This window comes from Gouania willdenowi, chromosome 5 (assembly GCF_900634775.1).
Source record: "Gouania willdenowi chromosome 5, fGouWil2.1, whole genome shotgun sequence".
NCBI classification, from domain to species: domain Eukaryota; kingdom Metazoa; phylum Chordata; class Actinopteri; order Blenniiformes; family Gobiesocidae; genus Gouania; species Gouania willdenowi.
In genome coordinates, this window is record NC_041048.1 from 20,816,521 (window position 1) to 20,960,699 (window position 144,179).

Below are 144,179 nucleotides of genomic sequence, written 5' to 3' on the forward strand. Positions count from 1 at the left end.
TGAAATCCACTAAGCCTGAGCGTGCTTTGTATAGGGTTTATTCAACAGAAGTTTGCTTTGGACCAGTACAATACCAAAACCTTTGTTCAGCCATTAATCACTTATTAGTTATTCTACCAAGCTGCGGATTAAAATTCATTTTACTTGAAATGAGGGTGGAGTCGAACGAAGCATTTAACTGACATTTCTTTTAAAATCTCATCCCTATTGTGAGCTCAGCATATTATACCTAAAATCAACAATATACCATCACTTACTCAACCATGAACTAAACCAGTTACAATGAGTTTTAAGGATAATGTTGGTATTTAGTGACAAAGCCCGTTGTTTATAGCAACACCTAACATCTACTGCATGCCTTTTAAATTTCAAAACACATCGTGTAAAAACATAATGCCAGTAAATAAAGGCGAAAGCCCTGATTCTTCTTCCTCTTCAAAGTTGCAAAAACCTTTTATCTGAAGTACAAAGAAACAAATCTGACGTATCAAGCTTTTCATTTACTTGTTGTTCATTTATTCTCAGGAATTCCTTGAGTCGATGACAGCACATTTTGGAGAGAAAGAGCAGAAATATTTCACCCATTTGGTCCATTTGAATGTGTGGTTTGGTCTTACCTGAATCTGATTGTTCAATGCAAAACAACGACCCGAGGAGAGGATCCAACAACGCTTCAGAACAAGTCTTTGTGCTCAGCAGCCCCTCAGCACCAATTAATATAGTCTCTGTGCACACACACACACACACACACACACACACACACACACACACACACACACACACACACACACACACACACACACACACACACACACACACACACACACACACACACACACACACACACACACCTATTTTCTAGACAGTGACATTCGAGTCAAGTAGAACATATCGTTAATTAGAGGAAAGCTTATTTATCACACAGAATAAAGCGTAACTTTTGTAGTTTGTGGTTTAGCCAGGACTCAAATGCATGACTTAGAACACAGAGGCCAAGTTTGTGTTGCTTTATTCAAGTGCACAAATCCAGTCCAAAACCCAGAAATCAGTGTGATTGTCAGACCAGATTCAAAATGTACACAAGTAAATCATTCAAAACTGCAAGCAGTGATGATGAGATTTCGGGATAATGCAGGAGGCGCTATTAGGAGACAGTCCAATTCACCAGAACTTAGAACAGCACTTATTAACCGTTATTCTGCATGTTTGAGAAGTCTCCCTACAACACACCAGAATCTAACGATGGTGTGATCATGCAGTTCTACAGAAAGCTTTATAATTATTGGGCAGGGGCTCTCCAGCACCCGACATGGGCACCCCTGATGATGAGAAGCAACCCAAAACCAAGATCTCTGCACTACTGGTGTGTGTCTCTGTCGTTTCTCACCTTGTTTAATAATATTTTCATTCATTCACTTCATTATCCTTTATTTAGTCAGGTGAACCACATTGAGATTAATAATCTCCTCTACAAATGTGTCCTTGCAGCAGTACATAAAACAAGTTTACAGTGTCAAAATACACTAAAATGTTCTTATAACAAATAACACAGAAGATTACATACAAGTACATGAAAAACAATAAAAAGTACAGTAAAGATACAACTATGTTTTTGTTTCCAGGGGCGTCATTTTTAAAAGTGTGCCTAGGTAAGCACACGCCAGCTGGCGTACGATAAAAACCAGGAAGTGCGTACAAATTATTATTGTTTTTTTTACGATTCTTAAACACGGGCGCACGCCTTTTTCCGTTTATAAATCACAATGAACTCGAAAGTTATCGCACGTGAGGAAATGCCTTACTCCGCCCATATGGTGCCCATAAAAGGTCCGGTGAACGCCCTAAATGAATATTCAGTAATACGAATTTATCAGTGGATCAAGGGGGAAAACGAGCAAATAAAACAAGTTTCACTCAATGTGAGGTGGAGGTAATAAATATTGAGGTGGACACACTCCCAGGAGAGCGTAATTTGGTGACACTAGTGCGCATTACGAATGATAGAAAGGCATATTGCGTTGCGTTGCCTCATCAGACTGTGAAAGGTGAAAAATAAACCCTGCCTCTCCCTCTGGTGTATCCCGTGCACCTCGTCCTCCAGCACTGCCAAATAAGCCATTGTGCATCTTTACGCATTAGAGTGCGTTTTTTTATTACAATTATTATTATTATTATTATTATTATTATTATTATTATTATTATTATTATTATTATTAATAATAATTATAATAATAATAATAATAATAATAATAATAATATAAAACTGTATTTGTAGGCGCACGTACATCACTCACTCCCTGCGGGCGTCAGTATCATTTTTCCTCCTCCGTTGTTGCAAATGCATCCTTCAAATAACACGTGTTGTTAAATGTTAAATGTGTTCGATTATTTGACACAAATTCTATTAATTTCACAGAGCTGTGATTAATTTCATCCTTCTGTTGGCGTCGGAGTTTCCCGTTTCTCGTGATTTTGTGCGTACGGCAGGGTCAGAGCTGCCATGGAAATGCGCACATTATCTCGTCAGGTTTTTCTTTTATAAATCTCAAACTTTGCTTATACTGTATGTGGTGTATACGCTTTCTTTTGTACGTACGCAGCGTTTATAAATGAGTCCCCAGGTGCTGTAAAAGGGCCCTAAACTCTCCCAGTGTGACCAATTCTGAGTTTAAAATCTTTGACTTTGGATTTCTCAGCATATACAGTATGAATATGACTATAATAATAATAATTATAATAGGATTAGCACGTCCGCCTCACTGCAAGAAGGTTCTGGGTTCAAGCCCTGGGGTGGACACCTGGGTCCTTTCTGTGTGGAGTTTGCATGTTCTCCCCTGCGTGGGTACTCCGGTACTCAACCCACGGTTGATTGAAGTCTCTAAAATTGCCCATAGGAGTGAATGAGAGTGAGTGGTTGTCTGTGTTGACCTGCGATGGACTGGCGCCCTGTCCAGGGTGTACCCCCGCCCAGTGCCCAATGAGAGCCGGAGATTGGCACCGGCAGACCCCTGTAAAAACAGGAATAAGTGGGTTTGAAAATGGATAGATGGATAATAATAATATCTATATATTTATTTTGTGAACTAAAAGGCTTTTAATTCATATCAAGATCTTCTCAGCTCAAGTTTAACAGAGCATATTGTATATGCTTAAAAAAAATTAAAAAAAGGCATATTGATCAGGGGATGTAAAAAACACGAAAATATAGTATGACTTAGTGAAACAAGTGTCACATGTTTCTGAGCCGTTAGAGCAGCTCTTAGAAGGAGGCTAAGATTTGACAGGGTGTGTGTGGGATGCAGGAAATGAAGTATGAAATATTAACGTTTGCCTGGAAAGTGGCATACACCCTGCAGGCGGATATCCCTTCTCTATTTGAACCAATCTTGTTCAGTGTGCAATAACAAATTTACTCCTACACTGCCTCATCACTGGCCATTTAAAATGACAAGCAGATACACGACTGACAGCATCCCTGCATGGATTGAAACTCTACCCAAGGACAACATGAGCTGACATAATACTTATGTATTATGTTTATCTCTGAGCAGAATATAATTTTGTTTAATGAAGAAGATTTAGTAGCTAATCAGAATTAGCATCTTGTTTTTTTATGCTAACTTTTATTTTTTTGTGAAGCAAAAAAAGTGTTACTTTTTACTACATTGACTTGTTTTAATGTTTTAAATGTGCTCTAAACTCAAATTTATTATTTGAAAGTTTTGTGACAACATGACTTTTGTGACTGCCTTTGTTCAATCTTATCTTTACAATGAGATGTTGTCCCCCTAATATTCCCTCTACATAACACTGATGCAGCAGATTTCCCTCCTCTACACAATAGCCCTTTTTTTAGGGCCTCCTTTTAATTTGAATTTCTTCCCTCTCCCTTTTTTTTTTTTTTTTACTTGTCTGCACATGCTGTCAAAGGTCAACACTACAAGAAGTGCAATCATTATGAGACAGCAATACATGTTTTGTTATTGCAATAAAATAAATTGATTTATTTCATTGCTTAATTGTGACCATCACCAGTCCTCCCTAAGTAAGGGTAAGAAATATTTTATTATAGGGAGGATATAAACAGGGAGAGCAGTGTTACACCTAGGTGGAGGGGTGGGGCGATGCACTGAATTACTCCTGATGACTTTCAGTGCATCTCCATTCCCCAATGGGGAATGGCTACGGCCATACGGAGCACGGCGGGACCCCCCTGCAGGCGGAGCCAGGCACCAGCCACATTCCCCAGCGGTCCAGGAGGCTCCCCCAGCCAGGCACCGCAACCCCACACCAACGCCGCCAGCAGAGACCTCCCCCACGGAGGCCACCCCCAATCACCCACGCGCCGACACGAGACACCCCCGACGTCAGCATTTCTTCCCTCTCCCAATTGCATCTCTTAATACATTTCATGTTACTCAGTAAGTTTAAACTTATTAAGTTTCATCTGAGTAAGTTGTGGGTGGTGACGGTCAATATATTAAACAAATTATTTTATTTTCTGCAAGAATAAAACATGCGTACCCATTGCGAAAAGGTTGCACTACATGTAGTGTCAACCTACAAAGATAAAGAGAAAAGGCAAATAAAACATAATCACAAATACCTGTACATTTTGACTGTATTACAATTAAAATTGTAACATTTACTGCAAGAAATTGAAGTTGTTCAAGATTTTTGCAACCAAAAGTCCCATTACCATAAACCTTGTGGTTGTATGTTCAGGTAAATGGGAGCACAAATGTAATGTTATTTGTTGCACATGTGCAGAGACTTTGGGTTTAATCCATCTGATACTTCCTCATTTTGTCCATCATTGTCATCTCTCTGACAGACTGTTGACATTATCCTGAAGGTGAGTTTATTTAAATTCATAAACACGTGATGTAATCTGAAACGATTACCCAACAAAAATGACTGCTGTTGATGCAGTTGCTCTGCATTAAGATTTTTATTTTAAGAATCAGTGACGAAGGACTTCCTCTCAAAGTTACATTTGGTTTTAGAAAGTAAGTGTGAAGCCAGTCCTGAACTTTGTGGGTGTTTCATCCACTTTTTAATTCATTGAGTAATCTGTACACATTGAGTTGCCCTTTTGTATGGATTACAAAATAAAATACCCTTATGGCCTTACATTACATGCTTTAGCCTAAACAGCAGTGTTTTTGTTTTCTCTACCCCCGCTTGTTGGTCACATCATGCATTCTCCATCATTATATCAGATTTATAGTATCTTTCTTTTTTTTTATTTTTTTTATTTATTTATTTATTCTTTCCTCATTCATTAATCTTCTGACATATGGTTATTACTGTCCAAGGTTGTGGGGGTCAGCTGGGGGATCTCCAGCTTTCATCAGGCGTTCCAGGCAAGAACTATGGAAGCATATGTGTACCATAATTCAATTTAAAATGGATTAACAGAAATGCTTTTTCATTTTCGGAATATAGCTGCAAAATGAAAAAGCATTTCTGTTCATCCATTTAATATTGAATTATGGTACACATATGCTTCCATAAGGAAAAACCAGTCAGTGTTAGTTTTGACAGCAAAATTTTGATTTAGCTTTAGTCTTTTGACTGAAAAGCAACTTAATATTAGCCAATATTAAGTCATCAGGAGAAATTCAGTTATACTCTAGTTTTAGTCAACTTTAAATGACATTAAGATTTTAGTTGATCAAATATCAAACATATAGAGTTTAAACATTTTTTTTTTTACAAGATTCAATTGATCAACCTGATATGGGATTGTTTTCATGTTTTTAAACACAGACAGATTCAAAGTAATCAATGTAACATGATCCATCTACAAACACATAAAACTTACCTCCTATTGGATCACTTACCGGCGTTGTGCCAAAAAGTCATTGGCTGCCAAAAGTGAATGCGCTGAGCGGGAGCGCACAGAGAGTTAAGGCTGTATCGCCCACTTGTGGCCGAAAGGAGGTTTCTTCCTCATGATTTCATTCATGAGGGCTATTTTTGATAGTTTATAGACCAACAAGACATTTTAATCGATTACAATATCCTTAAAGGGCCAGTACAATCAATAACAGGCTGCTTTCTACCTGCCAAAAAGTGATTGCAGCTTTCTACTTTGTGATTGAAAGGACTTGTTCTGCCTTTCATTTAACAAAAGTAATTTTGATTGGTTGCTTTCGAAAAAAAAATATTATTTTAGCTTGATTGGATTTTGTCCGATACACAAACTGTATATTTTTTAAAAAAGTAATTAATTAATAAAAATACCAATTTATTTTGATATAGTTTCATTTCACATGTATTTTATAGTGTCTTTATTCCCTGTGACCCTGAAAAAAATAAAAAATCAAGCATTCTACTCCTAATGCTTCATTTTGTGTTTTTTTCCCCCCCAAATCAGTGATACCACTTATACAATTGTAGAAATGTCACTTCCATGAAGCTGTCTTTGTGCTGGGGTTCTTTTGGCTATGATCATGAACTGTGTCTCTCTTTATTTTGTCCACACATAATAAGCTATTTAGTGGTATATATTGTTTTTGTTGTTGTTTTGTGATATTGCCATATTCTTATCAGATTATAGGTAAATACTCAACTATGGATATGGAGATATTCATACTAATTGAATGATCCGAGCTAAATAAAGATCAATATATGCCGAGAAATCTGCCCAATGAGCAAACGCTCTCCATAATACGTGTCGCCGATGCAGCTTTATTCATCGTGCCAATGTCGGCGAGATGTGTGTGCTATCTAAGACTGAGGCCAGTCAATCATTGGGTCATATTTTATATATATATATATATATATATATATATATATATATATATATATATATATATATATATATATATATATATATATATATATATATACTTTTTAGATAATGTCTGATGTGTTCCACATCTTCCCCCAGGATGTGGAGCCATTCTCTTCTTTCTGCGTGTCAGGCACACGTCCAACATGTCATACTCCAATTAACTATAATCAGTGACAAATCAGTCATTTCGACATTGAATGCAAAGTAAAATCAGTCAATATCATTATTATTGTTATTTTAAATTATAGTCCTGACGTTGTTTTTGTTACGTTTATGTGCAAATTCAACATGTGTAAGTGCTTGGGGATGTTTCTTTTTTAATAAAAAAAATTCCAAAAAATAAACATACCCCTTTGAGACCAATATATATGGGTAGTGTATTATTTCCATTGTTGGATAAGCAATGCATTTGCTTCAAAATAATATTCAATTTCAGTCAAGCCATCCTGGCTGTGTAAGAGATAAAGTGGCTCCTGGCAGGAGTGAAGACTACTCTCATGTATTTGGGTCAAAAACAAAACCGACTGTCAGTGAGGAGGGGGACGAGGGAATACCAGGACAAACAAACAAAACAAACTGTTTTAGAGTACAAGGACTTTTCCCCACACGTGAATCAACATTCAAGCTCTGTCCTCATGTAGGCCAAAGGGAAGCAGAGCTGAAAGGCAGAGGATCCAGAGGGAGGGCCGTGAGTGTGATGTGGGAAGAAGGAGATTCTCATTAGAGGCAAAGAGAAACAGAAAAGACTGTAGTGAAGGATCTTTTCTTTACCACACTCAGGAATCCAAGACTGTGGGACCAGCTTATACGAAGGTAGGTGGTGATTGATAAATATCTGTGACAGTTTTAGAAAAATAAACTTAATTTTAGGGTTGCAACATTTATTGTATAGGCAGCAGAAAGAACAACATAAAGTGTAACTTTGAGAATATTTGAATTTATTTTACTTAGTTTTTCACTCAGCAGCATTTATCTTGAAATCCACGACAGTATGGTCCAGTTATTTGTGTTGTATGAGGGGTAACTATCGTGCAGTCTATGAGTTGTGTTGCAAAGCCTGGCTATGACCACCCACTGGAAAATATTTAAGCTGAATGAAGTTTTCTTCAACATTTTCAAGATTATTTGTTTGTTTGCAGCAAGTGCCAGTCATTCATAAAACGACATACACAATCTTCTCCATCACAAAAGAGTGGGAAGTTAACTCACTGCTTGGACCTAAAGATTTGCCGTGTTCAACATCAAAATGATGGTAAAATTAAGTTATGCTAAAGCATGGGTTCCGTGCATGGGTCACTGACCTGTTTTACGCAGATTATAAAACCTCTCTGTGCAGGAAGATGAGAAGTCTTGTGCTTTCGCTTAAAATGACAAAGGAAAGTGCCACTGTGTCTTTGGCATTAATGAAAAGAGGATTTCTGTCAGGGATTACTTCAAATTAAAAATTCAGTGGTCGGATTCAACCAATCACTAAAACTGCCTTCAACCACCCTAAGAACATTGTCAGAGGGAAGGATTCATGCATCAGGAAGCTACAGCAACCCTACTTCAAGCTTTGATCTCCAGCAGACTGGACTATTATAATGGTCTTCATCAAACACAAGTAATAGGTCTGAGCACATGCTGCAGTTTCAATAAAATACTATTATAATGTAACTTTACTAGTAGGGATATAAGGTTATTTAGAAGCTGGATATGCAAGAAAAAGCACTTTAAAGGCACGCTTGTGGAGGTCGATATGTTTTACCAACTGTGATGTAGTGATTACTGAAAGAAGTCCTTCATTCACACAACTGCAAGTGGTTTTACTACAACTTCCTTGTTCAGCTGGAAGTTATGCATGGTTTTGTACAAGATGTTTGATAGTGCCATCCTAATGCTGTGCCCACCGGCATTTTCAAAACCCTTTTCCTCATAAGTGCAATGTCAATATCTGTCCGTTGTAATGATCTTGCTCTTCTATTAGGAATTACGCCGTAATGTGCAAGTAAGTGGATGACACATAACTAAGCACTATAGCATTAGATTGAAATGATCTCTCCATAGATCAGTGGTTCTTAGTTTTCTTGGAGGTACCGAACCCTGCAACCTCGATCAGTCAAGTAAAAGTCAAACCTTTAAGAGAACAACGACACAGTAAGGCAGCGCAACACAGTAAAAACATACAGCGCGATGAAAACCAACACCTACACAAAATAAGTATGAACAATGAATATGATATCTTCAAAACATAGTTAGGTTCATATATATTTGGACACTGACGCAAGTTTTGTTTTGTTACCTGTAAAATGAAACATATTCCAATTATAGTTATAATGGACATGGACGTAAAGTGCAGACTCAGCTTTCATTTGAGGGTATCTACATTTAAATTGTGTCATGGCCATTTTTATATTCATCATCATATCGTCAAATGTATGTTCATGTGTACAATTTGTCATGTTTTAATACATGATGACTCCATTACTCTTTACACTTTTGAACAGCTGAATCATGATTAAACAGTACAGATCGTACTCAGTGCAGCACAGAGTCTCTGCCAAGGCCAGAGTCTCTGCTCACATGCAGATATACACGACTTATCAAGGACAGATAAAGACTGGCGCCCGAACCTTCCTCATAACATCTTCATCATCCTCACATGTTTCCACTGACTCCCTCCTTCTCCTCCTGAGGGTGGAACTCTTCTTTTATCTGTATAAAACCTTAAGCTGAAACTGTTAGAGGGAGCGGCTCTGCCTTCGGAAATCCAATTCGGACGGTCACTACTTTTGTTCCATCTTTGTCTTTTTTTTTTACTTAGTTTTAGAATAAACTTTTTTATAAAACCATCAATGCTCCGACTGGACTCCATCCTTCAACCAGAGCAATAAATCATGTCTCCAAATGAGGTCAACCGCAAATCTTGCCGTAACAATTGGATAAAGGGTTTAGGAGTACCAGGTCCTTAACATGTGCCACCCTATTTTAAAACAGACTAATAGTAATAAAACAATTGACTCAAAGGCCATTACTAATTATTATGTCAATACTAATTAAACATATAACAGTCCTGGAGTTGATTTGAGGTATAGACTTTTGTACATTCTGCGAAAGACAGAAAGCACTGGTGAACTTGGCAACGCAAAAAGACTTGGACGTCCACTGAAGACAAAAGTGGTGGATGATCGCAGGATAATTTCCATGGTGAAGAAAAACCCCTTCACAACAGAGACCAAGTTAAAAAACCCTCTCCAGGAGGTAGGCGTGTCATTGTCCAGGTCTACCATAAAGAGAAGACTGCATGAGAATAAATACAGAGGTTTCACTGCATGGTGTAAGCCACTCACAAGCCACAAGATTAGAAAGGCTTGATTGGACTTTGCTAAAAAAAACATCTAAAAAAGCCAGCACAGTTCTGGAACAACATTCTTTGGACAGGTGAAACTAAGGTCAACCTCTACCAGAATGATGCCAAGAAAAAAGTATGCAGAAGGCGTGTTACAGCTCCTGATCCAACGCATACCCTATCATCTGTAAAACATGGCAGAGGCAGTGTGATGGTTGGGCATGCATGACTGCTATGGCACTGGGTCACTGGTGTTTATTGATGATGTGACACAGCACAGAACCAGTTTCATGAATTGCTCAGGTGTTCAGGGACACATACTGCTCAAATCCAGCAAAATGCAACCAAAGTGATTGTCAGTCACATGATCTCAACCCAATTGAGCATGGATTTTATTTGTTAAAGAACTGAAAGCTGCTGCAGTAAAGGCCTGGCAGAGCATTAAAAAGGAGACTTCAGGCAGTCATTGCCATCAAATGGTTTTCAACCAAATAAGAAAAAAAACATTTCATTTTCAGTTTTATAGTTTGTCGAATTTCTTTTGAGCCCCTGAAAAAAAGGGATTGTGTTTAAAAATGCTTTAGTTCCTCAGATTTTTACGCAATCTTTTTGTTCAACCCACTGAATTAAAGCTGAAAGTCTGCACTTCAATTGCGTCTGAGCTGTTTAATTTAAAATTCATTTTGGTACTGTACAGCAGTGTTTCCCAACCAGGGGTACGCGTACCCTTAGGGGTATGTGAGTACATTGCAGAGGTTACATAGAAAAATTAAGAATTTATTTCCAAGATAATAAAAAAATATTCTCAATCATTTCATAAGTCTGTCAATAAATTGGTACATGTGCTATGACTTGTTTTTAAAGTTTAAATGCCTGTTTAAAGGGGACATATTCAAAGAAGCTCCTTTTGTGGTACAAGTCATAAAGGTTATATATAACACAGGCAGGTTCATTATTTGTTTTGTATTTATATTACTTATTATTTTTTTATCTATTCTTGTTTTTTATTTTATTATTTTTCTTTAATAACAATATAATCATAATATATTAGTATTAAAAATTAGATTTCGTCAGCTAAAATCTTAATGTAATTTAGTTGACTAAAACGAGACTTTAACTGAAATAGTCCTGTTGACTAAATTTGAACTAAAATTACATTGTGTTATAGTAAAAAAGAAACTATGTCCAAAACTAAATAAAAATTTGATGCAAAATCAACACTGTTCTCTACTGGCTGGGATTTATTTTTAATTTAATTTAATTTATTTCTATTTTTTATTTTTACAGCTTTTACCATTGATCTTTAAACTGTTTAATCTTTATTATTTATTTAAATAGTGTGGTTTAATGTTTTTAAATCCTGCACTGTGTGGTCTCCTTGATCATGTAAAACATTTTGAGTTTCCTTGTGTATGAAAAGCACTGTTGAAATATATGTGCCTTTGCCTTTTCACACTTGTAATATTCACTGGAAATAATCTGCCAACAAATCTTTTATCAAAAGAAAAAAACGACCATTTATTATCTTTCTTTCTTTCCTTTGCTTTTTTCTTCAATTCAATTCAATTCATATCATCTTTATTTGTAGCAGAAATTACAACAAAGTCATCTCAATGCGCTTATCAAAGTATAAAATTCATAATAAGAAAGAAAAACAAGAAGATCCACATGAACAAGCATTTAGCAAAATCTGCATGAAGTCTGTCAATGATTATATGTGTCAACATTTCTTTAACTCCTGCTTTTTGCCTTTCTTTTTTCTTCAGTGTCTTTGAAAACGAGCTCTGCCAAAGGTGGGAGGATGTCTTCTACGTTGAAGTGGCTGATTTTGCTGCAACTCTTGATAAACCAGGAGGCTCTGTGCAGAGTGCTGCTCCCTCCTATGAGTAAAATATCTCAGCTCCCAGAAAATAAAAGTATTGAAAAAGTGACGGCTGAGCAGGAACATCCTCAGCTCCAAGAATTAAGATTCCAGCCTGAGAACAGAAGAGGAAAAAAAGCCCAAATAATGACATCCATCCTCAGGGAAAAGCTGGAGGGGAAGTTCGAGCATCCATTCCACCTGGATGGAAATGTGAGCTGTGAGGAGCTGATGTCTGCCAGCACTGTGGATGACCCATTGTCCTCCATGTTCCCACAGGAGCTGTTGGGTCTGTCTATGGTACCCGTGTTAGTGGTGACAGGCTGCATTCAGGAGGCACAGACTCTGGTGCTTAAGCTGTACAATGTAGTCGGTGTGGCAGACACAGATGAACTCCTGATGGAAGTAGGGAGTCTGATAGAGAGCAGAATGGGTAAATCCACTAAGGGACCATTGTCAAGTGCATCACAGTCAGAATGGGATCAAATAGGGCGACATATGGAGGCTGTGATGTATAACATTCAGCAGCTGGCCTTGGATGGAGAAGGCGTGCCTGAGCAAACTGATCAATGTAAGGGTTGGACCAGAGTGAATGGCACCATGTTAGTGGGAACTGCTGTGGACGAAGCTGCAGGTGGATTAGATGATGCAGTGAGCAGCTGTGAGAGACTGGGAGTGCTTTGTGCTGGAGTGACCAGCACTGGGTCACTCATGCCTGGGCTGTACCAGGCCGTGCTGAAGAAAGGAAGCCGCATCCTGCCATCTGAATCCACAGAGTCTGAGTGCTGGATCCATCAGTGCAGTGAAAACGTTGTGGTCTCTGAAGCTTCTACAGGGAGAAGAACCAAGCGGAGCCCTCAGAGAACCTGCGTCAACAAAAGTGAGCAGCGCGTGTACAATGTGGTGGAATGGATCCCTGCAGTCAGCACCCTCTACAACCTAGGCACTGCTGTGTACTACGCCTCGGTCAACTGCTCCCAAACGGCCAAGGAGAGAGCCATCCTCAGTGCAGTGGACCTAGGGACGGACGCCATCATGGTCGCCACAGGCGGGACCGCCGGAGTGGCGGGCTACGCCCTGGGAGCCGGTGTAAAGACTGGGGTGAAAGCTGGGGTCAGGTATTTGCTCAACACCATGAAGCACGAGGACGATGTGCTGGTGAACCAGGTCAGCAGGGAGGAGGGCATCTTCACCATCCAGTAGTCTGAGGGATGCAGACCTTACCCCAAATATTGATACACATACACTTTTCACAAGGTGGACCAATATTTTATTGATTAGACAACATCTTAGTAAAATGTTCTTTATAGTCTTTCTTAACAAGAAAGAAACATTTTCTTAGAAGCAGAAAGGTATGTACGGGTATTAGAAAAAAACACCAGGGGTTCACAACTGGTTTCACTCTGGAACCCACATTTTGCCACGGTCATTAATTTGCGAGACAATTCAGCAGACCAAATTTTGTTTTTCAAACAGCTGTTGAAATGACACATATAGATTTATGTTTTTAAAAAGATTATGTATATTTTCCTGTGAAACATGCATTTCACAGCATGCTGGTCAAAAAAAAAAAAAGTTTCTTTCAAAATAAAAGACAAGTCCAACATGAGAGACATTAACTGTATATTTATTTTTGACCAGCTGTCCGCGACCCACCCAGTTCAGGTCCGCTACCCACTTTTGGGTCTCGGCCCACCAGTTGAGAATCACTGCTTTACACAATGTGACACACAAATTTGTCAATTTTACCCAACCAAGTAAATAAATAAATAAATACACAAAGGATAATTTAATATAATGCAGTAATTTCAAATGCTGAGAAATCTACATGCTTGAGTTTAAGGATGACATTTGGAGTTCATTTTTTTGTGTAAAGCCATTCAGTGCTATTTATTATCAGGCCTACATAAAACGTGCGCAATAACATTTTCTACAATTTTCCCTAGTGTGTCCTTTACATGCTCTTATTTTGTTGGTACTCATAGGTTTATAACACTTGTGCGATTTAGACATAAATGTGTGCCCTTTTTTGCATTTCATTGAATTTTTGTGAATAGTGGAGTGCCACTACTATTAATGGAAGCACACATACAAACACATGTATGCAGGATACATGTGTTTCATGTATACTGCATACATGAAACACAAAATACAAAATGTACGAGTTCATTTGATGTTTGAGGGCAACCATTCCTCAAACTTAATCGTACTACAACCTCAAAACTGGATGAGTATATGCAGAGCTATTTTCAATTGCCACATCAGCCACTAGGGGGCCTCAAAGCTGACTCCTTGGCCTAATATAAAGAGAATTAAATATATTGATCTTCATCCCTAATAGGCTAGAAAATGAATTTAAGGTATAATAATGAAATAAAACACAATCATAAGCTGTGGCTCATTTGTTTGAGTTGTGTTCTTCCTTTCCAAATTTCAAATAAACATTGAATAATTGTTGCTTTCCTTGTATTCACATGTTTTCATCACCTACCTTTGCTTGAGTGGCACAACTGAAAATGCATATTTTTAGAGAAAGGTTGTATTGGTTTTATCCTGTTTATCTGGTGTCATAGATTAGAACAGTTCCTGCATTTATCTGATTAAGAATCTCCCATGTGTTTTGGAAAATTAGGGCCCCATCTATATAAGGCCCCCACAAAGCTAACTGCTCTAAAAATAGTTGAAGTAGAAAGTCACAGATATTATTCACCACATGTTATTGTGTTAATTATTATTTTTTTGATTAAAATATGTTTCTATTTTCATTATTACAAACTCAGTTAAAATGTAATACTCAAGATTTGTATGTTCTTATTGAGAATTTCAGCACTTATTATTATTATTATTATTATTATTATTATTATTATTATTATTATTATTATTATTATCGTTGTTATAGAGCTCTTCGGTTTTAATCGCTTTCTCTTCGTCACTTCTCGGAAATATTCACGAAGGTAAGACTGGTTTAAAAGGCCTTAGGTTTCATTTCTGCTCGCGAACCCGCCCATCTTTGATTGGCGTACATTTACGCCAATAGTACACGGAAGTGTTTGTCCGTTTAGCCAATCAGCAGCGAGCTTCGAACCTTTGCGGAAACTGTGCTCCGTGTTCAGACATTCAGGTTCCTAAACTTCATTGATAGCTGTTCGAGTAGAGCCAAAATGGCGTCCGTCTTTCGCTGCAGTGGCTTCTGGAAAGGGAACAGACGACGGCCAACGAGAATCACGTGAACATGAGCTTAGTAACTATACACACAGTACACGCCTCATTTCACCGATAGACTTAGTTTAAGCACCGCGACTCACGACTCCTTAAGCTGACAACTGGACATATATACAGCTGTAATAACCATTTATTTGGTTCTCTTGAATTTTATGTAGAGCTGTCCTGGCAGAGTAAGGTAAGTGCATATGATTTTATCGCTGTATTCTGTGCTGTGGGCATACTGAGCTTCCTGTGGGATTAAAATAGACACAATACTATTAGAAGTAGTACACGCTTCTGCAAAAACAACATGAACTGTTCTTAACCTGACAGGTTACGACATTATGCGCAATTGTTTTGAATCGTTGAAGTTCTGGAATTTGCTTCGTACACAATAATTTCAAACACTAGATTTGAGCTGTTTAAATTACATCTGTACATCAGGGACATCTTAGCGAACCACGTTTTTTTTTTTTTGTTTATTTTACTGTCTGCTATTCTATTGTGTTTCTGGGGATCAATAAAGGTGTATTGTATTCTATTCTATACGAAAATGAATCCATGTTTAATTAATCAACACAGTACATGCTGGGTGTTTTATGTGTCGCAGCATTTTACTGTTGATCTGATAAAGCTCCATAAAGTAAAGTAGCCATATACATGCTGCTACTTCAGAAAAATAATGTAGGAGTTGCTTTAACTCAGGAGTGTAAAAGAGCAATCGAACATGTCAATGCATATTTTAACTATTAATATATTTTTATTTATTTGTTTTACTTAGTCATTGTTTTCCAATAGCAGCTTTAAAGATGAACTAAACTGCGAAACCCTTTTTTTTCTGCTGAACACAAATTCATTGTTCACTGTTGATTAATCCTTGTCGAATTATTGACATTTCAGGCAAAGTGTTTCAATTTAGTGTATTTTGTTTGTAAAAAATAATGAAAAAAATAAATAGAAAATAAGAGTGACTGCGTTCTATGTGTTGAAAACCAGCCAATACAATGGAATTCTGCTATTGGCTGAGTATGGGGTTTTGTGATGTTTTAATGGCTTCAGTGTGTGAACTTAAACTTAGAGATGAATGTTTTTTTTTTTGTTTGTTTGTTTGGTACTGATTGGTTTCAGGATGAACCAGTGGGACAGACTAAACAATCTGGACGATGACTACAAACAGAAGTTACAGATCCTCTACGATACGGATGGTTTGCCAATGGAAGTTCGACACTACTTGTCATCGTGGATAGAGACACAGGAATGGTACGGCAGTGCCAATATTGATACAACCAAAACTGTAAATGAGGCTTTACACGATCAGGATTTTTGGGCCGCTCACCGACCAGTGAGTTTAAAAAAAAAAAACGATCACCGATCATATGAGTTCAGGTTGTTTTTGTTTTTTTTGGTATCGATCGAATTCCTTTGTTATTACCTGATACAGATTCACGGAAAATCAAACGGTTCCATGTTTTGGGACCTAAACACAGCCTTGTGGCTGTGAGGGAGTGGAAGAGTTGAAACATTTCCATGCAGGACCTGAACATAACATTTGTTGTCTGTGTTTGTGTGTGTGGGTGCGTGGCCCTTTAACTGCGAATGAATGCCCTAGTTGCCTGACCATGTGCGGAGTGAGAGAGAGTGTTTGACCAGAGCAGATCGATTAGAAGCTGTTGAATTAAACCGGAGTCCCATGTCATACTCAATGACTGCTGTGAAGCAACTACAGAGAGTTGGAGATGAAGCTGCAGGCCACACTGGAACTACGTGAAACCTCCATTAGCATTAGGAGCTGTTGCTTATAGTCCGTATTCACAGGTGCACAGTGGAGGTGGGATGCACACACACACACACACACGATTCTGTTTCCACCACCACCCTGAAACGGACAGAAGTGTCCGCTATGAAAGCGAAAGTAAACGGTAGGCATTGCTCTGCTCTAGGACTCTCACTTTTAACATGCTCGGGCCAAATGAACAAAACAATCGTGCACACACACACACATAAAGGCACACAGACACCAACTGAGAGACATTTTTACCGTTAGCTCATAGGTTTTCACCTTTGCGCACAAATGTGAGTGAAATAAAGTCGTGTCACGTAAAACAAACAACTCTGCAATGTAAATGAGATGACAAAACAATGCAATGGGAGCATTTACAGAAAGGTTCATCACGACAATGACGTCATTGATTGGATTAGCAAATTAAGACATTACAGCCAATCACATGAATTACATAAAATGCAAAATATCGGCCGATCCGATATAGCCGATCAGGTCGGTGTAAAGCCTATTATAAATGATCATATGTAATTGACTTCTTCACTCTGGTCTTGTTTTTTTTTGTGTCCAACAGGGATCGAGCAGCCCGAGACCATGCCTTAGCCATGGCTCTATTCCAAGTTCTACTTCAAAATCTGGATGCACAACACGGTCGCTTTGTCCTGGAGGAGTCCTTCCTGTTGCAGCACAAGATAAGACGCCATAAACAGAACTTTCAGGTTTGCAAAATAGAGTAACTTCCACTGTATAGTTGAGAAAGCCAATGTGCTTCTCTCTATTTCTATTAAAAATAACAAGTATGAATTATTATTCAGTGTAGTTGTAAAGCACTGTAATTAGTATCTGATATTGCTATTTAGGCTAAGGTAAAACTAACACGCTATTGTGATCTCAACCCTAGGAGTGGTATATGAATGACCCGTGTGCTTTGGCACAGAAAGTCCTCTGGTTTTTGCAAAAGGAGCAGGAAATTTTGGATGAAGCTGGGATTGCTGAGAAGGTCAGGCTAGTATTCTGTTTACTAAACCGTCTTGTGGTAAACAATAACATGTATTATGAAAATGCCCTGATGAAAACCTATTTGATTTAAAAAAAAAAAAAAAAAAAAATAAGTAAACAAATTCTTGGCATTTAATGTCAGTTTCCACTACATCTTAAAAATATGGAACGTGTCTGAGCCGTTTGTGTGTTCACATACAACCGACCGTTCTGGGCTCTTTCGGTGCAGTATACTTATCCCCCCGATTAAAAATGTGAGCTTTGTTCCCATCGAGCTCTGAAGTCCCTGAGTGACTGTGTACCCTTTAAGATGTAAGAAACAGCAAGCAGAGAAACGTGTTATTAAAGCATCAAGTGATTAAAGAAACTTGACTTAACATTACAATGAATTAATGCAGGGGTTCTCAACTGGTCTCACCCTGGGATCCACATTTTGCCGCACGGTCATTAAATCGCGACCCACTTTTTTAAAAAAAAATTCAACTAACCAGATTTAGTTTTTCAAAAATAGCTGTTGAAAACACACGTATATAATCTTTTTAAAAATATAAATCTATATATTTCCCTGTGCAACATGCATTTCACAGCATGTCTGTCAAAAGAAAAGTTTCTTTCAAAATAAAAGACAATTTGAGAGACATGACCAGCTGTCCGCAACCCATTCAGTACAGGTCCGCGACCCACTTTTGGATCCTGACCCACCAGTTGAGAATTACTGAATTAATGTATAAATCTAGGGTCTCCGATTTTGAAATTCCATTTCAGGGTATACCCGTTTTTGTTTTATCGGCTTTTGCTACTTTGATGTTAATTACAGACACACTAAACGTCCCCAATCATGCAAAAAAAGAAAATGTTTGATACGGAATAAATAAATTATGTCAGTAAATAATTGTATTATTTGATGCTTTAGAAGTCAAAAAAATATTTGACTTCTGGGTCTATGTCTTCTACACACTTGCTACACATTTAATCAACTGTTTAACCGGGAAAAAATCATTGTGAAAAAAGCATGACATTCTCCTAAAACATGTACGTGAGTGTATATTCTGTGTCATGTAGTTATTTCCATTTTTAGGGAGTAATTTCTGTGACTTCTGTCCATTTTACATGATCAGGTAAAAATTGCAGGCCCTATGAATAGGCGTTTCAGAGTCAGTTTTGAACCTGGAAAATACATGTGCAAAGCTATTCCACGGGTGCCCAACAAATAATGAAATTCTGACAAAAGCTTTTCTAAACTTGTGATTTGTCTTTATTTTGTAGATACATTTTTGGATATTTTCTTTTATGACCCCAAAATGCCCAATTTTACAACAGAAATGCTTGTTCCTCCTGCTGATTTCTTTGTTTCAGGTCCAGAATTTACAAGTAGAGCCTACAGCTATGGAGACGTGTACTCAGCTGGAACTGGACCGTAAAATCTCAGTCCTTCAGACGGACGTGCAGGTGCAGACCAGGGTGTTTGTTGTGCAGCACTGAATGGTTGAAAGACCTCTGGTAAAGTTTTCTCTTCTGTTTATGCTAACAGTGTATGGCGCATACAATCATATGTTTGGAGGAGCAACAGGATGAGTTTGATTTCAAATATCAAACCTACAACATGGAATGTGAGCCAGTCATAATATTTTGCACGTCTAACAAAGCTTTCTGAAAATGACTCATGCAATGAGTCTCCTTTTGTTTTCTTCTGCTATTGGTGGAAACTTTTGTTCTTCTGTGGAAACTTGCAGCGTTCACAGATGAGGCATCAAAACTGAGGCGAGACACAGTGCTTCAGGGACTCCTCAACAGGCTGAATAAGTGCAGACATGTAAGTGGAGATTGTTCATTTCTAAAGAACACACATTGGCATTAGATTTTCCCTCTTTTGAACCTAAAACACATTTTTTTCACTGTCTGATTAACTCATCCTTCAGAGCACACTGTCAGACATAAAAAAGTTGCTCGATCGCACCGAGGAACTGGTGGAGCTGCTGGTGAAGACGGAGCTGGTGGATTGGCAAAGGAGGCAGCAGAAATCCTGCATTGGCTCCCCTGACGATGTTTGCCTGGATTTACTGGAAAAGTGGTTTGTACTCTGAAATCTGCTTTTGGTCTTTTCTCTACTTTATGATCAATCTGCGAATGTGAAAATGTGATGCAACATATCATGGTGAAAATGGTGACATGGGGATGTTAAGGGGCAATGTTTGGAGCAGATATGGGCAACTGTAGCCCTCTAATTTTGTGCAACCCACAAAATAAATACTACAAAAAGAAGTTGGAAGATATGTGAAACCCAACAAAACAAACAAATTAACTAAAAAAACACACACAGTGACTGAAAAATGCACGTAATGTAAACAACAGTGCACAAAAGTTCCCAAAAATACACAAAATGACAGAAAAATAAATAAAACTACAATAAAATTAAGCCAAAACTACACAACTACACAATTGAATTTGAAAATACACAGAACAGCCATATTACACAAAGAAAACCACCCCAAACACACAAAATGACAACAAAAACACATCAAATAGGTCCAAAAACTAATAAAATATCAACAAAAACACATGTTCATTGTTCTATCCTGTATCACAGCTCGGATTGGTCATTATTTTAAATTCTGACATGAATGTGACTGCGATAAAAGTTTTCCACCTTTGGTTTAGAGCTTTAATACCCACCACCTACTGTTAGATATGCCAGTTGGCCTGTTATCCCTTTAAAATAAAAACACTTTATTCTCCAAACCCCACTGAAAAGGGCTGTTTGACCCAACCCATGTGTTAGCAAACACTGTTTTTTGTATAATTGTTTTTGCTCTCTCTCCTTGTGTCATAGGTTTACTAGTGTAGCAGGGAGTCTGTTTCACTTACGGGACTTTCTCACGAAGCTGGACGAGCTTTCTGGAAAAGTGTCTTATGAGGAGGACCCTGTGAAAGCCAGGAAACCTCAACTGTTCAGCAGAACCGAGAGACTCCTCAAATACTTACTCCAGAGGTCTTTTCTTAAGGACACTTGCCATGTTGCCCCATGGTGTTCATGTCAGATTTTCATACTCTTTTTTTTTTTTTTTTTTTTTTTAATTGTTGTTTTAAGTTCCTTTGTAGTTGAAACGCAGCCGTCCATGCCTCAAGCAAAAGGACCATTGGTTATTCGGACAAATATCCAATTCTACGTCAAGACCAGGTCAGGGTCACATTTTTTAAAATTTTGTTTTTTTTATTGTCCATCAGTGTTTAAAAAGTAAGTCATGGTTGTTTGTTTTTGATCAGTTTTAGGGGTATTTGCTACGTTATTGCTGTATATTGCATTGTATTCTTTCTTTCTTTCTTTCTTTCTTTCATTCTTTCTTTCTTTCTTTCTTTCATTCTTTCTTTCTTTCTTTCTTTCTTAAGACAACAAAACCCATCAAAACAGAAAAACTGAAGGCAAATAATATCAGACATATTTTTAAAATGACCTCTAGGAAAGTTGGAGGAATTGAGGAGGAAGTAAATACCATATCCAGGGATCACAGTTCAGTTTATTGATTTGATAAATATTACATATGCCAAGTTTGAGAAACGAGGATAATGAATGACTTCTTGGAGCTGTGGTGCTAATAATTCTCACTGCTCTTTTATGCAAACTAAAAATTGGTTCCAGTTTAGTTTGGTGAGTACTGGCCCAGATGATATTGGAGTAATACATCATCAGCATCAGAATCAACTTTATTGGCCATGTAATGTATGTTATACGCCCGAGGAATTTGACTTGGTGAACTGTGCTCTCTCTAACACTGTAAACATTAAACAATAACAAACAACTAGAAAAATAATAAACAGTAGTTAAAGACTACCGTATTTTTCGGACTATAAGGCGCACCGGATTATGAGGCGCACCAGTTTGTTATTATTATTATTATTATTAAGACGCATTAAGCGAAATAAAATAGTCAGATAAGTCAAACTTTATTCAACTCATTAAAAAATATTTCTCAACATTGTTCAGCTTTAACACATAAAATACAGAACAATACACTCGCTTTTTCAGTTCAGTATGTTGAAGCACAGTAGTTAATTTCATATATAAGGCGCACCTGATTATAAGGCGCACTGTCGATTTTTGAGAAAATTAAAGGATTTTAAGTGCGCCTTATAGTCCGAAAAATACGGTAATATGTGCAAAACTAAATAGGATAATATAACAAAATAATAATAATAATAGGATAATAGTGCAGTAGTGCAGGTTAACATTTAAATTAAATAGTATACATATAGTATACATTTAGTTCCATCCAGGGTTATTACAAAGCAACAGGTCTGACACTCTTTGACTGGAAATCATTACATAATAAAGATTTAGTGTGACTTTAGTATTCATTAAATAGCGAGTTTTACCAATTTTTCCAATATTTATGGCAATCTTTAATGTAAGGAGTGAGATATGAGGCTTTCCTTTAAAATGTCTCCTCCTTTTCAGACTTCTCATTAAGTTTCCTGAAATGAATAATCCAATGGAAGTGCACGTCTCTATGGACCGGTAAAGTATTTCCTGTTCACAAAATATGTTCTTATTTCAAGCAAATAGAAAAAAACACAAAAAATCTATAAATGATCTTCTTTTCCTCCCTTTCTTTCACACAGCGAGACTCCTCAGATCAAAGGGTACGTATCTTTGGAGCTTTTCATTTGAACCTTTGTTGCTTTGCTGGATGTTTTTGTTCACTGAACAAAGTTTATTTGAACAGTTATCGGCGGTTTAATATCCTTGGCATTGCTACAAAGACCTTGACCATGGTTGAGGGCCAAAACGGAGCCATGGTGGCAGACTTCAGACATCTTGTGAGCTCCCTTTATTTCCTGTGTTTGTTTGAAAGATCATTTTAAACATTTCCTTTGTTGGCCCCTTGAAGCTGCCAATTGCTTGCTGTTGACACTTCCTCTCTGCTTATATATGGTACGAAGGGTGAAATATAGCTGACGCGTACACAATTGTTAAGAAATACAAAATGTGTTTATAGCAAAGGGAGTAATAAACATTGGGAATAAGAAAAGTTTCTTGCTGAATCACCAGTTTAACCATTCTACCAAGTGCTCACACAAAACAAGGATACAACCTTAGGACCCCCTTTTCTCACGAGAGAACCAAAAATCAATGAAAAATACTGGTTGGAAATGACTTGTTTATTATTAAAATGCAAAGAAAGCAAGATTTAAACACCCTCATCAAGTAAAATGCTCTAAACTAGTGATTCTCAGTGTCTTGATCCCAGGTCTGCCTTTAGAGGAGAAAAAGACATTTCTAGCTTTTATAAAAGTGACTGACCACATGTAATTGATGATCAGATTAGCTGATGTATTAAAAAAAATGACTAGAAATCACAATCGTCCCACAAACACAAGAAAAATCTTGGATGGTCTAAAAATAGTACCTGATCATCGACTCTCAGGTCCTGATTTTCAAAAATCGCAAATAGATTACACAAGACCTGAAACAAATCGTAGATTACACTAATAGAGAGAATGAGTTGGTATAAATTATGTACGTCAATGCTTTGCTTAATTAGTGTTTCTGGAGCCACTGGGTCTGATATTTGCTCTTTAAGAGCACTACGTACTCAGCTTTTGAACTGGCAGCGCCGTGCGGTGTGTTCACTGTGATGCTGTGTTAGAATTTCATAGCAGCACTTGTTCTATGAAGCAGCACCTCAACAGGAAGAACCCATAGAAGCTGTGGACTCATCATAGAGTACCTACTGATCAGGTTTATTTTCCAAAACACATTTACACTATATCAAATCAGAGCTATACGTGTACCAGTCATTATGTGTCAAAAACAACAATGCACTTACTGTAAATTCGTGGATTTTATTGCATATAAAATGAAGTACCATGAGTGAATGGACGTGCACTGCTGTATTGGCTGCATCGTCACATTTAAATGGTAAAAATAGCGGCCTATATGCCAGAAATTATTATTAACATTATTTCTAATTGATTCTTTTCAAAAATAAAAACTCAACGCAAAGGCTGTGTTCTCTTTGTGGCCTTTGGGTCTGCCTATGTTTCCTCCTCCAATAAAAACTGCGTCTTCTGTGAGTAAAGCTGACAGTCAAGACCTGTTTGTCAAACGTGCTAAATATATACACACAAACAACCACCGCCGTTTAGTGTGTGCTAATTTGAGCTTTCCGCATCTCCTCCTCCCAATAGTTTGCGTGTTATGGCAAAGATGCCCAGATCACATATTCATGGGAGGCTAACACAATAAAATAAATAAATAAATAATGTAAAATGTTTTTACACATGCTATCAAGTTATCCTTTAGGAAATCAGGCCCAAACAGTTTATATAAAATGCTACCTGCTTATCTAAGTGTAGAATAGAAAGGAGGCAGTGTTTTTTTTATTCTTTGAGTAATTCTGTGTATCGTCATTGGTTTGTAGAACCTGAAGGAGCAGAAATGTGGAGGTCCCGGTCGAGGAGTCAATGATGTGAGTTAACTTTTCTGTGTGTAGCTCAGTTGGATCTTTATCCATGTTATATGTTGAGCATGTGTTATTCTGCACAGATTTGTCTGAGTGTCACTGAGGAGTTGCACATCTTGTACTTTCACACCACATTTGAGATGAAAGGCCTGTCAGTTCATCTGAAGGTTGACTCTTTTTTTTTTATTCTCTTCATGTTTCTTTGACAGAGTTTTATGAAAAAATAATGTATTATTTTTACATGAATATAGATCTTTAAATCTGTTTGAAACATGAACTTGTCCTTGGCACAGGCATCGTCTCTCCCAGTTGTCATCATCTCCAACTCCAGCCAGCAGCAGAGTGCCTGGGCGTCAATCCTCTGGTTCAACATGCTCAGCCAGAACCCCAAGGTGAAAGTTAGCCACACACAGCATTGCATCTGCTGTGAAATAATCAGGATTTATGACAGCTGTTTCTGACTGTGTGTCGTTACATCTTTAGGATATCAAGTTCTTTACGAACACGCCTGCTGCACCTTGGCCACAGTTTGGAGAAATGCTGAGCTGGCAGTTTCTGTCAGCTACTAAGCGAGGTCTGCTTGATACTCAGCTGGAAATGATCGCATGCAAGCTCTTTGGTAAATGTCTCCGCCTTGTTTTACATAGTTTACCTCAATGTTTGTTTTTCTTTTTTTTTAAACGCGATATCAGATTATTTTGGGCATTTTTTTAATTCTCATTTCTTGTATTGATCTTATTTTGAAATGAGTAACAATAAGTATAAGGTGTTTCTTAATAATAATAATAATAATAATGATAATTCTACATTTTATTAAAAAGCGCTTTTCATGAAGCTCAAAGTGACTTTACATGTTAAAATAACAATAGCAAAAACAGAGATTAAAACAAAGAAATATGAATCATAAACAAGAAAGAACATCAGTTTAAAAAAAAAAGAAAAAAAAGAAGCAGGAAACGGGTAGGAATGAGTGGATGGTTAAATGTTCAAAGCTGAGTGAAACAGGTGAGTTTACAGAAGGGATTTGAAAGATGGGAGGTCGATGCAGTTGCGAATATGACTTGGGAGAGGGTGGGGGCAGCGACAGAGAAAGCTCTGTCCCCCCAGGTTTTGTCGCTGAACATTATGTATCATTTAAGCCTCACATTAAAGGGTACCTGTAATGGACTTTCATTGTAAGCTCCATCAAAAAATCTGCAACATTCTTCATAAGTCTTATGTGAAGCAGCCACAAGTAGAAAATACAGTACATAGTTATGAAGAAGCCACAGTCAGCCACAGTCAGCTAGTTAATCGACTATAGACCGATATATTGGTTATTATCGGCAGGGATATCGGCTTTTTGAACCCCCCATTATTGACATCGACTCTAAACTTTTCATTATAGTCGGGCTCTACTCAAGTCTAGACATGATAAAAGTAGCTTTTAAATCAAGGAAAGAAGGTGGAGCTACTGCAAAATGCTGCTCCTGAAATAACAGGAGCAGCTGAACTACGCCACTGAAGATAGTTCCTCTGGTTACATTTCAAATACAAGAAATTATGCTTTCCTTAAATGAATGCACACCTATTCTGTTTATTGAAATCACATAAAACATAACCATGTTTATAAACATTATTAGTACAAAGTATTCTTTTAATGATGTAAAACACTGTCAGTGAGTGAGAGTTTTTTCCTCCTGTCAGGGACGAATCAGCAGAATAACTACGATGCCTTCACTGTACCATGGTCAAAATTTTGCAAGGTAAGAACACATAATAAAAAATGATGATATTATTAATGATAATAAAAATAATGATTATCATTTGTAGTTTTATTCCTATACTAAATATATAAATATATGAAATGTTTTCTGCTTGTGTTCAAGGACATGAGCCCTGACACGTTCTGGGTGTGGTTTGATGGCATATTGATGATGGTGAAAACCTTTCTGGTGGACCTTTGGAGGGACGGGTACGTATTTTGTAATCAAACAACACAGACTTTTGCTCTTTATCTGTTTGTTGAATTAGGATTTGGGATGCACCGAATTGAAAATTCATGGTCGAAAATGAGAAAACCAAGGCCGAAAACACCAAAATAAATTACTATGCAAATTATTTGTCTAATTACATTTAATTATTTATTTTATTTATTTATTCAGTTTATTTCCGACATGGTTGCATTCACAGTTTTCTTTTTCTCTCTTTTTTTTTCTTTTTTTTTGTACATGCCGAAAAAGGAGATGAGAGAAGCAGGTTTCTTATCCGAGTCCCCTTTTTTGCTTGCATGTGTACTAACCTCACTAAAATTAAAACATTGCTATTGTATAATTTGTTTAGCACTGCCATTCCAGCAATGTACAATATAAAATAAAAAGATTAAATGTTTAACTTGTCATACATTATATAATATTCTACTGGCCTGTAACTGTAGTCGGAATTTCAGTGCATCACTAATTACGATTATTGCAACACAAATGAATAACCCCCAAATAAATTTGAATTGTTACTCGTTCATAATGTTAGCCATGGCATATTTACATTATACAGTTCTCCACTATTAGAGCATGCACACATGGAAGCAGCAAACAGGGTCCATGCAGGTGCTCTGCTGGTGATTGTTTGCATCTGTTCCAAAGTCAGAACCACCTGTATAAATTCTGGCAAATGTTGCGTTGGTAAAGGGTTCTCTGTGTAACATCTTACACTGCAACAGTCCATGTCGTGCACGCATTGAAGAAGCATGTACCAGGACACATCATGGCAAAACCAGTAACAAGTTAGCATGACAGAAATGGAGAAAAAGCACATAAACGTTATTTACTAAGAAAATAGATTAGATTAGATTAGATTAGATTTGCTTCATTGTCATTGTACAACAAAATGTAAGGTTCAGTCCATTCAGTGCAAAAAGACAAAAAAATATATAAGAAATATGAAATATATAAAAACTTTGTGATAATAAAAAAATAGTGATTCTTTTTAATATGTATATATATACACACTTTTTTTTTTCTCGAAATTTGCTTGTTAAAGTTACAAAGAAACTACTCCATGGATCAAATAATATTATCGTAGGTTATTGAAACGGTAAACTTTGTGTTTGAATTTGGCTTGAAACAACAGCGGAGCTACTTCCAAATGACAGGGTGGGGAAATCCACAGCTGATTAACATAGTGACTTTCTTTGGCTATTCAGTTCAGTTAAACTTTATTCATGTAGCGCCAATTACAACAATAGTCATCTCATAGAAAAAACAAGCTGCAAGTTTGCACTCTTTTATTATTGTTTGGGACAATAAAACGCATGTCAAAGTGGAACACATGGCTACGTAACAGCAGTAGTAAATCAAATTGTAATCGTAAATGGATTTATATAGCGCTTTATCACCACACTGAAGCAGTCCCAAAGCGCTTTACATATCAGCTCATTCACTCAATCACTCTCACATTCACACACCAATGGGACAGGACTGCCATGCAATGCGCTAGTTGACCACTGGGAGCAACTTAGGGTTCAGTGTCTTGCCCAAGGATACTTTGACACATAGTCAGGTACTGGGATCGAACCCCCAACCTCTCGATCAGAAAACGACCCTCTACCACCTGAGCAAGTAATGTTGACTTCCCTGCCTTTGACTGTAGTCTAAAGGCGTAGGGTAGAATCCCGTTTCCTCCTGGGCTGAAGCTGCACACTTAGGGTCAGTTCGCTACATTGTAGAAGTGGTGAAAGCACTGGGACACTGTTTGTGGGATTAGTTCCTTTATTTCCTCTCATTTTCACACAGCAAACTTGCAGTGTTTGATCCTCACTCAACTTGCAACTCCGTTCACTTCCTCTCCTCACATTGGGGCAGAGCAGTGTGAGTACATTATCATACAGGCTGACTATGATTTGATACTGAGAACCACTAAATTATGAGCTCATAAAGGCTGAGATAATGATCTGAAAAGGCTAAAATTTAAATAAAGAACTTATGCATTTTAAAATGAAAATCTATTTGTTTTACTCACCAGAGATTGTAGATTTAAACATATTTCTGTATTTTAAATGAAGTAAAATGTAGTTCATATGTATTGTCAGTATTTTTCATGCACAAGAAAGTGTTAGAAAATGGGACAGTATATTTAATGTCCTAAAATCACACAAATACAAGTTTCTCTGCTTTATGAGTTCACTAAATAGTTGAGGATTCCCAAACACAGCTATTAACAAACAAAGCCCTCACACTCACTCCTCAGAGGTGACAAACCCTGGGAAACTAGAGGGTTTGACTAGAAACTATTAGATTCTCTCGAATCTATTTTGGAGAGAGAAATCTTTCAATATGTTTTGTTTTCCGTGCGCATGACATCATTGGAAATCTTAAAAACCACACTTTTAGAATCTATAATAACTTCAAACGCCCCCAGGGGGACTTGTTGATGGTTTTCTCACATTTGTTTCCATATGTAAAATATTTAAAATCAATGCCGATGTTCTGACTCCATGCGTTTTTATTTAAATTAATACAGGTTGTGATCAATGTTAAACTACAATGAGTTTGACATACTTTCACTAATGTACCTAATTGAATTTACATGGTTTGTCTGTGTTTTTTTTAGGCTAATCATGGGGTTTGTTAGCAAATTTAAAGAAAAGTCACTTCTGATGACCAAACAGAGGGGAACATTCTTATTACGCTTTAGTGAAAGTGTAATCGGGGGAATCACTTTCTCCTGGGTGGAAAATACAAAGTCTGGTAAGATGTTTATGTTTGGTTTCACTTCATTAAAGGATACCTGTAGTGGAAATGTATTTAAATTAAAAAAAAATGTTTCATGTATTATCAATAAACAAAATATGTACACATTATTTTAAAAAAAAAAAAAAACACTTTTTTTAACAGTTTTACTTCTATAAAACAATCCATGGGGAGCAGCCTTGTTTGTTTGGATGTGACGTCAAGTTGTTGAATCCGGTGCAGTGCTGACATTGGGTCCCACCTGATTTATTTGGTTTTTCTCTTTATTTAGGTATTTGTGGTGCTTTTTGTCTCGTTTTCTTTAAAATTGTTTTATTTATTATTACAACACAGGGAGGTGTGTAGGAACGACTTCTGACGTGTATAAAGCAGTCATTGTGAGCTCTTGCTGTGTATTGAGAGGGACATTAAAGCTATTTGGAAGAGAAAAATCCATCTGCAATGCTAATGCCACGTTGTGACGTCACTCCAAGTGTCTGAGCATAATGACGGCCAGAATGTCTCATGCAAGTTTTTTTTTTTTTCACTTCTGGCTGCTCTAAAAGGACTTTTACAGGAAATAACTTGACTAATTATCCTATATTATAATGTATATGATCTTTTGACATAACTTGCGATTAAAATTCACTACAGGTACCCTTTAAATAAAAACGAATAAAAATTGCCTTTTAAAATAAATGTATTTTAACTATTTGTTTTCTGTTTTTTTTTTTAGGCACGCCTGAAGTAAAGACCGTCGAGCCTTTCACCAAAGCTGACTTATCCCAGATCCCATTCCAAGAAATCATTCGAAACTTTCAGATTTTATTGGATGACGAGTTTCCTGAAAATCCTCTCCTCTACCTGTATCCCAACATTCCTAAAGATGAAGCTTTTGGAAAATATTACTCTGACAAAATGGGAGGTAAAGCCACCACATACTGTATGTATAAGGCAGTGTTCATTTTGGCAGCAATTTTTCATTTAGTTTTAGTCATAGTTTTTTTTTTGACTAAAAAGCAACTTAGTTTTAATCAAAATTTAGTGATCAGCACTATTTCAGTTATATTATAGTTTTAGCCAGCTAAATGACTTTAATTGACAAATACTGTTACAGATATAGTTGACTAAAATATACAGCATAAGAGTTTATACTTTTTTTTAAATTTATTTATTTATTTATTTACTATTGATCAACCTGATATGTTTGCTATTAATGTTTGAAAATACACACAGACAGATTTGATATAAATCAATTCTCAAAACCTCATGATCACATGAATTCTGATTGGATTTCATCCCATGTGATTAAATTATTGTGTCATTTTTATTAGTTTACAAAAATATCAATTGATTTTGTTCGTGCATTATTTTTTTTATTATTATTAGCAATAGTCTCGTTATTGTCACTCAACCAAATCAACACAAGGCACCTGTCACATGGAGCTGGGCGATATGTCAATATTTTTATCTTATGCAAAGAAGGAAAAATACAATATCACATTTATGGATTTAACTTCTTTCTAAGCTTATACTCTGCTAAAATAATAGTTTTAAGAGTTCAATATTTTGTCTCTAATTGTCAGCCTTTTACACAAACTCCTCTCTACAAGCAAACTACACTCACTTACAAGTTTGCGGAGATAACATGGCGAAGGCAAGTGTGTGTCCGATGTGCAGAGAACATTAAAAACTAAAGTAATGGCAATGATACAGTCCCACTCTTAAGAGGAAACTGGCTTTTAATCATTGCTCTGTATTCGTTTTGTTTACATGCTGAAGTTTCTGTGTAATTCAAAAATGACTTTCACACAGAATCATCTTTCTGGTGAAATGTGTTTTTGTTTGTTTTTGTTTAATATCGGCCAGCCCTACTGTCGCATACATTCAGCTAAACATCAGGGTCAAAACATGCCTCACACAGCTGTCCATTTTTTTGTGAAATCATCCTTTAAATCTCACCTACACTTTTCTTTCAGATCACAGCCCCTATATCAAGTACATCAAAACCAAGCTGATGTTTATTACCAAAGAGTAAGTATCTAGTTCACTCACCATCAAACAAAATAACTAAGTTTGACTCCTTTGTGTAAAAATTCCGACTCAAAAGTTGTGTACCCACAGCCTTTTCTTGTTATGAGCACCTGGTGGTAATGACTTTGTCATTGGTCATGTAGGAACTCTTTGGAGACTTGCCCCTTGTCCTCAGACATGTCTCAGGCTGAGTCAGCGAGCGGCCTGATTAGTGAGGCTGCTGGTGAGTCATCTATTTAACTGTGGGCCACTTCAACTTCAAACCCTTCCTAACGAATCACCCTCTGTCATCATTTTCAGCCTCTTGGTGTATTTCGCAATGAGTTGAAACATTTCATTAAATTTTAGTTGATTCAATCTGCAGCTGCAATATTTTATTATTCTGAACGTCTGCATGTGTCATTATAGGTTAGCACTGCATGTAGTGCAATCATTTTGCAACAATAATGCTTGCTTTTATTCTTAAAAAATACATACATAGATTTATTATTTTGTATAATTGTGACTGTCGTCAGCTATGGGTGGGAGAAATAATCGATGCATGTCATTCTAACATAGTATTCGAGAATCGAGGCAGACATTTCCACAAATTTAGTCTAAAATTTTTGAAATGTACTCATTAAAGATCTATGCCTTCTAAGTGCAATATTATGCACCATATTCATTTAATTATCGTTTAAAAATGGGACTACTTTATTGTGTAAGTGTGTTCCATCATCTTGAAATCACATGATTGATGATGTCACATGGCCCCACTGCCTGTAAACATCCCATTGTTTTTCTATTGGAGTGAAGCATTTAGCCTGCGTTTTTTGGTCAAAATGCCAAAAACAGGAAAAGTTAAAGATGCGGGTGCAACCCACTTTTGTTTACCGAATGAGGAAAAATACACTTGTGAACCAAAAACCTGTGAACACCCAGAAACGCTGAGGTCACACGTTATTTATACTGTTTGAGGGGCATCCCAATGCTCAGACAATATAAAGAGAATTGTGAAGAGAGGGAGTGAGTGTGCGTCTACAATTGTGACAGAGCTATTTGTTGGAACCAAACATTTCTAAGTTGCGTCACAATGTAGGAGACCCCACGCTGGCAGGGCAGCATGCTGCAATATTGAATTACTAACAAATATTTTTGGGATGCTGGGCTGCTGCTGCTACTCACACACCTGCTGCAAGCTGTTTGTACATTTTTGCTCATTTGTTATATTATTCTATGTAAAAGCCCAACTTGGAAATAGAGTTGGAATATAGCAATAGCTATAAACTCATTCACTGTATTAGAAATCCAAAATACAAATCTATTTTCTATATTTAAATAAAAAGTCGTATTATATTCTACTGAGTATGACAGGTTTCACAAGATTTCAGAAGCTAATGGGGATCTTAATCAAATTAAATTAAATGTAGCGCTACAGAAAACCTGACAACAAGCAGCTGTGGTGTTAATTGTTAATAACATTAAAATGATTTATTGCCAAAAATCCTTCGTAAATATATAAGTTCTACTGTTACGTGTGATATACTTTAAAGGGTGCCTGTCGTGGAATTTATTCAAAAGATCATATATACTGTATATCGCTAAACGCAGTCATGTAACGTTCATCAAGTCGTTGTCCTTAATAAGTCCTTGTGAAGCAGCAAGCATCATCTTGCTTCTATTTACTGTTTTTGATCAGCTGACTGAATTTTCCTCCTCTGAATCACTATAACATCCTCGCCGTCTCCTTTGTCGGGAAAATTGGTCTCTTTCCTGTTGAACAGAGCATTCAGCACACATCCTCACGTTGTCCATAATAATAAGTGAAATACAGTATTTAAAATATGGAGAGAAGCTACAATTAAAAAAAAAATGAAATAAAAAAAGAAGGTGGTGATTTTTCAGAAACCCTTCATTCTTCATGTCCACATGTCTGTTTCTAGAGGCAAATGTGGATCTTCATCATCTTCTGGATCAGGAGATCTGTCAACATGATCCCATGCTGAGTGGCTCTGCCAGCCCTTTGGACCTGGAGCTATTGGTGCATTCCAATAACCTTCACCTCCACAATGGCTTTGACTTCCTGTCTGATGAACCATTGCTGCCACTGGCTACATTTCAAGGTCTGAATGCCCTATCTTTGCTGACCTGTGGACCTGATTTTCCATAGCTCTCATCATTCTGAGGACTGCACTTCAGTTTGGACTGTATATTTTGACTCTTGATTGATTCCAGCATTAATGCAGCATCCACTGCTACCATATATCACACATTTACAAGACTTCATATCATCTGTTTAGTTAACTCCAAAATTCTCTTGTCACTTTGAGGTAAATACTTTTATGTGATGGGGTCATCAAACATAGCCAACTAAAGGCAAGTGTCTGACAGGTCTCTGTTCATCTGTAAAACTTCCTATGTCCATCAGGTCATGTTTAAACTGATTCAGAAAATATTGATTGAGAAATAAGCAAAGCTTCAGTGGTTTGTAGTCGCTAAATGAAGTCGCTTTATAGCACTAACAAGCAACGTAGCACAGAAACACACAATCTCTTTACACTGCCGATGAGGTTTGTCAGGGGGTAAAACGAAATCATTGATAGGGATGAAAGAAACACCTTATTTTACTTGAAGTTTTAGAAAAAAACAAAACAAGAATGCATTCAAATGTTCTTTGCCTAACTTTGTTTACCTGTTTTAGGTCTTGTAGGCCTAGTGTTCCTTTTATTTGGCTCACATAAGGGCTGGCCTGTGAGTTGTTTCCTGTATTACTTCTGTTTCTATCCAATAAAAGCACTTAATGGTCACTGTTGGGTTTTTCTCTGCTGGCACTGACCCAAGCTCAAACACACACAGACACACGGACCTAAATTCTTTGGGCTGTTATTCATTCCTTTATCAGACGTAAGGAAGCTTGTGTGAATCAGAAGTTCTTCACTTTGTAAAACTGTGACATGTTGTGTTGAAAATGATGGGGCATCAACTAGTTGCTACATGTTAACTTGAAATGTGCACAATAATCACTTTTTACCATAGAACATTCACAGTCCATTCAATAATGAAACTATTTGTGGAATAATTGTTGTTGAGTATTCTGTTTCATGATCAGTTTGTGACGATGGTGGATTCCCTGTTGGTTATCGAGTACAGAGGGAAGTGAGGGGCGCTGCAGCCTGGCTGAGCAGCTGCCGATAGGCCTGTCGAAACTGTCGGTTCATGAGAGCGTAGAGCACGGGGTTGATGCAGCTGTTGAGCCAGGTGAGGTTTGCACAGAACATGTGCAGCACTCTTGGGGCTCGGTTGTGTTTATCGGCAATGTTGAGCAGCAGGAAGGGGACGTAGCAGAACACGAAACACAGGAAGACAGTGAAGCACATGCGCGTCACCCGCTTGAATTCATTATCGTCAGCAGCAGATGATGCAGAGTGCGAGGGAGGAGCCTCAGGCGTGACAGCAACCACCATGTCTGGGACTGAACATTGAGTAGATGTTTTATGAGTGCCTTCATCCATATTTTGGCTCATTTCAGGCTGGCTGCTGATCTCAGTGCTGCATGATTTGTTCTCTCCACCACTGTCATTGGTTCCTTGAGCTGAAGACGTTGGTTTCCTTTTGGATGAGCGTCGACTGAGCCTGTAGCGAAGAAGTGCCTTTGATGCATTTGAAACCTGTCGATAAATAAGCATGTAAAACACACCAACGCAGGTCAGACCAACAAAAAAGTAGAGAAATAGCAGGATGGTGGTGTAGGGGCGACCTCGGGTACGATGGAAGCTGCAGGTGCAGACCTGGGGCACAAGCACATAGGCAGACCAGAGGGGGGCAAAACTAAGCGCACCAAGAGCCCATGCTGAGATGAGGAGTATGATGAGACCCCAGCTTGAGAATACACGGTCAAACACAACCCTCTTGGCAACCAGGAGGTATCTGCTCACTGCAACTAGACAGAGGGTGATGATGGACACGGAGTTGGACAGAAAGAGAAGAAAGCCGAAGATGGTGCACCACAGCTGACCGCTGCGCCACCTGAGGTGTAGGTATGAATCCACAGAGATGGGTTGCAATATGGTGCAGTACAATAGATCTGCCACAGCCAGGTTCACGATAAGGACGTTAAATCGAGTCCTCAATCGCAGGTCAAATATAAATGCCAAAACAGTCATCAGGTTCCCAATCGTCCCAGTGAAGGTGACGGTGCATCCCCACAGCACAGCAAAGTATCGATAGCCCACGACAGACTCACTGTAGCAGGAGAACAGATCATCATCTGTTTGGTTTGAGTGATTCATCATCTTTGGATCCGCCCGGGCGTGGAACCCTCCGTTTAATGTGGTCACAGAAGTTTTCTGTTCATGTGAGAGAGGAAGTTAGCTGTAGGCATTTGAGGCATATACCACATCCTTTTTAACAGATACCTCTTAACAACTGCAGCTAGTGTTAATTTTAGGCCCTGACCCACAAGTTAAGAACATTTGTTGTAAAAGAAATACAATAACTGCAGCTAGGACAGATCAAAATGTAGAGAATGGACACGACACCCACGAGAATGGTCCCACTTCGGCCGACTCACTGAAAATGGGTCTGCAGGGGTGGTGTGTAGCTCAGTGGGTTGAGCGCCCGCCCCATGTACGGAGGCTGTAGTTCCTCACCTGCAGCCGGTCCAGGTTCGATTCCCGGCCTGGGACCCTTTGCTGCGTGTCATTCCCTGCTCTCTCTGATCCCTTTCCTGTCAAGCAACTGTCATATAAAGGCCACTAGAGCCAAAAAAATCCTTTAAAAAAAAAAGAAAATGGGTCTGTGACACAATTTTAGGCCCTGACCCACAAGTTAAGAACATTTGTTGTAAAAGAAATACAGTAACTGCAGCTAGTGTTAAGGGTATTCTTTGAATTTGTTATAGATTCACAGCAATAGTGTTAACATGAATTAAAATCACTGTTCATTATTACAGGTGTCATTACTAACTTTAGAAACACTAGAAAAAACATTTTCAAAGGAAATCCCAAACTGAATTTTTTGGGGTCTAACAGAAAGCATGCTTCAGGTTTGCTGGATTAAAACTGTTTTAAACTCAAATCAAAATGTAAGCTTCAAGCACTGATGTAAAAAGAACCAAATAGAACTTGAAGGAATTAATGTCAAACAATTAGTTTTAAAATACATACTGAAGGTCTTACCTTAAAGGGCTGTAGTCAGTGAATGTGTTTTCTCAGTGTCATTCAGCACTAGTTATGAGCAAAGAAAAAAAAATGTGGTGGTGATCGAATAGATGTTCCTCTTTCTGCTGATGTTACCAGAACTGTGTCCTCATTACTTCATTATAGGTTACTCAAAGTGGTTTGTAATGGGGTTTTCCCACTTCTGTAATATAAATATTCTTACCCCAAAAAGTCTTACATTTCTTAATATTGTACATGTGTTGTTGTATCACCCTTCTAGTTCCAACTCACCAACATTTGGTTTTCATTTAGATTATACTCATGTGTGCACAATGTATGAGCAAAGCATGATTATGTTAACTTGGACTTTGAATACCCTCTAATTTCCAAAATGCTTTAAAAGATCCGCCACATTTCACCCTCACAGTCACACCCTAGTTCTGACAAAGCGGTGCTAAGCTAACATTGACATGGTTCCAATGGTAGGGCAGATCAAATTTTAGAGAATATACATGACACCCACGAGAATGGTCCCACTTCGGCCGACTTCTTTTTGCTTGCGACTCACTGAAAATGGGTCTGCGAGACAATTTTAGGCCATGACCCACAAGTTAAGAACATTTGTTGTAAAAGAAATACAATATAGAAGGTAAATGAGTAGCTGTCCTCTGTAAGATATGGAAACTTTTTTTCTCTGCTTATCAAAATCTGCTGTTATTTGTTCTCTTTTCTTCACGCTGTGTTTCTGTTTGATCCTGTCACCAAACAAATTGGCTGCTGTAAAGGCTTCCCCCACACGTGAGTGAAATTACCATAATGACATGGTAATGGCTGTAAAGTACAACATTATTTATTTCTGAAAACTGTTTTTTTTTTCTCTTTCTCTTTCTCTTTTTTCAAATGGGCAGAGTTTGGCAAACCGGGACATTTCCATTTAATTTAATAAAATATATTTTCACAGAAATACTAGACAGTTCATCACTTATCAGTTCAATAAGGGATGGATAGTTTTGAGTTGGGCCCTTATCACAGGTTAAACACAGACAGAGGACCACTCACACACATTCACTTCTACTGTTATTTTAGTCTCCAATGAATGAACCTTACATACTGTACATCAATCAATCAATCAATCAATCAATCAATCTTTATTTGTATAGCGCCAAATCATAACCAATGGTATCTCAAGGCACTTTACAGTAGAGCAGTCTTAAGGACGGACTCTTCATTTTATGGATACACACATATGCATATATACGTATATACACATACATATGTATCCCACACCCAACATGAATTCATCATGGCGGCAAGGAAAACCTTCTGTTAAGCAGCAGGAACCTTGTGTGGATCCCATTCCTATGATGAACAACCATCCACGTTATGCTGTGTTGGGTGTGTGCAGAGGAGAGGGTGGAGACAGAGTTGTTGAGACTCTGTAACTCCACACTGAGGATCCCACGGACCTGCAAGACAAAAGTCAGAAGGAGTACAGGAGCAAACACACAAGGGAAGAAGCAGACATAGAGGGAGTGTTTTAAATAAACCACAGAAATCCTTCGCAAGCAGTTCAACTTCCTTCAGTTAAACAGAAATCTTTGGAATGGTCCTTAAATTGGTAACCAGACAATACAAGCCCTCGTATTTACTGCTACAATATCTAAACTGGTACTGAAACATTATGATGTAATTTTTGAAAGAGAACTGAAATGTTATCAGCATAAGACGAAACACGTCCAGTCTCGTTGATTGACTCCAATATTTAAAGAATAATACTAATATACAAGATAGGCCTTTCTATTACCACCCCTCGGTTACAGCATCAGCCTTTTTTAGTTCCTGGCACAAATACAGACTCTCCAGAACTCAGCTGCTTGGCTTTTAATAAGAAGTTGTTCGACACTAGCCCTTCTAGCTGGGTATGAGCTGGGCGACCTTCACACTGTCCCAGGTCAGAGATGGAGACGAGCCTGCTCCAAACCACCTCTGATGTGTGAGCTGTGCTGTAGCCACGTAGGTGAATTCATCAACAAAGTGCTGAAAGCCATTGATTCAAATATACCATAGAATATTCTATTACTGGTGTATTAAGCCATTCTATTCTTCAATAGACATTAATAGTTTACCGTAGCCATGGTAGTGTGTCACAGAGGTCAATGTAATGGATTACAAGTACTCGCATTACTGTAATTGAGTTGCTTTTATTGGTACTTGTACTTTTTTGAGCATATTTCTATATCAGTAATTTGACTTGTACTTAAGTATGTTTTAAAAGAAGTAAAGTCATTTTTTACATTTCCACACCCGACCATTACTGAGTAAAATATTATTATTATTTTTGATTATTTTCAATTGATTTTATTGGTTTAAAAAATAATTGTACATTTTATACAGATAACTTTGTGAAAAAAAAAAAAAAAATCAAGTTACAATTGTGCAAGATTTGGCATGACATCAAATGTTTGCTGTATGCAAGATTTATTACCAAAAATAAACATGTGGGTTGAAAGTGTTGGGGCGGAATAATTAGTTATGCTTAATAATATAATTACTTGTATATTTTAATCCTTAAGCCTTGGGGTGTAACTTTTCATTGTGTGATTTCTCATGTCTTCAACTTTAACTTGTCTTCACTCTGGGTCAGAACAGCCTGTCCAAAGTTCCAAAACAACCACAAGGACAGACACACACACTCACATAGCACACCCCATACACATTCATTCATTCACACAAACACATAGTTCGCACACACCTCCGTTTCCATAGCAATCAGATAACGGGGAGCGAACTGTTTTGACTCGAGGAGTAAACTGTCTCTCTTTCCATCTCCTGCCCTCCCTCCTTCTCCCTGTCTCTATCCCTATCTCTCGGGGGGGGGGAGGAGGGAGGGGGGAACTAAGGGGAGATATACGTGGCTTTAATATTGTGTCTCGTCACTCTGTCTTTGGATCGCCTGGCCAGGGGTTCACCATTTTTGTTTCCACTTTGTATTCTTTTATTTAGTTTAGAATAAAATCATTTTTTATTAATTCACCAACTCTTCAGTCTGGTTGTCATCACTTCCCAACGCAGAGGGTGTCATACAGCCAAAACGAGGTAACCTTCCTTTTTTTCCACCGTAACAAAAGTAACTCATTACTTTTATTTTGAGTACTATTTGATTGAGCTACTTTTTAATTGTACTTGAGTATTTTATGTATGACTTACTTGTACTTGTACTTGTGTACAATTTCAATCAAGTAACAGTACTTCTACTTGAGTAGCATATATCGGTACTCTTTACACCTATACTTTAGGTGAATTCATCAACAAAGTGCTGAAAACTATTGATTCAAAGATACTAAAGAATGTTCGATTGCTGGTGTATTAAGCAATTCTACTTTTCCATAAACAACAGCAGTTTACCGTTGCCATGGTAGTGTGTCATTAAGGAAGTGTGTGATGATGGCACAGGAAATCCACTATTTCCATGCTGTGAAGCCACCTTTGTGGTACGTAGCAGATGTTTGCACTAATCAACTATTACTCTAGTTCAGAGAGAGTCCCGAAAGTTCCAACAACAGCAAATGTTTTATACAAATATTTTATAGATGTAAAAGAACAAAACACAAGGCTTACAACCATATTTTCTATTTTAATGTTTTTGCATTTTTCTTCATAATGAACCATAAGGAAGCTCGGAGGTGGATCATTTGTCAAGTAATATTCTACACAAACAGTAATGTTTCAGTACACTTTTGTTTCACATTCCTAAATAACATTTATTACACGTTAGACATGTTTATTGCCATTAACAAGTTAGACAGAGTGCTTAAAGTTTTGCTACTGGTTTAGTTTCCTAAGTCTTCCCTCTAGCTTCACTCAGTTACTTTAAGTGATGACAGGTGGGAGGACACAACGCTGGGCAGACAAACTAGACTTTTATTCCTTATTCTCAACACTGAGCTAAAACAATATGAAAACATGGGGGTTGCATTCTTTATATTTTTTGTTTTTTTTTCCAATTCTGCATATAGCCCCCCATCTGTACATGTGTGTATGTGTGTGGTCCTTTTCCGAAGGTAGCACAATGCTGGTGTCTTTCATCCCTCTGTTTACAGCAGGGGTGCTCAAGTCTGGTCATGGAGAGCCTCTGTCCTGCACGTTTTAGATGTTTCTCTGGTCAGTGTCATCATGCGGTTCTGCAGAAATCCTGATAACAAGCTACCATGTACTGTCAGATGTGGTGGACCGGGGGAGCATCTTAAACATGCAGCACAGGGGCTTTCCAGGCCTGGAAGTGGGCATCGCATCTTGGATGAAAAGTGGTGAAGATGTGGTTTTCTTGCCTTTGTCTTGTTGTGCTCACAGTGTTTCCATTTGTTTGGTGCAGCAAGAGAAGGCCTCCAAACAACTGGGCTTGATTCTAAATACATGGGACATGTACTGTATACAGCTTATCACAGACCTTCAGTTTATGTGCTTAGTCATATATTCTCTCTCCAATTGCAACTTGCCTTATTTCAGCCAACCTTGCTTTATTAACACATTGCCACTTTATCATTGCAGTCTATAAATGTGGTCAATGTGCACATCTCCTTTAACTTTTAAGACATTGTGTAATTTTTACACACTTTTTCTGAGTTAATTAAACTCCTACCTGTAAATCTACAAAGGCAGAACAGTAAAGCAATTATCAGAGGCAACCATAAGATGAGCAGCAATGTTTGATGCTTTGAATCAGGGATGACATTTTATAACAACTTTGTCCAAACTACTGTAGGTCCAGTTCCAAGGAGAGACCTGTTCTTCTGATTCAGGCGTGTTGGAGCTACGACATCCCTGTCTGGTAACACAAGGAGAGGTAGGGTTTATGATGCTGTGGCTCACACGACAAATGTAGACGTTGGATCAAGTGCAGATTAGAGGTGTCAAACTTGTTTAACAGTTTGCCCTTTGGTGGAAAATCTATTGATCTCTACACAATGCACCATGAAGAGTCGTGACTTTGCTAAGGGGTTTGATTACAGTGAAACACAAGTTGGAGCCACGCTGTCTGATTTGGCTTTCGATGGCACATGATAGCCAGCTGTCCCTTCACAGTGTGCTTCTTTCTAATGGATCCTCTTCATCAGTAGGGAGTGAAGAGGATTGGGCCGTGTGTAGTGCGAATGGGCCCCGGTGCTGGCCTCAGAAGGCTCAGGGGTGTCCCCTGTAGGAGGTGGTGGTGGGTGTGTGATGTTGGGCCAGGGGGACGGAGTGCCAGCTGATTTGAGGATGCAGCTGCTGCCATCGCTGCAGCCACAGCCAGAGGGGTTGGTAAAAGTCCAGCACCAAGAGTTTTTGGAAGTTCCTGTAAGAAAAGAGTAGGAAATAAAACTTTGTGTTACGTTACAATTAATAGCTCTGCCCCTTGTGTTACGTAACAGTCATTGGCTCCGCACCTTGTATCAGGTTACAATTGTAGCTCTGCCCCTTGTGTTACGTTACAATTTATAGCTCCGCCCCTAGCGTTAAGCCACTGTTGTAGCTCCACTCCTTGTGTTTGGTTACTGTTGTACCGCTGCCCCTTATGTTATGTAACAGTTAGTAGCCCCACCCCTTGTGTTATGTTACGGTTGTAGCTCCGCCCCTTGTGTTACGTTGCATTGTATAGCCCCGCCCCTTGTGTTACATTATGGTTGTAGCCCCGCCCCTCATGTTAGGTAACATTTATTAGCTCCCCGTTGTGTTACATTACAATGTATAGCTCCGGCCCTTGTGTTACATTACGGTTGTAGCCCCGCCCCTTGTGTTACGTAACATTTATCATTATTGCATTACAGTTATTATGTGTAGTGGGAGACTTGCTCAACATCCCACAGTGGTGGCCCAGGTGAGCCTCCTATTACAAGACCGCATCCTTAACCACTAAACCAGGTCAAATTCTAAGTGTAAATAAAACCTAGTTGAATTAAATTCAGTTTCAGTTTGTTTGTTTGTTTCAGTCAACATAAATCACAATTTAAAAATATATAACAAGTGGTAACTTGATAGAATAAATGATGAATAAGGACTACAGAAAGCTATCACTAAAACCATTTGAAGTCAGTAAATATAGTACAGTAAAATACAACTCTTATGAGTCATGTCTCAGAGTGATCGTACAGTGATGCATTATCTAGTTGCTGTAGGTGAGGCACACGTTCCTTTGGTTCGTGTGATATTAATGAATCGACTCTTTCCACCGATCTGTCCTGAGGAAGTTACAGTGTCACACACCCTTCATGACCTTTGTTTTGATTGATAACTGTCTTGTTCTGTGGGTAGTTTGTGTTTATTTTCATGGTCATGTGTTATTAAGAAGGTCATCTCTGCCTCTGTCCTGCGTGTTTTAGATGTCACACCTGATTTACTGAAGGTGTCATAATGCAGCTCGACAGAAATAGTTTACAATCTCCTGTGTAGATCAGGGGAGCATCCAAAACTTTCTCTTTTCACTTTCTTACATTTATCATCATTAATTATAATCAGTAACATTTAACATTTTTGCCTTGAGGGATCAATAAATGAAGATTCTGATTGAGCTAAAGAGATATGTACCATGAAGTCTGTGCGCTTCTTGTGTCGCATAATAAGAGGATTAGGTTTCCCTGCTACTCCGTCTCTATGCCTCCGACTGGAAATATGCTGAAACACAGAACAAAGAAATAAGACGGGCTTTAGATTAATCTTAGAAAAAGAACACAATCCCAGTGGCTCTGCTCGTGTGCCTCGTTCACCTGTTTGAGCTGCAGCTCAGAGTTGACCCTAACGTTGCAGATCTCACAGTGGAAGGTGCGTTCCTGAGTGTTGGGGTCAAACGACAGCTCCCCTCCCTGCTCTGAGCTGGGTTTAGGACCCAAACGTGGGTACGCTTTAATGGGTCCCAGTCCACTTCTAGCCTCCAGGATTGTTTTGTGTTTTGTACCTGCAAACAAATATGGCATGAATTAGTTTGCTTGCATCATGTGTACCTTGGAAGTAACACACAGTGCTGGTTACATATCATCTAAATCTACAAAGGCAGGGGTGCATTCATTTCATTTCATGGTCCCAGTTTATTCCCACAAAGGCTGACCTTGAAATATCCTCCTTTTTTTAATCAAAAAGTACATGTTTTAACACTTATGTGCCTTTGGTTTAATATTTTAACACGTTATGAAATATGATCCTTCGTTGCTTTTGGAATGATTTTGCAAAGAGTTCATCTTTTAGGGAAAACATGTATCGCTACCAAAAAGTTCAGTTTCAGATGCCTGTGACTTGTTTTTGTGCTTGACGCTTTACTTTTTGAGCAGATTTACTTTGATCTGTATGTAATTTCTTACATCTTTAAATAAGTAAGTGGGGCACAAAACACTTCACATTGTTGTTTCATGGGGCCCCATTAGCCACTAGGGCCCCCAAAGCTGAATCCTTGGCTTTATCAATCAATCTTCATTTGTCATTACACATGTTACAGAGCAACAGCGCAAACAAAATTTAATTTCTGTTTCATCTCGTCCAAGAAACATGAAAAAGACAATCACATATAACATGGGAGGACAGGGCGGGAGAACTGTGGGTCGTCACAAGGGCAGTGCCCCGTATTTAGATGAAAAGCGGGTAAACAGGAGGAAAAGCGAGAGGGGAAAAGGCAGGTCTTAAACTGAGTTTCCTATTGGGAGCACAGTGTAAAACAAAACACAGTCACAACAACAACTCCATAACATAGCACGTGGGCGGGGTGGGGGTGGGGGTTTGAGGGTTTTGGGTGGAGAAAAGGAAAAGATTGCCGGCAGCCGCTGGGGGGCGCACATGTGGACGCCACACTCGCCCCTCCTGCCGCCTGCAGGGAGAGAGGGTGGACGGAGGGCCAACAAATGCCTTGAAATATAATCCCTTCACTTCATTCTGATTCAGTCGGATGACGTGTGACAAGGAGAATGAAAGTTACCTTTCTTTAACTCTGATATGCTCGAATAAATAAAATGTAGGATTTAATAATAATAAACCATAATCATAAACTGTGACTCGCGCTTTTGAGGAGTAAACCTCATGGGGGATGAGAGCAGAGCATGAAGGGAATGTTTCTGGTTTCTAGACTAAGGTGCTGACGAAAACAGGGAAAACATCACTCGGTAAAAATCAACTTGAAGTTAAATCCTAAGAGTCGACTGAATATTAAAAACTCTTCAAAATAAGAGGGCCGATTGTTAGAGAGAGCTGAAGTCATCCACCTCTGTCTTGGATAACGTGGAGCAGCATCTTCTTCCTATTCTTATGGAAGATGGAAGACCTTGAAAGCCAAGTTTTAATTCTGCTCTACACTCACATGTAAATATAGGTGTTTATGCGTGTTTTACTGCCTATGTGATAATAGACTATTAATTCATCATTATGTATTTGAATAAGCAAATAAATATTTGTTCACATATAAATGTTATAAAATGTATATGTATTACATAGCCACAGTGTATTTATGAATTGAATGGTATTTATCAGGAAGTAAAGTCATCATTAATAGTCAATAATGAATGAGAATTCATTATTAGTTATCATTTTTTGTAAAATAACTAATAACTTTTTTTGGTCATGCATTTTCCCCTAATTTTTTTGATTAATTCATTATTTGTCCAATTTGTCCTCACATGTCTGGAATAAAACTACTACTACTCATTCTTGTTCGGTATAAAATACTGAGGTGGCAAAAGTACTAGTCTTAAGTACTCAAGCAAAATTATAGATACTTGAATAAAAAATGATTTTTGAAGTATTGAAATTGCTCCCTTACTTGAGTAAAAGTAAGACATGTTACATGTTACTAAGTATTTAAGTAAAAAAAAAAAAAGTAATAACTGAAACAAATGTTTTTTCAATAATAAGACAGGGTTTTTAAACCAACAAAGTCCGTATCTTTTACTAGAACTTGTAGAATACTGGTACATGGAAATAAAATAAGTTAAATCTGTTACATATGAACACCTGAGGAAGGTAGCACTAATAATAAATACAATTTGTAACTAAAATGTGTCAAGAAAAAAAAAAAAAAGTGCAAATGCTCGATGAAACTCAGAGCAGCTTTGAGAATAACATTTTTAAGAACTTGTAGAAAACTGGTACATGGAAATAAATTCAATCTGTTACCCTTTATGAACACCTGAAATGCAAATACTTAATTAAACCCAGACCATGTTGACAAGCACTAGCTGCTCCTACAGCTTTGTGGTTGTTGTTTTTACGTCATGACATCATCTGTTAAATGTTGTATGTAAAAGAAGGTACCTGTGTATATATATATATATATATATATATATATATATATATATATATATATATATAGAGAGAGAGAGAGAGAGAGAGAGAGAGATAGAGATATATTGCATTATTTGAAAAAAGGCAACTTAAATGTAATTGTTAAATGCTTGCATTTCTTTTGTATGTTTTGCAACTTACTTGAATGTTATTTATGTTGGCCATTTAAGCAATTTGCTTCTGTCTGTTTCAGTCTTGTAATATATACTTTAAAATTTGATTTATGTTTGAATATTTTGTTAGACTGAAACAAACAAATTGAACTGAAAACTTAGAAGGTCTTAAAAGTAACGAGTTCATTTTGAAAATGGAAGGAGTAGAAAGTACATATATATGTTTCAAAAAGTAAGGAGTAAAAGTAAAAAAAAAAAAAAAAAAACTACTTAAGTACAGTAACAAAGTAGAAATACTTTGATACTACCTATGATGAAATATGATAAAATGTAAAAAATAATCACCGCTCAGCCCCATTTAGCCTGTAATAACCCATTTTCGCCACTAAGTGGCAGTCATGTACCTGATTAAATGACTCCAATCTGAGACACGTGCTGAAAAGCTAGTTCCCACTAAAACCACTGCCTTTACCTTTGTTATGGGCCTCCAACTGTGAGAGTGAATTAACAGCTACTTTGCACAATGAGCAGTAGAGAAGTTTCTTGGCTTTCTCTTCCTCTGACTCTCCTGGGGACGGGCTCGGTGCCGGTGAAGCGGTGTCTGCTGGGTCCGTAGGTAGAGCACTGATGGCTGCAGGTGGGGAGGGAGAGGATTGGGGAGGCAACAGGGCCAGCTCTGTGTCTGCTGGGATGGCTGTGTGTGTTGGATGGTCGCTCAGGGTCAAAGGTGACTCTTTAAAGTGGGGACAGGATTGGGAGTCATCTGTAGAGAGGAGAAAGGCACACATTCTAGATGTCATTATGAGGGATTATATGGGAAATGTGTGTGTGTGTGTGTGTGTGTGTGCTCTCACCCTGGTTATTGAGAGTAACATCAGACATGGGGCTGGGAGGCAGAGGACCTGAGGATGAAGGTGAGACAGGAGGTGCAGGCTGCTGTTGTTTGTCTCCATCTTGGCCTCGAGGCGTTTTGGACGTCTCAATGCCCTTCACCCTTCGAGCGTGGCGGTTCCCCTTATAATGTGCCTCAGCCTGGCTCTGGAAAGTAACATTTTTGATACACAGTCAGAGGTGAAAGTAGCTGATTACACGTAGTCACGCTACTGTAATTGAGTTGCTTTTATGGGTACTTAAATTGTACATTTTGGAGTAAATTTCTAAAACAGTAATTTTATTTGTACCTTAGTACGTTTTAAAAGAAGTAATTTGCTACATTTCTACACCGAACCGTTAAAGAGCCCATGTAAAGCTAAATTGACTTTTCTGTGCTTTAAACATGATAAAAGTTCTATTTGGGCTTCATACACATGCCCAAAGTGTTTTTTTTCATTGATTCCCTCAATGGTTAGTCATAGGGTGATTTGCTCCTTTCTTACTGCAGGGTGAGCCCAAACACCTCGCTCCAATTTGATGATGCGTTCCCACTTTGATGACAAATTTGACGTGCCACTGAGCTGGAGAAGCCACGCCTCCAGGAAGCTCTCTGCCGTGATTGACATGTAAACAGACACGCCCACGAAGGTGAGCATTTCAGCGTCCTTGCTATGTATGCATTTTCTACAGTCTATGTAAGTACCGGTGAACGCCCCGCCCCCACGCTCTGTCTCGAGTTTATAAAGCAGCATGAGCTCAGCTACGGAGTGGGTGGGAGGAGGGCGGGCCGTCCTCTGGCCCTACGTCACCGTGCGGGGAGGAGGAAGTCAGTGTCTTGTCTATAGACACGCCCACTCATGAATATGCATAAGTAGGACGCAAATCAGCCTGTTTGTGTAGAGTTGCTCAGAAAGTGACTTTTTAAAGGCTAAAACTCTGTAAAACAGACGAGTTTGGGAAAATAAACCTCAATTATTATATTTTTGGGGTTCTTAGAACAAATGGAGATGGGTGATATGGGACCGCTAATGTTATTGTTTGTGATTATTTTTTTTATTTCGGTTTCATGGCCTCTTTACATTGATCATAATCCATTATGTTCTTCGTCGTGTCATTTATGATGTGGCACATTTGGCATGGCACTGTTTTATAGTTTATAAATTTAGTTATACTTAGTGTCTGCTGAGAATTTTATTTTTCTATTTTTTATTTAATTCATTGGTATTTTATTTAAAACAAAAAAAAAACTTTTTTTTTATACAGATGCCTTTATGGAATGGAATAAACATTGGGGGTGAAAGTAACTAGTAATTTTTACTTTGAGTTCTATTTAATTACGCTACTTTTTACTTATACTTGAGTACTGTTTCAATCAAGTAACAATACTTCTACTTAAGTAACATACATCAATACTCTTTACAGCTCTGCGCATAGTCGGGTAGAATAATATTTCTCCAACAAAAATCAATTATTTTACTGGTAGTTGAACAGTTTTAAGGATTGCATTACCTTTGCAATAGTAAATCAAGCTCATACTGTGACCAGCACTAAAAAGATCCAAGTGTCCAACTTAAATGGTAACTTTGATTTGATTTATACAGCACTTTTATTACCACCACAGTAGTCCCAAAGCACTTTACAATATCAGTCCAGACAATTACATTCACCCACTCATGTGCCAATGAAACAGAACAGCCATGTTATTCAACCATTGGGAGCAACTTAATGTTCAGTGTCTTGCCCAAGGGCACTTCAACAGGTATAGCCTTTGGATAAAACCCCAGAAAATAACCTCTCTACCACTTGAGCCACGGTTGCCAACTTAAAGGGTACCTGTTCCGTATGTATGTATGTATTATCAATAAACAAAATATCTGCAAATTCATTTAACAACACATTAAAAGTATTTTTCTGAATAGTTTTATTTCTTGCAATGCAACTGATGGAGCAGCCATTTTCGATCGTATGTGGGCCAGTGTTTTTCATTAGTGCCCACAGTTTACCTTTCTATTTAGGTTTTTGTCATTATACTATTATTGAGTTTTATATAATGCTTTTCATTTTCTTTAGGTTAAGAGCATTATTTACACACGGAACGCACTGCAGGTCGCTCTGTGCGATAGAAGCGAGCAGAAGAGCAACCAGACATGAAATGAAGAGGATGTTATAGTGATTCCAAGGAGGAAAATTCAGCCACAGGTGTGTATGATGGCAGATCAATACAGCACTGATTCGTCCCATGAAGGAGGTAAGATGTCACGTCATATTCTATAATCATGGAGACCCTACATGTACTTGTGATACAATAAACCCTCTATAGAATCATACATACAGTATGTTGTCTCTCAAAGCTGCCGATTGTTTTCCATCGTACTCAGCTCCAGCTCAAATTGTGCGATTCAATTGCAGAGTCCCAATGTTCGCAGCTCAAGATTCATGTTCTCTCACGATACAGACCGACACGATCTGACTGCTCACACTGGACGTCCATACACAACAACTCGGGGTCTTATTTCAGGAAATGCAACGTACAAATTAAAAGATGAAGAACTCGTCGCCATTAAAACAGAAGAAGAAGAACCCGGAAGGGGAGAGACTCCCGCAAATCTCAGCAAAAAGACCTTTAAAGCGGAGATGCGATGGACCAGGAAGTGGCTGGACAGACTTGGGCAGCACGGTCCGTTCATTTTACAGTGGTCCTACAATGTTCGTGCATGCGCAGTGTGAGAATTTGAGGTAAACTGTTTCTTGACTCTGCTTCAAATGTGCGATACCCTCACGAGGAGCAACCAGGATTTCAAACTCGTTTGATTTTCTTGCAATCACACGATTGCTGATTGGGAGCTGGTCGTGAGGTGTTAGCTGCTCCTTGTGACCCCATGTATACTACGCGATGCACGATACACAATTTAACCGAGACTTGGCATGATCCCAAAAATAGATGCACGAGTAAAAACTCGGCTCAAAATGGGCCAAAAATCGCACAGTGTATGCACGCCTTTAACAGTTGAATGAACGTTCAGCACTGGCAGTGGACACGCGCATTATAAGGACTGATCTAAGCGCATTTGTAAAGTAATGCAGAATTGGAGAAATAGAATTTATATGAAAAAGAATGCTCACTCCTGCAATCTTGGTGAAACACTACAGATTGATAAATAATTATGGGTACATAGTGATCCCCATCTCCTGGCTTCCCGTCTCACAGGTGCATGTGTTCAGGCTGTCATGGAGGATTAGCTTCCACAATAGTTATGTCTTTCCTCGCCGCTGCTGTAGTCACTGAACTGGGCTGTGGAGCTGATGATGATTATTGAGTGGCAGGATTATTTAAAATGAGCCAGAAGGACGAGGAGCGACCACTGACAGCTGATAGTCCGCTACTGGAGAAAAACAGCTTGTGTCTGTGTGAGGGTGTGCCTTAGAAGATCAAAGCTGAGAAAATGAAAGATGTATGTAAAACATATTTCTAGTGATTTAATTGTTACATCTTAAACAAATAAATCATTGTATTGAATATAGGATGGTTTGATTTACTATGTCTCACAATGTAGGGGATTTATAAGATGAAAAAAGCATAAAAACACCTTTAAAGTTCTTTTCTGAATTATTTGACCCCTATGACCCTGACCAGAAACCAGCAGGTTGGACAATGAATGAGTGAACTCATGTGCTGGTGTATTTGTAAGTATTATACTCGCAGTGTCACTCTAGTGCCCCATGGTTGGAAGGGTGATTAAGGAACTGCTCACAGCCTCTATTTATACCTTTGCTGTTACTTATGATTGTTAACATGGCAAGGACCCCATCACATAAGTGAGCCCCCTCATACTGACTTTGTTGAACTTGACTTTGAGGAAATAATATGTTGATACTGTAAGTGTAGAAAAGTAAAAAAAAAAAAAAAAAAAACACTTGCCAAAGTAGCTGTATTATGCACCAGAGGAGCATAATGCACATCATTAAGTTTTATACTAATAAATGTATATACCTTTAAGGAAACCATGACCAGATGCTGAAAATTAAACAATAGAGGTTTTCTAGAGTAATGAAAGTAATCCTCCCTATCAAAAGGTAACAAGCGTTACTGAAATGAGACGCTGACGGAATCAAAATCTCTCCTGTCTTCTAATGTACTCAGCACATTCTCACACCCTGAGTGTACTGACACCAGTGACACATTTTTGTTTTAATGACCCTACAAAAGACTCATCAACATCATCTTCACCCACATGAACCTTAAACTTGAGACATCGAACATCTTTAAAGGGTAGTGCAAATGCATAGACCATAAAATGTGTTTAATGTATTACAATAAACAACATATATGCACATTTAATAAAAGAAAAAGCATTTGAAGTACTTTTGAACAGTTTCATACTTTAACATACAATTAATGGAAAGCAAACCATGTTCGGCCAGATGTGACATCAAGTCCTTGATTCTGGTGAAGTGTTTATATTTGCTCATACCTGATTTCTTTCATGTTGCTCTTTATTTGGGTTTCAACAGTGCTTTTCTTCCTTTTTGTCATTTCTTCAAAGTTTGATTTATTACTATACGAACAACACAAAGATGTGCGTTTGCAATGTATCTAGAGCTGCTATTGTCAACTCTGGTTGTCACTACACTACGTCACTATAAGCGACTACTGTCGCCCTGATGTCCAGATATTTTTCTCTTCTTGGCTGCTCTACAAGGACTTTGAAACAAAGTAATCTGATTAAATATGTTGTATTATATGTGATGTTTGATAGAGCTTGCAGTTAAAATTAATTAATGGTACCCTTTGAGAAAAGCTCCAAGACAGTCCAGTCACCCATATCAAGTTTACAAGTTTAGAGAAAAAAGTGTCAAAAACCTAAAACCAGTTCCTGTAAGATCGCTAAGAGACTGCAAATCCCTTTTAGAATTATGTTTCATTAGTTCAATATCAAGGTTGGCCAAACAACGAGGGGGGTTACAGGTACACGGTGGGGGGCTGTGAACCCTAACCAATGACTGGGACATGTAAGAATGCCTCTTTAAGCCTAAGATATTAACTGCCAATGATACTCAGCCGTGTAGCCCTGATCCTGATTGGTGATGACAGAAAGGCAGATATAGCCCTGCCAGTGTAACTCTATTCCGCTGGTTGCTGCTCCACACAGCCCTCCAATTAGACAAGGAGATGCAGGCCTTCATGCGCATTGACAAAGTGACAGCAATAAGATCACACAGAAGAAACGAGCATTCACCAAAATCCACTGTTCCTGCTGCCTTCCTCATTTCCCTTGATTTTACATCCCATTGTTTTTTATTTTACTTTCTTCTCTGCTTCATTTTTAATGGCTTCAGAGTCTCATTGACCTTGAGTCTCCAGTCGTGAGAAATCAATAACCATCAATTAAAGCCTAAAAAGGCTGACAACAATCAGGGTTGGGGGTGGGATACATCATTGATCTTGGTCAGTGTTTCTCCACTGACTTCAGGACTCAAAGCTGCAACCCCCAACAAATGCTCAAACGCTCACATTTGTGTTGTTATATGAAGAGATGTTTGAACCAGAATTTTAATGTAGTAAACATCTAAAATCAAGTTTATGATGAAGCTAAAATTAATTTAATCAGTAGAAAAGTTGCATCTTAACACAAAATAGGCAGCAAAAAAATGGCATTTTCTGTTGAAAATGACTTTTAATGTGGTTATAATTGTTATACAATTTAAAAGTTATACTATGGAAATGGCAAGAACGTTACGAAAGTAACATGCATTTAATACATGCATTGACTTTAACATTCTGGTTATACTTGGTGCTTTATCAAAGTATATATCCTTTTTCTATTTAAATTTTTTACTGAGGACCTATTTAACATTTTCTCTGACTGTAATTTTATTGTTTTATCTTAATATACTGTGTGTTATTTTATGTCATGCATTTGTCCTCCGGGGGGACTAAAGATAAGTTATCTCTTGCATTAATCTTGCACATTGAAGTGTTTATTTTTTTTTTATTAATGTTTAATGTCCTTTATATAAATAAATTACATTTTTATATACTGTATATGCATTATAATTGTAATCTCAAGGGGCATACTGACACAAAAAAGGATCAGATGCCCTGCACGTCAAAATTATTAAAACTTATATTTTCATTGATTAGGAAGCGTAACAAGGTGACAAATAAAGAGGAAAGAAATTAGATGATAGATATTTGTTTGTAGTGTACAGCTGATTTAGGACCTGTTATCATAAGAGATGCTAACAGAAAGCTAACACAAGGGGAAGGTTAACTTTTATTTGGTTATTTATTACAGGCTCAGTAATTGAAAATGTAATTGGAAAAAATGCTACTCACTATAATCCTAATTGAATTGTAATTGAACACGGGTAATTGAAAACTTAATTGTAACGATTTAATTGCCTTTCAAATTAAAAGTCCAACATAAAGCCGATTACTTATTTGAGTTCAGGCAAATGCTGGGGACACACTAAAAAAGGGTCCCGACCCACAGCTTGAGAACGTCATAGTTTAATGAAAACCACAAAAGGAACGCAAACAATGAATATGGAACTTTGATGAAATTAGTAGTTGTGGGGAACATTAGATGAAAGACATTTTTATTATTGAGCAGAGAGAATTTACTGAGTGTTTGAGCAGCTGAACTCCCTAAAATTCAATTTTCTCTCCGAGCAGGAGGTGTATTGATGTTTTATCTATAAAGTGACAAAGGCACAGCCAGCAGATAAAGCTGGTTATGCAGCCAAATCTACTGTACAGAGGACAGACAGCAGCAGTAAGATGAGGGGGTGGGTAGAGGTGGCGAGCTGCCGACAATGCACAATGTCTCCCACAGAGGAGGGAGCATCTGTGAGGAAAAACAAGACAAAAGTTGACTAAAGAGAGATAGCAACGAGGTAAGCTTTTTTTAAAAAAAAAAGGAAAATCTTCCCAGTAAGGGGAAAAGTACAGCAGTGATGACGGTGGTCAATGCAGCAACGTGTGACGTCATCCTTGCAGCAGAGCTGAACACCAGCAAGCTAATCTGTCCTGTGAGGCCTCAAATGAATCGCAGTGTGCTAATCACAACACGCAGGAGAAACAACAGCTTTTCAAATGTCTGCTCCTTTGTTTTTTGGTTTTACATTTGTAAATCTTAAACGCTAGGTTTTGCTCATCAATTCTACTTTATTCTGTCATCTTTTAAACACGTACTTAAAGACAAGAAGTGTTTGTCTTTGATCTGCAACACAGGGCATGAGTAAGAAAGGCTCTGATCCTTTCATTATTGAAGAACGTCCTCTGCGCTCTGTGCTCCCCATGTCTCTCAGGTTACTGGGGAACGTGATGTGATGTTGCAGCACAGCAAATGCACGCCACCAATCATGGATAAAATTGCAGCCCAGACAAACAGGTGGCTCATTATTAGACTTTTTGCTGCATCACCCAGCAGCCTGCAGAAGTTTTGTACATTAATATGAATGTGATTTAGCATAAAAAAAGCACTTCCCTCTAATATACCCCTTTTTTTTTTTTTTTTTTTATCTCAGAGCATGTACGCAATGGGAGATATAATTTAATAGTTCCTGTCTGTGAGGACACGCACTGCCTGTGTTACACTATTTTCAGATGACGCTCTTTCGCTGCCCGTGTCCTTTACACACCACTGCAGGAATCTAACACTTCATTTATGGAATGCAGTCATATTTTTAGTATGGTTTGTTTGATTTCTGTACACGTTCAGGCTAAAAGTTACGCTGGCAACTCATAAACACTTCAATTTTTAAAAGCTCTGACTCCTCAATTTCACACACAGTGTTTAGTTTCATTGTACCCCATAAAAGCTTTACGTATACTTAGATGGTTAAAACTTAACTTTTATAACCTTATGACAAGTATTAGACTGTATATATATGCTGTATATAATATTACTACCCTCATTATGAATATTATGGCATACATTGAATAATCCAAAGGTAACTGTAATTTTACTCCTCTGAATCATTATATTATCCTCTCAGTCTCTTCCACAACAGCAACTTTCTGTAATAGCAAACGTAACTCCAATAGACGTATTTGTCTTTCTCGTGGTAATGTATTAAAACCATGATAAAGAAAAAAAAAAGGAAAATGTGAAGAAAAGCTACAAAAAACCCTGCCCCTGAATCAGAACTGAGGGCCAGGGTACCTGTCTCAGTTGTTTCCATAATACCCATTGAATGACATCACACATTACAGAACTTTGCAGGCTAACAATGTTAACTAAATTAAGTCAACATACTCATTCTTTGTGGATGAGGACTAGCATACAGCTTTAAGCACCCCTGGTGGCTCATGGGGCCCTATGCTATTGTATAATGCACCTACATATAGCCAGAAACGGCTTGAATGAACTGTACTACGTCACATCTGTTCAACAAAGACTGCTCCCATCATGTAGTTTTTCAAGAACTAAGATTGCTCAAAAAAGTATTTTTACGGTGAATGAATGTGTACGTCTTTGGTTGTGTGGAAATGCATAAAACACGACTGATGTAAACATGACTAGTAAGAATGTGCGATATGTTATCGTTTACGATATTACGTCAAAAAACATTCCCACCGTTAAGAATATGTCATCCTATGATAAAAACGATAGAGTGCAACACACTCAAATGCCATTTGGCCCTCAATATAGCCAAGAATGCCCTTAAAAACCTTGTTCCATGGGCCAAAAATGTCCACACGTTTTTTGTCAACAACCTATTATTCTCTGGAGCGCTGTTCACAGGAGCTCCACAGTGTGTGCTGCCACCATCCCACACACACAGACAGAGCTGCTCACGTCAGCCTACCTGAAGCTGCCCTGCAGCGGTACATCATGGGCCGCTATTCGGTTAAGATCAGGCCCACATCCAACAAAGGGAACCAGTCCAAGTTCCTCTGCCTGATCCACCCAAAGTTCCCGCAAACACGGTGATGCAAACTGCCAACAATAAATTATGAACTGGAAACTGGACTAAAGCATGCAGAGCTAAACCACAGAAACATAAGACTGGGCTAAGTGCAGTGCTAACGCTGACGACCAATTAAAAAGTACACTGCTTGCCATCATCAAACCACTAAGGGCCATCGATTTACTAATAGTAAGATTTAACACTTGTATGGAAAGCTAAAAGCTAACATGTCAATAAATGTTAGCATTAAACTAACGTCACTATTCATCCATCCCAACTTGTAAAATGCAATGCACTTTGAAGCTTTGATGTTAATTTTCTGTGTTCAAAACAGGGGACGGGACTGCTTCTCTCCTCTCCTTTTTCGTCATGTACAAAAAGAAAAAAAGAAAAAAAAAAAAGTGAATGTAACCATGTCGGAAATAAACTGAATTAAAAAAAACAAAAAAAAAACCATCTAAATATACTGTTATTACTGCTGTCAGTAGATTCATGAATAAATCACCAAGCCTGATCTGGTTTAATTATAGGAAATCAGTGATATTATCAACCACAACTTTATGGAACTCATTATCACATATAAAATTAAAAAAAGATTCAGCAGCAGTGGTTTATATTAAACAGTTATAATAATTTCATTATATATGAGGAAATACATGAATTACATACAACAACACTAATGGAGTGACCCACATGCACAAATATTCCATAAAATATCAGCCTATGAGTTCTTTGCGTTTTGTAGCCTTTTTTAATGTATAAATGCTGTTCCTGAAGCAGTTTCTAGTGTTGATCTATTCAATTCCCTTTGTGTTTGTATGGAACCTGTGCACTTTAAGCTGAGAATTGTTTTATTTATTTATTAATTGTTTTTATTTATCATCGTTACCATGATAAATAACAGAAATAATTTTTTTTTTTTTTTGTCTATATCGTCCATCCCTAATAACTTATACAAATAACCTTTCAGTAATATAAAGATTACAAAGCCTAAAACTCATACATTCCTCAGTTTTATTCTGACTCTAACAATCACCAAAAAATCATCACTCTCTTGTGATGTCTGAGGCTCTTGGGGTGAGTCTACCTAATTGTATGAAAAAATTGTGAAAAGTTTGAAAATTCCTGCAGAAAATTAGAGTCACCATTGAAACAAAAAATATGCCTCACTGGCCCATTCTTCCACTACCCTCAGCACAGGAGTACCAAGTATATGCTTGCTTCTTCCAAATACGCCATCACGTCAATGTATAACATACACATTGGCACAACGTCATCTATAAGCAGATTTCAGGACTTTTGGCAACAAACATGCTTATGACCAGTGTATTGATCGCCTAATATGAGAAAGTCCTAAAAGTCTTTCCTTCGTGACATCTTTCTACATCAGTGTGGTCTAGGAAAAGTGTTGTTTTAAACTCACTGGCTCTGTTATGAACACCTGTGACATGTTGTACAAGGTTTAAAAACAGGTGAAATGGAAAAGTTCAAACGGACTGCATTTTATTATCATATAAACTTTTCTGTCAATTATTCAGTGTAAATAAAGAGCTCTGCACGTCCATGTGGAGCAGGCAGTGAAGAGCTGCTCTGTCTTCCTCCCTCCGTACCCATGAGCTAAAATTGGAGCTGAGAAGCTGTGAACTGAGTTCTCACCTGCTCCGCCTGTGCAGTCAGTCAACAACTATCAACAGGCTGCAAACTTTTCTGGCCGTGATTTAATGCGTTCACAGAGCAGGTGCAGTAGCCAGAGCCTTGAGGAAACATGAGCAGCGTTTTCCTTAAATGACATTAGAGATTATTTTCTTTAGAGTCTGCACAACGGTTAAGGCGTAACGGTTAAGGAAGCGGGCTCGGGAAGGGCGGGTCACCGGTTAGAATCCAACCTGGGCCACAGTGATCTGTGGGATGTTGAGCAAGTCCCTTAACCCTAACTGATCATGCTGTACTTTGCTTTGGACAAATGTATCTGCTAAATGAAAATGTAAGTGCTTTACAATAACGGCTCATTCACATAGCGATGGAACAGATCTGCCTTACAAAGCACTAGCCAACCATTGGGAGCAATTTAGGGTTCAATATCTTGCTCAAGGACAACTTATCACATAGACAGGTATAGCACAGGTTTCGAACACATGACCTCTCGATCAGAGGATAAACCCCTCTACCACCTAGGTTTTATAGTGTAGGAAGATGAGAAAAACTTTAATTCTAATGTGAATTTTACGTCAGCTGAGTTATGAACCCATCATTTCTGGAACAAGAGTCGATGCTTTATGTCAGTGTTTCTCTAATGGGGGCACGTGTACCCCAAGGAGTATGTAATGGCACTATAGGGGGTACTTGACACTAAGAGAAAGTGTAAAGTTAACAAATGAAAGCAATGAAAATATGGGGTTTTATAATGTATATTTTTTAGTTAAAAATGATGATCATAATAATGATGATGGAAATTATCTTCATTAGCATGAACTGAAAATGCAATTTGACAGTCTTGGTCCAACATTGGTTGGGAGATGATCAAAAATGATAAAAAAAAACTATAGAAATAAGTTAATTAGGTATACACTAAATACAGTTTCTTTCCACTTATTTACAAAATGAGATCCTTTAAAAGTTATCACTCATTTATTGTTGTCGAACAAATCAAATGTGTATCATATTGAAACAGACTTTTAAAAAATGTTTTTATGTTGAGATTTGTTTTTTTTTTTGTTTTCATCCATTTTTTATTCGTTCGTTTGATACAAATTAATTAATTATGCGCTATAGCTGTTTTTTCGTATTTCACGCATTTCATGTATTTCAATTCTGATCAAACAAGTCTGAACAAAGGGGTTTATTTTGGTTGAGAAAAAAAGAGAAAAGCAGGACAAAAAACTTTCAGAATCACTGCTCTATGTCACTCTAGTTAAAAAGCAAGACACAACTCTGCAGTACATATGTTTAAACTTTTTCTTGCTATAAGAATTCTACAGTTGCAATGATTAGTCAAAGAATTAACCAGTCAAAAATGTAATGAAGCCACAAGTATTTCATGATGGAACATCCTCTATGTCACTGAGCTAATTAGCATATGAAAATGTCACCCGTAGCTTTACTAATTCACTTAGCCAGTCACCTGTGTGCAAGACTGCAGCTGTTAGCGTTTAAAGGCAAATTTCAAACCGCTCTCAAAAGTTCAGTTATTAAGACAAAAATTGGAAAATACACAAATTGCACCTAGACAGCATGGAGATTTGGACATTTATTTTAAACAATAATTTATTGGCTTCATACGTGAAAAAACTCAGTTTTTGAGATTAAACAAACCTGACCTAGCTCTTTGGGTCCCGTTGGGTTTGGGCAAAGATCCTCTGCTCTAGAACTTGTAGCATAACAATAGGTTCCCCCTGAATACAAGCTGCCATATTAAGCCCTTAAAGGGTAAGTACACCCCTGCCTTCTGCTGAGCTGCCACTAGGAGGAAAATTCAAAAAAAGCCTTGATTATGGACGTTACTGCTGTAGCAGTAAGACACGCCCAGCTACTTTCAGCAACCGCCCCCTCCCCTGCAGCCCCACACACACAGAATCAAAACGCATCACAACTGCTAGCTAACGAGCTAAACACGAGCGACCCCGACAGTGCGGACGCTTTTGCCACAGAGAGGTCATTTGAGGTGTCAATCAAACCTATGCGCTATGGTTTGCACAGGAGGCGGGTGTCAGGTTTTATAGGAGAGGCGGGGCCAACAGTTAAAGTGATGACGCAGGGGTTTCAAGAGCTTACCGTACAACCGTTAGCAAAATTCAGTTGTTATAGCCAGCGTTCAACACTGACTGGACATTTTACTGCTAAATATGCAAAATTAAAATACTTTTACTAAAATGTGAAGAGTGGGACTAGGATCAATCAACAGCACTTCTTAATACCCAAATACACATATATTCAGCAGAAAAAAGTTGGTTTGTGTGTACTTACTCTTTAAGAAAATTCTGTTACATATACTGTATATAATATTGTGCTGCATGTGCAGGCATTCGCTAAACCTTTCAACAACTGTTGGTAAATGCACAATATCATGTCACAGGAGGTGTTTACTATTGTCTTTTGCAGTTCCCATCCTCAGAGTGATGCAGAAGGCTGTTGGTAAAGCCGTGACCATGACACACCACTAAAAGTTCCCACTGATCAGATTTTAGTCTCCATACCTCTGAGTTGAAGCGAATCTGACAGACGTTGCAGGATATTATTGGCCGTTTTGTCCTGATGATAGGTGGCCCGAAGGTGTGCGTCATCACAGCTTTCTGGACCGGGTCCATCTGATGAGAGACATGAGGGATGTGACCACACAGTAAAAATGCACAAGGTTGTGTTTCTCTGAGCTTCAACAGAGAGGGAGAGAAATGCTGAAAGCTGGAGATGCGAGGGTGAAAGAGAGCTTGTGGGAGCTGTGATTAATGTGGACGGACAGGTGTGTGTTTCCTTGAAGCAGCTTGTCGGCTGGTGTCTGCCTGTTTGGGTTTTGTTGACCCCGTTCAGCTCACGTTTGAAGACGTAATTACAGACCTTCTGTCGCCTGGAATTTCTGCTATAAAACCTGATATTCCTTTAAAAATGTACAACTGTAGGACACAAAGAAAAGTTGTCTGCGCTTCATTTTAACTCAAGTGCTTTTTAATGACTTGTTTGGATCATTTCACCCACTGGTCAACCAGCACATACTAGACTGCCCATAAAACCCAACAACCTTTTTTCTTTTTCTTTCTAAAACCAAGCACTGACCTTCATAACAAAACTAACCAATGACATTAAGAATGTCCTTTTTCTTTCTATGGGTTTATTCCTTCCTTTCATGACAGCACCAGTGCACTGGAGTTAGATTTCCGACCATTGGCTTAGTTCAGAAACCACTGCGTTGGGTGTGGCCCTCATTATGAAGCCAAAAGTACACAGCAGTTGTTTTACACATACTCTCATCTCCATCTCAGACTGTGTCGCCAAATGAAAGTGTTTTTATTGTCATGTTGCATCTACTAGGGGCAAATGTTATAATTGGTTTGAACAGCCTGAGAAGTTATTGTTATTGATATTTATAGACTCATTTGTCCAGTGTTTCTGTTCTGCCTTAATTGTCTCCGTGACTCTCCTTTAAAGCAATCTGTGGAACTCCAGTTATTTGTGCTTTTTTTTAAAATTCCAGGTAGCCTCATCGGAGCCCCACTTCTACTCCGCCCACCATCAATCAAATAAGAAAAACTAATCCAAAACAGGGAAAGATGTCATATCATGAGTTCTGGGTAAAACGCAGAAATCACACTTTCATTCAACCACAACGAAATTACAAGACAAAAAACACTTGAGGCATTTCAATGTTGATCGAGATAGACCCGAAACTCAGAGCTTTGACTGACGGGATAATTAAAGGCACACTGTGTAACTATTGAGTGACCTTTCTGATAATGATGACATTCAGAGGCAGTACTGTAAATTGTATGCACAAGTGAACATGCTGGCGCGAAAATTTTGTATGTGTACAGCAAATGTAAAAATAGCTTTGTTTAAAGCCTACTGCACACCACTCTACACTGCCCACTTGTGGTGCTGCTACACAAAGGCTAAATTCCATAAGCTACAAGTATCATACAACGATGCTCTCAGGATTCTTTTGAAAGTTCCTCGCTGGGAAAGTGCCAGTCTGCTGTTTGTACAGAATGATGTGACCACATTAAATGCTGTAATAAGAAATGTTGTTTATAAATGTATGATAAGGCTTATGGACTCACATAATGAAATCATAATTGCTCTTATACGGACTGACCAGAGCAGTATCAGGTACAGCTCAGAGCTCTGGAGGTGCTGGAGAAAGTGCTTATATGGACTATAATAGTGATATTCTCTGTTACGTTTGTCTGTCTGTATTTTAAATGTTTAAAATGGACCTTTGTGAGCCTGAAATAAAGATTGATTGATTTTGGCCACGAGGGGCGCTATACCTGTAACTTTCTCGTCAAGCAACAAGCACCGCAGCACTGTTGCAAAAATCAACAGTTAGTCAGTCGGGCCAGCCTCCCTTGTCTTTTGATAGTGTATGCAGACAGTAGTTGACCTGTAACTTCGGGATAAAGGTTGGCTTTAAGGGCTGGGGTGCGAAGTGGGGCTGGGCTCACACCGCAGCTGGAGGAGCAGCAGCCGCCGGAGGCCCGTAGCTTGGCCCTCCTCGCCACGACGGTGGCGTACTCCCTGGCCTTGTCGGCCCCCTTTGCCGGGGGTGAGCATGGCGGACGGGGGGACTCCGGCGGGCACCGCAGCTGGGGAGATCTGCGAGAACGGGGTTGCTGCCGAGACCTGGCCCCGGACTCGCCAGTCCCCTCTGTCCCAGGCAAAGAGGGCCGATGACGGCGGCAAGGCCAGGGAGTAGGGGGGAGCGCCCACCGACGAGTCGAGGCGGGCCGAGTAGCAGGTCTCCGGTGGCGGCTGATACTTCAGCGGCGGTGTGAGCCCAGCCCCGCTTCGCACCCCAGCCCGATCGAGCCAGTCCTGAGAGCCAATCCTTATCCCGAAATTACGACTCTGACTTGCCGATTTCCCTTACTAAAGAATTCAAGTTTAGCTCAACTATCACGGCGATTAGTGCACCATTAACCCAACGCGAAACTACCATATTGTGCTCTTTTGGCTGTAAACAGACACTAAACTTGTTTCAGATGCCCACAACAATGGCGCTGGGTCGGGAAATGCCTGCTTGTTGTGGCGTCATGTGGGAACTATGTATATCCGAGCCTGTGGTCACGTGACTGCCGTAAAGTGAAACGCTCTCCAGGCATTCACCAGGTCACATGACCTGGCCAAAGACGGTCCGTCTCTCTAAACTTACATGATCGGTATTTCAAGAGGGAAGCCTCGCTCGGAGCATTGATACTGTCAAGAGCTGCACATTGGCCTGAGGAATCATTTAAAATAACTCATAATGGTCAACTCTTTAGGTCAAAAAGTCCATGGTGTGCCTTTAATTAATTTATAACTTAAAGCTGCTAAACCACGTCCCCTGTCTAAAACTGTACCTGTATGTCATCAAAAAGTTGTTCTCCTAAATCCTCAAAACGGGATTTAGTCACAAACAAATGTCAGAGGCAGTAATTGCAGCTAAATTATTTTTTTTTTTTTGACTCCATCATAAACAAAAGGGTTGAATGGTCATTTGACTTGAACTTTGGAAAATATTTGCTCATTGCATTGTGGGATTTGGAGTCCTGTAGAAGAATGCAAAGATGGAACCAAAGTAGAAGCGTTTTTACATCAAATGTTTTACTTCATGCTTACTGTGATTTCTTGTTCAGTTCAGTTGATTCTTTTTTTTCAATTAGCCAACAAAGGAACAAAACACTTCCAACAGCAATTTAAATTAAAAACAGGGTTTAAAGCTTGTGCTTATTATGCCTACCCTTTTTACAAAGAAATGTCAGCTCAGATTTCACGGTTAGTAACATTATAGGTCTCATGAGCAAACAAGCACACTTTCAACCATCCTACAGGATAAACGATTAAATAAGAGAATGTCCCATAACAATTATCCAGTCATATTTTTCCAAAGCTCTTCATCATATCTGATCTTTGTGTTTAGTTTTTAAGTATTTGTGTAAACAAGGAAAGTGATGATCAAAACTGTTCCACAGGTCTCTGCTTTATAATAGTTCTTGCCTTGATTTTATTAATTTTTTAATTGTCAGTGTTTCTCAAATGGCGGTACATGTACGCCTACGGGTAGGGTGGCACTATAGGGGGTACTTGAGAGAGGGAGAGTGGAAAACTAACAAAAAAAAGTATTAAAAATGTGGGGTTTTATAAGATTAATTTTTGTTAAAAATGATAATCATAATATTGATGATGGAAATTATTTTGTTTAGAACATGAATTGAAAATACAGGAGTCAGTCTTGGTCCCACACCAGGTGGGAGTGACTGGAAATGATAAAAAAAAAAAAAAAACTATAGAAATAAACTACTGGTAAACATTACTGAACATCTGTTGGTGAAAGAATTTTGTTCAAAGTAAGAATGCCATCGAAAACATGAAACATTCAGTAAATCACCTTGTAATTCAATTAAAGTTATCTCACTCCAAGTTCACAAATTCAGTAACACTAACTCTGTAATATATGCATGTCATTGTAGATGTTCTTTGCTCATCAACATGTGATTGTAGTCCTCCAATCTGACAAAATTGCTGTAAATGACATGTTTGGTAGAAAATGGGTCCTACAAAAAAAAAAGAAATTTGAAGTCAAAATTGATGTTTGTAACATATTCTTTGGATACTGTGCTTTACCTAAACGCATCATTTGAGAAATAATATTGAAGTCATTTTTTTTTTCTTGTTCGAAAGCCAAACCTGGTCTTTTCTGCTCCTTGCTGGGGTTTTTAAAGTCCAGACGTAGTCAGAGTTCAGTCAATGGTCAAGTGATTTTTCTAACATTTGTGCTTTCAGGCTGTGACACATTTTATTCTAGCTTTTACTCCAAATGACACCTTACAAGGTTGACGAGTTTAAGAGCAGCCACATTAAAATAAAAGACCAGGGGTATATAATCAGTGAAGGGTCTTTGGGTTTACGTTGGCCTTGTTTGGATAAAGATGAATTAAAAAAAAAAAAAAAAAAACTGCATATTGGCTTTTTATTCTTTGTGACTACAGTGGAATTTTCTTTTGTTGATGTGGGGAAAAAAATCCTTGTAAAGGTTACGCTTGCCTAAGTAATCACTGAGAACTGATACATTAGCACACTCGCCTGTTAACAATCTTGTTATCATTGAAAGGATAAAATCATTTCTCTTTTGACGACTGACTTTTATCCCTTTGAGAGTAAACTTGTTTTTTCTCTTTGGGCCACCACAGCACGCTTCCCTCTGTCACATTGATTAATGCAGATAAGGTAATATTTTTTTCCTTTTCTCTGGTCTAACTAACATAGCACAGAAATATAATATTGGCATTCATAAACAGTTAGGCAGAGGAGTGAGACACGCAATGTACATTTTTACCTTAAGTTCATGTGTGTTTTTACAACTTCTTGATGAATACACTTGCATGTGTGTGTGTGTGTGTTTGTGTACGTGGCAGGTACAGCATGGTGCTGAAAACTGTTCGTCTTTTCTGTCTTTTTTTTTTAGCTCCTAAGGCCTCTACATACAATTATGTTTAAGTAATTTTGCTTCAAGCAGTAGCTCTCCATGACAGCTGGTTGACGACTTGTGTTTTAAATTTTTAATACGTGGACTGAGAGTGATTTGCACAAAGGTGCTTTGGCACTGGTGACTGACAAGTGATATATCCTAAGCGTACAGCAGTCGTTTTGCCTGTGCACATGGAGATGAGCTGCTTGGTGGTGTGTGTCTGCACGTTTGTGTCCGTGTGTGTGTGTGTACTGTCACCGCACTGACCTTCACATGAAATCCAATCTAGAAATTAGAGTGAGCCACAGAAAATGCTGAGTGCATAGAAAGCAGATTGTGACTCCTATATCATTGATTAGCTGTTATGCATTTGATCGCAGCAAACTATTCGTGTGGGCATTTTCTCCATCATGCTTAAACTCACGGCGGAGAATGAAAGCGATCTGTCACCACATCCTTCTCCTTATCATCAAAAAATAAAAATGCCAAACACGGAGACATGTGGGTATGCATTAGGACGTACCGTGTTGAAGTTGTGAAAAATGCCGATGCTGGCTGGGTGAGGGGATTCCAAGGGGAACTGGAGGAAATGTTTCATGTCTAGAGGTGGTGGGATGACAGGCGGGCTCCTGAGAAATGCAGGGACTGGGCCTGGTCGGTTTACACCCCCTGTGAAAAAAGGTCAAATAAGGTTATTTGAGAATGGGGGGAAAAAAGACAAAACACTTCGCAGATTCAAATGATAGTGGCCAGATTTGTACCCTATAAAAAACAAACAAAAAAAAAAAACACAAAATTTCAGGAGAAGCTTTGCTTTTCATTTAAAATGTTGGACCAATTTTTAGACCAGAAAATGTACTGTATGTGTATGTTTATTTTAATCTACAGACCCTTTCTAAAAAATTAGAATGTCGTGGAAAAGTTGTTTAATTTCCGTAATTCCATTCAAAAAGTTAAACTTTCATAGATTATAGATTCAGGGCCCACAATTTAAATGATTTCAAGTATTTATTTGTTTATTTTTACATAATTTGGGCTTCCAGCTCATAAAACCCACGAAAACAGGAATTCAAAAAATTAGAATACTGTGAACAAAAAAAAATCACCATTTACTTTTCAGTTTTTGCAACAAAAAAAGAGGAGAAGAAGGAGATGGAAGGAGAACAGAACATTACACCCCAAATCATGACTGACTGTAGATATTTCACAGTGGACCTCAAGCAGCTTGGATTCTGTTCCTTACCCGTCTTCCTCCAAACTCTTGGACCTTGATTCCTGAATAAAAGACACTCTTTACTTTCATCAGAAAAGAGAACCTTGGACCACTGGTCAACAGTCCAGTCCTTCTTCTGCTCTTTTTTTCTGAAGTAGAAGTAAATGATGATTTCTTCACAGTATTCTAATTTTTTGAATTCCTGTTTTCGTGGGTTTTATGAGCTGGAAGCCCAAATTATGTAAAAATAAACAAATAAATACTTGAAATCCTTTAAATTGTGGGCCCTGAATCTGTAATCTATGAAAGTTTAACTTTTTGAATGGAATTACGGAAATGAAACAACTTTTCCATGATATTCTAATTTTTTGGAAAGGGTCTGTATATAATAATCTTTTTACAAAGGTGTTCGATTCACAGATTTAGATTCACTCACCGTTAAAGTGTATGTGTACTAAATTTAAACCATCAATTATTTTTTTTTTGTATTTTCAATGATTGATTGATTATACTTTATTAATCCCAGAGGGGAAATTCAGTGAACAAAAGATGTGCACATTTATAAAAAATCAAACTGCAATGTTTACACGGAACGGATCACTTGCACGGACTGATTGCTCGCGTGACAGGATTGAGCAGGAGAGAGAACAAACATCCTGGTGGAGAAGTCTGAGAGAATCATTTAGTGATTCAGAGGATACTTCAGTCACGTGGGACAGCAAAACCAAAACAACACTGTTGCATTTGATGTAGCAGAGTAACTGTAGTTTGATGTAATGGTTGGTGGCAGTGACTGAGTACTTTTGGCTGCTTAAAAAGCACAAGCGTTACCTGACTAAACATTTAGTATACACGTGATCTTTCAATAGAACTTGCATTTAAGGTTCACTACATGTACGCTTCTTTAGGTACAATCTCTAAATGCCTAAACCAGCTAGGTTTGATCATCCGCTGGTCATAATGCACAGTGGTATTATTTATCTGAATCCTCCACCCTTCTTTCCTCACATCTGTTCTGAGCTTTTCTTGTTTTGTTTTCTCAGAGCAGAAGTTAAGCAGTGCTAAATGCCTACACTTGAGGTTTCTGGAGAAAAGCAGCTGAGCAAAGCTCCTTAAGTTTCCCAGCTTGCGTGCTGAAGATATCCGTCGTTTCTCCACTTCTCTCTGTGACTCACTGCTATAGCTCAGTGTGTCGTCCCTTTTTTATGGTAACGCATTCTGTCAGTTTGTCCCAATTGTTCTTCTTCTCACTTCAGCACCAGTCTTCCTCGGTCGTTGCGTCATCCTCTCCATCATCCTTCAATTTTCCTCTCCACACATCACTTGTGCCTCCCCTAGTTTTTCTTCTCCTCTGTATAAAACCAGCAGGATTCTTCAGGCTCAATCTGGCAGCAAAGATAATATGAAGTCATAATGTTGTATTGCTGCTGCTTTCTGACTTTACAGTTTTGAAAAGAAAAACCGCTCACTTGTGGGGATAATAGGGAGAACAGGCTATTTGGGTTCGGGCAGTGGAGGAACTTTTCCATGTCAGAAGGGAGGGACAGAAGGAATGTGCTGTCAGGATCAGAAATAGATGAAAGGGAAAGTCTTAGCTTCTGGCATTTCTCTTCACACGGTTGCAGTCCCTGTGATTGAAGCTGAGCTCCAGCTATTGTCCTTTGTGAATGCATGCGTACAATAACTAAATAGAGAAAAAAAAAGAGGGTGTTCACAAGTGTGCACAGAGAAAATAAGGTTTAAATTAAGAGGTCACTGTTTGAATGACCTTCAGGTGCGGGGGTCAGCACACTGCTCACATCACCGCCATTTATCGCATCATGTGACAAACGTCAGAGAGCTTCAAAATATCTGCAGCAACAACAACACGCTTCAACTCGCAGTGACATTCCTGCATCAGAAAGTCCACTACACAAACATCCATCAGATCCTCATCATGATAAGCCATTGCATTAAAGCCATACAAATTTAGGAGGAGGTAAACAAAGCATTTGTTGTTATTACTATAGAAGCTTTACTAGTGGTGCCCTTATTCTAGTCCTCAAAAGCTCGTATCCTGCATGTATTTTCATTCGGGGGGAAAATCATAACCCCCTCTTTTATTATAGTAGCATCTATCATTACTTTTTAATTACAGATAGCTGGTGAATGAGAAAACAATCTCATTATCTTGTGACCTTCAAGACATCCAAGGTCACCAGTAAGTATTTGTGCAGTTTCACATTGTAAGGGCTTCTATTTTAGCCTAAACACAATAGCAGGAAGAACGCAACAAACATGTTCAACAAAGCGTAAAATAGAGCATTAATACTGTGTCTCTGCTGTGGGTTTGTCTAAGACGTATCGTCATTGTTTTCTCCAGAGGTTGTGGAGTGTGGCCTTATCACGCTTCTGGTAAATCCGCAGCTCATTTTATGCTGCATTACATTCCAAAGGTCAGCGCATGTCTTCTATTATAAATCTCTATTGAAAGTGGGGATAGTCGCAGCATTTTGCAGTTACGCATTTAAAGCTGCCACACATGGTTTTGTGCGTCATATTCAGCAGCGTTTTACACAATGTGCGGTGAGTGAAACAGCATTGTTCACCGACCTTCCCTTCTCGTGAGTGATTTACAATGACATCAGATAAAGCGAACGCTGTAACTCTTCAGCAGCAGCAGGAAGCGGAGCATTGGAGAGCATTGATCGGACACGTTCGGAGGGGCGTTAAAGTGTTAAAGAGCTGCCAAAGTCCATAAATCCAACCTTCACTGTCTACAACACTTTCTTTTTTTTTTTTTTTTTTTTGACAAATGCAAATGTTTGAGAGAGAAAAAGATCAATTCCTGTGTAATAGCTTATTGAATGTGTGTGTATATTGTGAGAGAGAGGTAGTTGGAAAGAAATGAAGAGGCTCAGAGAAAGAAGAGCCTTTAAGCCTGCAGAGATAGACAGATCACTATTCACACGCGCACACACACACACACACACACACACACACACACACACACACACACACACACACACACACACACGCACACACACACACACGCTTGCACATACCAATATTCTGTGACTAAGGTCTAGCAAATTGGCAATTCATTTAGTCAATTTAAGTGTAATGATCATAGAGGTAATGTCAAAGTCAATGACGTCACAAGTGATCCCTACCAGCCCCCCCTCACTATCTTGTGCTCCATTTTATAATCAAAGGACAGCAGAATTTGAGCACGACTGTTTCTCAAAATAAAATCCCATGAAAATGTAAAACACTCAACACCAAAGCACATTTCCATGTTCCAGATTTAAAGTATAAGAAAACCAGCTCGACAGCCACTTCACATCTGCATGCAAACAGCCCTCTTTTATGGAATTGAGCGTCCACGGTGGATTAGCTGAGCTCCCCCAGAAAAATAAATTCATGTGAAGTATTCATTGGCAAAAGCAGAAAACTCTGTTTTTATGAATTTTCAGTAAACAAGTATTTTCATGATTTAGTTCAGGTAAAGGAGTCGATCGAATCAAAGTTGAGTTTTGAGAGGCGATATTTTCTCCTTGGTCAAAGCCACTAAACTTTGGTTTGACTCGTATCACCTAATTATCTGCTTCTTCAAATGAACTCTTCATGTGCTCTCTCTGCAGTGAAGAACCTCAACAGGGATAGAAGTTACCTAAAATATCACTGGATTGCCTGTTGCTCGATTTGTGAATGTTTTGTCATCATTGTCTGAATAGCTATAAACATGGTAAATGCCCCTGGACTCCGAGTTGATTAATTATAGGCAAATTGATGTTACAATGCCTGCAATATGAAATTTCCTAAGAGATTAGTTCATAGTTCAGCGTTAATTCCTTTTTAATTCTGAATAAAAGTCAATTCTTTTTTAAACTGACCTTGTAAACACTTAATTCCTAATGCAAATGTAATTCTGAATTAAACTTAAATCCCATTAGGTGGCTGGTTTATTCCAATTTAAATTCTGAATTAAAAAAATCCTCTTTTTTGTCAACACCTAATTCCGCCTTTATTTCGGTCCTTCTGTGCATGCGGGACTTGCCGCGATGACGCGCTGGTGACAACATAGTACAGGATGGCTGCGCGGACTCCAGCCGAGAATATTTATTTAATAAGAGCCTTAAAAAACATGGATATAATGAAAAGAGTGGATGGACGGAAGCATAAACATTCACACAGACTTATTGCACACACGGACCTCGGCAAACGGAATGGCTTCATTGGGACATGAAGCAACAGTCACACGCAGTTTCACTAATGATGCGCGGATCATTATAAAGTCACTCAAAGTCCTGTAGCATGGAGGTAGAGCAGCTACTGCATTATCCGCTGGCTTTGATTGACCAAAGTACGATCTTCTGCCTCCTTTCTCCACTGCTCTATCGCTCTCCTTCTGCTCCGCCGAGCAAAGTGAAACTGTGCGTTATTGTCGAGCTGCTGCTTCAAAGCAATCAAAATAAAAACAGTTCTCATGTGGTCTTCTATGTTGTAGCTGAAAAGAAAAGGTTTTTTGTGTTTTTTCCCGATAGACGTAATACGTCACGTTCGCCTCCTGTCCAATCAGAGCCTTCGCAACCCCCAGATCAAAAGTGGAATTGAATAAAGCCGAATAAACCGGTTTTCTATGTAAACCTTTTATCCGAATTACTATTTCCATGTAAACACGAAGCAGAACACTTTAATTCCGAATAACTAATTCCGAATGAAAAAACATCACCGTGGCCTGTGTGTAAATCTAATGCCATCCAATTGGTAGCTTTAACCTCAAAGAAGTGTAACCTAAACTTTGTCATGATTTCAGGACAACGTCAGCTGGACTAGACAGGAAATCCAGTTTACTGCAGCTCATCTCACCTTTGAGTCAAAGGCAGCTGTTTCAATCCAAACAGAGGCAAAAAAAAACCCCACCACAAATACACACAAACAGTCACACTCCAGCCTTTGTTGTCTGATTGAACGATGCTCTGAAAAGAGTAACTGGCAGGCCCGATGCTGATTAATGCGCAGGTCTGTGTGTGATGAGGACAATGAGGAGAGGAAATGGTGAAGAGTAGTGTGGAGTGCCGCTGAAGGAGAACACATTTGATTTTATTCCACACTTTGTTTTAATGACGGATGCTTCGCGCACCAGTGCCCAGATTTAAATGCTGCCTTCCTCCCCTTCCTCTGAAAATGAGCGCGTGCCTTGGACTGTTTAATGCAGGTCCCACTGCAGCTCCCATCACTAGTCCTATGCAGTCTTTCAGATATTGAATACTATTGTTTTTCCCCCAGAGAATCTGCAAAGCTCTAATTTCAATCATTATGTCATAATAGAATTGAAGGCTTCTTCATTTGCATTAAAAATTCGTCGTCCCTTCAAAACCTGGTTATCAGAAAAGCTGGTGATAAAGAATGTAAAAGAAGCTAACTGAGAAATAATGACAGTGGGTCAAGTGGATCGAGTCGATTGAGCGAGGAAAAAAAGAGGTCTGGATGAGGTGGAAAGCATTGGGGGAGGGGGTGGGGGAAGGAGGGAAGGGAGCCGCATGCTTTGAGGTGAGTCCAAGGTGACCAGAGGAGGTAGAGAGCTGTTAACCTGCAGGTTAACGTACAGAACAAAGGCCATCTGCTAACCCAAGCAGCCAGTTATACTCTTTCCAGCTGAACTGCAACTCTACGTCGATGAGTTAAAGACAACATTGAGCTGCCAGGTCACAACGGCTTCAAGAGATTTTACTTTTAGCTTACACATGCAAAATGTTGCACAGATATTTATCTTATTTCAATGCTCTCTTTGTGGTAAAACATTATGTCATGACTCAGAATCGGCAAAACCGCTGTCAGTTTGCTTTTGAGTCAGAGGCCTTTCTGGGTGACTCTGTATCATATGAGTAAAACTAAAGCCTGTTTTTGTTGCCGATGTTTCAGAAGATTTCCACTTCAGAACAAAAAAGCCCAAACTAACCTCTTTACTAACCCCATACGAATGTTTCTCTGTTTGGCAATTGCATTGCTAAATGCTAAACGTATGTTCAGAGTGCATTAGTGAATTGATACAACGTGGCCGCTGCTACGTTCTCTAGCTAGAGGGCGGGATAACACTACAGGCAGAAGGACAGAGCTAGAGATGATAAATAAACTTTCTTTTGAGGAAAAACAACAGCTTTTAAAAGATGGGAGACCTACACCTGAATTACCAGACCTTCAGCAAAGTAAAGGTCAGAAAATGTTTTGTACTTTTCACAGTGAATGGAACAAAAGGAAGGATTGGCTTTATGGATGCGCTTCACTGAGGCTGTTCTGAGATGTTGTTGTTGTTGTTGTCATTTTCTCCATGTTTCTGTGCTTCCAACACAAACAACGGATGCGTTGTTGTGTCATGAGATATTTCTTGTTGGGAGAGTATGGAGGCTATATTAAATAATTGTTTAAGTTTCTTTAATGGTGTTTTACGATGTTGATTTTGTTATTGGTGTTGACATTGGTGGTCTCATTTTGCAACGCTCTGCCTACCCAACCTTAGTGCTCACGGCAGGTAGACTGTGACTAGCAGAGCTACGTGTGTGAGCGGCGTCGACAGCGCTGAGCTCCCGGTAAAAGCGCTGAGCTAGCGCTGAGCTCCCGGTAAGAGCAACACTTTTTTTACCGGTGGGAATGTTTTTGACAATATATCTCACTCTAATCACGTCCGTAACGTGCATACAGGTCTGAGCACAGATATAAGAAGACGGTGATGACGTAAACAGCAATTATCGACACATTTATTTGTCGGTGACTAATTCTGTTTTAGAGTTTTTGTCAACAATGTTGACTAATCGTTGCACCCTTAGTCCAGACATGCAATTATTAACTATTGTCTAAATCCATAATTTACATACATTTTATTTGCAGTTGAAAAGTAGTCAGCTTTGTTCAGTAAAGTTCTTGAAACCATCGTTTTAGCAATCATGCAGCTTGCCATTGGACTTCACTTACAAATGTTAATTTACTATTGTTGCAGTTTAATTTAAATTTTCTGGTCTCATCAATAGACTGAAGCATAGGATAACAGAATGGAAAAAAAACTTGCAAGGCAGTGAAACTTACTATTACACTTCCATGCAGCTAAAGGATTATCAATATTTTCCTCATTTTTATTAATGTCAATGTCAACTGGTGACCCACTTCTGACGGTTGGATTATCCCTCAGTTTGCAGCTGCTCACAGGTAAGCTGGAAAATAGAAAAATATTAACCTATTTAAAGACACTAAACTGTGAATTTAACAGCTGGCTAAACATGATTATGGGGTACATTATACACTTCCGTATCATATTATTTTCAGCTTGAATGTAAAGTTACGTGGGACACACGTTAGGAGGTGCAGAGCGGCACACGGCAGTGGTGGCTTGAAATGCTGTCCTCGTGTTTTTGAAGACAAAGCTTTGTTCGCTTAAATGTCGTATTACACGTAAGGGGAGACACAAATAGTAAAACAATACAACAACTAAAAGATGAGATAATAAAAGGCAAATATAGACTAAACCGAACGTTTTTTTATTCCCATATCTACTGATATACACAGACTATTTTTTTTACCCCAAACTGATTTATAAATCTCATCATGCATTGCCAGCTGAGTCAGTGTTTTAGTTTTTTCACTATAGGCAGAAAACCTGATACTGATTTGTACCAATATTACATTATTATGCTAAAATGTATCCTATTGTATTGTGGTATTTCTGATAAATAATATAACATTTCATTAAATCACACAGAGCCATTTCATAATATCTTAACCTGAAATAGATGTCCAACTATGCCTCTGCTAGGGCTTAGCTCTGAGGGCCCCGTGTGGTTTCTGGAGCCTTATGCACTGTATTCTGCATATAGCCAGAACATTTTAAGCACATTAAGAGAAAAGAAAAGAAAAGAAAAGAAAATTCTGCTACGTGTATTTGAATATAATAATAATAATAATAATAATACTAATAATAATAATAATAATAATAATAATAAAAGCTCCTTTCAGGTCACCCAAGGACACTGTACGGAACAAGATCAAAATAGATAAAAATACAAGTAGGATAAAAAGACAAAGTCCAAGTTGATTTGGAAATGTTGGAATTCATTTGAAAGAATTTTGAACATGTGGCTCCTCCGTCCCATCCAACAGGGAGCTGTCACAACATCCTGAATCCAGCTGCCACCTTTCTGTGTCATTAAACCACGGACAATATGTTGCACAGTTTGAGGTAAACAGAGGTCTCTGCAGCATGCAGCGCAAAGTGAGAACCATTTGGAGATACATCATGTCAACATGACCAGCAGCCATGCACCACATCATTTTTCACCCTTCAAACCATTTACACACCTGCTGAGATGTGGAATAACACACACCAGGAGAATTGGAACTGCAGAAACCTGAGCGTTCAATGTAAACAGGACTCCAGAGTACACAAAAATGAACACAGGTGCCAGACAGTGTTCTCATGCTTGTATGAACAATGGCAGCAAACATGCAGCCTCATTGTTACATATAAGACAGAATGCACCACCAGTGCACATTTGATCTTTATCAGATAGGAAAATTAAACATGCACTAAGGGCGTAGGCAACACCACGTTCTAAGTCACAAGCTCTATTTTAGGACAGATTAGAGCTTGAGGAGAAGAGGGTGGTTTTATGGTGTAGCTGTGGTCTTAAACTTAATGCAGGGGTTACACGAGGCTAGGAGTCAGCCAGATGGTTTAGTCACGGTCTGCATAACTCCAGAACAATAAACAACAAACAACAAAGAGACTTTGAGCTCTGTCTATGTGCCCCCTTGCTACTTTTGGTGACATGGGCTCCTTTAAATAACAGAGGCAAGTGTTCCGTGTAGTTACTTCAAGGCCTTCCTATGATAATTATGATTAGGGTCAACCTACGGTGGCTGGGAAGTGTCAGGTGAATGCATTTACAGAAACGAACGCAAATGCAAACAGGTCACAACACGAATGCAAACCGGTCACAACGGAAGTGTTTCCGACGGACCGGTATTACAGTCGGACGGGTATTATGATGTGATAGCCTGATATGAAAAATATAAGAGTATCCTAATCAACTTTCACTTACTTTCATACGCGTTTCAATGTCTTCTTCTTGTTCTTAACTGTTCTGGTGGGTTAAAAACATCCGCCAGAAACGTGTCCGTCTGTAATACCGGTCCGTCGGAAACACTTCCGTTGCGGAAACCCGGTGGCCGGGAAGTGTCAGGTGAATGCATTTAAAGAAATGAACACAAATGCAAAAAGGTCACAACATGAATGCAAAATGGCTACAACGGATACTCTTATATTTTTCATATCAGGCTATCATATCATAATACCCATCCGACTGTCCGACTGTAATACCGGTCCGGCCGGAAACACTTCCGTTGTGGCCGGTTTGCATTCGTGTTGTGACCTGTTTGCATTCGTGTTGTGACCTGTTTGCATTCGTGTTCATTTCTGTAAATGCATTCACCTGACACTTCCCAGCCACCGTATCAACCAGATCTCTTGACTGAAGGACAATTCAGTGGTCTTCAAGGAATACCTGAGAAAATGTCAGATTTGATATCCCTGGACTTGGTCAGCTAAAACACAGAGCAGCTATGAGCAGGTGTGTAAACAGACTTTCTGTCCATCAATTGAACATGACAGGAAGTCAGATCCAGCAACAGGGAAGAGCGTTGACAAGCCTATTTGCAGAGGGAAAATGCAGCACGTGGCATTCTTCATACCCCTGTCTAGTCTGGCCTTTATTATAATGTACTGTACCTGTTGTGGAATTGTATATAACATAGAGGTGAAATACCTTTGTGAATGATTTTATACTATAAAATACAATTCATGCCTTGTCGGCCAGATGTGACAGTTTATTTTATCTTCTCCTATATTGGATTTTGTTGTGTTTTTCTCCATTATTGCTTTGTTTTTATAATTATTGTTTTAGTTATTACTGCAGACAACAAAAGGATGAGTGTTAAAGCTGATTCTGAGAGTTGTTATTGGAGCTCTTGCTGTACATTAGAGCAGCCACAGCCGACAGCCAGCTGCACCGTTTACATACAGTACAAGAAAAGCACAGACAATTGGGTGGGAGAGAGTATAGGGATGAGTCTAGAGGACATTTTAGCCATGTAAAGGACAACAATCTGCTATAGAGAATTACCCGTCAGCACTAAATGCAACAACCCTACATCAGTAGTCTGGGGTGAACAAAATGGTGGCAATCGTATCTCACAGAAAAGCAGGGTATTTTTTTTCCCTCCTGGCTGATCTACAAGCATTATTAAAGAAAAAAGCCTCTAGTATAATAACATTATCTTTGATATCTTGCAGTTAAAACTTACAACAGGTACATTTTAGAATAGTGAAGTTAAACATGGGTTGCACCATGATACAAAAATAATGACCAACAGTTGTCATATCAGCAAAACAGGAAGAATAGTAATTTCTTTGAGAAATTCACAAATAATATGTAGTAGCAGCCCCTGTACATCAGGAGAAATTGAGGCAATTGGACTTGGAAGTTTTGCTTGAAGATATTTCATTTCTCATTAAAGAGGCTTCAGTAATAAACTGACTAGTTGGCGATCTGGGATTTATAATGGAGTGTTGATTAGCCTTGATTAACCTTTGGTGCATTGGAATACTAAATATTCCATGGTATTAGATAATGCAGGTATCATTAAAGCGAAGTGAAGAAGCCCCTTGAGGGGTGAAATGTCCAGTTGCCTCAAGGCACAAGAAGCGCAAGTAGCAATTAACAAGGCCTAGAATACCAAATACAACAAGGTCATTTAAAATGACATGTTAAGCTAAATGTTAAGCTAAATGGACTTTTCTGTGCTTTAAACATGATAAAAGTGATATTTGGGCTTCATACACATGCCCAAAGTGTTTTTTTTCATTGATTCCCTCATCGATAGTTAGAGGGTGATTTGCTCCTTTCTTACTGCAGGGTGAGCACAAACACCTCGCTCCAATTTGATGACGCGTTCCCACTAAGCTGGAGAATTTACGCCTCCAGGAAGCTCTCTGCCGTGATTGACATGTAAACAGACACGCCCACGAAGGTGATCATTTCAGCGTCCTTCACGCAGTGCTATATATGTATTTTCTACAGTCTGTGTATGTACTGGCGAACGTCCAGCCCCCACGCTCTGTCTCATGTTTATAAAGCAGCATGAGCTGGGCTACGAAGTGGGTGGGAGGAGGGTGGGCCGTCCTCTGGCCCTACGTCACCGTGCGGGGAGGAGGAAGTCAGAAGCACAGAAAATAAAACAACATTTTCACAGGAGCAGCATTTAAATGATGACAAGGAACAATTGCCTTTTCAACGGGTAGAAATCACCAAAGAACTTGACTTATAGCGCTAGCAGCCATCTGTCCTGAATTATCAGAGTTCCCCTTCAGTATAAATAGGGCTATCAGATAACTAGATAGACTTAACAAGAGTATGCTTTAGGCTACTTTCACATTGGGATAATCCCAGACTCGACCCAAATGGGTGCAGATCAGATGATGATGTTAACACCTTGATTTGGCTCGGTTTACGTTCACAATGAGCTTTATGAATCACTCCAAACTGACAGGAAACCCCTGTGAGTTACAGGAGCAGCTTGTTATTGATGCTGTAACTCAGATTGTACAGTATTGATATGATTTTCAGCAGCAAAAAGTAGCAGAGTGAACATGTGCAGGTCAGGTGAGTCAGTGACTCCCTGATTCGCTTCTTCTCAGTGACTCACAGTCTCTCTCTGTGTGTGTGTGTGTGTGTGTGTGTGTGTGTGTGTGTGTGTGTGTGTGTGTGTGTGTGTGTGTGTGTGTGTGTGTGTGTGTGTGTGTGTGTGTGTGTTCCCTGTGTTGGTAAAGCCACAGTTTCTCAAGCTAAGTTTGCAATCATTTTAAGACCCCCGTTTTAATCCGGACTAGAGTCTGGTTTCATGTTCACACGGGGTCAAACGAAGAGGAGGTCTGTAGGAATTGAATCATAGAACAGTCAAAGCAAGCCAGGGTTTGCTAGTGTCAATGCCCCCCCCACAATATGATTGTGCTATAGAATGCCATGCTACACTATACTATTATAAATGGCCTGTTTTAAACTCTGCAGATCTATGTGATAACAACACTGTTACTGCTCTACTCAAACCTATACATAAATGACATTATGTTGTACTAAATATGTTACACAACACTTTGCTATGTGGAACCAGAGAAAGTTAGACTGGTGATTCCAAGCTAGACTAGGCAGGGTTAGGAGAAGCTATGCTATTTTCTGCCATGCGACATCATATTAAACATTGTTGCTCTCTTTTCTTCGTATAGTTTTTAGCCTCTGAAGCAAATCAAATATGTGTATGTTTTTCAAACACACTCACATTCAATAATGAGTCGTTCTAAATGTCAATATTTTTCACCCTTGATTGCATTGCCTTGGTTTAAAGGTCAATCTGTTTGTCAGGAACAACCTGAACCAGGGATACCTTAGGAGGACATTGATGAGTTATATTTTGTATACATGCAAAATTAACATGTATGTATTTGTATGTTTCTGTGCAGGGTAGTGTGAAGTGAAGTGAAGCGGCATTCAATCCGTCAGCTTATATATAGTGCTGAGTGAGGGGCTTGCGTCAGACTAGAGGATGCTACGGTTCACTTTTAAATAAATAAAAACCTTTCAGTCTAAAATATTCATCATAAAAGAAGCCCAAGAGTTACTAAGCTGTGTTTCCATCTGCTCTGCAGCAGGGGAGATGAGGCAGCTGTACGACATTGCTCCCCACCATTGTCTGCACGATTTAGAATTATGCTGAAACTATGAACGTGGACATGCTGATAAAACTTAAAAGTATAGGAGCAGGAGACTTTTGATGTTTCTCCAGCCAGGTCTGCCGTCGTCCTTTTTTATTTCTTTCTTGTATGTATGTATTTAAATAGCTGGACCGACAAACTCAATTAAAACTAATTCTGTTTTCAAAAAATCTTATCAGGGTCAGTTGTTGTTATCTTTTTATCGTTTGTCAGTGTCCTTCTGGCGTGACGCAGGGGTCAAATCCAACGTACTCGGGAAGAGATTATCACAAGATCAAGCTTACACACAGATCAGAGAAGGGGTTAGAGCAGGCAAACAGAAATAAAGTCGACATATTTATTCTGTGCACCCGCATGAAGCAAGGTCACTGGCGTTGACCAAATTTTAGACATTAGACGAAGAATGTTGTTTTTGGTATGGATTTTAATTCTATTTTATTTCATGTTTTATCTTATTTTGTTTTTCGTTTCTTTCCAGGAAATTGTTTAGTTTCATTTCACGTCATTTAATAGAGATGATTAACACTTTGTTTAAATAAGAGTTAATTTCATCGCATTGGACACCATGGTTCTCATTAGTATTAGCTCAATGTTACTCATTTTATTTAAAAAATGTATATAAATCACCGGTATAAACCAAAACGGAACATCCATAAATGTACATTTTTCTGACATATTTTCAAATGTAAAAGCGAGGAGTCTTGTGATTCCTTTAGAGTTCTCAGCAATATAGTGCATGTATGGATCCAGACAGTCATGTGTTTGCCTCTGTCTCCCTTCCATTATGCTTCAGCCATGTGTGAACGCCGGCTGCAGGAAGGTAGACAGGTCAGAAGTGATCAGCTCACAGAGCCAGTTAGAAGCTAGGAACAAAATAATCAATGGCTGAAGTCTTGTGCATTATCATAGGATCATCAGAGAATGATCATTCGTTGCTCTGATATTAGGTTCTAGTGAAGTAGCACCTTTAGAAGGCTGAGGTTAGACTGTTTAAAAAATAAAGTATTAGTAAAAAAAGATTTCCCACGCCTAGCAAATGGTAAAGCAATGTTTATGTCCTTTCGTTTTCTGCTTTTCTGTCTTATCTTTTAAACCTTAGCGGGTATTTGAAATAGGCTACAGCATAAAAGTTAAATATTGTACATCCTAGAATGACAGTGAGAGTAAATATTCCCTCAGATGTCACATGCACATCTATTAAATAAACATTTCCCTCTGCTCACAATACTCACACATAGTTTACAAGACATACCACATGGATGTGAACAAGAACTTGCAAAGAAAAGTTTGAGCCACATCAGTGAGTTTAGTGTACACCGGACAGAAATCTAACTGTACAAACAAAAACATTAGGAGCAAAAAGAGGGAAATCCCTCTGAGTCTTACCCAAAATCATCTTGTATCCTTCCACTTCGTTCCAGTTGTTTCCTGGTGGGTTCCCCTCCTTCGTAGCCAGCTACTGAGTAGACTCAAATCTAAGACACCAACGGCTCTCTAAAGTCAGTGTGGAAGAGGCTCCCAGCATCCCAAGGTTCACTGAGAGGAGTCCTTCACTGTGCTTCTCTTTCTCTTCTATTACCCTTGTCAATACAAGATGCTTCGCTTCCCTCTGATCTTAACACTCGGCTCGACCAGCTGTTACCAGAGGATGAAACAACTGCAGCAGCCTCACTGCATCATGCACTCAATCTGCTGCAATGGAGCTTGTAATTTATTCACTGTTTTCTGTTCACTCCTGCAGAAGGAACAGCACAGCAGTGGATGTTTGGCTCACAAGAGAAACCTCTGCACTACTGCATGCCCCTCTCTCTCTCTCTCTCTCTCTCTCTCTCTCTCTCTCTGTCTGTCTCTCTCTCTCTCTCGCTCACATTTTGGGGTTGGGAATAACCTACAGGCACCTTGCATTCCTTTTTTGTGATTGGCTGAGGGTTGGGCCAATAGTAGCAGCTGCTGCTCAGCCTTTTCTTGGGGTGTTTGAATCATGAGGCAGAGCGATAATGACGCTGTTGATTTTGCTCTTCTTTTCTCTCCATCATCCCTTTCCTGAGGTTCATCATTGACTCTTTTCCCCTGCGTATGTTTACCCATGTCTCACTTTACACTTTGCCCAGCTATTCTCATTCAAAGCTTCTGAAATAGTGTTTACCAAACCTGTTTGGCCCTTTTATGATTAATATTACTATCATTATCATGAGCAGCTGCAGAGAACAAGTGGCAGTAGCAGCTATTTTAAAATGAATTCGTCTTTGAGTATCTCAATTAATGGAAATACTAGTGTTGCCTCACTGAAAATCATATAAATTTATATTTTCAAAACACTAATAAGGTGTTTAACACTTTCTTCACACATGCATTTTGTCAGAAGATATTGATAAAGGTCCTTCTGTCATGTTGTGGTTTGTGTAAGGGGTCAAACCTAAATGCTGAGGAATGAGGTGGAGGCAGGAATAGCATTTAATTTTAAGCATGGAGCAACCCATCGCATAATGTCACATAACATCACATACACTTTACTTGAAGTTTCATACATAAGGCTGACATTATGCTGGCATTATTATCATTATGACGTGACACCTGTCATTAGCAAAAAATAACATGTCTTGGCGGCTGACATTAAGTGTTGTTTGTTACCTTAACCCTAACCTTAACCCTAACCTTAACCTTAACATTAACCCTTTCTAACCCCACTAGATCCCTCCAGCTAACCCAAAAAATGCCAACATAGCTCAAAGGTGTCATAATTTTGCCAAAGGTGTCATAATTTAGTAAATGACACTTAATGACAGCCTTCGTGACATCTTATTTTTGCTAATGACAGAAAATGGCAGCATAATGTCAGCCTTATGTATAAAACCTCAAGTAAAGTGTTACCGAAATGTCTTTGGAGTTGTATCAACCTTTAGCCTCAAACACATGTAATATCCCTTTAAATGAGTGCCTCGCCATTTTGAAGATTTCAGCCAATCAGTGTTCGCAAATCATGTTGTCGTCATCAGTGTTGCCACATTTATCCTGAAAAACTAATCTGACTGATTACTCCTTTAAAAATGTACTTAGTTTATTTACTGATAACTAAATGTAATTAAGTGATTTCAATAGTAACTAAGTTAGATTACAAGTTGCTTTATTAGTTAATACGTCAACATTTAAAACAGTTTCACTTTAATGGAAGTACATTTTTAGTAGTAACGATATTATCCCTTAATAAATTGTTACTTTAACAAATACATGTTTATATAGAAAAATAAAATAAAGGAGTATAGGGTAGGATTGATGAAAAACAAAAACAGTCATTTTAAGTCTTTTAATGCCAATGGGTGATGAAGCGTTCATAACCAAAAAAATAAATAAACCCACACATATATCTCCCTATTGCCCTGAACAGGCTGTGTGCTGCATTATGTACTGCTATTTGTGGTCCGAATTGCCCCTGCAGTTCTGCAGATGTGACGTCAAATGACGCTGAATGCGTCAGGTTTGGAAATAGTAGGAAACGCATTAGATTACTCATTACTTAAGAAATTGGTCACATTTGGGTAACATGTTACTAAGTAACTGGCATCTATGCATGTTCCATTCCTACTTTTAAAAATTACATATAATTATCTTTCATTTGAGCTGTCTTTGTAAGTTGGGTTGAGTATCCCCATGAACTCCCAAATGTGGACTTAGTGTGAACTGGCTGTTTGCGTAGAAAAGTCTTTGTTCATCCAACTGCCGTCGTAGGAGAAAGCATCGCACCATCAATGAGGAACAGCCTCAATTACCCCTCCTGCACAAAACACCCTCCCACACCCACTGATATATTAATGGAGTCTAACATGGAGTGCAATATAGAACACAGTCGCACTACCTCACGCACCTATGCAGCTAGTTTTATTTTTTTGTACCATCTCATATGGCTGTTATGTTTTTATTGTTTCATTTCGTTGTAGCAATTCAGTTCAATGTATGGTCACCTGTGAAGCACGTGACCCCTCATCACACTGGTGCCGATACTATAAAAAACAAAAGAAATGACCATTTAGGATGCATAGAACTAACTAAAAATCCCCTTATAAATGGTTAAACTTGATCTCACCATCTTCTTGTCTGTAGGCATGTTTTGTTGTATTTTTTAATTACTCAATGGACCTTCACAGCAAACTGTGTGAAAAAGCCCAATGTAAGAGACGGCCCAGAGGTACAGCATGCACTGACTGTGGAAGAGACTCGATGAAGCCGCGCGGGAATAGGAGCTGAGATTGAGGTTAATGTAGACTGACTTGGGGATGAAAGCGTAAGGTGAGGAACTGTGAAAGTCCTAGTGAAGCAGCAGGATGCGAGCAGGACACTGACAGCTGTTTGACAGGCTGAAAGTGCTGAACGAGCTCAAAGACAAAGCTAAGCGGCACGCACGCCAGCACCAACACTTACCAGAATACTGCATTCAAAGCAGAGTGTTGTGATATGAGAGGTTCAGAAGGTCTCATTCTTTTACTTGTCACTGGCCTATGACACGACTGCGCAAAATGAAGGGATCCCATTCTCTATAATTAAATATCTGTGTGTCTTTGTGCAAGCGCTTATAACTGCAGTCAGGTGTCTGTTTCTGGGCCTGTGAGTGTGTCAGATAAGGTTTCCTCATTAGCGGAGTCGGCTTTAATATTGCAGGCTGGTGTATTGTTGTGACCAATGGGCCAGGTACTAATGTGGTTGTCTAAGGGTGGAGGGTCAGACGCAGCATGGCTTTAATGGATGTCACCATGGGAAAATGTAACCAGACCACTGGGCTCATGTGACAAACCATCGTGTGTGTGGGTGTGTGTGTGTGTGTGTGTGTGTGTGTGTGTGTGTGTGTGTGTGTGCGTGCGTGCGTGCGTATGCGTCACGTTGCAGCTCTTGTGTTTGTCAAATTCAGAGTGAAAAAAAATTCAAGGATAATTTGTTCTGTACCAAGGCTATACTAAAACCGACTAAAACTAAACTAAAAGTGTGAAAAGATTTATTAACATTTATCCTTCAAAATCCCACAGAAGAATATGCCCTGCTTTTGTGCTTGAGTTGTAGAGTTTTTCATAGTCAGAAATGATTTTGCTCTTCAGGAAAACATTTTTCATAATGTACATGAGGTACAAATAGTTAGAGATATCTGTAACGTAAGAGAAGTTTTAGCTGAAGCATTCATTACAAATATAGAATTGAAAAGAATCCTTGTATTGCCATTGTACAAAGTACAATGAAATTGCACATGCCATTTAGATTTAACATTTAGATTTAATATTTGGATTTAGATTTAACATTTAGATTTAGATTTAGAGTTACCATTTAGATTTAGATTTAACATTGACATATTTTTACGAGAAAAGTAATTATCACAAATTTCACAAATATTGCTGTAAATCTGGTCAAAAGCAACGTAAAAAAAAAATTCACATATGTTTTTTAAATGTGGTTTGTTGCTAAATGTTACAAAAAGTTGCTGTTTATTTTACCATGTGCAACTTTACAATTGGCCCCACATAGTTTGCGTCATCCAACAACTCACCTCCCTGACACCGGGAAGTCATGGTGAATAAGATGTAAAAGATATTCTTGTGAGATTTGAACGATAGCAGATTTGATACATTGTCTGCTTCACAAGATCTTATGATACGTGACTTGACGGCTTGCAAATAATGTTTACTAGGTGGTGGTCTAGTGGTTAAGGAAGTGGGCTTGTAATCAGAGGGTCAACGGTTTGAATCTCACCCGGGACATCACTGTGGGATGTTGAGCAAGTCCCTTAACCCCCAACTGCCCCCCACTGTTCCTCAGGGGTGGGTCAAATGCAGAGAACAAATTTCATACACAATTTAATTAAAGAAAAGACAAAGTAAAACAGAACTACTGAAGGGTGCCTAAAGGCGATGATTATCTAAATCCGAGTCATGGCACTGATCATGTGTATCCATTTACTACAGGTCAGTTAGGAAACCAAAGACAAATTAAGAGCGATGCAAGTACAGCTTGACAACTCAGAGATGTCATGGTTTCATTAACAAGTGAGGCTGCGTTGATCGAGACTATTTTTCCCGTAAAAGAAAGCTGCAGGACCTCCTTTTAAAGTAATGTCAAAGTAATGTCAAAAAAAATGTCAAAAAAAAAAAAAATGAAAGTAATGTCACATAGCAAAAACAACAAAAACCAAGAAATAAGAAACTCTTATCTCATTTAGTTTCCCTCGAACCGATCGTCTATGTGAGAGTCAGGAGTCATGTAGGGTCGCAGTGGAAAGTCCAGCCTGACACTGCCTGCTGAGGTTTGCCAATGACAGCTCCAACTTCCATCAAAGACGAACACTTCAAAGCCTTGTGCAATCACTCACTCTTTACTTCTGCTCTGAATAAACCATTAATGAGGGATCCCAGCTTGTAAGCTGCTTTTTGACGTGATCAAAGGAAGAAAATCTCAAAGTTGTGCGGAATGGGTTTTGTTTTTCTGTGATTGGTCATTATCTTACCTGAGCTCCACATCGAACACCTTTGCTGTTCACGATGCTCAAAGGTGATCCAGGTTTTCAATTGGGTCCAGAGGTCGAAGTGTCACACAGGGTACAGCAACAGAGATGTCACCTTTAAGGGTTCTATGCAGAAATAAATGCACAAGTGTTTTACACAGAACTTGCTTCAAAAGAAAAGCAAAATGCTCAGTGCAGATGATCGCATACCCATTGTTTATCTGCATACAACATCCAACATCATCATGCTCAGTTTCTTCATGATCGTATCTGCCACTTTACGTCCCTCTGTTTATGTCCATCAGCTGTAGCTCCTTCATGTGTTCCTCTGTGTTTCTGCTGCATGTCGTCTACTCCCTTTTGGGAGTGAAAGAAAGTGCCCAGGATTCCAAAGGCGAGTTCGGCTTCTTAGGAAGGGGGAACCTAATACGTAAGGACAACTGTGGTAGGAGAGAGACTCTGGCAGCGAGAAAGAGAGAGAGTATGGAGGAAGGGGGCAGGACAGAGCAGGGGACACCCAGCACAGATTGCAGAGCAAAATGAAATACAGATCTGAGGGTGTGTGCACTTATGTGTTGTTGAAGAGAGGATTGCAAGTCACTAAAACTTGAAAGAATGTGCTTATTTCAGGAAGCAATGAGGAAAGGTGATTGGGGACTGAAACAGATGCTGTACAGTCAGGTATGCTGTGCTTTGGTGGTGTGTTTGATCTGGAAAAGGATTTCTCCACAAAAAGCTGGGTCTGCCGCATCTCATTCTCTGACTCATTCTGTTACCCAGCCAAGTGTAACAGAGTCCTCTGTCCTCTCATAAGCCTCAATGTGCTTCATCATCACTTTGAAAGTGTGAAATGAGGTCAAACTGAAAACTGTGTTCACCTTCATTTTGCTGTTGGTTTCTGTGTCGTTTGAAACCAATTTGCACCTCTCTGGGTTTTTTTTTTTTCCTCTTTCCTCTTTTATCCATACTCTCAATGCCACAATCAACATTTTATTAAATTATGTTTAATTCAAACCAGAAAATGCTAAATATGCAACTCACTGTTTTCCCATTTATTCATCATCTGACCCACTTGTTCCTGGGGGGGGGGGGGGGGGGGGGGGGGGGGGATAGTAGTAGTACATATAGGCAGGCAGACACAAATATTTATGTATTTAGAAATTTTTTTTTATCTTGTTAGTGAAATATATACAAGTTAGGCTTCTACCTGTTCAAATCTCTGAAGACCCGTTGCATGTTAGCTGGATGTCACCATGACTCAACACCCACGTTTTGTTGATGATACCACATAAAAGCTCAGAAATCACAGTTTCAGGGGTTGGCCTGTTGTGTGACTGATAACTGGCCCAAACATCTTGCACCAACCAAACTATTGTCCAGGGTACACCTGACCCAAGAAGATAAAATGTCTTATCACAATTCTTCGTACACACTCTTGCTTTTGATACTCGCCTGCCCTGCGTGTAAGCAGTTCTGTTTGCAGTAACAGCAGGCCTGCTACTAAATTGTACTTGTGACTAACTTAGAATATACCACACTGAGAAATAATATTACTTTTGTCATCCTTCCTTGAAGCTGTTCAATTAAAAAATCTGGGAAGAAGGTAGAGAAAAAAACCCTTACACTAGGCATCCCCAACCAGCCAGCTTATCTTTTTTAAAATAAACAATTTTACTAAAAGGTGTTTATATTCTAAGGATTTGACCAATAACTTATTGGCTTGTAAATGCTAATTTCACTAAAGCATCACCTTATCACCACTGCGTTCTAACCCCAGAGGAATCTTTTTTTTTTAGTTCTGTATTTGGTTTTGTTGGTCTTGCCTAGTAGTTTCACTACATGATTTGTCAATCGGTATGTGTTTAGTTGATTTATCTGTCGGTGGATTTAGAATTCCTGTTTGTGTCAACACACTCGGTATGAGAGCGTTAGTATGATTCCCTCCTGTCTCGACATAGATGTGCTTCGTTTCAATTAAATTCCACTTTATTTATACAGTGCAAACTACGTGACAATAGTCATCTTGAAGCACTTATTAAAATTCTTAAGAAAAAGACCCAACAAATCCACATGAACAAGCATCAATTCAATTCAATTCAACTTTATTTGTATAGCGCAATTTACAACGAAGTCATCTCAATGCACTTATCAAAATATAAAATTCATATTAAGAAAGAAAAAAACACAACAAGATCTACATGAACAAGCATTTAGCGACAGTGGGAAGAAACAACTCCTTTTTAACAGGAAGAAATCTCCTGCAGAACCAGGTTCAGAGGTGGTAATCATCTGCTTTGACTGGTTGGGGTTAGTGGACAGAAGGACCAACAGACCAGGATAGAACATCAGAGTGTCGAAGACTAGTTGAGCCGTGAACCACAGATCAGGAACTGTTATCATCAGCTTCACCACACCTGAAACAGAGCAGAGAGAGACGGGCGAGGAGAAGGCACTGACTGCAGAAAAACATGATACAGCATGATCACATCAGTCTGTTGTGGCCTTGGGCCTCACTCCCAATGGCCTAGTCAGCACTTATTATAAAGATGACAAATCACTTCCCGTTTATTGTTAAGCTAACAGCGACTGGTCTGTAAATGTGACCGTTCACAGACAAGCCCATGTCCGCTCTAGCGGTTAGATTATGTTATGATTCAGTCCTGAATCATAACATAATCCCTTTTAATGGGAAGAAATCTCCAGCAGAACCCAATCTCTCAGTGTTTGCTGCATTGTTATCATTGGATTGTTTTCCTCTACCAGGTCGGTCTACATTCCTGCATCAGTCGGTCGGTCAGTCAAGCAGTTATTCGGTAAGTTAAGTAGTTTTTGGTTATTTCCTTTGGTCATCTTTATTTAGTACTTTTTTTATTCTTTTTGGTTCAACATAAAATTGGCTTAAATTTGACCTGTATCTCTGCCTCCTCATCTCTCTGTTATTGGTACCACCCTACAGTAACACCTCCTCTTGTGAAAGAACAGTTTCAAAGACCATGATCATCAAAACCAAGCAAAAGCAAAGACCACATTTTGTGTATAAACCTGTACATACATGACAATAAAGTATATTCTTTACCAATAAACATGTACAGTATATTGATACTGGGAATGACACACTGCTGTATCACTGTGACATGTGATGGCTTTCTCAGTGACTATAAAATTGTCCAAAAATGTACTTAAAAAAAAAATAAGCCATACTTTTTTTTTTGGAAACACAATAAACCAATATATACAAGACTAGTACAGGTACTCCTTAAGTTCATTTCTACTACGATGATCTTAAATATTTAAATTAAAACATTAAAAAAATAGACCTTTGTTATGAGATTTGTAAAAATGGCATTAAATTGTGTTTAATTGAGGTGAGTATTTTGAGGGGTCCCTTTACCAAAAAAAATTTGGAACTCCTGTACTAGAGATGCAGGAATTTGAACCATCACCTAAAATGCACCAGCTAACTTTACAAACTGCATCATACTTTTCTCTCACATTTACCCTAAAAAGCAGTCATGGTGGCTTTTATAACAGCCTTAGTGTTTACATCACCAGAAGGCATGGAGCGCTAATTCAGCCATTTAAATTTACGTTCCTTTCCAGCAGATGTTTTTATAGTAAATAGCCACCATTTTTAGACCTGCTTGTTGTCTTCACCGGCTCTTGAGGGAAACATCTGGCTTTTTAGCAACTAAATGATCTGTCGTGCTCACAAAACTAGTCGTTAAGTGTGTGTTGACTGCAGATTTACCCCAGCCCTTCCCCTAGAGACATCTGCTAACCATTGGCAGAGAAAAAATAGAATTAAATATATCTTGAGATTTGCACTAACCACAATGTGTGTAACATACGGATGTAAAGATTAATGGTGAGGCAGTTGAAAATCGATTCAAGTGTGTCACGGCTCACATTGATACTCTGAAATTGAATCGCAGTACTTAAAAAAAGAACATATATATATATAAATATATGTAATTTTTTTTTTTACAGGAAAGGGCGCTATCTATTTCGAATTTGAAATTCAGGACACACCACCGTGTTTTAAATCAGAAGTGTGGAAGCATTTTGACTTCCCCAAGACAGAAGAAAGAAAGAACATGTGAAATCCAAGGTAAGAGGGGCACAGAGAGGAAAGGGAGAAACAAGAGAGAGAGAATGAAAGCCATAGTTTTTTTATTTATATTATTTCTTTGATATGGGATTTGTTTTAAAGTCCAATTGTTAAGGTACAAAATACATTTTCAGTCCAAACTTTTAAAAATAAAAAGAACTATTATGCAGTTTTGCATAGTTTACTGTAGAATTTAAATGAATAGCCTTCTTCTTCATTTGTACTATTTCTTTATTTATTTCATTCAGGAATTATTTTTAATTAAATTACATTGTTTTGCATAGTTTATCAAGGGATTCTTTTCACAATGAAAGATAAAAGAAAATAGTAGAGTATTTTTATTTTGGGAAAAAAAAAAACAGTATTTTTCAGTCAGCATTTGTCTACAGTCTCATTTTGTAAAATAAATCGTGAGAGAATCGTATTGTGAATCGAATTGTTTCAGGAGTAGAGTGAATCATTACATCCCTACAATAACATATACAATAATACAAAAATGATTAGTAACATAATTGATAATGTTGACTACAACGTCCACCGTCCGGAATATGGGTCAAAATGCATGTTTTCACTCATTCACGCTCTTAAGGGATTAAATGCTTCTCAAATAGAGCAGCGTATCACAAGTATATTGTTTGAAAGCTTAGAATCACTTATATGGTTAAAAACTGACGAATCAAAGACACAACTATCACAGAAAATACTGTCAATTATTTTGTCAAACTTGGAGTGAAAAAAATGGCTACATAAACAAGCCAGTCTCCTCACCTTTAAAGCGATGCCATGTCTTACTAAATTCATATATTTCATCAAAAGTGGTCCCAAAATCTTCCTAAAACATGCCCATAACCTCCACCATGCACTTCATCTGCAAAAAGAACACATAATTACACATATATTAGGGGCAGTTCTTCAGGACAAGAAAAAGAGCATGTGGTAATTACATGGCTGGAGGGATGATGTATAAAAAAGATGACCTACCATGAGGATTGACAGTGGACGGGAAAGAGGTAGAGAAAGGCCAGCATGCAGCCCACTCCCCATATGTCAATGGCCTCTGCGTACGGAAGGACAGGGCAAATCTCTGGGAACCTGTGAAGCAAAATAAATGAAATACGCTTTAGAAATCTTATCATTAAGTACCAACACAATAACAACACAGGTTTGTCACAAAAACATAGAAGTCATTCAGGATGACACCTTAACGCCTGTAGCCGATGTGCTGACGCAGAGACTGGAGAAGCCACTTGCGTCTATATTTAGCTTCTTATTAGACCTTGACTGACTTCCTCTTTTTAAAATGTATTACTAAACAAATTAGCCACTTTCCCAGGTGTTAATGGTGACTTTTACTCCTCACATTGAGCAAGGTGGCGTCAGCCAAACAAAGCCTCATTTCCAATCCCGTTACTTTAGAGGTGGTCTCCAAACATATTACTAAGAAATTAACCAGGATTCTTTCAATAGTGGCGAGTGAAGAGGGAGAAACCTGTGGGGAATATGGAGGGCAAGGCACATTTAATACAAAAGGTAACTCAGTGCTATTTACATGATTATAAGTGACTCATTTGGAAGCAAACTGCAACATTAAAAGCCAGAAGACAATTTTTAAAATTCACTTCCCTCTTGGTTTCTGCTGAGCATTTATCCCCCCTTGACCTGGACCTAGATAAACAGGAGACTGCAGGCCTGAAGTCTTTCAGACCCATACTCAGCCCTGGGATTTATGTGTGGTCGGTAATGCCTCGGTCATAACAGGTCTCTGTGGCTTCCTGGAGTGGGATTGTCTTGGAAAGTTGTTCTTTGATATTGTATAGGCTAAGCTAAGTTTCGAGTGTATATAAGTGTATTCAGAGGTGAAAGTAACAGATTACAAGTACTCGCGTTACTGTAATTCAGTTGCTTTTATGGGTACTTGTACAGTAATTTTACTTTAAAAGAAGTAAAGTAATTTGTTACATATCTACACCCAACCGTTGCTGAGTATATTATTACTTTTTTGTTTTAAAATGATCGACGGACATTGTGAAACTACAAAACAATGAAATGACCAGACAACGGCAACAAAAACAGTCACAAAACTCTAAAACATGTTTTAGAGTTGATAAATGTAGCTATACTTAGAGCCTGAAAATGTATTTTTTTTTTTGAATTGAATTCATTGGTGTTATTTCATTACCTTTTTAAATTGCACATTTTGAAAAACTTTTTTGTTTTATACAGATGCCTTTGAGGAAAATTGTGGTCTCTTCCTTTTTAAGTTTGAGATGTTTACTGTATGCAAGGGAACTGTGGCAAGATTTATTACCAAAAATAAACGTGGGGGGTGAAAGTAACTAGTAACTTTAACTTTGAGTACTATTTAATTGAGCTACGTTTTACTTGTACTTGAGGAATTTATGTATGACGTACTTGTACTTGAGTACAACAGTAACATTACTTCTACTTGCATAGAATAGATCAGTACTTTTTACATCTGAGTGTATCCTGGTTTATCTTGTATGCTGATAGTCCACTGATAGGGTGCCTACTAATATGGAGTTGATTGAATGTATATTCCTAACTCCTTTTTATATTGGCCAATATCTGACCAGAAAGGTTAAGATGATAAAAATTCAGTTTTCCAGTTCTCCTGAGACAGTTTTATGTTTGTTTACATACAGCCATGAGCCTCTGACATCATCAGCAGGCTGTACAGGTTTCAAGAATCCAAAAACCAGAGGCTGCTGGAGTCAAACATTAAGATATTTAATTAACTACTGGAAAACTGTTTATCGTTTGGCTCTTATTGGATCAGATATTTGCATGATTTACACATACAACATATGATGTGGAAAAATGGTGACTGTAGAATTATAATCTCTGATCTCTAACTTTGTTGTTCAATATGTTGCATAAACAAGGATCCTCCTACACATAACCCTGATCCCTACACTCAGGTAAATGTAACTGCAATAACAGAACAACAGGCTTATTGTCTCCAGTCGTGCACATTTCTGAGCTATTCAGTCTCTGGGTGGTATTTTAGTTTCCACCCACCTGCAGTACATGCCACATTATCAAACATCCAACACATGGGGCTTCATTTCTCAGCTAGTGGCCTTTTTTAAATTGCTGATCTAATGCAAATCCAAAACGCCCTGCAGCTCCTGCCGTCACCTTTTAAACCATCCAATTTGTTATTCAGTCTGTCATCCAAAGTGACGTGATGGCATGACAGGGATGATTAAACTCAATGTGGAGGCCTGTGGGATAAATGCAGTTGCACCAAAGTTACAAACGTGATCCTGCAGGACTCGGTTATATGGCAGCGTGTCAATTCCTTCCCGCTGTCAGTTAAGGTACACATCCAGCTCAGATGTCCGTAATGTGCTTGCATGTGTAATTTTTGCAGAGGTAGAGGAGTCTGGAGCTGAGGTGAGATTGACGCATGGTGCAACGGAGTAAATGTCAACCTAATTCTGATGTACTGAGCTCTCGCTTTCTGTCTCCTCCAGTACATGTCACCCACTCAATGTGGAAAGTAAATGTGTGGTTAAGTGTGACCTATCAGAACATGATGCACAGGTTAATGACATGGAGGGCCCTTGTGTAAATGAGACAGGCTGCCTAAACACGTGAAGTATTTACGCCCGCTGTAAAAACAGCTTTGGCAGAATCCCGGCTGTCTTGGCTCCCTCCCACGGGTCAGTGGCACTTGTAAAAACATGTAAACACATATTCTAGTTTTGAAGTGAAGAGAGACATGTTGATTTTGATTTCATTTACATAGTCAGAGAGCACAAAAACAGACACACTGAATCCTCCTGGCCACGTGCCATTGAGGGGTAAGGTTAAGGGACAGTGAGGAAGGACAGTGAAACGGAGCAGTAAGCACATTTCATCAGAGGATACAGTTACACACAGACACACACATTCATTATGTGGCTCAGAGGACCTTAAATCTGCCTATTATAAATTAGACACTTTTTCCACACCTGACCTTCAGGTTGATTTTAAACTGCATATTCGTGCCGTATTTTAACAATTCATAGTATCTCGATCTCCGGAATAACTGTGAGGTCCCCACATGGCACTGATATGGATCCATGTAAACACACACACGTAAAGACTCTCCGTGGACCGTTTGCTTCACTGAAAAAGCGTTTTCCTGCTCACCGCCATAACATTTTTACACAAGCGCTCTCCATTAGAGTCTGCAGAGTAAAGGCAGGACGCTACTTCCCCCCGGCTGCTCGCTTCTATTTATGGCTCATCAGTGTTTATGTACATCTCATTCCCCTCCATTTGTAGACAAAAAGTAGTCAAAAACTGTAATCAACAAACCAAGACACAAGTAGCTACAAAAATGTAATTACATGTTAAGGATGACGTGGTGTTTGCAGAGTAAGGTAGCAGCTGGACACTCATTTAAAGTGGTTTGAATAAGAGGCTTTGCAGCTTTCTGTCTTTATAATGAACCTAAAAGACTGCAGTGCCTGAAAATACTTCAAACATATGACTCCATTATTTACTTTAGACCCACTTTATTCACGTATATTCATTGCACAATGCTGTAGCCCAAAGATGAGCAACTTGTCTGCCAGTGGTGGCAACAAAAATGTAATTCTCTGATCCAAGGGCCATATTAGCAGAATTCATGTCAGCATTTAGAATAATACCAACATGAGCATTGATAAAGAAAAGAACATAAGGTTGTGTGTTTTTGTTGTTTTGAGTGTGCGTGTGCTTTTTTTAAAGTCATTTTAGGTAATTTTTGTCAAATTGTACATTTTTGTTGTTGTTTAGTATGTTTTAGTTGTCGTTTCATTGTTTTTTGTATTTTCGTTGGTATTTAGTTTGTTTCTCGAGTCGTTTTGTGCACTTTTTTTATTTAATTTTGTACGTCTGCAGTCATTTGGAGTATTTTAGAAAAACAAATTCTCTGTATTTTTCTGTCATTTTGTGCATTTACATTGTTCGTTTGTGTATTTTTCATTCATTCTATGAATCTGTTGTCGTTCAGTGTTTTGTCATTTTGTAAATAACTTCTGCCATTTATTGTAGTTTTGTGTATTCTTCTCTGATTTGAGTAACTGAGTGAATTTAATTTGCAGGGAAGTCTTGCAGGTTGTAACATATTGTACTACATTTTAAAATCAATGGCTTACATTTATTATTACACAAATATTATCACTATTATTACTAATATTATTTTTACTGCAAGCATACTGTCACCAGTTGACATGTGTGATGGTTTCTGTTTCGTTTTGTGTTTTAACCACTGTGAGCACATCAAATAATTCACTTAAATTAGCCTGATTATTCTGATCCAAACACACTCCATGGAACAAGTTTAATATAAATGGGTTGTTTTCATTCCAATGCTGCTTGGTCACTTTGAATTGTCATGCATCAAATATTTATTATTAGCATTTATCTGAGAGTTTGAGTTACAATGTTTATAATCAGGGAGGTTGAACACAGACTGAATCCAAACGGGTGCAAATCACAGCAAGTTGTCAGCTGCTGACACCCTGTGGCCAAATGCTCACTCTCTTTTTTTAAATTCACTAAATAAATAAATAAATAAATAAATAAATAAATAAATAAATAAATAAATGAATGAATGAATAAATAAATAAATAAATAAATAAATAAATAAATAAATAAATAAATAAATAAATAAATAAAAATAAAATAAAAATAAAAATAAATAAATAAATAAATAAATAAATAAATAAAGATAAATAAATGTATAAAAATAAATAAATAAAAATAAATAAATAAATAAATAAATGTATAAAAATAAATAAATAAATAAATAAATAAATAAATAAATAAATAAATAAATAAAATAAGTGTTGACGCTTTGGTCTGTTGTTCATTGATTCTATGACATTTTCTCAGTCAAGTTGATTTTATGGTCAAATTTGGATTTGTTTCTTCTCCGAAACATTGTAAAATAATTTAAAATGCAATTTATCTAGCTATTGTATATTTCAATAAAAGGACAGTTATTTGATATCATCTTAAACCTTGTTTGCTTTATCTAAATATTTTACATCAGACACAGACAACTGTGTGCTGTCCCACACCCACGGTGGAGTAGTTTCAATAAGTTGTAAAAATGATAATGTATAGTATGAATCCTAACACAAATTAAGAGTCAAAACTACAAAAAACAACGAAAAGACACAAAATGATTAAAAAAAAATTTCAAAATAATGACAAAACAAGAACAAAATGACACAAGGCCCCTTGTTTTTTCCTATAATGCTCAGATTGGTCATTTTTCTAGATATTGACGTGAATGTTGATAATGTGCATGGCCCTCGGACCAGACAATCACATTCCTGTGGCCCCCCCGTTTGATAAAAGTAGCTTAATTGTGTCTGTTCTACATTTATCTGATATAAAAATGTAAAGTAACATTCGGCCGAGATCTTAGTGAAAAATATTATGAATAATATTGTTTGTTTTTTTTTTGTTTTTTTTACATTAGACTTTGTAATATTTAATTGTGGAAGTATTTCCTTTGTTATTATAATAGTAAAACTGTCCAGCATTTATTTATTACATGTCATGACACAAAAATGTTTTCCACATTAAGTTTGGGTTCGTAAGAAAAGTAAATATATAGAATTCAGCCCGAATTCTGGCTAAAAAAAATCATTCATATGTGTAACTATTTAAAATGTGAATCTGGTTTTCTGCATTTTTTAAATGAAAAAAGTGTTTGTTCATTCCAAACCTGCCATTAGAAAATGTGAAACACACTAGCCACTAGATGGCGGTACAAGTCTTTCCTCCTCATAGTTTCCCACAAAGTCACCAAAGACGTCTGTGGAGGTAGATTTGTCTTTATTATTCAAGTAAAAAATACTTTTCAATCAAGAAAAAAAAATCACTTCAATCAAAAATGTATATTTTCAAACAAAGAAAAAAGGTGTTCAAATGCAAAAAAAATATTTGAGACCCAAATAATCGAAAAACTATTTTTCTTTGATTGAAAATGTTTTTTTTTTTTTGTTTTTTTTTTTTAAAGTGATTTTTTATTTATTTTTTTTTATTTTTGACTGATTAATAAAGACACAAACCTACCTCCATAGACGTCGAGACATTCGAGTGACATGATTACAAACATACAAGCTGGTAAACAACATAAAAATGAACAGCAGAACTAAAACTAGTTTAAATCAGAGGATACATTTACATAAACTAGAAGGATTAAAATCAGGCAATAGACCTTACATTTTCCAACACAAGAGCTGTTGCACTCACGGCCCCCTCTCCATTAAGGATTAGTGAAATAATTCTACCATTCAGACACTGAGCCCTGAATCAGCCGCTTAATGCTGTTTCATCCCAAATAACACAACATGGAAGGTGCATTTTACATTCAACACACACACACACACATCTATCTATAGCAGGGGTTCTCAACTGGTCTCACCCTGGGACCCACATTTTGCAACGGTCATTAAATCACGACCCACTTTATTTTCGAATTCAACTAAATTTAGTTTTTCAAAAATAGCTGATGGAAATACACGTATAATCTTTTTAAAAACATAAATCTCACAGGATGCCTGTCAAAACAAGTTTCTTTCAAAATAAAAGCAATAGAAGCAATCATTCTGTTCTTTCATTTGGTTTTTGGATGTAGTGCTCCTCTCATTGGTCTGCTTATATTAATGATGTGTTTTTGTTTGGTTTGTCTTCATATATCATCAAGTTTATTAACATTGTATATAATATCCCTTTTAATGACTTTTTCCCTCTAAAAGGACATTTTTTCACACTGGTTTAAGTATTTTCTGGAAAGATCATCAATGAGATTACAAGTCAGAAGTGTCCCATTTGTGTCTCTAGTGTTTCTACACACACACACACACACACACACACACACACACACACACACACACACACACACACACACACACACACACACACACACACACACACACACACACACACACACACACAGGCTTAGACTAATCCCTGTAAAAACAAAGCGATATATTTCTGCTTGTAGGTCTGGGAGGTTCATCAGCGTGTTTATCAGGATTATGAACATTTCATCCACAATATTACCTCAGACATCATACACTCCACTCTCTGTTCTGTGCGTGTGTTTTTCTGACACACTCCAGGACATGCGTGTCAAGCTTAAGGCCCAGAAGCCAAAGCATCCAACTCATGCTGCAGAAGGATTTTACTTGAAATGATATTTACAGGAAAAATATGAAAGGAATTTGAATGATTTCCAATAAACAAAAGACATGCACTGCTCATATATTAACAAAAAAAAAAAAAAACCTCAAAAGTACGAATCTGAACATTTTTATTCCTTAAACTGCAACTGACGGAGCAGCCATTGTCAGGCAGATTTGATGGAGCCAGTGTTTTTCTTCAGCTCCCAAATTGTTTCTTTGATTTTTCTCCTTATTTATGTATTTGTAGTGCTTTTCCTATCCATTTTATTCAATATTATACAGACAACACAAGGATTTACAGTTTATTTACAGTTTATTTTGTGAACAACTTACAGTATGTTGCTCACAAAGGAGCCATAAATCCCACAGTGTGTCCTTTGCGTGACAGGAGCAAGTCAAGACAACCTAGGAGAGAAGACAGAGAGGATATTATAGTGATTCACAGGAGGAAAATTTCACTTGGCATGTGCCGCAGAGATGCTGCTACAACAACAACAAGGCTCCACTGGTGAAAACTTTCTTTTGGGACAGTAAAGCTGCGGTCATTATGTCGTTGAGTGACTTTTGCCGTTTTTACAACACGAGAATGCGAGTTAAAGGTACGTTAACCATCCTCCTGCATCGACATCTTTCTATTTTGATTCGGAGCTATGCTAATAGTGGTAGCCCAGCTAGTTCCTCTCCCCTCAACTGCGCATGCGCCAGTTTTGCTTTGGCGCTTCTGCCTTCGTCAGACCCAGATATCCTGCCCAAAACTACAACACTGCGTAATGATTGGTTCAAATTAGTTTGGTTCAGTTTTGAAAGGCAAAGGCGGGAACAGTACAAGATGGATTCTGGTGTTTGTGAACACCAGGAGAATCCATCTTGCAGGTAAAGTTAGCGGCTGACTGTCTTTCTGAGGAACTGTTACTTGGTACCGTAATGCTGTAACTGCTTCACAACGACTTATTATAAACCTTTACTATTTTTATCAACTTTTGATAGGCCTTCCAATTAAAATTAAAGACTACAGGGACCCTACAACTGTTTGTTAAGTCACCATAAAGTTCTGCCTTAACCAGAGGTGTAAAGAGTACTGATCCTGATCAAGTAGAAGTACTGTTACTTGATTAAAATTGTACTCAAGTACAAGTACAAGTAAGTCATGCATAGAATAATCAAGTTATTTTAACACGTACTTATGTACAAGTAAAATTACTGATTAGGAAATATACTCAAAAGAGTACAAGTACCCATAAAACCAACTCAATTACAGTAACGTAAGTACTTGTAATGAGTTACTTTCACCTCTGGCTGTAACCCAACTTAGAAAACCATGATTCCTTCATTCCCACAAATGACTCATGACCCAGTGGGACCTTGTGACCCCTCTGACTGACCTCTCCGTGGGTGGTCTGCACACGCTGACCAATAAGTGACCATCGAGGCAGAGAAATGGCTTCTCCGAGCAAATATCTGCTATTTTCACCGTCACCTGCACTACTCTCTCATTTAAATTGCTGATCTCCACTCTGTGTTCTTTACGTTTTGTAAAACCTACTTTATAGCCAATGCACATTCTCTGAAATATCAGCACATGCGAAGGGTCAGTAAGTAAAAATGTTTAGAACTGTATTCATCAGGAATGCTTGTGTAGCATTAGGACCCAAATGGATGTCAGGATAGGATTATGTAGACCCAGTGTCAGGGAGGAAGAGGGTCAACACAGGCCGAGAGTCACGTTAATCATAAATCTTCATCTTCCAATCCTGCTTCACACAGTCGCCCTTCATTAGAGCCGGCCCAGAGATTAGTGTGGCTAAAGCGCCCGGATCAGGGGAGGGGAATGAGAAACATAGTGACATGTAAACAGGAGCCAATGCTGATTGTCTCATCTGTCCTAATGTTATACAGAAGACCCAAATATAATAATAATGCATTGGATTTTATATAGCGCTTTATCATAGACGCTCAAAGCACTTTACATTGATGTGCATAATTCTTTCACTCCACACACAGTGGTGGTAAGCTACTATTGTAGCCACAGCTGCCCTGGGGCAGACTGACCGAGACGAGGTTGCCATAGTGAACCATCGGCCCCTCCGACCACCACCAACACTCGCTCACACACTACATTCATACTAGGCAATGTGGGTAAAGACAATGACTTGGCTAGAACTGGATTCAAACCCCCAACCCTTCGGTTATTGGACGACCCACTGTCCCACGGTCGCCCCATCTAGAAATTCAAACTTCATCCCAACACAATCTTTGTGTCTCTACCTCGAATCCGAACTATCCAACCCAATTTTATTATCCCCCACAAAAGCACATACACACAAACCAAGTGCCAAAATGTTTATGTTTTAAACAAAAGTGAACACAGGAAGGAGACAAATAACCACTCAAAGCATATCAAACAAACAATGGTTCACTTCATATGTACACAAAACACATAAGAACAAAATTATTTATAAATAACAGAATAAATTAAGAAAAAAAATGAAAAACTTTAAGTGATGAAAGAAATGTTACCACAGCCGAGCAGGAAGTTCCTATTTTACAGTGTACAGACAACCATGACACAAAAATGACCAAATCAACATTTCTTCATACGCCCTCAAAGATTTTACATTAGGAGTGTCCCAGTCTGGTCCTGGAGAGCCCCTGTCCTGCATGTTTTAGATGTGCCCCTGGTCCACAGCTGATTGTAAATGGTAGTAACTCTTTGCATGATGACAGCATCGTTAAATTCAGGTGTGTTGAAGTAAGGGAGTGGGGGTGGGGGGACGTGTAAAACATGCAGGACAACTGCTCTCCAGGACCAGACTTGGGCACCCGTCATACATCATTTGGTTATCAGTTTTGAACTAAAGTAGATTAAGTCAATTACGTAGAAATATTAACAATGGTGAACAGTGCTAGTGTGTAGTGCACAAATGCACCACGTGTCTACAAACCAAATTGTGTCTGTCCACTCAGAGTCTCTGTGAGTGTCAATGAGACTCAAGTCTGGCTTTGATCAATCAGTATTCAGATGTTTCTGCTATCTAGTCCCTGTACATGGAGGTAATCTGCCGAGGAGGTATGTGGGAAGGGTGATAGGACTCGTAATGCCCATCTAAGTGCACGTCATAGCCAGTCTGAGTCTGATACATGACCTGGTCCACAGGTGAAGGGGAGTAGTGGTGGGGTGGGGGGTAGTGTGGGGATGGCTCCTGTTTGGGCACCATGTTGTTGCTGACGCTCAGTGGTGGTGTGGGAGGCCCATCATACGGAGGGGTCCCCACCCCACTGGCATTGTACTCATTAGGTGAGTGGTTCTCATACGGGCCTCCTTTCATGGCTCTCAGGTGGAGCAGGTGAGCTGAGTCAAAGGTTCCATAGGGAGGACTGGGCAGCCCAGGAGACGAGTAGCTAACCATCCCGCAGAGAGGAGTGGGAGGAGGTCGAGCTCCTTGTCGTTCTCCATGCCTGACTCCTGCTGGAGCGGGAGCCAGCTGCAAGCAGCCGGCGACCAGGTTAGTGGTGGGCTGCGAGAGGCCCTTGCACAGGGTCTCCATGAAGGCCCGGCTCTCTGTGGACACCCCCCCCTCCAGAGCCTCAGACAGAGCACATATGTAGTTCCTGGCGAGCCGTAGCGTGTCGATCTTGGACAGTTTCTGTGTTTTAGACTGGCAGGGCATGATGCTACGGAGGTTTTCCAGAGCGTCATTAAGCCCGTGCATACGTGAGCGTTCCCTGGCATTGGCTTTTACCCGCCTGGCACGAAAACGCTCTTGCCGGGCTTTTGTCATTCTCTTTTTCTTCGGCCCTCGCCATTTGGACTCGTTCTCATCTTCCCGTTCTTCCTCTCCATCCTCATCATCTTCCTCTGCATCCTCACTGCCCATCTCTCTGGCCGGTTGGCTCGCTGCAGCCGCTCTGTAGCGATGAGATGAAGCGGATTCATTTCCATCAGGAGAGCTCATGTCTTCATCCACCCACCGGAGAGAGCCGACAGCCTCCTCACCTTCACCTTGTCCCACATATGGCTTAATCATCATAGCAGTCTGCAGGCAACAGGAAATAGGTTTCATTCAAATAAACTGTTCATATTATATGCACTTAGCGCTATAGTTTTGTGTGAGAAGGCCTGACGTTTGTTATTCATGTGTTCAGTGGGAGGGAAAGCAGTTAGCTAGCTTGTGACTGAGGGTAGCATCAAATAGCTTTTAAAGATAGTTTTGTCCTGTTTTTACTAATGCCAGAGAACCATTGTGTAGGCTTAGTATTAGATCTACCTATAGCAGTTTTGTCTTCTTCACCACACCTTGAAGTTTAAGATTCAGAGTTTAAAGCTTAAACTGTAGACCGTATAAAGCGACTGTTGGTATTGAGTCATGACAGTTCATGTTGCATAAAAAGTCCCCTGGGAATTTACTGGCACATCATCTCAGCAAACTGTAATATAACACGTTCACATACAACTATATTGATACTCTACTTTCCATATATTGAAGAGGCAAGCAAGCAAATAGATTAAATGCATTTACGTAAAAGATCTTACACCATCATGATTTAAGTACTTTACAGATTATCACTGCTGTATTTTGTGAAACTACGGTTCGGATCACTATCAACTATAAATAAGAAAAAAGAAATAGCTTTTAGTTTTGTAATAAATTAATAGTGCATGGCCTAATCAAGCCAGTATGTCACTATGTGAAGATGGAATAGAAAAGGATTAACCTATTTGGGTACAGTAAAGCTAAATATGACACGAGTCATGTCAAATTGTTTTTTTTTATTTTTTATTTTGCATATCATAATTAAAGGCTAGGTGTTCCTTTAAGTTTGTCATAGCTATCAATATATTAATATCCTCACTAATTTTGTAAAGATCCTTTTAGTTGCAGGCCTTTGTTGACTTTTTGTTTTTAATCCTCTTCTTATATTCAGAGGTAAACAGTATATGGTTGAGAGCCCACAGCCTTCCTACATTTCTAACACCAGTCCTATAAAGAATGTAGCTTCATTTTGAAAACCTAAACATAAAATTGGTGTCTAACAGTGAAAATTAGATTTCAGCACCTAATCTGACCCTCAGAGATCTCTGACCAAACTTTAGTAAATTTATCTTTTTTTAATATCTTTATGGTAGCTTCAGGGTCTCCTGTTAGTTTGACCCCACTCCCTCATCTGTCAGGGTAATCCCGGTCAACTTGTTAACTGGTAATGCCCCGCTGAGATAAAGTCACTGACAGGACTTCAATCTGGGGCAGGGCAGGATTTACTACGAGGATGAAGCGACAACCATAGGGATTAAATGAGAGATCGACGACATCCCCCTGATCAGTAGCCCGACAAAAGGCAGAGATTGAAACCAAATAGACATTTTCAATATTCATGTATTACCATAAGTTGAGTGATTGAAATATGTATTTGTTTTTACTCTGAAAAGAAGCTGAGATTTAATAAGAAACACGTTATTTTACACCTACAATTAAGTTAGAAGATCTGACATAAATTAGATTTGTTGCATATTTCATATTTACAGAGGTGTAAAGAATACTGATATTATTACTTGATTGAAATTGTACTTAAGTACAAGTTCAAGTAAGTCATACATAAAATACTCAAGTACAGGTAAAAAGTAGCTTAAATGAAAAGTATTCAAAGTAAAAGTTACTCGTTACTTTAACCCCCCACATTTATTTTTGGTAAAATCGTGCCTTGGTTGGTTTGCATAGAGTAAACATCTCATGCAAGAACCAAATCTTGTATAGATACGTTTATGAACTCTAAAACGTGTTTTAGGTCGTAGATGTGATGCACTTGATTGTTGTCTGGTCATTTCATTTTTTGTAGTTTAACAATGTCTGGCAATCATTTTTATTTTTTTTAAAAAAAAAAAAAAAAACAATAATAATTTACTCAGAAACGGTTGGGTGTAGCAATGTAACAAATTACTTTACTTCTTTTAAAACATACTTAAATGCAAGTAAAATTAGAAATAAATTTAGAAATATACTCGAGAAAGTACAAGTACCCATAAAAGCATCAGTTACAATAACGTGAGTACTTGTAATCCATTACTTTCACCTCTGTGTATTTAAGACATGCCAAGAAAATAAAACATCAATGTTTTAAATACAGGAGAACAAGTTTGATCATACCTGTGAAGGTGTGTGTGTGTGTGTGTGTGTCGGTGATGGTCCTGTGGTGTATCCCGCCTCTCTGCTCTGCGCTCTGTGCGCTCTCACTGCGGGGGATCAGGGTTTTACCCTCCACCTACAGGCTCCGCCCCCTTTCCCTCCGGCTCCTGCAGACTCGCGTGGCCGGCCCGTGGCTCTGACCCCCCCGTGTGTGTGTGTGTGTGTGTGTGTGTGTGTGTGTGTGTGTGTGTGTGTGTGTGTGTGTGTGTGTGTGTGTGTGTGTGTGTGTGTGTGTGTAGTGGGGGTCCTTTGTTGGGCCGGCCGCACTGAGCGCCGGGCAGACGCGCTCAGCCGCCTGAGCCTAACTGTATGTGACAGCTCGAAGTTGCGTGTGAGCAGGTGTTTGCTGCAGTTTTTCGTAGCCATGCATATATCCATCCGTATATCCATCCATCCATTCATCCATCCATCCATTCATCCATCCATCCCTGAGATGATGAGCTGCAGTCCAACAAGTCCAAGTCACCCCTGAGGCCCCTCAGACCAGAAGGGGTAAGTTTAGCCTCATGAGGTGTTTAGTTAATGTGGCATGCATGGCTTCAGGGACATTATCATAGGTGTTGCAGGACTCTATTTACGGTATATACACATTATTTGGTGTCTCCATAGCAGGGGTCACCAACCTTTCTGTAACTGTGAGCTGCTTCATAGGTGCTACTGTATAGTCCGAAGGGCTACCAGTGAGAAAATCACTTCATAAAGACTAAATGTTCCTAATTTCACTTTAATTAGAGTATAAGATAGGTTAACAGTAACTTAAAAAAGTAGGAAATGTTTTACGCTTCAACGTACAACACTTCTCCCAATTTATGCACTTTCATTTTCATGACATTTAATAAAAAATGATCATCTACCTATTTTACTAGCTTCTAACAAACAGCTTTTAACTAATTGTATAACATGTAACATTTATCAAATGGAACAATTATGTCATATTTTGTATTGTAAATGAAATACTACAACCCATACACCAAATCTTCAACACATGAAAACATTTAAATATGGTGAAAATAGACATATATAGATGGTAATTTAATACTAAAATGATCACGTGCAGCAGTCACTCTACACTTTAACTCTACGTACTAACTATATATCTGTCATATGTATATATCTATCTGAGTGAGATTCCTGGAAAGTAAATCAGGTTTTAGTCAGAGTTCAATGGTGACTAGAGGTGCTGAGGGCCCCTCGCATGGTCCATGAGTACCTGCTGGCACCGTGTTGGTGACCCCTGCTCTACAGCCTTGTGGTCTAATTTCATAATGTTTCGTGATCTGATTTCATTTGCAACCATGCCAAAGCCTTCCACTGCATCCGGACTAGGGTCTGCTTCTTGATTCACATGCCAGAGTCCTGTTGCATGTTCTCAAATGGCAAAACAATTACACCTTCTCCTGACGCCCAGGGGCCAAATCCAGCCTGTTAGATCAGTGGCTAAAGGAGTCCCTTTTTCTAACTTTTGAATCCAAGTACCGCATTTGTCCGACTGCCAAATTTTCCTCAGAAGTATAGTTTTTATAATTTCCGGTTATCTCCCTTCTGATGTGGGACCAAGACTGACCCTTGTATTTTCAGTTCATGTTCTAATCAAGATCATTTCTATCATCATTTTGTGTGTTTTTGGTGCCATTTTGTGTATCTAGTTGTCCATGTTGTTTGTCGTATTATTATTATTTTGTGTGTTTTTGTTGCTGTTTTTGTGTCTTGGTATTATTTAAATTATTCTCTCTCAGTATGTGTTTTTTTGGTGTTGTGTGGTTGTTTCTTATACTGTATTATTTTGTATGTTTCTCTGTTATTTCTGCGTATTTTGTGTATTTTTCTCTCATTTAGTGTGTCTTTGTTGTCGTTTTGTGTGTTGCTGGTAATAGTTAGCATTTTTCTCTCTTAGTGTGTGTGTTTTTGGTGTCATTTTGTGTGTTTTCTTGTTTTTTGTCTGCTCTTTTTGTTATTCAGTTTTTTCTCTTATTTCGTGTGTTGTCGTTTTTTGAGTTGCTGGTCATATTTAGTGTGATTATAATTTTAAGCTAAAAATAAACATGATAAAACTGCATGTTTTAATGCTTTCATTTGTTAATTTTCTTCTCTCAAGTACCCCCTGTAGTACCGCCATGTACCCACATTTGAGAAACACCAACTGTTTGAGCATTCAACATGATCCACAGTAAGTAAAAATGACAGAGCAAACATGAATCATTGTGTAAATGACTACGGATTCAGTTGCACATATCTCAGCCCCTCCAAATGGATGAATTAAACAACAGCACTCAGGGAGCGCAAACCTCCACCCAGTTTGGGCAAGACACTCAACCCTAAGTTGCTCCCAGTGGTCGACTAGCGCCTCGCATGGCAGTCCTGTCCCATTGGTGTGTGAATGTGAGAGTGATTGGGTGAATGAGCTGATATGTAAAGCGCTTTGAGACTGCTTCAGTGTGGTGATAAAGTTCTATATAAAATCAAGTCCATTTACCATTTACCATTAACAGACAGACAGACAGGTGAAAACATTGCCTCTTTGGCAGAGGTCATGAAACTCCACAGTATTTGCCAGGCCTCACAGTTTTCCCCTGCTTATACTGTATCAGTCATTGGCAGTCATTTTCAATCGCTAATTGTTGAAAGAATCTTGCAATTTTCCTCAAATTATTCCATAAAAATTCTCCAAAAATTCTCAAAATCAAATAAATTTAAGTGAAGATCCTGCAGGGGCTGATATTTGTCACTTATTGCTTGGATGTTGTCAGTGCCTTACATACTTTAAATAACATTTACACGTGGAAGAGCTAACTTGGGCATATTCATGTTGAAAATGCTGGTTTTCCTGCCTTAAAATCTTAGGCCCACCTGAGATCAAACTGGTTTGTATTTGACCTCTGAACGAAGATGAGTTTGACAGGCCTGTTCTGGGGAATGAACTAAATAACCATAATTAACAACCAATAACTAGTAAAACATCACAGGCTTTAAAGGGGACATATCATGCTAAATCCACTTTTTTAGCCCTTAAATGCATTTTGTTGAATATTTAGAGTGTTTAGAAGTACAGAAAAAATCAAATTAGTCTCTTCAGGTGCTCCGTAGATATATTTATGTTCTGTTTTGCTCATATTTTTCAATCTGTTTCGATTTTTCTATTCTCTATTACATTTTTTGAACTATTACATCACAGTATTTGCAGCGGAACTGCCAAATTAATACATCAACTCCAGGTCCAACACTTCGAGCAATCCGCCATTTTTATTTCTCGCTTTTATTTTGTAGTCCAAGCTCAAGGATGCCGAAGTTACGAGAAGTCAAAATGTTTGGTTGTTGGATGTAGTAACCCACACGCTTCATTACACCGTCTCCCAGCATCAGAACCTTTTTGAAGTGCCTGGTTGAGTTTTATTTTTCACGGAAATGTACCCACATATGTGGGTAACGTCATTTTTGTGTGCGCGAAGCACTTCAAGGATGACTGCTTCAGCAACCTCCACCAGTATAAAGAAGGATTTACCGAAAGACTTTGTCTGATTGAGGGTTCAATTCCTTCTATCTTTGGAGACGACGAACAGAGCACTTTGGTAAGCTGTAAATAATGCTAAAAAGTGTGATGATAACACGTCCCTGTCATTGTTTTGTTAGCAATAGCAGCTGCACCGTCTTCAGACTTCATATGTTAGCGCTGTGTGCTCGTTTTAGATCCTTGATGATATGGCCTACGTGATTTAATTTAAGTCTAAAGTTTTCATTATTCATTTCATTTTGCCGTTTTTGTCTTTGAAAAGACTGTATTAAAATGCATTTCGTGATGTTAGCTTGGCGCTAGCGTTAGCTCGGTGCTTGTGTTAGCTCACTTGTTAGGGTTCTGCAGGTTCATCATCTTCATTTTCATCTCGCTCCGCCGGGTCAGACTCTGGCTCAAACATGTAAAGCTGGATGGACAAGTCTTCCTTTGTTGACATTTTGTAAACAACCTCTGAATAAAAAGTTTATGCGCCGCTACTTAGCCCTACCTCTTCTATCAAACTACAAAAATGGCCGAGCAGGGTGGACTTGAACTGAGTGTCACCTGAAGAGGGGGCGGGGTATGGAGTGTCTCATTTGCGTTTAAAGAGACCGCACCAAAACGAGTTGCTCTCAGAAGAACATCAGAAAAGGGGTAGAAAAGGGGCCTGTGGAGCTATAATAATGAGGAATTCAGACCCAAGCATTGCAGTTCCACTTTATATAGACCACAGCTGTATGATTTATATGTAAAAAGGAAGGATTTAAAACCACGATATGTCCCCTTTAAAACAAAAAAAAGGAGCAGGACCAACCAAATTGGTATTTAGATCAAGGAAGCACATGTAAACTCCTCACTGAGAGTCTGAGGCCAATAACTTAATCTCTAACCTACACAATATAATTGTAAATATCAAGCCAGTTGTCAACATATTTACAAATAAAAACTCACTTAAAATGTCGCCTGCACATAAAAACAGGTGTAACTCAAAACCTCACAGTGGTAGTTAAAGTTCTGCTGAAAACAAACGTAGTAGGGCATTGGTTCCCAAACTTTTAACAGTCCCGTACCCCTTCAGACATTAAACCTGAAGCCATGTACCCCATACTCCTGCACACTTCAAAACATAATAATGTGTCATTTACAATATAGCCCTATAGCACAAATGTGGCCCTTTAGACCATCAAATTCAGCCTGCAGGAGAAAGTTAAAAAGACAGAAAAAACATAAATTATTGTCCAGATAACCAAGCAATTCAGTTGTAGATAAATCAGATAGGATATCTCAGATATCTAAATACACAAATTCAATGTATATTCCACAATATTTGAAGAATCGCAATTTTCCCATGCTTCTTTCCCATGACTCCAGTCATTTTACATTTTGAATTGTTCAGAGAAGTCAATTTTCCTGCAATTATTTAACATAATTTCCCCAAATTAAATAAAATTGGTCTCAAAATTAATGAAATTTGAAAGAGAAAATCCTGCAGTGACTATGTCACTTATTGCTTGGATATTGTTGGTGCCTTACATACTTTATGTATGAGTTATACGTCGTTTAAAGTACAAACTTGGGTACATTAATCAATGCTTTTTTTATTTCTATTCACGTACCCCCTATGACAATTTGCATACCCCTGTGGGTATCCGTATCCAATTTTGGGAACCTAGGCATTAGGGTAGGGGTCTGCAACCTGCGGCTCTGGAGCCTCATGTGGCTCTTTAACTCTTTTGCAATGGCTCCCTATAGCTTAAAAAAAAAAAAAAAAAAAAAAAAAAAAAATTAAACAATGAATTGGTATTTCTTACAGAGGGTATTGATGATTAATACCATTAACTTAAAATAAAAATCTGATAAAACAGTTGTTTAACCTCAAAATAAATCACATCCACTACAGACCATCAACTTTCATTGCCCCTGTGGCTTTTAAGATAACTAAACTAACAAAAACACAATTCTGAAAGAAAATAGAGATTGTATTTGTGTGGGGAAAGATTTATTTCATTGCCAACATGCCAGCTTATTATGTATGCTTGATATGCTGCAAGAAATTAGCAATTAGCATGTGTTGACCGACATGATCAAGTTATTTTTTGTAGCTCTTCAAATCCATTAACTCTAAAAATTATTCGGTATTATTTTAACTACATAGCATTTTATACACTATTGTTTTCCTTGAGAAGGTATTTTTTACGGCTCCGGAAGGACTTCAATCCTGGCGAGATTAGGAAAAATGGCTCCTTTGAGGGTAAAGGTTGCAGACCCCTGCATTAGGGTATAATACATATAGGGTGTTGTTGATTGATTCTTGTCCAACTCTTGATATTTTAGTGAAAGTATTGCAATTTGTCTCATTTTGTTCAATAAATGTAAGAATGACTGCCCTCTATGGGTTCAAACCCTGCTATTCCAATCAAATTTTGCCATTGGCTGAGAATGGTGGTTTGTGACGGACCACCGCTGTTAGCCCCATCCCTCCTACAACACCTGTGGATTCTGCAATCTGTGGAGAGATTGGATTGAGAGGATTGTGAAGAGAGAAGTATGATGAGTATTGAGTAGGTATGGTTAGCATAGCAAAAATTGTTCTTTGGAGAGTTTATAATATAGATTGGGCATTTCTTAACAGTTCAAGGAGCCCCCACCCACTATCAAGGGATATTTGAATTTCCAGCCCGATAGACGCACGTCAGGCAAAACCTTGAGCTTTTATCTTAATAACATTAAAGGTTTTGCAGGAACTGCTTGTCTATCCCATTCCATTTGGTCGTATAAAGCTGAGGGTGAGGATCAGAAACGGTGCCACACATGCTCAAACAGCGAAGCCAGAGGAAGGTTACGGGGTGATCTGCGATCCCATACGACGTGTTCTCTCGCCCTCATCATTCCCAAGTCGACCATCTTCCCTGCTCCTCCTCCCCCCGCATCTTTTCCTGTCCTATTCCACACCTGCAGCCTGAAATGGGAATAGCAGAGCTGGGCCTTATCTATCCCCAGGGTGGAGTCAGCAGGGGAACATGAAGCTGAAGCATCATGTCCTCATTCCACTCATGACACTGTTTTTGAAATGTATCTAGATTATGAGAAATTATTTGTATCTCGATTATCAGTTTTTTTTCTACATTTATAAAGTAAAGTTTAAACTAGTTACAATTTTAAACCTTTATTCCACATTTCATATAAAAGAGTTATGTAGTCTGTTTGCAATGATAGCCATTTATTGCCTCACACCACGGAGTCTTGCTGCAGATGGTGTTCACCTAAATGTACAGTATCTCCTCGTCTAACAGTCTGTGGTTCAGATGCTCATTTATTCTCCACTGGCGCAGCATGTTCAGGTGCTCAGACATAACTTCCTCCCTCACCTCATGTCGGTCTGTTAGAGTGATGGCTCGCTATGGAGGAAAAAATGCAGGGCGCATAAAACTTCACTCCAGTACACACACCAAAGTGACCCTCCTGTGAATCCCCAGTGTTCCTGTGGGTCACAGTGGGGGAAATGATGCTCCAGTCCATCTGTCATACTGGAAGTCCTCAGAGACATACCAACAGCACAGTGTGAGGTGTGTGCGTGTGTGTGTGTGTGTGCGCTCCTCATGCTGGGGGGTGAGGATTGACTGCAGCTTCAGCCACAAAGTTTGTCCACATACATCAGCAGAAACTGAAGTGACCGTCTGAGGCCTCGTCGGTGTCTTTCACCCTTCACACATATGTTCATACTGAGCATCAGCATCATTGTTATCAGCAGTGACTATAGGGTCATCAACCTTTTTGGACGGGGAACAAAGAAAGAGCAGAGAATGAATGTTGCCCTGTGTTTCATGGTCCTCCATCACCCTTAGAAATGACCGGCATCTAAGCCAAACTTGAACCTCCCTTCAGCCCAGCACCGACCCTGGGGAGACAAGGGTGATGTTAACCATGTGCCTTTCCACTAACCACCTCAATGATGGACCCTCTACTTGGTTAAAAAAAAAAGACACCCCCTCTGCTTGAACCCCTAAACCCCCTTAACCCTTTCCTAAACCCTGTGTCGGCCCCCCGTTGTGCGTGCTCATTGGCTGACCGCCTTCAGGCGTCCCTTTTCCACGGGTCCATTGTCTGGGCCTATAAGCAGCTTTGTTTCTGCATGTGCAGCTGGGCTATCCCGCGCAGCCATTAGCCACAACACGCTAGAAGGAGAGCGGGATAATATAATTACAAAACAAAAGTCAGGTGGCTCACGAGATCTGCCAGGAGGAGCCCTTTTGGGAGAGATGCAAGGACACGCTGGCGGGTGGCCAGCTATAATTTGATTATGAAGTTGTGTGGGCGACAAAAGAGACAATTGAATCTTTTTTTTCCTTTTTATTTGCCCCACTGTGATTTAATTTGATACCATTCAGGCTCTAAAAAGCAGGGCAGTGTGAAAAGAGAGAAGATTTACTCATCTAATTTTAGGAGTCACCAGCTCCGAAAATGTAATGTGCGCCAACAAAAACTCACTTTATTGTCGCAACACTTTGACTGTGTGTGAGCCCTCAGTCGGAGGAATCAATGCAGGCTGGATTTCGTTCCCCCTGCAACTGACTGGTCTTGTGCTCTCGTTAATGCATGAATGCACGCAGACCGTCAGACAATGGGATCAGTGGCAGATTCATCTCCTGTAATACTTTCTTTAAACAGCACTGCAAGTGTGTCCCCCTGTTCAGTCGGCAGACCAAAATTTATCCTGTTAGTCACCCTAGATGAGTGAAAGAGCTAAATCAACCCCCATCCCAGCTGGACACACACACACACACACACACGCACACACACGCGCACGGCTCTATGGGCAGCTGATAAAAGCAGGTTTAGCTGGTGGCTACTGTTTAGAGCAGGTCAAGCAGAACAAGATCTGTTAATGTCTTTTTGTTTCCATGGTCCGTGCTGCAAAGTACTTTGTTTTGTTTTTGGTTTTTTTAAGTATTGTTTTTTTTCTCACCGTCTCTCACACTGACATAAGACAATCGGTGCTTGTGTTAGACGCACACATGCTTACACTGCTGAAGGGTTACAACTGTGTACCATGTCTCCTCAGGGTGTGTAAACGCCCATTTGTGGCCCCATTAGGTGCAGCTTGACCGTGTCCATGTGTCCTACATGGAGAGCCTTCACATTCTCATGCTCTGTGACACAGCTGGAGCAGGTTCTGCTGCCGGAACGTTAACTAGATATTGTATTTTAGCGGTTGTAGTTCATTTTTAAGTTGACTTGTTGGTTTCTCTCCCTGAGGCTGCATGTTTTTACTGTAACAATGTTTCCTCTCTGCTTTGCACATATCCTAGACTTTGATAAAGCAGTTGTAGAAGATAGATCATGAATGTGTTTGTCAAAGTTTTTGTATGGCTGTTATTTATTTATTAGTTCCTGGGGGTTGCAGGAAATGCAGAACCGATGAACTTCTTTCCATCACCATAAGATGAATTGTCCCAGGTATACGTTTGGATGATGAGCTCCTTTCCTCCCATGCTCAGGCGACAGCTAAAAGACAGTCACATCAGAAGAGGAGCACATACACAGTCCTGCAGGAAACAGAGCTTCACTTACTGCCTTCCTGGACGTGTAATGTAGCACAGACTGTAGACTGCAAAGTCGAACTCAGGGCTGCAGCCAATGACTGCAGAGCCAACCTGCTTGTAGTAGCCGTCCCACATGAACTGCAGCCCCAACACATCAGGGTATGTAATCCACTGAAAGTAAACATGAGCAGATGAAGACAGTGCAGCACCAAACAAATCAGAACAATGGGTTGTATTGCTGGTGCTTACGGGTCCGTTGAAGCTGTGGCTGTAGTAGTTTAGTTTTTCTCTTTTCTCCAGGAGATAAAACTGAATCCAGTTGTGGAAGCCAGACACCTTTCCTCCCTTGATTTCTCCTGATAGAGACAATCATTCGTAGATAAGCAGAACATGTTTACTGCGGTGCTGAAACCAAACCAGGGTCTCCAAACCTGCAAAGATGTGTTCAAAGCCACTGGAGTCCAACTTGTTGTTGTTGCGGGAATACAAACCAAACCACATCATTTTCAGGTCGTAGATGAAGTCCTCCTCTGTTGCATAAACCCCTTTAAAAACCAAAAAGAAGAATGCTTTTTATACAAACGGTTCTGTGGATGTAGGAAATGATTTGATGGATGTGGACTTTTTTACCTTTGGTGTATAAAAAGGCAAACAGCTCTCTGCCCAGCTCAGTGTTGGACATGGTTTCTCTTAGGAAAGTGTCCTGCTCAGCCAGCTGCTGAGGACTCAGGACCTCCGTTTGTCCAGTCATCCTGTTGTAATTGTCCAACACAGCCAGGAAAGCTGCATAGGTCGGTCTGGAGAAAAGAGCCTTCTCGTCCAAGAAGCTGAAGAACCTAAAGGTAGAAATTATTTTACAGCGAAAGGGAAACAACACCATTGAAAGAGCACTGAGTGAGTAAAATGATCGTGCTCCTACGGCTTGGGTGCGAAATCGTCTTTGGAGCTGGTCTGGGAGTCGTGGACCAAAGCTTGAGGGTCAATGATCAACTCAGAGGCCGAAGCTTTGTTTGAGTCCAGGACATACAGGGCCTCAGAGATAGCCTTGAGCTCAGCATCAGTGATCACACTTCCACCACCTCCACCTGTGCACATACACAGACACCGGTTACTGGAATTCACATGAATCTGGTTTCACCAGTAATTAACTGGAGGTAGACAACATCTAGCTCTTCATAGGGATAACCTTTTTGGCCGTGGTTTAGGGCGTACATAGCCAACTGGCGGATATCGATCAACATGCAGCCATCAGACTGATTTTGTGCATGCGGCCCCTCCAAACAAATACTCAAAAGACAAGAAAAATACACTCAAAAACAAGACATATGAAAATGCATAAAAATGCACATACTGACTCCAAAAATACACAAAACAACAACATAATTACACAAAATGACTCCAAAAATTCACAAAACAACAAGAAATACACCAAATGTTTTTCAAATATTCAAAATGACTGCCCAAAAACAACAAAAATACAAAATGACCCAAAACACACAAAATGACTCAAAAACAACAAAAATATACAAAATCATAAACACAACTTACACAAAAGAACAACATCCAGAACACACAAAATGACAAAAAAAAAAAAAAGAAAAAAAAACATGTCCAAATGACAGTCAAATACATATAATAACTGCAGATCTACAAAATAAAATCAGAAATTCACAAAGTTTTACTTAAATATGAAGTTGGTCCCAAATGTGCAGATCTAAAATTTCCCACTCCTCTCTCAAGGATTTCTATAAGATGTTGGAGTGTTTCTGTGGGAATCTCTGCCAATATATTTTGTTTACGTAAGGCACTGATGTTGGACGAGAAGGCCTGGCCTGCAATCTAAAACTGTGTCAAGTTCAAGTCTTTATGATCTTAGCTTTGTGCGCTGGGGCACAGTCATGATAGGATAACAAATGTTGATTCCGCAAACTGAATATTAATTGTGTTTTACTCAACATAATCCCAAACTTTGAAAAATGAGTGTTAGCCAAATATATTTGTTGATATAGTTTATCTCGCTGTGAACAGTTTACCTATCATTCCGCAGCATACATGTTATAACCATGTCATCCTACTTTCCTGTTCAAACATGCTTTTTAGGTCAAATGAAATAAATGTGGAAGTCAACACGTGTCTCCAGGTTTCTGTACTATCAACAGTCAAAACAAACTGTAGATGATGATTGGACGTAGCAACTTCTGACATAATTCTAAAACTAAATGTATTTAGGTGTTTTTTGCTCTTCACATATTTTCTTCTTTGGTATCCTTTAACATCTGAAGGTGGGATAGTTGCTTGCGTGTCATGGGTTTTGTGTTACAAGAGTGACCCCTGCTGGCCACATTAGGAGAACCCGTGTAATATAGAGAAGGGTTTAGATTTTCATTGGCCGGATTTCTAAAACCACCGTTATTGAAATAAATGACAAACAGTTTTCTACTTATTTTATGTTTAAAAGTGGGATGAGTTCTTGTTTGATTATTAAAGTAGGCAGGCATGCAGGGAAACAAAATCTGGGGCATAATAAGGAAAATATAATCCCAAATCCAATTATGTTTTACATCAAAATAATCCCTAAAATATTGGTATGATAAAAGTATTAGTATAAAAAAAAGCTATAACCAAACCTCAAGAATAAGCCAAATGAGGTTTTGGCATTGTAATAATAAATAATGGTTGTGTAAAGGTACTATATACATCCTAGCCATTATTATTATTATTATTATTATTATTATTATTATTATACCCTACCCAAATGTATCCCTCATTCTTCCATTTAACTATGAAAAAACATCTAAACCATCCAAAAACATAATTCTGAGATATCATAAAAAGCTTGTGAACACTCCATTTATGTATCCAGTGCAACTGTTTTTGCCTGTACTACGTGGCTGGATTTTCTCTTATCACACTAACTTTGGGGAGTTATTCTCTTGGTCTGTACTACCACGCTGGATAACTCGCTAAATCACCATGGTAACTTGGGCTGGTTATGAAGTGGATAAGATCTGAGCAAGTACTAAAGTCCTGCCTCCTGACCAATCAGTTCTATTGGAAAATGACCTGCCCACTGTTATAAGACACTGATTGGTGCACGGATTTGACAGCTGCGCTTCGGAGAAAGAAAGATGATTAATGAATTTATGCTATCCTTTCATTTACTCATTATTTAGTAAATGTATAGATTTACATCTGATGGACTGATCTACAGTCAGCTGGTGAAGCCTGTTCCAGACGCTTTCCGTTGTACGGACGGATGAATTTGTGACGCTGCATCAGCAGGAACATACTGCAGTGAAACAATGCGCTCTGATCCCAGTGTGTGTGTGATAAATTGAGGAGGACTCCCTGAATAGAAACACGTTTGTGCCATAATAAAACTGATCAGAGCGCTGTCCGTTTATCTTCCCATGGATTAATATTGTATAATCTCACGCTTTTATGCATTACCATTGTCGGCAGTTTCCTGCCTGTGTTTCTTTCTTCCTGCTTTTTCTGCAGCAACAGTGTTGTTTTTGGTCTGAAATATGGATTTTAATTCTTCATATTTTCAAAGAATTATTCCTTAATTGCTTTCCACAGTATCTCTGCAATCTCCACCCCTTTCACAGGAGCGCGCACGTAGCCTTTCTGAAATCACCTGGCTTATGTGAATGTATTTACAGTATATACTGCTTCGTAGTAAAGGAACTCTCTGATGGAGAATGTTTGGTTTGGCCATCTAATGGAGAAATATCCCCGATATACTTATCCAGCTTTGTAGCGCAGGCTCTTTCTGACATCTGTGCATGTTTTGCTGTTCAAAAAAAAAAAAAATTAAGTAATGGTACATTATTATTTGGCTTAATCCAGCACATCTTGATGTATGTATTTCATATTTGGAAATGTATTGTTTGAAGATTATATTTAGGAGAAACTGAACAACACAAGACATCTACCTTCTGATGACAGTAAAATTGATTTCACGTGTTTTTTTGTTTTTTTATCCTCCTAAAGGCTCAAGGGGTGCATTCTTATATTAACTTGAACATGTTTCACAAGCAGATAAACTGTGTATTAAACTGGTCACACTTACCGTTACACAGGTCGTCGTAGTCTCCGCAGCAGTTGTTGTATTGGCTGCACTTGGAATTGCAGTGGCACTTGTTTGCAGAGTTGTACTTCTCCCCACACCTGCCTTTGCAAGATGTTGCTGCTGCTAGAAGGAAGGGGCAAACAACTTTTAGAAAAATGGGGCCACAAAGGTGTGATTATCCCATCTGAGGGCCACAGAATACAATAATCACCAATAATAAACATATGTTGTGCATTTTTGGAGTCACTTTGTGTGCATTTTGTTGACATTTTGTCTATTTCTTTTGTCCGTTGTTGTTTTTGAAGTCAGGTGTGAATTTGTATTGTGGGCCACACAATGAGACTGTATCACATGTGGCCGTTGTCTGATATAAAGTACAGTATGTGCTGCATCACTCTAAGGGTATTTGTCGGCTTGTATTTGTATCCCTGCTGTTACCTACTTTTACACACTTCAGCATAATCTGAACAGCAGTCCTTGAAGCGTTCACATGCCGTGTTACACTGACAGGAGAAATTTTCATCAGTGCCGTAACCACAGCGACCCTCACAGGAGTCCAGACTGTCTGTAATCAAACAGGAACTCTCATCAAAGTCACACACGTGTACTTATATGCTGTGTGAAGACACAAAAGATGGCACAGAATGAAAAAGATCACTTACTGCAATAGGTCTGACAGATCAGGATCACACAAAGTGCAATGAGAGGAAGGGCCTTCATCCTGACTCAGCAGCAGTCAAAGAGGTGGAGAGCCTGTTATCATGTTCTGCCTTTTATAGAAACTTCCCCTTACCAGTGGATTTTCAGTTTCCAGTTAGCCCTGCCCTTCCAGTCCTCCTGCTTGATTAAAACCAGTACATTTTTTGAAAGAAATGTTCTCTCGCCGTGTAACAATGGTACCATCAACTTTTAAATTAGTTTCAAGCATAGTTTCACTTCCCTTTTTTGCAACAAAATGAAGTTTTACAGCAGGGTTTCTCTCCCCTACACTATGCAGGTTTTAAAGATCTCCTCACTTCACCTTGCAGACTTCAACCTCTGGCTCATAGCTTGTGGTTTAAGAGAATGTTTTATTGTAATTTAGAGAAAAATGTTTTGTTTTATTTTAAGAAAAGCAACCACTAAGATCTATAGTGTCTGGTTGTGCCTTTTTGTTGAAACCGTTGTGATCACAGTATTTGAAAAGCCTGGCAAAAATAAACACTGTCAAAACAAGGTTTGCCTTCTGTGAGGAGCTGTGTAGTTCCAGGTGCTACATTTCACACACTCAATGTGAGATAACCATGCAGGAGGAAACTGTTGGCTAACACACACTCCAGCATGATACATTCTTGTTATTAATTTTAAATCCAATATTGCCTCTTTATTGATAAATCTGCATTTTTTTCCTCACTATTTTGGGGCATATTACTGAAATCCATGACACAATCCTAACAATCACATTCACAGGGGATAAAATACCAGCAGATTCCCAACCGCTAATAGAAATGTAGACAAAATACCACGTTTTCTTTAATGCAATTAATCATATACTAACATATGAGAAGTGCTTTAACACCTTTTTGATCTGTGTTGTCATATCAGGATTTGTCAACCACATAAAAGTAGTGATCAGATAATCTAATACCAACACCCAACCAAAACTAAAACCCTAACCTTAACGCTTCCCTGTACTGTTATCCTAACCAGAACCCTAACCCCTATGCCTGCACATACATTACCAACATTTTATCTTTCACTGTGAATGTTACACAGTCAGCATGTGCCGACCTGTGCATTGCCTTTAATTCTTCACACCAAACTAAAGTCTGCCTCAAGCCTTACAGTTAGGGTATGGTTGGGGCCTGACCCTAACCCCTAAACCTGATTGTAATAAAATGTATGTTATAAAATATCAGAACAACAATCAGACTTTTTTTTTTTTTATTGCCATGTATGTTTGCATGAACAGGAAATTTGCTTTGGTAAGATGGTGACATAAATAAAACTGAAAAATCTAAAATATTACGCAGTGTGAATAATTATATTTACAGTAAAAAGAAAGACATGAGAGGAAGACTTTGACATTGAGGAGTAAGTCCAGAATAGGCCTGTGGGGGACTTGTACCTGTTGATAAGGCTCAGGGATATACAGGAAGTGTCATTATAAACTATTTATACATGAGACTGGGACTTTCATGTTTTTATATTTTTGTTTCATATTCAGTCATATTTTAAACTTTATCTGTACCCACTTTATTTTGAAAGGGTAACTGAAACTGATGTCCATTCTGGCTTTTAATGTATGGGTGGGGTATATCCTTTGCTGGAACAATTTCAGAATATTTACCAGTCTTATTAGTAACACCAGCTTGTCCCATTTCTTTTCCTGAGAATACTTTTTTCATTCATTCTGCATTTTCTTTTTATTGACGGCATCTACTAAATACTGCAGTACTGTTTAATGTAGCGCATTTAATTTTAATTAATTTTTTAATTTAAATTAAATTTTTAATTTAAATTAAATTTTTAATTTAAATTAAATTTTTAATTTAAATTAAATTTTATCTCGCTTATTTTATTTTATTTTATTTTATTATTTTACCAAGTCTTCCTGTCCTCTTGGTGACGCCACTCTCAACCGTAGCAATCTTACGTGACCATTTTTGTCCTTCTGCGGCTTCCATACAGAGCGTGGTTTTCAATGACACCGTGTTTTTGTAACTCACTTTGTGTTTGCGGTGTTTAAAGATGTCCTTTCCTTTTCTATCCAGGTTTATTTTCAGAGACGTCTCAAAGGTGAGCGGGACAACACCGACGTGTCCTTGTATTCATATGTTTGAACTGTCACCGACAGTCCGCTCTTCATTCATTTCTATTCCTTTTTAATTCTGTACAATTGTTTTAAAATAGTTATTGAAACCAAAAGCAGTTTCTGTTTTACGTCAAATAACGGAGACCTCACAGAAATAACCGAGAAGTTACACATGAGCTGAATATGTCAGTCCTCGCATAATGTGCCTTTAATTTTGAAATTTCAATCATTTCCATTACATATAATCCATACATAAAAAAATAAAATACATATTAGTTATTAGCAGAAGTTATTATTGGGATTGAAATGCAGAGATATGTGTCGTTTGAAAACGTCAGTATCAGTTAAAAAAAAAAAAAAAAAAAAAATCGTGTAAATAAATTTTAAAGTTTCATTAAACATGTAGACTGCACTTCATAAACACACTCTGAACTTAACAGGGCAGTCTATAAATAAATAAAATAAACAAATGTAAAAATAAAACTTAATTATATCCAGGCAGTAACATCACACACACTAAAGTGCAGGAAATGCAAGAAGAACTCATATCTGCTTTAACCAACTGCACGTTTTTTAGGTAAATCAAACTCCCAACGAACTTTAAATAAATTATTACTGAAAAAAAAAAAAAAAACATTTGCAGCCTCTGCGATTAGAAAATTACATTTTATGATTTTGCGATAAGATAATATCACAAATGCAATTAATTGTTCAGCCTTAGTGTAAAGCAACTTTTTTTTTTTTTTATAATGATCTTTTTATTGACAAATCACAAGTTTACAAATGAGTAAAACAACATCAAGGGAACAAAGTCAGGAACAACATCACTAGTAAGGAATAAACCAAATACAGCCATCACAGTTTGTCACTTCGAGGAACAGGAAACAAATTTTCATACAAAAGCAGAGTTCTTTCACCTTTTTTTTAATTCAAAAACTTTACAGTATTCATATAGAAATTAAACTCCATTGAGAAAAGATGGACATTTTAAAGGGAATTGGAGATTTTTTTTATTTTTATGAATATGGTATTTTTTCTATTAATATTATGAGATTAATGATGAAAGATATTGATTTATTTTTGTTTTCAAAGATAAAAACAAAAACAAAACAACATATTTGGCATTATTACTATCGTGTATTTGGTTTTGTTTTGAACAAAATCCTTAACTGCATTCCAGAATGATAACGTATATGGGCAGTGGTAAAACAAATGTACAATAGTTTTGAGTGTAAAGCAACTGTGTAGTCAGTCACACTCCTGTTTGATGATGTCATTCTGATCATAGTGTCTCCTCTCCTCAGGTCAGCTTTGGGCTGCGGACCCAGTGGGTGCACTCAGCATGTCGACTCCTGGCTGCAGAGAAAGCTCTTCTGATGAAGCTGCGGAAAAGCACCGGCTACACTTTCATCAACTGTAAGAAAGCTCTGGAGAAGTTTGACAACGATGTAGCTCAGGTAGCATCTCCTCTCCCATCATCTGTCTCACGCACTCAGGTCCACTATGTCAGGGCAGTGATGGATTTGAAACCGAAACCAACATTAGTTGATGGAAGATGTTGAGCTTTCCATAGAGCAGGGGTGTCAAACTCGTAGTTCAGGGGCCAAATACGGAGCAGTATATCATAAGATTTTAGGCGGAAACATGAGTAATTGAATCATTATTGTGCTGTAGTTTGCACTTCCACATATAAATAAATTGTAGAATATGTACGGCACCGATAATATCAAAGCAAGAAGTGACAGATATCAGGGTGTCCCGATCCGATATTGATATCGGATATTGGTCCGATGTGAGCCAGAAAACAAATCGGATTATCAACGCTGCAATATTGGAGATTTTGAGGACTAATTTAAGGAAAATGGCAGGATTTTGAAAGAATTGAAAGTTCTTTTAACAATTTGAGATTAAAAATGACTGCCATCATATGATACACCATAATTCCCAGACTATGAGCCGACTGATTTGTGGATTTTTCCAGTTTTACAAGCTTCATGCAGCCAAAAAAACGTAGCTACATTGCATTAAACCAATGAAATTGCCGTTAAGGGTGACCAATGAAACTGTTTAATTCTGGTAATCATAGGGAAAATGTGAGTCCTGCTAATATTGTGGCGTCTCATTGAATTTGTGTATTAATTTGGAGATATCTAGCTGAGATGTTTACAACAGATTTAGTTGGTAATATACACACAGATTCATAGCTACTCCGACTTTTGCACTTTCTGCTCCGGGCCGAATTGAATGCTCTAAAAGGCCGTATTTGGCCCCTGGGCCTTGAGTTTAACACGTTCCATTGAGGATATTTTAAATTTGTTTTAACAGTGTGGGAATTACATCACATTCAAGGGGACTTAAAGTATTCACATATACTGATATCGTTATATTTGATTTTTTTTTTTTTTTACATTTTCTGTACTTTTTTGCTAATCTTTTGCAGTTATGACAGTGTGAAGTCTCAAACTCACCCACATCACTACAGTGGGTTTCTCTACAGCAGCTGTCGTTACCTCCTGCTTCTACTTGAAATATTTTACTTCAGTTTTATGTTGCCCAAATTAAATTCTCCAATATTGGGGCTCACTAGTAGACCCAGGGTCACTATATTGATGTATCATCTAGCCCTAATAAGGCCACATTGATGGGTTTAGTGTCTAATGCAGGCTTGTTACACCAATGGTGACTATTCTGGACTTCATAAGTTCACCTCCAGGTGATGGAAAAACTACTCTTTAAATGGTAGCAAGACTATTATCTGTTTCCTCTTCATGCAACAATAAAGAAATACACTTCTCTCTGTCTAATGTAATTATAGATTTGTATCCATCTTAGAATGATTCGTGCTAATGTTCTTTGGCCTCCAGGCAGAGAGCTGGCTGCACGAGCAGGCCCAGAAGGAAGGCTGGAGCAAAGCAAACAAGCTGGAGGGCCGCAAAGCCAAAGAGGGTCTGATCGGTTTGTTTGTAGGAGATAAAACCGCAGTCATGGTTGAGGTGAGCATCCACCTATTGATTTATCATCCCACAGTCACAGGTCTGAAGTTCATTGTTTTCCGTTCAAATGTAGGTCAACTGTGAGACGGACTTTGTAGCTCGCAACGAGAAGTTCCAGCAGCTGGTCAGAGATGTGACGTTGGTCGCCTTGGCTCAGCATCGCAACAAAACCCGAAGCCAGACGGGCTACATGAAGGTGAAGTTAAGAAGAGCATGGTACACGTTTGCTAACATTCATCAGTGCGCCTTTTTCTTATAAACCAATTGTTCACGAAACAAATGCAACACATGTTCCATCTATTCAACTTTGTGTGGGAGCAGTTGTTGGACTTGAAAGTCCTTAATTGAAGTCCTGGTGGCCATTCTGTCTGTTTGCATGAGAGGAGTTGGACGAGTTTACATGTTCTCCTTAAAGGAGCATAGGGCAGGATTTGTGATAAAAATAAACATTAATTTTAAGTCTTTTAATGCGAATGGCTATGTGATTCATTTTTGTACTGCAATTCCAGGCCTGAATTTCCTGTGCAGTCATCTGGACGTGACGTCAAAAGACGCTAAACGCGCGTTCTCGGTGGCGCACTCACATGGGGCGTGGCCCCGTACAAGCTTGGAAGCCGGCGACAGTCCTAAATGGTTGTTCACCAGGGACCGATGCATATATTTTTATGCTTAGTTATTTTCATAAATCAAGTTTGCATTGAAATCTTTCACGCTCTGTTTTGTGCGAGCACAACAATTATAGACGAGGCTCCTGAACAATACAACGCCTTAAATATGAAAACAGATTTACCATTCACATAATACTCGTGGGATGCACTAATATTAAACTTTCATATCAAGGTGGGGGCCACAAAATATCATCCACAAGTTTGTGTCGTAAAATCCTGAGTTGCTTCGAAAGCAGCTTCAGGTCACGTTGTTAGTTTTCTGGCTTGGAGGAAGATCGTTGGTGGGACAGAATGGTTATGTGCATCATATGCTGTGTTGAGATTATCAAAGCAAATGCACACACTATGGTCAAAATAGATGAAAAATATCTTCAGATTTAGAAAATCCTTGCGTGTGTACCCTGCTTTAGTTGAACATGACACACAGACATGAACAGCAGGGGATTAATCCACTAATCCATTGTTTTAAAATTAACCCATTTTGCAACCTATGTGGGACTGGAAACCAGTAAAGGGTACACTCCACCTCCTGTCTTTGAAGAGGCAGTGACTGACTGTTGAGTTGTCAAACCTTGAATAGGAGAAGTGTGTGGTGAATATGTTTGGTTGGTTGAACTTTAAAGAAACCATTTGTTCACTCATGACTTGTTTCTCCCCTTTTTTGTTTTTAGAGCTGTCTGACAGGAGATGAGTTAACCAAACTCAGCGTGGGTGAAGGAACATCACTAGCTGACCATGTAGCTCTCACAATAGGTCAGTAGGTGGTCCTTAGGATTACAGTCACATACCTCTGTGCATGTATGTAGGCTTCAAGTCATATTAAAATCATCTAGAATATTTGCATTTCCTGAAAAAAATGCAAGTGAGGATGCAGGTGCTGGCCCGCGTCATTGAACACAGCATTAACCTAGAATTAGCATTAGCTTTAGCTTAGAATTATTATTAGCATGAACGAGCATTAATTAGCATTAGCTAGCATTAACTAGCATGAGCTAACATGAGCATTAGTCTAGCATTAGTATTAGCCTAGCAATAGCCTATTATTATCATTAGCTAGCATTATTCTAACATTAGCTAGCATTATCATTAATCTCGCATTAACATTAGCTAGCACTAACTCGCATTAGCTAACATGAGCATTAGTCGAGCATTAATATTTGTTAGCATTAGCGAACATGAACATTTATCTTAACATTAACAATAGCATTTGCTAGCATTAATAATAACTTAGCATTAGCTTAGTATTAGCAATAGCTAACGTTTGTATTTGCATTAAACTAGCAATAGCATTAGCTAGCATTTGATTAGCGTTAGCCTAGCAATAGCATTTTGTTCACAAAGGTTTTTAGGTAAAAATTGGACCTGCTTTACTCTAACTTAACGAGCTGTCCACCCTAAAAATGGGGTCGGAGCTGATAACTCACTGCTGTAGGCCAAAAACAGTTGACGATAGAGTTGAAGAATGGCTGAACAGCTTAAGTTCAAAGTTGAAGTCTTTAAATCTGAAAACGCTGAAATCCTCAATCAAAATATATGGGAACATTTTTTAACAAAAAATAATGTGAAAAAAAAGTTACAAATCGCAAAAGTACATACACCCATGAGCTGAATTTTTGACGCGTTTTAATTTCTTAAATGTTAAAAAACTGATAACAATATTTAGGACGTTTCCTTCATCCCCACTAATTAATGTGTGTAAAGTCGTTTATTGACCAACTCCTCATTTTCTGTGTAGGTCGCCTTGGGGAGAACATGTCTGTGAGGCGAGCAGTGACACTGGGCGTTCCCGCTGAGTGGTTCATTGGTTCATACGTGCACGGCAGCGTGAGCAGTCAGACCGAAGTGGCCGTGGGTCGCTACGGTGCCCTGGTTGTTTTTCAAGGTGGAGAAGAGGGAGAAAGGGAAACCCTGGGTCGCAAACTGGGACAGCACATAGTGGGTGAGTCTCCTCTGTCTCTGGGCAACGTGGACGATCTGCCCTGTGGAGAAAGTGAAACCCGCCTGCTGCCTCAGACGTTCCTGGGTGACCCCAGCAGGACTGTGGCCCAGTTCCTCAGGGGACAGCAGGCTCAGGTGCTGGACTTTGTTCGATTCCAGTGTGGTGAGGAAGCAGAGTGATGGAACAACCCATTTCCCCACTAAACATTTTCTCTTTATATAAAATTTAATGCAACTTCCTATTTACTGTTACACATCAAGACAGTGACACGGCATTGTCTTGGGTTTGTAAAAGGTAAACGAATGAATGTACCAACTAACAAACAATAAAGTCTCTTTATCAGAAACCTATTTTTGTGTGTTTGAGTAAATGGAATTAATGTATTCTAATAGATGTCATGTAAGGCATCAATCTATCGTTGTGAGCAATTTAAGGTTCAGTGTCACCAGATTCACAAGCTGGAGCCTTGGAATCAAACCCCTAACCTTTGGATCAGAACCACATTAGCCATGGTAGCCCCAACTTATTAAATGTCAGACTTTTTTTGTTTCATGTGATAGATTTTATGTTTATCCTGATTATTTACATGGACAGAAGCAAGTTGCTGTGTGGCGTTAGTAAGTGATGGGCAGCAGCTTTCTGTACCAGCTGCAGGCGGTGCAAAGTTACTAAAGGGCATACAAATTCACTCCACGCTTTCAGTCCAAAGCATTTTATACACTGGTAAGTATATTTTGAGTACATATGTATATGTTTTTATAGGCTTGTTCCTTTAAAAGGTGACCTGTTAGGTTTGTGATTGGCAGTCGGTATACAGGCTGTGGTGACGTCATCAGGAACGGACCAAGTTTGAAGGTTGGCTATGATTGGCTACAGCCGTTAGACCGCAGCTAAGCTTCGAGATTTTGCTCTGTCTGTCCCGAAAACACTAACAGCAAATATGGTAAGACCCATGTAATGATAGTTTATCATTGATAAAATAAGTAACTACTGATTGGTGCAGTGTAATGTTTGAACCTATGATAGGAGGGGTTTTTAAAGCTATAAATGATGTCTGGTGATTTGGAGCTAACGCTAGCTGCTAGCTAAGCTGCTGCTGCCCTGAGCCGTGACTGCTGAAGGATGATTAACATTAACATGCTACTCTCTTAGTAAACCACGTTCATCTCACCTTCTCTCTCCATCTGTGCCTCCTGCTTCAACCAGTCGGACTTCACAGAGGACCAGATCATGGGTGAGTTTTCATTAAAACCCTTTGAATTTTAAAAACGTCCCATTTCAGTCAGTCATGTTTTTTTCACTGTAACTAAAATCAGTGCAATTTTGAAACCGGATTTGTGACCTTTGACCTGTAGCTCCTTGGTTATATCTACAATCGTCTGGATTCATTCATTACTCTACGTGATCTGGTAAAAAAAAAAAAAAAAAACGTGTGGGTTAGAGTTTGGATTGCTTGCATGTAACTAACTATAGGTGTGTGTATGAGCTGAGGAGGTTTGTGCCACTAGAAACTGAATTTGAATAGTTGGTATTGAATTTGAAAGTAACAACTTGAAATTGAATTTACTGTTTTGAAACTGAATTAGTAACTTGAAATTATATTTTTTTTTTGTGTTGAAAAAAAAAATTAATCTTAGTACATTCCAAAAATGCAATATATTTCTGCTTTTCAAATTCACTGCACGCAATACAATTTCACTACACGGAGACACACTTCCGGTCCATGAGGTTGAGCAATCATCACTGATTCATGGAACTCCTGTTTATATCTACAAAAACTCCTTTACGGCCTGTTATGGTTGTAACCATATATAAAGGTATTTATTACCTATATCTATATATAGCCTTGAGAAAAATTCAGACTAGTAAATTTGCGTGGAAGTTATGTTTAGACTTTGCTAATAGACCGGCACTGTGGGGCTGGTGATGTCAGGGGTCATTTGATACAAACACGAGCTCTTTGGTAGGTTTGTTATGAGAGCGTGGCTGTACATAGTAAGCCACAGATTTTTAATCATTTCCGCTTCCCTGACCGCTGAGACCCACCGTGGGTTATGTTGTCGACATTAGACGGTGGATGGGTTCCTGCATTAAAGGATTTTCTTAAAAAAACAAAATCAATACAATTTTAAGTTATTGATTCAGTTTCTAAATAGTAAATTCAAGTGTGTGTGTGTTTGTTGTGCTTAACCCTGACTTCCTGGTTTGATTAGTCACTAAACTGACTTTTTAACCACTTTATGACTTTCTGCCTTTTAAAAAAAAAAAAATTAAATATTGGGGGGTATTTCATTAAAGTGTTCTTAATAGACCCAAGCCTATAGTTTAAACCTGGTTTAGCCAAGCCGTCCGTGACCATGCTGGCTTTAATCATTCCATCAAACTCTTCTCAGCTTGGAGCTCCCCAGCTGAGCCAATCTGCTGACAGTGTTTAGCTTAAGTGCTCGTCTTCATAAGACCCACTAAATCGATCACAGATTTAACGATTAGAGACGTGAGAGCACGTGCTGCAGCATTACTCTGATTAAACAGCCATTAGAAACCAATGCCGACCCCAACAGGACGTGACATCATCTGTTACTGAGCAGTGAGAGTAAAGTTGAAGTTTCTGTGGTTTAATCATTTTCAAAGTATTAAACATGGTGTTGTTTAGTCAATTTATCACAGAAATCAACTGAAGCATGTGATCACACACTGATCATGTGCGTTTGATAAGTTTTTAACACCTGTTTTAACACAGCGTTTTAATAAAAGATGATGCTGTATCTCACAATTAAACAGTATGTAATTTATGAGACTTGTGAGTGTTTTGATGAATAGTTTATTGCTATTTGGCACTAAACATTAAATTCAAATGACCGGAGGGAGCAGCTCAGCTGTGTGCACTGCTGGATGTCACATCCAACTCTGCTCCTGGTGCAGGTGATCAGCGCGCATGGGAGATGTGCGCACTGATCACCTCCTGATAAGTGATACTGTTCATGGAGTTTGTCATCGAGGAGCCTTAGTGCTCAGCCCAGTGACTGTCCCTGAACAGCCCCTCCCTCTGTATATTTAGAGCTTTTTCATTGTCAATATCTGGATTCTATATGAATATGGACATATACCGTGTAGTAAACGAAGCCGACGGATACGCACGTATCCCTATAGGCATATTATTACTACTGATGGTTTAAACACATGAAGACTGATTAACATTAAAGTCATTAAAAATACGGTACACATTAAACATGTAATAAGACTATGATTCTATTGTCATTTGTATCAATTTAAAATCTTAATTAAGCATTTACCAGGATATTCTGTTTGATTTCCTTAAAAATACTGCATTAAAGTGGTATTTAAAAGTATAACAGAAGTCTTTTTTTTTTTTTTTTTTACCTTTTGTAGATCTTTGAGTGTTTTAAAGCATCACTAAATGACTTCTTTCAAAATGATGACGTGGTTTCATATGAGTGCGTCTGCAGCTTAAGCCAAGCCTGCTGCTTCAACCTTAACTAAGGTGTTTTCTCATTGATGAAACGACAGTTCCAGTTAGAACCCGGCTTAACGGAGCCGGATTCTCAGGTTAAACCTGGACTTTACCCTGAGCTGGGTTTGATGAAATACCCACCCCCTCCCGATTACACAACACAATATGCACAACTATAACACCACATTTCACTCTCACCTTAAAACAGTTGACTCTTCCTCACCCTTTCCATTGTCCTATCCTGACTTCCTCTTCCCTGTTCCCTTCCCCCTCACCTAGGTGTAACACTGCCCTCTTCTTTTTATATCCTACCTTTAATAAAGTGTTTCTTTCCCTTCCTTAGGAAGGGCTGGTGATGGTCACAATTATGCAATAAAATAAATTAATTTATTTAATCGCAGTAACAAAACATGCATTGCTGTCTATAAAAGATTGCACTTCTGGTAGTGTTGACCAGCATGTGCAGACAAAGTGAAAGTAGTAACATCCATTTTATTGTTTATTGCCTCAAAAATGTCTTTTTTTTTTAATACAATCATCATTTATGTTAAATTTTCTCATTAGATACTAAGATTTTAACTGACTATAATGCCTTCTTGTAAAATCATTTATTGGTACTACCTGCCAATGTACAAATACCATAATGTTCCTTTCAGTAGCTTTACCTTTTCACACTCACTATATGCATTCATGCTACTGTATGCCTATTTTTGATAGTAACAAAAGTGCTGTTGACAGAAACAATGAGAAAAAGATTTGACCTACACCACCCAACACAAACCCAATCAGCTGAGCTATGGATTTTAAGTCATGTAAATGGAAAAGCATGGATTGAATGTTTTTGTTCAGCATCTTAATTGACTTTTAGGAAAGTTGAAGGTCAATTCATTATATTATAATACATTTTTGTTATCAACCATTTCAGAAGGCTTCATTTTGTATTTTTAGGTTGGCACATTAACCTGCATGTTATCATACTGGTTATTTATATGGGTGGTGATGGTGTTATTCTAGTCCTGGCTAGTGGTTTTCTCACTCACACTGAACAAAAAGCTTTACATATTTTTTCTGCTCCTCCAGAGTTCAAGGAAGCCTTCCTCCTGTTTGATCGGACTGGTGAGGGTAAGATCACATACAACCAGTGCGGGGATGTGATGCGAGCCCTGGGACAGAATCCAGTCAATGCTGAAGTGCTCAAAATCCTCGGAAATCCCAAGTTAGAAGGTCAGACGTGGAGTCGTTCATTATCTATATTTCTAAACATATCAGTAGTAGGATCGGATGTTAGGTTGGGTCAACAATGTATGATATAAATACATTTTGGTAACACTTGAAGTTTTATACATAAAGGCTGACATTATATGATGTATGATATGACACCTGACATTAGCGTGAATAAAGTGTCATGATCCCGTCATTAAGTGTTGTTCACTTTCCACCTAACCCAAAAAATGCTAACATGACTCCAAAGGTGTTGTAATTTAGCGAATGACATTTAATGACAGCCTTCATGACAACTTATTTATGCTAATGATGGATAATGACTGTGTAATGTCAGCCTTTATGTATAAAAGTGAAAAGTTATCATCATTTTTTTTTTTATTCCTATTTGAGTTCAATGTAGCCAAGGCTTGAATAAAAAAATAAATCTAATGAAACAGTAAAATTATTACAATTGATTAAAAATGATAAATAGTTGATCATTTTTATTATAGCATTCACAATTGATGACATTACAAACATTTTTTATTATTTTTTTTAAACCAATGCATTTAGAAGTTTATGCAAAAAAAAATGGACTAATTGTGTTTTGCTTTATTTAAAAAGTTTGAAGTATTATCATCTTAAGCAGTTTTCTAAGTCAATAAATCTAAATGGTTGTGTGCACTCTCTAAACTGTAACTGTCACTTGCAGAGATGAACAACAAGATGCTGGACTTTGAGCAGTTCCTGCCAATGCTTCAGGCCATCGCTAAGAACAAAGACCAAGGCTCGTTTGATGACATCGTTGAAGGTCTGCGTGTGTTTGACAAAGAGGGAAACGGTACGGTGATGGGAGCCGAGCTGCGTCATGTTCTCACCACTCTAGGTAAGATCTGCTTCACATAAAGACAGTTATTACTAGGGCTGTAGTCAACCAAGGAAATGGTTGGTCGACCAAGACTATGGCACACGTAGTGATTAGTTGACTAAAAAACCAAACAGAATGAATGAGCAGGACGAGGAGAAAAAAAAGAGAAATATTTTGTTTTGGGGTTTTGTGGTGCTGTTTTGCTTTTAAACACAGATCATTTATGATATGAACCTTATTCAAGCTTTGACCAGAACCCGACAAAGCAAAGGTGAAACCTACAGGTCTGACAGACATTAGGTATTTATATCAGAGCCCGACCTGAAACCAACAATTAAAACCTATTTTTTCCTCATACAAAGAAGATTGTTTTAGTGGTTAGCCTGCTTTTATTAATAAACAACTGTTAATGTCGACATCAGATCAGCGCACGGGGAAACAATCGCATGTCAAACACAGGTGCGCAGTAAGCGCCGCGGCGCCAGAGACAGCAGTGGATTTATTTACATAATCCACGTATCAAATATAAGGATAATCCATGTTCTTGTGCAGAAAAGGGATTGATTCAATAGTGGATGCTTGTGCTTCAAGCCTGTCTTAATTCATTCCCTCTCTGCACTGAGGACAGCGCACTGCACTGACAGCTGAAGCCAACACTTTTTTTTTCTGCAGTGCAGCACTCACTCACACAGCTGTTGCTGGACATAGAATCATGTTTAGGCATTAAATACATTATATTTGATGTTTATTCTTTACCACCTCTGTAAGTGCATTACATTTTTTTTTTTTTTTTAAACGGTATTGAAACTGATACCATTGCTGGTCGATCACGACAGCATCGACCAATTAGTCGACTAAAAGACCAAAGTTGGCAGCCTGAGTTATTACCACACACACACACACACACACACACTTTAAGTTTGAGGACCAACTCCTCAGAGAGGGTTTTTGCTTTTTTAGAGTAACTAAACCCCAGGTTTTGGCTGACATGTCAATAGAAAAAAATCATTTGTAATAGCCATGTTTCAACCCATAGAGGGCAGTCACTCTTACATTTTTACTACAAAATGTGCCAAATTTGATTATTTTGACTATAGTGTCAAGAGTTGGACTATAATCAATCAACAACACTACTTCATACGCAAATACATTTGTATTCATCAGAAAAAAGGGGTTTAGGGTTTTTTTAGTCTAACTGCAAAACCTTTTATTTCCCATTAATAAAAAAGATAAACAAACTAATTTTTATTTCATGTTTCAGGTGAAAAAATGACGGAGGAGGAAGTGGAGACTCTTCTAGCAGGACATGAAGACGCCAACGGCTGCATCAACTATGAAGGTAAACCAAACAAACCTCAGCTGAAGCAGAAGTTATTTATTCTCATTTGAACCTAATCCTTTCTCTGCTAGCAATAGCACACTGTTGGTAAAACTGAAAAAAACTTCATGTAGGGTTTAGTTAAGACATGTACTGAAATGAAACAAACTCCAGGACCTGTGCAATAACAGATTTCTACAAAAAGTAAAAGTGTAAATCTGCCCAAGTCACACTCTGTGGGAGGAGCTTAAGCTGCTGTCATCTGGCCTCCTAAACAAGCCCTTGTAGATCTTGTTACTCTGTGTGTAAGATGTGTGTGTATTCTGGCTGCTCAATCATTTGCCCCTTGGCGGGGGGGATGGGAGAGCTGGTCAATAGTATGATTTAAAAACAAAACAATCGATACAAATAACAATAAAACTCACTTACATAAAACACTTTCACATAGACATCAGCAGGGCTTTCAACTTTTTAAATGTAACCAGAATTTGATAAATTTCAGCGCTTTCTTGACCTCTTTAGTCACATGACATCACATGACCAATCAAGATATCCCGCTGCTGTTATTGTCAGACATAATCAACATATTCTGATACCACATCTTCATGTTTGTCAACTTTTGTTTCTTACATCGCTTCAAGACTGTGTGACGTGTAATATAATGTAGACCAGCGATGGGCACTTAATGGCTCGCAAATCTACTATCAAAACACGAAATCCGAAAAAAACAAATTGACTATGAAAACACGAAAAAAAATTGATTATGACAACACACACAATGAATGAATGGATCGATTCTTTCCGGGAGTCTCTTCTGCAATAAAATGAGTTTGTGTGGCTTCAAATGTAACGAAGTTCATACTTCAATATAATGTTTCACCTTATTGGGGCGCTGCGCTTATTCCAGGGTTAGAAGCATGTAGGAGGAAAAGGACTCGCCCACACCAGAGAATACACATAAGCCCTGATTTGAATGGGAACACCCACATTTCAGGGCAGCTCCACCCAGTGAGTAAATGAGATGAAGGCGCACAGCGACTGACTTAAGTACAGGGGGAGACTAGTACGCAGCCAAAAACAGCACCACTGCATGGCTTTTTTGGATTTGCACGCATGGGAGAATAGAGCCCTAAGTTCTGACTAAAGCTGGCACCATGTTTTTTTTTTTGTCTTTCTCTCATTGCAGAACTTGTCCGGATGGTGATGAGCGGTTGAAAATCTGGGAAAAAAACAACCTAATTTTCATTCCTGATCATCAGTTGTATTGTTTAGCTTTTTCCAACCGTGTCACCCTACCTCTGTTTCTGTCATTGTAGACTGTTACTTTTTTTTTTTTTTAAAGTGCCTTTTGTTTGATGTTTAGGTTTGTTTTTTTAATGTTATTTATGCTGACAGGCTCAAACAGCAGTATTATCCCACTTACCTTTTTATCATGACTTGAAATGTTACACTGAATCATACTGAATAAAACTCCAGGTTTGTTGTCACTCTGTTATAGTTTGTTTTATTTTCCTTATTTCCTCTTTGCTGTTGTAGTAATTTATTGAATTTTAGACAACAAAGTTGCTAATTCCTGAAACTCCAATTAAATAAAAAATGAATTGTGAAAAGAAAATGTATGCGTGTGTATATTTATTGTTGCATAATGCTTTTTTCTTAGGCTGTGTAGCCATTTCTTTTTATTTTTGCGTTAATCCAATTATGGAATTCCCCTCAACCTGAACCTGAGTTTTCATCAAAAGGAGCTTAAAACTTTAATAATAGTGTGTTATTAAATCACTCAAACAAAGTCCTGATCACATCTTTATTTTTCCCCAAAACATTTTTGCAATTAAAACCAATTTTGCTTGAATGTGTTTGGGTTGTTTTTTTTTTTTTTTTTAAACGGTTTTTAACAAAGTGTAATCACTTTGAGCAATAATGCAATGATTTACTGAGGAAACCTGACATCTACTGTAACACAACCATCGCTGCAACCTTCAGCATCGTGGGAAACGTACAGAAACTGAACAGACAATCCTAACCACAAAATCTACACAAGGTATTCCTAACACAGAATAAGTCCATTGAGGACTCAGAATACTGGCTTTGTGGACTTTCGTTGTAAAGTTAAATCACACTAACGTGTTTAGTGTGAAAAGAAGCAACTTCCTCACACAACAACAACAAATGGCACTGAAAGGAAAACATGAGCTATGCTCCTGAAAGCATGCGTACACGTACACTCATGCTCACAGTCACATCTGATTCATACACAGAAGTGGAAAGGGTAAATACAGTTTAGAAAGGTAATATTATACAGTTAAAATGTTGACATATCAAAGAAATATGAAAAATGGATCGTAAAAAATATATAAATTGATAAAATCGAAAGTGAGGCTATTGTTGCAGACACAATTCACGGTTTATACACTTCTTTAAGGTGCTCCCTTGTTTTGAGACAAACTGATGAAGAAATACACTTGAAAGCAACACTTTATGATATTCACTAAAAAAAAAACATTTAAAAAATTTTGGTTTAGCAGTAAACACAAAGTCCTACGTCTAATAAACACTTATGTCATCAGTTGACAAAGCTTGGTTCTGGAGGGCTGCAGTCCTGCTTGTTTTTAGGGTCACGCACAACCCTCTACAATAAATCGGAACATTTTAGTGCTGATTATTTATAAAATTGATCATTCCTGCTTGGTCACGCCACAGATTATTAGTGTGAGTTTCATGATGACACATTCATAGAAAGAAGGATAAAGGCAAACCCTGCAGCACCACCGCCCAACAGGACCAAGTTTGGACTCTCCTGACATCGCTTCTCACAGAAAAAGATCAAATGCTATTCTCAGGATGTCTTTTCAATCTTTTTCTAATACATTCCTCATAAAATCCACCCTGGATGCTCCGAGCTCATAACGCTCCACACTCATTTTTAGGTATTTGATATTCAAAGAGGTTTTGCAGGACTTCAAACATCACCACACAGGAACAAAAAATTGTGTTTGTAACAGAAAATCCAGCTTACAGTACATTAATATTAAACTGCATCCAATCCCAGCAGCTGGAATATCAACGTCAGCTTTTGATTTGTGTTTTTTTTTTTTTTGTTTAACCTTTAAAGACTTTTGATTGGTTTTGAAACGTGACCTTCAGGCCAGACCCTGTAGCATAACTGAAGCAAAAAAGGACAAAAGCCAAACTCCTAATTCATTCTCTTTAAAACTTTGGATAAGAAAAAGTATTTAAGACAATAAAAGGACAATTTAAGTGCTAGAGTTGAATTCATGGATGCTTCAAGTCCTTCCACAAGACCTTGGGAAACATAAAAAAGTGCTTTTTTTGTCTTACATATTATTTTGTTTGAGTGCCTAAAGTACCAAAGTGAGGAGGGACATGAGACTTGACCAGCAGAGGACAGCCTAGAACATAAATGAGAAAAAAAGTCCAAAACACTGTAAACGTGCAATAAGTGAGTCCCTCCTCAGGTACCAGGATGTTGGTTAAACCATCTCTGGTGTCCAGCTTCAATCCATGGAATGAGATGATGCTGTGCAGTCAATACCATCACTCCTCCTACATTTTGACTTCTTTTGTAACACTTGTTGTAACGCAGAGGCAAAACAATTGAAATGTTCTCCTTCACTTGTGGAAAAAAGTAACTTTAAGATGAGTTATCTTCCTTCATTTGATGATGAATTTCCTTCAGACGATTCAGGCAAGGTTCAAAGCGGTCCGAGTCATTTGAATTCTCCAGCAACCTCATTTTCTCTCACTGCGGCGCAGCAGCAGGAGCAGAGGGGTGAAGCGTCTCTCCAGGAAGCGACGCATTGGACTCTAGCAAAGGGACATAGGCAGAAAAACAGGTTTTAAATGATTGAGCTGGGTTTGCTGAGCTCCCTTCTTTTAAGCACAGTCTTACGCAGAAACATTCTATAAGATGTTGCATTTTGAAACAACTTAGAAACACAAGAATTAAATTGGCATTAAAGCAAAGTCCAAGCCAGGGACTGCAAAGACGACGGAGAACATTTTATAGTGATTCCCAGGAGGAAAACCCACCAGAGACGTGCGAGACGGTGAGTGTGCGTTGTTCGCAGCCTGTGAAAAGTTAAGATAGAGCTGACTGTGGGGTAATGAAAAACATGTATGATCTGTTATCGTACAAATCTTTTGATATAAATGGTGGTGGTGTAACATTTAGGGAATTGGGCTTGTAATCGGAAGGTCACTGGTTCAAATGCATCTTGTGCCATCATCACAAATCCCTAAACCAGGGGTCATCAACATGGTGCCGTGGGCCATGTGAGGTGCCCTCAGGCCTGCTCTGGAGCTCTCGTCTCCATTGAGCTTCAACTAAAAACTGATTTACTCGCCAGGGTTTAATCTCACACAGATAAATACAGATGTAGTCAGTGCCTATATGTATATATTATAATTTCTATTTCATAATATTTCGTGAGATGTCTCACTATGGGATGCAACTTCTGTCTGCATTCCTCAGAAGCATTTATTTCAATCTGACAATCCTGATTGACCGGTGAAGTGCGTCCGTCCGCTAGGGGGTCACCTACCTTCTATAAAAGGAGGACACGGAGAGACGTGCACCATTCAAACACCTCTTCTCCTCTCATCTATCTCGTGTTTTTCTGCCAGCTTAACTGTCGACAGGAGGATCCTCTTTCTTCCAGTCGACGGACACTGGCAGAACTAGCGCCTGCTCTAGACCACAACAGGTCATGAAAGTGTGTAGCCCAGCTCCAGATATTACGTTATCCGAGCTTCGGATGAAAGCAAAAGCTGCCGTCTCGAAAACCAACCCTGTCCTTGACGTCTCAGATGGTCCAGCACAAGTTGGCCTGCATCCCTGCTAGCACCTGTGCTAGCTGCCTCGTGGTAGCGTAAGCTAGCCACCTGCTCTCTTAACTGCGTCATGCTGTGATGGAAGCTAAGCCCTCTCTCACCGAGGGAGCGGGATGCTCTGGGGCTTGCCTCTGTCCATGTGGGGGTAAAATCTCTATTAAGGACAGGCACAAAGTCTGCCCCAACTTATTCTCACTCGCAACGAGGCTCCGGCCCTCTACTGGTCAGGAATGGCGGTTTCCCCGTCGTCACCCTGTCCCTGGAGCAAGCAGTGTGTGCTCGCCCCGGGGGGTCTTGCCCTGCCCCACTGGCAGGGGGCTCCTCCGCTGTGTGCGGACGGTGATGTACGGCCCGCTGCTGCGGCCATCGGCAGAGGGCTCCACCACGCTGCGGATAATTTTTAATCTGCTATGATGTGAATAAAGGTTGAGCTCACCATGGTGGACAGGTGTGGTGCTGGAACTGGAGTGAGCAGACGGGGCCTGGCCGGGGGGGCCGGAGGGCGAGCTGTGAGCGCCTGTAGTAGGCTGGGACTCTGGAGCTGGGGCCGAGGCTGGTGGTGCGGGGCTGGGGGCTGGCTGCGCTGCTGGTGTGCTGGAGGACTGCTGATTTGCAGATGAGGCCTGAGCGGTCGGGCCGGAGGGGGCCTGGTTGGAGTGGGGTGCTCCTGCCTGGCTGTGCTGCTGGTGCTGGATCTGCTGGAAGTGCTGCTGACGGGCCCTCATCTCAGCGTACTTCAGCTGCTCCATGTGGAAGGACTGACGGTCAGCCAGCAGCTGCTGCCGTTGGTACTCCAGCTGCACACAAAGTTTTTACAGTAACTGGATTAGTGAAAAAATACATATATACATATATCGAGATTCAAGATATATCGAGTTTTCTACTTTGGTGATATAGAAAATTACAATATTGCATATAATGATACATTTATATTTTATAGCTTATTTTGTATTAAAATACTAATTTTAGGAGTCGCTGCTTTCTCTACTTCTCAAAACAACAGCACAGTTAGATAGATTGCTATTTATGTCCTAACCCAGATCTACCTTTAAACAGGCCACACTACAGAACTCACTCACACATGCTGTCCTTAAAGACAAAAAAAGCCAAAAGTTACACATATTGTGCAATTGTTTGTTAATAAATGTGCCTGTGTGGCTTTTTGTATCAGCAAATTTAACCCAGAATTGTCTTTCTGGTTCATTTGAATTAAAATTGTCGTTATTCATATCATATATCACCATTTTGAGAAAAAAATATCCATATCCATATCCCCCAGCCCTAATGTGAACACGTAGTCGTGTGAAAAAGTATTTGACCCAAATTTCTCTTGTTATCTAGGAAACCAAAGTAATTTGGATCTTTATACCTCGATGTCACCAACTAAACCACAGAGCTATTACAACTGAGCTCCACATAAGTAAAGCCTCACTCACAGCCTCCCGCTCACGGTCCATGATGGTTTCCAGTTCTTCAAAGTGTCGCAGTTTAATCTCGAGCTTCTTCATTTGAGTCTCCACCAGCAGAGCCACCAGAGATTTGATCTTCCTCTCTTCCACTGCAGCCAAGTGCTATGAACAGATGAAGGGAAGTAAGTGATAGAAACTAGTGTAATGTGTGTTAATGGTGGCTGTGAGTTTAAAGCCTCTTTAAAGGACTTCATTTGACTGGGTTCACCTTGGCTTTGACAGCAGCAGCTGCCAGAGCAGACGCAGCAGCAGTGGCCAGGTTCCCCTCTCCAACATCACGCTCCACCTTTGCCTTCCTCTCTCCGTCACTTTCTCCATCTCGCTGTGCTTCATCTGTCCCTTCTTTACTATCCTTCTCCTTTTCTCCATCTCCTGAGAAACAGAGAAAATCAATGTCTCCGCTAGGGGTGAGAACCTCTGGGTACCTCACGATATGATACGATACGTGATGCAAAGCTCACAATAACGATTATCTCACAATATGACAATACTGCGATTAACGATATATTGGTCAAAAATCAGTCTATGATAATCTATGACATAACAAGAAAAAAAAAGATTAAGTGAAAAAATATAATTTTTTATATTTTATCTCTGAAAGGCAATACATTAAAAAAGTGTCCTATGAACAGTGACACTATTTTAGTGCAACATTTCTGTAAATAAGTGTCAACATACCAATGTAAATGAATAAGTATCTCCAATAGTGCTTTCTGTAAACAAAAAATAGGGTCTTTCTTACCAGTGACACCATTATAGTGCAATATTCCAGTAAACAATATATTGGTTCCTTCAACAAACAGTGACAAAATTTCTGTGAAGACCTACCTGCACATTTTAGAGCAGAAAAGGTTTTGACAAAAAAAAAAAGAAATAATAATTTAATTTAAAAAATTATATTAAGAATATCAATACTTAGCGTGAGCATATCAATAATCGATCGTGCGAAAAGATAGCGTGATATATCGCCGTATCGAGATATCGCCACATTCCTAGTCTCCGCCTTCTAAAGACGACCACTACATTTCTTTACAGAGAGGTGAGTCTTTGGTACCTGTCTCAGACTCGGTTTTGTCCGTCTCCCTCTCAGCCTCCGCCTCTCTTCCTCTTTCTTCCTCCTTCTTTTTTCCATTTTCTGTTTGCTTCTCTTCGTCCTCTACTGCTCCGTCTTTACTGTCCTGTGTAAAAAGATAACGGACCACAATGCCTTAAAGTTAATTATCTTTTTTACCTTGTAAAGATATAACTAAGCATCATACCTTGGGCTCTTTCTTCTCCTCATTTGATTGGCCATCACTCTTACTTTCATCACTGCTTTCTTCTAAACAAAGATGAATAAACAAGGTGAGTTTTGCAGCATAATCAAACACTCAAGCCTAAAGGATGCTCCTGACCTCATTTCCATTTCAAGCATTTACAAAATGCAAAGGATCAAACATTTAGGCTGTCACAGCAGCTTTGTGTCCAACTTGCACTGACCAGGTCTCTCTCCCTCTTCGAGGACGGTTCCTGCGATGCCACTGCCCTCCAGGCCGTACAGAGGGTCCTGTCGACCGCTGACCCTCGCAGCCTCCTCCACCCGACGAACATGAGCCTCGACAAGAGCAGAGGGAACCTCCTCCTTCATACGAGAGAATTCCTCTGTGAAGGAGGGAGATATAATTTATTCTGATGATTGAACAAAGTAAGAGGAAGACGTGAGTAAAAATCACCTTTTTCAAGATATTTCATGCACAAAATAAAAAAGTTAATACGTTTTTTTTTTTTAAAGACTTTGGGCAACGGATGAAAAAGACTTGATATAAACTAATATAGAAAAAAAAACACATTTATTCCTTCTTTGTTTTCCCTGTAAGGATCTTGTCAGACACATGTTGCCATTCAGGGAAGAAGACTCATGTGATAAGGCCCCCCCCCCAACCACCTTGTTACCATGGGGATCAGGGCATTCAGCTTTGCACCCCACTCCACCTGACCTTCATAACAATGAGTCAGTCCCAAATTTCAACTCTAAAACTTGCACACTCCCACTGATCACAAATTGAAATTGTATCTTTTAATTTTGGTTTTGTGTTGCTGCAGGTTTATTTTGTTGTTTTTATGATCAAATGCAGACATCAACAATTCGTGGCCTGGGGGCCAAATGTTGCCCTTGGTCTCATTTTATGCGACCCGCAAAACAAACACGGTACATAACATAAAAAACATACAAAATAATGACAAAATTACACAAAACAACAACAAAAAACACACAAAAGGGCAAGGAAAACACACAAAATAACAAAACACACAATGACAGTTTCCTGCCTGGTGTAAATAATGTTCTTAATTTATCATCTCACAACTACTATTTATTATATTTGTATATTGTTAATTTTTAAAGATACTGTCATATGTTCTAACAATGTCTAATTGTGATTTTCAGATCAGACATCAGTCACTGTTATGGACTTGAATTTTTCAATAAGGGACTCCAGTTTTTGCTTTTTTGACAGAAGTTTGAATTGTTCAACTTCAATTTGTAAATTACATTACAGTCCCCTGATGTCATTAACTGATTTAAATCATTTGAATGAAGGTAATGGGATGGTTTGCATAATAAAGATAAACCTACAACATCACTCACCAAGAGCAGATTTGGCTGCTGCTGACGCCACGCGGGGGTCGACTACAGAGGCGAGGAAGGCCACGGTGCTCATGACGGGGTTTCCTGCTTGACTGAAAGGCACCGGCTGGTAGGCCAGCGGGCCCAGTGTTGAGGAGCTCTCCTCCAGATAGGGGTCTTCAATGGGCAACCTCAAGAAATGCAGGATACACTCGTCCTGCGTACGACTGCCGACGTGTTCGGACACTTTGTTCCAGTCGTCCTTGTACATCTCTAAGCCCTGAGAGGGAGAAGACTTCATTTTAAAGACCAGTTTTCCGCCTCAGAACTGATTAAAAACTTGATCAGTAATTTAATTAATGGGAGCACTTTGAGGATTTCATTTACTAACAGTACCTCAAGAAGAAGTAGTGTTTCCTGCTCTGTCCACTCCCTCATGGAGCTCGCTGAACTCTTGCTCTGCACACAAAATTACAACCAGCAAATCAATAATAAAGTTTAGAAGGGATATAATGTAGGAAATTGTTTAATTTAAATAAACCTTCATTGGTATTTTCACCTTAACACATCCAGTTTTCTTGCTATACATGTCAGTCCGCAGACCAAAGTTTTGCAGATCTGATGGCTTGTCCTTTACTTTTTCAGAAAATGACATAATCTGCTGAGAGCTCGGCGTCTGCAATGACATAGGAGCACATGTCAAAGCACCTGAAATATGAAGAGGAGGCAATTTGGTTTGGTTTGGTCAGAAAGAATAGTAACCTGAGAGGCCTTGGGCTGCAGGGGCACCAGGCTGGATGGAGTGTCAGCCAGGACGTGAAAGTGAGAGGTGGGAGGAGGACCCATGGGTGTGGGCCGGCTCTCAGAGTCCACCTGGTAGTTAATGAGACCCCACTGCTCCAGAAAGGCATGGACCCTGTAAGAGATAGACCATGCACATCTCACAAGATTCATGGCTGTAAGATGACATTACTAGTAACAATCCTTGTGTTCCGACCTCATGATTGCACAAACATCTCCTGCCAGGTTCCTGCGGCAGGCGGTGGAGGTCAGATACTCCTGTGGGTTCAGTCGGTACGTGTCAATCATGAAGTTCCTGTAGGCCAGATAACTGACAGAAAGCAATATATATTCAAATTTCTGCTTGTACACCAGAGTATATATTTAAAACGTTAGACATGTTGATCTGTATTTCAACACTTGTGATAAAGCCTGAATCTGTGATGTGTGCAGAGGTATTACTTACATCTCAGGGGTTTTGGATTTATTCTTCCCGTTGAAAAACTCGGGCAGGGCTCGGCGCTCGATGGCATGAACACTAGAGGGAAAACAGTAAAAATATGCATCATGGATTAAAGCTAACCCTTAAAACCAGCTCTGAAATACCTTTCACTTAAAGTGATATGTAACCCATCACATGAATGCACTTTAGATGGTCAGTCTAAAGCTGAATGACAAAACTGTTACTTATTTCAGTAAAAATGTTCTTTGGAGTCTTTTAAATTCACTTTTAGCCTTCAATTACACGATATATCCCTTCATATGTGGCCATCGCCACTTTGGAGAATTCAGCATTCACATCTCGTGTTCACATGTTAGGTGTACTCTGCCCTACTCCTCTGCCGTAAAATCTTATGGTGAAAAAGTATTTGAATAGGACGTTTTAGCGCTTTGTTATGTGTCATCAGACCAGCTACGTTGTTTAACACTACGTCAGAGTTTGTCAAACGTGTCGACCTCCACGTTTGTGCCCGATGTAACAACAGAGGAGCTCAGTTACAGTCATCCACTGACCTGTTGTAGTCAAACCAAGCTGCATAGCTTGGTATAATGATGTGGTGTGTTTGCTCAGTCACGTTGTCCTCATGAAGGTCTGAACCTTTAATAGGTTCCCCTTTCACACTGGGAGAGCCCTCCTCCTCTTCCTGTGTTAAAACACAAACATTTAGGATCATACTCACAATGTGATTTTTGGTTTACGACTTCTCTACATCACCTTTCCAGTTGTTTCCATTGACTCGTCCTCTTGCTCATCTACTCAAATCACAGGGAACACACAATGATCAGAACTCTTATTACTTAAAAATGTAACCATTAAGAGGTACTATATGCTGTGTAGCATGTGAAGGAATGTAATATGTTTTAATAGTTTAAAACACAGGATTATGAAGTGACACAACTCTTTAATAATCAACTAAAATGCTCAATGACTCATAAGGACATACAGTAAGTGAATCAATTGAAGAATCTCACCCATGTCCGTCCCTCCTTTAACCGGGGTCGAATCAGAGTCCTTCTTGGCGTTATCTGTAAGGAGAATGGAATTGACAAACAAATAGATAAAAATCTGTTGTGCAAAATCTAAAGCTCATCTAAAATTGTAGGAGTAGGGTTTTTTTGTTTTCTTGACCTAGTGGGTTTATACTAGCATGCATACTTGTCTTAGCTGGGTTTCCCTCTTCAGAGGCGGGAATAGGCGATGCTTCATCCAGGTCCTTGGTTGCATCCTCTGGCTCCTCCTCCCTCTGGCCACGTTTAGACTTGGTGTATGGAGTTGTTGGCCTGGCAGCAGCACACAAAACACCACAGTATACAGCACAGCTAATTACATTTTAAATTGGGCTTGCACCCACATTGTACATGCCAGTTAAACTCAATTTCACAACACATAATCAATAACATCATTCTGATGGAATCAGACAACATTTTTAAAAAGAGGAAAACCTGTTGTAATACATTTCAAAAGACTATTTTGGCTTTGTCTGACTCAGACATATATCAAGACAAAAAACTTCCAATACTTTCCCTTCTGAAACAAAGTAAACCCTACATTTGGCAAAGAGTACAAAAATTAACGTGCAGGCATGTCGCGTCTGCATTTAATTTTTTTGTGTACAGTAAGTCATTTTCAAGGTTATAGAAAATGGTGTGCTGTAGAACCAAAAAAAGTTAAAGTATAGATTAAATAAACCAAGTTTTTTATGTCAATTTGAGTTGCGCTGCACCACTGCATAGTGTGCTGCTTTCAATGTCTGTAGAGACATTGGTCATAATTTGTATCTGAGCATCATTCAGTAGTAGACAATCCAGTGCAACAAGATCAGAACATATACGGTGCTTTACCCTTTTTTGGTATTCTTCTTCTTGCTCTCTTGAGGTGGAGGAGTCGGGGATGGCGACGGTGAGCGCTTTCTTTTCTTGGCACTACCAGGCTTCTTGTCACGCCGCTCGTCAGGTGTGGTAACCTCGTCTG

General features: G+C 38.8%; 9 protein-coding genes across 17 annotated transcripts in view; 4 read left to right on the forward strand and 5 right to left on the reverse strand.

The window, feature by feature from the left end:
* Positions 1-7,449: 7,449 nt before the first annotated feature.
* On the forward strand, positions 7,450-13,546 carry apof (apolipoprotein F). Its single transcript, XM_028447488.1, has 2 exons — positions 7,450-7,615; positions 11,897-13,546. The coding sequence occupies exon 2, from the start codon at positions 11,932-11,934 to the stop codon at positions 13,192-13,194; it is 1,263 nt and encodes a 420-aa protein (XP_028303289.1). The 5' UTR covers positions 7,450-7,615; positions 11,897-11,931; the 3' UTR covers positions 13,195-13,546.
* A 1,621-nt stretch (positions 13,547-15,167) lies between these two features.
* stat2 (signal transducer and activator of transcription 2) lies at positions 15,168-33,961 on the forward strand. 2 transcript variants are annotated; one of them, XM_028447041.1, is made up of 24 exons: positions 15,168-15,391; positions 16,324-16,455; positions 17,550-17,694; positions 17,877-17,975; positions 19,331-19,423; positions 19,506-19,584; positions 19,708-19,787; positions 19,894-20,045; positions 20,805-20,963; positions 21,063-21,152; positions 22,428-22,487; positions 22,592-22,612; positions 22,696-22,789; positions 24,394-24,441; positions 24,519-24,602; positions 24,729-24,827; positions 24,919-25,054; positions 26,122-26,180; positions 26,304-26,389; positions 29,023-29,159; positions 29,878-30,066; positions 31,121-31,175; positions 31,319-31,398; positions 33,098-33,961. In XM_028447041.1, exons 2-24 carry the CDS (start codon positions 16,325-16,327, stop codon positions 33,322-33,324), a joined length of 2,403 nt encoding a protein of 800 aa, XP_028302842.1. In that variant the 5' UTR covers positions 15,168-15,391; position 16,324; the 3' UTR covers positions 33,325-33,961. The 2 variants fall into 2 exon arrangements, with proteins under 2 accessions (XP_028302842.1, XP_028302843.1); XM_028447042.1 differs by lacking the exon at positions 31,319-31,398 and having other exon boundaries at positions 15,169-15,391; positions 33,098-33,300.
* A 330-nt stretch (positions 33,962-34,291) lies between these two features.
* gpr84 (G protein-coupled receptor 84) lies at positions 34,292-35,446 on the reverse strand. The gene has a single exon (XM_028447043.1). It carries the CDS (start codon positions 35,444-35,446, stop codon positions 34,292-34,294), a length of 1,155 nt encoding a protein of 384 aa, XP_028302844.1.
* A 4,481-nt stretch (positions 35,447-39,927) lies between these two features.
* LOC114463194 (zinc finger protein 385A-like) lies at positions 39,928-85,641 on the reverse strand. 2 transcript variants are annotated; one of them, XM_028446555.1, is made up of 9 exons: positions 85,364-85,641; positions 85,157-85,279; positions 65,187-65,332; positions 59,703-59,813; positions 46,575-46,758; positions 46,193-46,483; positions 43,054-43,241; positions 42,875-42,961; positions 39,928-41,645 (listed from the first exon to the last, which is right to left on the reverse strand). In XM_028446555.1, the coding sequence occupies exons 2-9, from the start codon at positions 85,167-85,169 to the stop codon at positions 41,424-41,426; spliced, it is 1,242 nt and encodes a 413-aa protein (XP_028302356.1). In that variant the 5' UTR covers positions 85,170-85,279; positions 85,364-85,641; the 3' UTR covers positions 39,928-41,423. The 2 variants fall into 2 exon arrangements, with proteins under 2 accessions (XP_028302356.1, XP_028302357.1); XM_028446556.1 differs by lacking the exons at positions 85,157-85,279; positions 85,364-85,641 and adding an exon at positions 80,062-80,931.
* A 14,848-nt stretch (positions 85,642-100,489) lies between these two features.
* On the reverse strand, positions 100,490-103,663 carry LOC114463200 (neurogenic differentiation factor 4-like). Its single transcript, XM_028446567.1, has 2 exons — positions 103,600-103,663; positions 100,490-101,493 (listed from the first exon to the last, which is right to left on the reverse strand). The coding sequence occupies exon 2, from the start codon at positions 101,485-101,487 to the stop codon at positions 100,492-100,494; it is 996 nt and encodes a 331-aa protein (XP_028302368.1). The 5' UTR covers positions 101,488-101,493; positions 103,600-103,663; the 3' UTR covers positions 100,490-100,491.
* An 8,824-nt stretch (positions 103,664-112,487) lies between these two features.
* Positions 112,488-126,459, reverse strand: endou (endonuclease, polyU-specific). 3 transcript variants are annotated; one of them, XM_028446561.1, is made up of 11 exons: positions 126,312-126,459; positions 117,409-117,586; positions 117,189-117,311; positions 116,747-116,869; positions 113,591-113,756; positions 113,302-113,507; positions 113,103-113,216; positions 112,921-113,027; positions 112,825-112,842; positions 112,700-112,749; positions 112,488-112,633 (listed from the first exon to the last, which is right to left on the reverse strand). In XM_028446561.1, exons 2-11 carry the CDS (start codon positions 117,464-117,466, stop codon positions 112,513-112,515), a joined length of 1,086 nt encoding a protein of 361 aa, XP_028302362.1. In that variant the 5' UTR covers positions 117,467-117,586; positions 126,312-126,459; the 3' UTR covers positions 112,488-112,512. The 3 variants fall into 3 exon arrangements, with proteins under 3 accessions (XP_028302362.1, XP_028302361.1, XP_028302359.1); XM_028446560.1 differs by having other exon boundaries at positions 112,700-112,842; positions 116,747-116,866; positions 126,312-126,454; XM_028446558.1 differs by having other exon boundaries at positions 112,700-112,842; positions 126,312-126,454.
* On the forward strand, positions 119,406-125,490 carry tsfm (Ts translation elongation factor, mitochondrial). Its single transcript, XM_028446569.1, has 6 exons — positions 119,406-119,524; positions 120,845-120,997; positions 122,405-122,533; positions 122,607-122,729; positions 123,873-123,954; positions 124,937-125,490. The coding sequence occupies exons 1-6, from the start codon at positions 119,477-119,479 to the stop codon at positions 125,317-125,319; spliced, it is 918 nt and encodes a 305-aa protein (XP_028302370.1). The 5' UTR covers positions 119,406-119,476; the 3' UTR covers positions 125,320-125,490.
* myl6 (myosin, light chain 6, alkali, smooth muscle and non-muscle) lies at positions 125,812-133,616 on the forward strand. 2 transcript variants are annotated; one of them, XM_028446582.1, is made up of 7 exons: positions 125,812-125,863; positions 125,947-126,083; positions 126,293-126,374; positions 129,693-129,836; positions 130,528-130,701; positions 131,945-132,022; positions 133,188-133,616. In XM_028446582.1, the coding sequence occupies exons 3-7, from the start codon at positions 126,371-126,373 to the stop codon at positions 133,214-133,216; spliced, it is 429 nt and encodes a 142-aa protein (XP_028302383.1). In that variant the 5' UTR covers positions 125,812-125,863; positions 125,947-126,083; positions 126,293-126,370; the 3' UTR covers positions 133,217-133,616. The 2 variants fall into 2 exon arrangements, with proteins under 2 accessions (XP_028302383.1, XP_028302382.1); XM_028446581.1 differs by lacking the exon at positions 125,812-125,863 and having other exon boundaries at positions 126,347-126,374.
* Positions 133,617-133,791: 175 nt separating this feature from the next.
* smarcc2 (SWI/SNF related BAF chromatin remodeling complex subunit C2) overlaps positions 133,792-144,179 on the reverse strand; it is a 17,674-nt gene continuing 7,286 nt past the window's right edge. For 3 of the 4 annotated variants that reach the window (XM_028446530.1, XM_028446528.1, XM_028446531.1), the window contains 18 exons: positions 144,050-144,179; positions 143,364-143,488; positions 143,180-143,233; positions 142,923-142,960; positions 142,721-142,851; positions 142,173-142,244; positions 141,924-142,037; positions 141,689-141,842; positions 141,486-141,602; positions 141,323-141,385; positions 140,948-141,206; positions 139,801-139,962; positions 139,581-139,642; positions 139,376-139,499; positions 138,530-138,693; positions 138,289-138,423; positions 137,289-137,649; positions 133,792-135,826 (listed from right to left, as the gene is read on the reverse strand). The exon at positions 144,050-144,179 is cut by the window's right edge and continues 115 nt beyond it. In XM_028446530.1, the coding sequence (XP_028302331.1) occupies positions 135,762-135,826; positions 137,289-137,649; positions 138,289-138,423; positions 138,530-138,693; positions 139,376-139,499; positions 139,581-139,642; positions 139,801-139,962; positions 140,948-141,206; positions 141,323-141,385; positions 141,486-141,602; positions 141,689-141,842; positions 141,924-142,037; positions 142,173-142,244; positions 142,721-142,851; positions 142,923-142,960; positions 143,180-143,233; positions 143,364-143,488; positions 144,050-144,179 (2,330 nt within the window). In that variant the 3' untranslated portion in view covers positions 133,792-135,761. The remainder of the gene's footprint in view (positions 135,827-137,288; positions 137,650-138,288; positions 138,424-138,529; positions 138,694-139,375; positions 139,500-139,580; positions 139,643-139,800; positions 139,963-140,947; positions 141,207-141,322; positions 141,386-141,485; positions 141,603-141,688; positions 141,843-141,923; positions 142,038-142,172; positions 142,245-142,720; positions 142,852-142,922; positions 142,961-143,179; positions 143,234-143,363; positions 143,489-144,049) is intronic. The other variant, XM_028446529.1, reaches the window with a different exon arrangement.

Excerpts from the sequence above, each read along its gene's own strand:
- gpr84 (XM_028447043.1), bottom strand. The coding sequence starts at position 35,446 with ATGATGAATCACTCAAACCAAACAGATGATGATCTGTTCTCCTGCTAC.
- apof (XM_028447488.1), top strand. The coding sequence starts at position 11,932 with ATGTCTTCTACGTTGAAGTGGCTGATTTTGCTGCAACTCTTGATAAAC.
- tsfm (XM_028446569.1), top strand. The coding sequence starts at position 119,477 with ATGTCCTTTCCTTTTCTATCCAGGTTTATTTTCAGAGACGTCTCAAAG. Across the intron at positions 120,998-122,404 it reads TTGACAACGATGTAGCTCAG|GCAGAGAGCTGGCTGCACGA; the intron begins GTAGCATCTCCT and ends TTTGGCCTCCAG. Across the intron at positions 122,534-122,606 it reads AAACCGCAGTCATGGTTGAG|GTCAACTGTGAGACGGACTT; the intron begins GTGAGCATCCAC and ends GTTCAAATGTAG.
- LOC114463194 (XM_028446555.1), bottom strand. Across the intron at positions 42,962-43,053 it reads CTGAGCTGCAGCTCAAACAG|CATATTTCCAGTCGGAGGCA; the intron begins GTGAACGAGGCA and ends TCTGTGTTTCAG. Across the intron at positions 41,646-42,874 it reads AGAAGCGCACAGACTTCATG|GAACTTCCAAAAACTCTTGG; the intron begins GTACATATCTCT and ends CTTTTCTTACAG.
- myl6 (XM_028446581.1), top strand. Across the intron at positions 126,375-129,692 it reads CACAGAGGACCAGATCATGG|AGTTCAAGGAAGCCTTCCTC; the intron begins GTGAGTTTTCAT and ends CTGCTCCTCCAG. Across the intron at positions 132,023-133,187 it reads CGGCTGCATCAACTATGAAG|AACTTGTCCGGATGGTGATG; the intron begins GTAAACCAAACA and ends CTCTCATTGCAG.
- endou (XM_028446558.1), bottom strand. The coding sequence starts at position 117,466 with ATGAAGGCCCTTCCTCTCATTGCACTTTGTGTGATCCTGATCTGTCAG. Across the intron at positions 113,757-116,746 it reads CTACGACGACCTGTGTAACG|GTGGAGGTGGTGGAAGTGTG; the intron begins GTAAGTGTGACC and ends GTATGTGCACAG. Across the intron at positions 113,217-113,301 it reads TGCCTTTTTATACACCAAAG|GGGTTTATGCAACAGAGGAG; the intron begins GTAAAAAAGTCC and ends TGGTTTTTAAAG.
- LOC114463200 (XM_028446567.1), bottom strand. The coding sequence starts at position 101,487 with ATGATGATTAAGCCATATGTGGGACAAGGTGAAGGTGAGGAGGCTGTC.
- stat2 (XM_028447041.1), top strand. The coding sequence starts at position 16,325 with ATGAACCAGTGGGACAGACTAAACAATCTGGACGATGACTACAAACAG. Across the intron at positions 16,456-17,549 it reads TGGATAGAGACACAGGAATG|GGATCGAGCAGCCCGAGACC; the intron begins GTACGGCAGTGC and ends TGTGTCCAACAG. Across the intron at positions 22,790-24,393 it reads TGGCAGACTTCAGACATCTT|AACCTGAAGGAGCAGAAATG; the intron begins GTGAGCTCCCTT and ends ATTGGTTTGTAG.